At 34.7% G+C, this 144,179-nt stretch overlaps 4 protein-coding genes across 4 annotated transcripts; 1 reads left to right on the top strand and 3 right to left on the bottom strand.

Moving 5' to 3' along the window:
* Positions 1–626: 626 nt before the first annotated feature.
* LOC136025430 (uncharacterized) lies at positions 627–9,523 on the bottom strand. Its single transcript, XM_065701462.1, has 2 exons — positions 9,366–9,523; positions 627–1,030 (listed from the first exon to the last, which is right to left on the bottom strand). Exons 1-2 carry the CDS (start codon positions 9,378–9,380, stop codon positions 656–658), a joined length of 390 nt encoding a protein of 129 aa, XP_065557534.1. The 5' UTR covers positions 9,381–9,523; the 3' UTR covers positions 627–655.
* Positions 9,524–16,458: 6,935 nt separating this feature from the next.
* LOC136025431 (uncharacterized) lies at positions 16,459–56,257 on the bottom strand. Its single transcript, XM_065701463.1, has 8 exons — positions 56,083–56,257; positions 53,844–53,990; positions 48,412–49,017; positions 46,001–46,591; positions 40,953–41,090; positions 33,103–33,288; positions 30,588–30,863; positions 16,459–20,663 (listed from the first exon to the last, which is right to left on the bottom strand). The coding sequence occupies exons 2-8, from the start codon at positions 53,914–53,916 to the stop codon at positions 19,102–19,104; spliced, it is 3,432 nt and encodes a 1,143-aa protein (XP_065557535.1). The 5' UTR covers positions 53,917–53,990; positions 56,083–56,257; the 3' UTR covers positions 16,459–19,101.
* On the bottom strand, positions 56,095–71,994 carry LOC136025432 (uncharacterized). Its single transcript, XM_065701464.1, has 2 exons — positions 71,929–71,994; positions 56,095–56,619 (listed from the first exon to the last, which is right to left on the bottom strand). Exon 2 carries the CDS (start codon positions 56,617–56,619, stop codon positions 56,095–56,097), a length of 525 nt encoding a protein of 174 aa, XP_065557536.1. The 5' UTR covers positions 71,929–71,994.
* Positions 71,995–126,027: 54,033 nt separating this feature from the next.
* Positions 126,028–137,394, top strand: LOC136024666 (uncharacterized). The gene is made up of 3 exons (XM_065700091.1): positions 126,028–126,423; positions 133,389–133,548; positions 137,205–137,394. Exons 1-3 carry the CDS (start codon positions 126,069–126,071, stop codon positions 137,353–137,355), a joined length of 666 nt encoding a protein of 221 aa, XP_065556163.1. The 5' UTR covers positions 126,028–126,068; the 3' UTR covers positions 137,356–137,394.
* Positions 137,395–144,179: the final 6,785 nt, after the last annotated feature.

Raw genomic sequence — 144,179 nt, forward strand, 5'->3', positions numbered from 1 at the left:
ATTTGGTGAGAAAAAAACTGCTTTCCTATTTTAGCTATTGTGACAAATAAGCACTTGAAAAATTTTAGCTATTGAGACAAATAAGCACTTGAAAAACACCTTAACATGACTCGCATCCAATCACTGAGGATAAAACAGTATAACCTATTATTCAAAAAGACAGAAGTGTCAATGTCCATGTATAATCATCACTAGCAAATGTAAGCCATCGCAAAATTACAAGAAAAACACCTCAAATCTAACAAAATATTTCCATGTGATCCCCTACCAAAAGGGCTACTCAGAGAAATACACGCTTTCCTACATGGGTTTTGACGCTTTAAATTCCTTACCCGCTTAAGTGAAATCTTTAAAATAAGTATTAAAGAGGTATTCTTATCAGTTTTATCCGTTTTACCTCTTACGATTTATTTTTAAACAGAAAGGAATTATAATCAGAAATTTTATCAACTTTGCTTTTTCATATTTGGCGAAGAATTATGTGTTTTTTTCAACTAGCTTGGATGCTAGAAATCCTGTGAAAATGTTCCTATAACCTATAACGTTTAACCTAAATCCTAAAGCGACAATAACCTATAATAAATACTTTAACTTCGACGAAAAAACTTGAGCCCTCTTAAACAAAATTGGAAATCAACATTTATTAATTAAAATATTAACCTTTACAATTAATGCCTTTCAAAGTGCCAATCTCACATCTTTTCTTAATTGAATTTTCTGCCTTTTTTAACCGTTTCTTAATTGAACTTTCTGCCTTTTTTGAACGCTTCTTGATGGAATTTTTCAGCTTCTTCAGTCCTCTGCGAATCCTTCTAGATTGAATATTTTCCCCATCGGCAAATGTCCCATCGGCATATTCAAAAACCGCACTGTCACCTTTCACACCAGCGTTTCTCTGGTTATATATTGATAATAAGTTGCCAGCCAGAATTTCTTCGGAAACATTATCATCTCCTTTGACGTAAGGGTCACTACTTTCAGCTGGAGCAACTGGTATGAATAGCCCGAAAATTGTGACAATCAAACTAAACTGTAAAAAAATAAATCTTAAAAACAAAAATAACGCTTTAAAAAGTTTTCAGAGGCTCTATAATTATTTTCAATCGCAACTTTGGACCATAAGAAGCTATCTTTCATGTCCGTGGAAGGTACTAATTAAGATGTGGTGGATAATATGGAGCTAGAGAAGTTGTAACTTAATTGTAGTATATATACTATTTCAGTGTGTCCTTACCCGGGATGTAGTATTTGTTGAAGATTATTACACATAACTGTATTCTTAATAGTGGTTTTGAGATTACTGCTGAGCAACCATCTTAAATTTTAGTTACACCTTGACGACCTGACTGTATTTCAGACAAAAATCATTCAAATTTGAATATCAAGTGATTGATATTGCGCGGGAAATGGAATTGCTTTACAAATCTTTAACCGTTACATCACTAGAAAATCTGGTCTAAATGAGGGTATCGAGCAATCTTTGAATCATTTGACACTTAAAGGGTCCACATCCTTGGGGTTGTTTGAAAGGAGCGAACAATAAATCCTAGAGAGACATATAAACACTCAGATGCCCACGAAAATAATGCTTTCCCATAAGCTAAGTAAAGCAAGATTTTGAAATTCACATACTCATCAGTCAAAGAATTCTTCAGAACCTTCCTTTAAGTGTTTCGTTTTGTCCGATGATATTCATTGTTGCTTGCCAAATATTGCAGAAGAAATTAACATAAAAAAATGAAAAACTTAACCGCAGTCAGCTTGCATTCTCATGTACCCCGCCACATTGCCACATTGCCACAGGGTGTCAAACTGTAACAGTTTGACACCCTGTGTCAAAACTTGTTTTCTAATATCCACATTTTAGCAAAGAGGCTGTCCTAACGTTAAAAGTTGTTCTGAATCACAATTAACCTGAAATTTTAATGAAAAACATTAAAATTTAATTGAAAGTACAAACAAAAAAGTTTTCACAAATGAAAGTAGGAAAAGATTTTAAATCTTAAAACAATCAGAATTCATTGTGTGTTTTAGGGGGCTACCCTCTCCTCAATCATCCTTTAGTTCTTTATGCTAAAGTTTTATAGTGCTTTGCAAATACTTTTTATTTATATTCAATTACCCTGGTATTAAAGCAGTCACGGCAAAGGAATTAGGACAAAAATTATATCTTTGCCGTAAGTAGTTCTAAGGTTGTATGGTGATTTCATATAAATAAAATTCACAAAGTTAGCCATCAAAAGCGATGGTTCCAAGATAATTTACCAGATTTTTGAAAAAGGGAGGAAGACAATTAAAACGGCAAGTGACCTATCTGAAAATTACACTTTCGTGTTCAATATATCATAGGACCCTATTCTAGAGACTTCAAGAGATTATCTACAAAAATACAGAATTCTGCTTTTTCCCAGAACGAATATGTTGTTGTTTTTTTTTTGCATTAAGCGTACCAAATCAGTAGTCCTATAGAATTCAGAGAAGACTTATATCATATGTGAAGTAAAAGTTCTGCGGTTTTTTGTAGTTTTTTTTTCTAACAGGAAAAAAAGAGATTGAGCCATATAAAACTGATACTTTATGTCAATTCGTTGCACAAAACTAAAAATCGGAGCCCTAGAGGGCTAAGCTGCTATTGATTTGATAACTCTGAGACAATCAATCAATTTGAAATTATCAAGAAACAACATTTTGAGTTTCCCAGCTTAAAACTCGACAATGCCGGATGATGGAAAAAAATTAATAAACAAATTTATTTAAAGCTTCGCTGAATCGCATTTTTCCCTTTTTGCTTCTCAGGCTTGTAGCTGAGACGCTCAAGCCAAATGATATTTCTCCAAATATCACTGTTCCCAAATTATGCTGCGTGATAAAGAGTAGTTCATTAACTACTATGGAGTATAAGTGATGGGTAAATATGACAATGTTGGAGGAGGGGTGCCTGATACCCTTAATACATATTCTTAAGCCAAAAATTTCCAAATCTCCGGGAACAAACAAATAATTATAGAAAATGGTATAGATTATTCCAGAATATATATATATATATATATATATATATATATATATATATATATATATATATATATATATATATATATATATATATATATATATATATATATATATATATATATATATAAATATATATTATACATATATATATAAATATATATATACATATATATGTATATATATATTTATATATATATGTATAATATATATTTATATATATATATATATATATATATATATATATATATATATATATATTATATATATATATATATATATATATATATATATATATATATATATATATATATACATACATATGTATATATATATATATATATATATATATATATATATATATATATATATATATATAATATATATATATATATATATATATATATATATATATATATATATATATGTATATATATATATATATATGAACTGAAGGCAAAGAGCGACTCTTGCTATTAGTAATTAAAATCGTATATACACATTACACGTACATTAAGATGTTTCGACGTTTAGAAAAATTTGATTTTATGGTTATATATATATATATATATATATATATATATATATATATATATATATATATATATATATATATATATATATATATATATATATATATATATATATATATACATATATATATATATATATATATAATATATATATATATATATATATATATGATATATATATATATATATATATATATATATATATATATATATATATATATATATATATATATATATATATATTTATATATATATATATATATATATATATATATATATATATATATATATATATATATATATATATATATATATATATATATATATATATATATATATATATATACATATATATATATATATACATATATATGTATATAATATTTATATATATATGTATAATATATATTTATATATATATATATATATATATATATATATATATATATATATATATATATATTTATATATATATATACATATATATATATATATATATATATATATATATATATATATATATATATATAGATATATATATATATATATATATATATATATATATATATATATATATATATATATATATATATATATGTATATATATATATATATATATATATATATATATATATATATATATATATATATATATATGTATATATATATATGAACTGAAGGCAAAGAGCGACTCTTACTATTAGTAATTAAAATCGTATATACACATTACACGTACATTAAGATACATGTACATTAAAATACATTAAATGCACATTAAAAGAACATGCTTTTTAATATCATTCCCATTTTAAAACTTACTGGGTTCAAATTTACCCACCACCGGTTACAACACTGAAAATATTTGCCCTATTTTTGAGAAACGAGGGTAACCACCTTGAAGGTGGATGATTTGAGTAAAATTATACCTTTCTAATTCTGCGTATCAGAGATCTTTATTCTTGAGGTTTTTATTTTTTTTATGTTCTATTGTAAAGACTTCAAGCCCTTATTAAATAAAATCTAAAAACACATTTTTTTTAACAGTGATCAAGAATGTATGTTAAATTTTCTAAAAAAAAAAAAAAAAAATCCATTAATAGTCAGAAAATAACTGGAGAAAGCCCCATAAAAAGGATATTAAAATTTGTACTGACATTGTAATTATCATAATAGGTTTTGCAATGATAAAGTGGGATTTTCTGCCACTTTGTGGCGCAAAATACCTATTTTGGCACTAATGGTGTCAAAAATCTAACTTATGTAATTCTAAGATAATTATTTGATTTAATATGCTTGAAAAGCTATTTATTTACCTTTTCACTTTTATAGACAGTAATGCAGCGCAATGACGAATTCATTCTTCTGGATGTTTTTAGTGCATTTAGTGATAAAAAGTTAATACAGACATTTATTCTAAAGCTTTATTTACCAACTTCACTCACTTGCTGCTGGGTAAAATTATGTAAAGCAGTACATTATTGTGCATTAGCTATTAAGAATAAGGGTCAGTGGATCTTATTGTATTCAGGGGACTGTGCTTTCATGTCCAGGGAGGTTTAGGGGGTTATATATATATCTCTGATAATTGCTTTTTTACTTCACACTTTCCAAATACTTTACCTCCACTACCACCCCAAATGTGCAAATATATATCCCAAATTATATATTTCCCATCTACTCTGTCGATTTTTTTTTTGTCATGTCTCATGATAGGTTAAAATAAACTAGCGAAAGTAGCCAGTTTACAGTGCGTCAATGCATGAACAACTTGAGCGGTGGGGGAGTATATCATACAAGTACCTAAATGCCTCTCGTCGTGACACTGGAGGGGTAGGTGCATCAAGAAAATCTAGAGGATATTTCCTGGGCGAAGGGAAGGGCTTACTAATGTTAAACCGGATGCTTTGATTTAGTGAAGATTCAAATAAGAATATAATTCTATTTTCGTTCTTATTTACATTTCTTAATGTCCTTTAGTTTTCTCTGGGAGGGGGGGCATGTACCCTGTTCACATCCATGGGCAGAATCTCTATAAAAAAAAGAATTGTTCAACGAAATAACCTTGAAAACTTTATAAATTGATCTTTTAATTTATTTTTTATATTTGATTTTCTTATACTTTTTGTTTTTTTCAAAAAGTGTTGTAATTTTTAAGCAAAGTTTTATGGATGCCGAAATATTTATCTTTTGTATCGATAGTGGGTTGAAGGAAGGAGTAGCAGCCCTTTTTTACAAGTAATAGAGCACTAGGTCAAACAATTCTTAGCAGCACAAAGTGAATAAAGAGCGGCACTTGTCCGTAGAAACCGAAACCTTAAAAAAAACAAAGTTTTGATTGCAATAGACTAAATACAACAATAAAATCCATCATGCATGCTACATGCTCACACATACATTTTTAACTGTGTAAGTTAGCTTTGTGTGAGCACTGTTTTATGCTAAAGTGCTAATAATACTACTAACGGCTCACTTCTGCACCAAACAGCATGGGGCCAACACAGCTCCATACTTTCCTCCTCCATCCCGATCCATTCAAAGCCTTCCTCTTTACACCCTCCCAGGAGATCTCATTCTCTTACACATTTTCTTTGCGACATCTTCTCATTCCAAAAGCGGACAATTTGCTTTCCATTTATTCCTAGACGGTTGGGCGAAAATGATAATCTTTGGCAATCTGTCATCCTTCACCCACAGAACGTGCTATAGCCATCTCAACCTTTCTCACATTATAGACATAGAAAGCGGGATAGAACCACATTTTCACAAACACCAATAACAAGAAGAACAATAGGGAATTTCTCAAGACAGTGGGAAACAAATTACAATGAATATTTCGTCCTTATGTCCAAGGGCCGTCCTCAGCAATACATAAATTAATAAGAAGAAAAAAATTACAACAGGATAAAATCGATAAAACTAAAATGAATTTTTTTTTCAGAACAGTCTCAGCATTCTTACCTCAGCGAGGTTCAAGTCCTGGTTGAACTTCGCTGAGGTAAGGATGTTGGGACTGTTTTAAAAATTTTGAGATATCTATTTAGTTATTCGTGTTTCGAAGGTTCAATAACAATGGTTTTTGCTATAATATAGTCCTCCTTAGTCCCTGGGAAAAGAGCTGTACGTGATATCAGGCATATCGGTATCGGGTGTTTGTTTTTCAATCATGATTTAACCCCCTCCTCAAAAGCCCCCTTCCTCTAAATTTGTCTGATCAAAATTTTGAGATAGTGTTTTTTTAGCACTGGCGAAAGATCCAGTAAGTATAACAATGTATAAGCAATAGATTAAATTAGATTAATAGAGTTTGCAGTTCAGTCGGTAAAGCGGTACCTTCTCTATGATTATGTGTAGAACCTGTCTTTGCTAAGGCCTACTACTGAAATTCTTAACCAACGGTGTTTTTCCAACTACGCCAAGAAAATTTGAGCAATTTTGAGCTTACATTTTTCCTGATAATTTCTGGACGATTGTTTTTTCTTTCTATTTCGGAAAAAAATTAAATCAATGAATTTGTCAGTTCGTTGTTTCTTTTGGTTTCTATAGCATCCCACGGGTTGTAACTTATTCAATTTACGCATTGTCCGCATATAGCCTAGTAGCCTATTTTTATTGGGAAATATTCGAACATATTCTTAGGTTTGGATTTTCGCACGGAGGGATATTCCACGGGAAGAGTTTTCCATGGAAACGAAAGTTTCTGGAGAACTTTACAGGGGAAGCTTCACACTGGGGGTGGGGAGAAGAATTTCCTGGCATTAGCTGAAAAAGTGTCACAAACTGAATATAAAAATCAAATGGAAGTAAGAAGCAACATTAAAACGGATAAAAACTGTTTCATATTTGAGAGCTGTCCCCAAGAAAATAATTAGATCGTGGCAGTGTATTGTTAGAAGTAGTGCAAATAAACCAACTGGTAATATTTTCCTATGTTTGCATGATTATAAAAAACTAGCGTTTTACTGAAAGTACCCAGAGGCCAGAAAAAACACAAACAAGAATATTGATTTAAGAGTCAAAAGTGAGTAAGTAGGCTGATAATAACAAACTAACCTATTTTTTTATAGTTTTTAATAGCTGTGATATCACTAACTTTTAGTACAATTAAAATTGTCATAAAACTTAAGCATAAAAATAAATATTATTTTAATAACCACAAAGCTATTGAACAGCATTCAAAAATATTAGATGGATTTAATAGGTAACATCTTTGTCTCACCAACTATAATACCAATAGTGAGTACTATACAATTTTAAAATTTAAAATCACACATTACTATTGCTCGAAATGAAGATTATTTAAACAAAAATCTATATTCCGAGAACACGGCTATTTCTCTCTGTACAAAGGAAAATTTTAAGTTATGATACAAATTCTAAGCTTGTCTATGGTCCTAATATTATCAAGACGGCTTCACATCAGACTTGTCTACGAACTAATCCTGAAATGTCCTTTTCAGAACCAAAACGACATCCAATCATTGGACTGAGCCGATTGTACAGAAGTGATAACAAATTAAATGAAAAAAATTAAATGACAATCCTTTTTTTCAAAATATTTTCTAAATCTGTTTCCGTTTACTGTACCAAAATTCCTATATTGTTTTGTGTTTTCAAAAAGGTGCTAGTTTTCTATAATCATGAAAACTTAGGGATATACTACCAGCTGGTTTATTTACACTACTTTTATCAATATATGATATTAATCACTCTTTACTTCCCTCAGAAAAACATGGATTGAAAAAAAATTTGCTAAAGCTCTCCTATTACCTTAATCAAACGCTTGCTCACAATTTATAAAACTGAGGACTAAAGGTGTTTGATGACTGAGTCATGTTATGTTATCTTACAGTCACTATGCTTTGTTTATGTAAATTATTTTTATATATTAAAGGAGGTTCTTGCTTTTTTTCTCAATAAACAGAAAAATTTCCAATGTTATAATTAATCTTTGTTTTAATGATTGAATGTCTCCCTCACAAAATTGATATGGCTATTTATGAGTAGCCATAGGCTCCTTTGCACAAAGAAAATACATTTCATGAGCCTGCTATGCTTGCAGTATAATATCTGTTTCTGAAAAATAGGATCAAGTTCAAACATAAATTAAAGAATGACAGACCAGAAAAAATAGAAAGACAACAACGTAGTATACTTTTAATATTAGGATAGTTGAGCAACAACAGTAAAGTAAAATATCAATGATAACTGATTTGTCTGCTATGCAAAATCCTAACTAGAAAAGAAAACTCTTATATTTTAAATAGTTCTGTGCAACTATGTATACAAAAATGTATCGATGGGGCGAAGAAAAACATGAAGATAGTCAAAAGTTTGAAAAAAAACAAATAAAAGCAAAGTATACGAAAAAGTTTATGAAACTGACAAAAATAAAAGGTTTCTCAGGTTTTTATCAGGGTTTTAGTTGAAAATCTTTAAGTTATTTAAGGATATGAAAAAGGGGTATAGGCCAACAGATACCTAGCCTATCGGCTAGGACCTATACGTATTTCTACAATTGCATATTCAGGAAACTTTGTAAAAAAGGTAAAAAAAATAGTATTTTGAACATGAGTAGTATTTTTAGATGCTGCCTCTCCAAACTTTTTTCCAAATTTATATTACTTCTTTTAAATTGTAAAACGCAAGTAGTTATGGTGTTCAGTCATACAACTTAAAAAAAAGAAAATCTAAAGAAAAAAAGAAATAGTAATTAAAGTAAAGTAATAAATTCAGCTAAATGAAATATTGCAGCAAAAAAAGAAGATTTAATGGGCATGTAATCTGTTTTGGAGATATAGAAGGTGAACAAATAACGCTACATACCAAGAACAACAACATATCTTTGGGGATTCGTCAAATCTTTATTCGCAACAATCAAGCTATCAACTGTAACTGACAACCTTACCGGACAACTTGGCAGTTTTAATAACTAAATTCTTTAACGACTTATGGTTTTCTTTAACAATTATTTCCCAAAACCTGTGCATAATGCGCCAAGTACCTACTTCTGGTCAACGAACTATTATAATATGTCTACATTTATAGCAAAACCGAATTCTTGCCAGATTATTTTCAAAACTTGTATATAGCGTTCATAAGGATTTACTGGTGGTCGTTGCATCATTATTTTAATGTCTACCATTGAGGCTAAACAATTTTCTCGCCAGAACCTAAGTTTTTATTACGGTGTGACTTTTTCAACCTCAAGTTAAGGTTGTCTTTAACTACTAAACTTTGTGAACAATAGACTGTGTTACGTAGCCTAATATTTTACTGTTTGTAGTAAATAGTATCAAACTGGAATTTTAATAAGTATAAAAACTGATATTCAAAGTGATTTTATACGATGAAAGAGATACCATTTCCCTGTAATAATGAATTAGGCTTACTGACTATAATAAAATAGCAAAGTTTGGAAAGGTTTGAGGAGGAAAAAATTCCTCCTCTCTGCCACGAAAAACTCCATTCATGAAAAATTCCCTCTTCCCCACGAAAACTTGAGCAGCTGAAGAGAAAGTATATCAAATACAAATGATGAACAAAAGAAGGAATTGTGGAATATTCTACCCAGATTCCAAAATATAGGCAAAATGTAGAGTAAAGAACATTCTATAGTGTTTATTTTTATATTTCTACTCCTTTCAATTCTTTTATTGTGCTTTTTGATAGTTTTAGTTATCATAGCACGCTAAGAAAAGAGTTTTAGAAAAAAATTAGAAAACAGGAGAATATGGCAACTTTTAAATACTTTCATCAAACAGTTCGTAGTTGCAAATTGTAAGTAGGGAGCGACGCGGCTCAAAAGCAACCACAAGTAAAATAAAGAATTTTGAAATCAATAAACATGTGAAAAAAAATTGGTTTAATATGCTGATTGTAAATATATATGGTTCATAAAGTTTAGTGTTACATATCAGAAGGTACAAGCTTGAGAATATTTGCCTGATTTTCGAGAAAAATAGAGAAACACCCCCTAAAAGATATGGAATTTTAATTAAAAGCATACCACGAGATTCACCATATCCGAGAACCCTTTTGTAGAGTTTTCAAACTCTCATGTCAAAATTTGTGGGATTTTGTATTTTTGCCAGAAAAAAATACCACGGATACGTGTTTATTTGTTGTTGTTTTTTTTCCAGGGGTAATCGTGTTGAACCCGTAGACCTATAATAGCAGGAAAGGGCTCGTTCAAAAAGTAATCAAAAGTTTTGTGCCATTTTACAAAAAAAAAAACAAAAAGATTGGAGTGCAGCTAGCCCACCTCCCACTGCTCTTTTTTCCTCACAATTGTCCTATAAAACTTTGACATAGCTTTGTTCAGGAGCAGTGGTGACATAAGGCCTTTAGGCTCACCCATAGCCACTATTCTTTTCTTCCTTTAATGATTAAAGATGAAAAAGAAGTTTAACGGCGACTCCCTCTGGGCAAGGTGCAGGTGCTTGTTACGTAATAAAGAATGTTTTCTTTAAGACGCAGGTGCATGTTACGTAATGAGGAATGTTTTCTAAAACATGCAAGTGTCTGTTACGTTATTGGAGTTGGGGATGTTGTTATCTTACGTGACTTGTCGGATCACACGATTTGCTCCAGTATTAAAAAGAATTAATTTTGTCAACATCAATGATATTATTCTTTAGTAATGGGTGATTTTACTGTATTAAATGTCGAAGGCGTCAACAATTGCAAAATGAAACCTAGAGTGGATAACGTAGAAGTAGCAATTACAAGGGGTTGCTGGCTAACACTAGAATGGGACGAGATTTTCGTGAAAGAGGCTGCTTCCTCATCAACGCTCCGCTCTTTACGCTAAAGTTTTTTACTGTTTTAAAAAGGAGAATTGAGAGAAAGAGTCAAACTTTAGCGTAAATAGCGGGGCGTTGATGAGGAAGCAGCCTCTTTCATAGACGAAGTAATTTCTGGTCGTTTTAAGTTTTAATGTCGCTCCTTACTTTCAGTTAAAAAAAACTTGTTTTTTTTATTTAATACTCAATTTGTTGACATAGTAATTGGAACAAACCGACAGAATATTGTGGTTTTGGTTTTAACCACTACATTGAAATTCGCTTAAGACGGCCAGTTTGCAAGGCAACAACAAATGAGTCGAATAAATTTGATGACATCACTCGATTACTCCTCCTCTTAGAAGACATTTATTTTATTGATCGTGGGTCAATTTCTTTTTGGAAGTGACACAGTCAACACTAAACACATGATCGTTATTTTTGTATACACTAAGCAGCTGGTCGTCCTGTGAGAATTTTACTCTTGTTGATGACTATAAGTGCTTTTAGAGCCGCTTACACTACCTTATCAGGTAATTTCTATAATGTGATAACTATTGTTAGTGTTTTTAGTTACGTTATTTGATTTATTTTTTTTTTAAATGATCCAACATTTGTTTTCAAAATTTTCAATTTTCTATAGAAAAAAATTGATCTACATTGAGTTATTATTATTACTATATGCAGCGCTTTTAGAGCCACTTAATAGTAGAATGTCACCACTATCTTATCAGGTGATTTTTATAATGAGATGATTATTGTTAGCGTTTTTAGTTATGTTACATTAGTTAATGTTTTTTTGTTGTTGTGTTAGTCTCGTTTCGTTGTATTAATCTTCGTTTGTTGTGTTAGTTCTCGTTTATGTTAATCTCGTTTCTGTTTTCTTTATATTTTCAATTGCTCCACAAGTATTAAATATTTTTGTGTGATATGGGTTATTTTTTAGTCTTATTTTAATGTTTAGTCTCGTTTCTGTTTTCTTTATATTTTCGATTAATCCACGAGTCTCAAGAATTTTTGTGTGATGACGTTAATTTTTTATTCATATTTTAATGTTTAGTCTCGTTTTTGTTTTCTTTATATTTTCAATTATTCCACGAGTATCAAGTATTTTTGTATGATACGGGTTATGAATTAAAAATTACATGCTATTTTGATTGCTTCGACACTCAACAGTTTTTAGATTTACCTATTCTAAGACCACACTGGCTATACATGACGTAGAAAAACAAGAATGGAAAGGATATACTGAATGAAAAATAAAATCAAATAGGTGAGAAAACGAGGATTTTGTCAACCAGTAGCAAAATATACAGACGAAAAATAAGAACATATTTCGACAAGGACCTCCGTCAAGTTGTCCTCAGTGCTAATAAAAAAAAAAAACAAAAAAAAAAAAACAACAAAAACAAAATCTAATCGTTAGAAGTGAATTTGATGAAAGGAGAAAAGATACCGAATAAAAAACAACAGCCGGAAATAAATTAACGACAATTCACCAGTTGGATTGGACCGGTATTCTTGGCCTTGCAATAGATTTTGCCTGTCTTTAATCTCGATTTTCGTAAGATGTGCGGACAAGTGGTCTTAAACTAGGGCAGAAATGTTAATTGAGTCTTTTAATAACAAGTTGTTTATTCTGTACAAATGTACAGAATGAAATATGAGAACCACAACATGCTATCATAGGACGTAACGGTGTATCTTTCTTATGGATTTTAGTTTGACCAAAAAGATTTGGGACTAAACAACCTTCGGGGTAGAATTTTGTGTACATTTGAGGAATAATTAGTCTATTTGTCATTTAGTAGTTTCTATTTCTTTTCTCAACTGCTGTCTGTATTTATCTGTTGGATAAGTTTTTGTTTCTTTGTAAGTATTTTTATCTATTACACGGGTAATTATTTTATTTTGATAATCTGCAGAATCCATAACCACAATTGTAAATAATTTCTAAGTGTACACTGGCTAATCGTGACAAAACACGAAATCGTAAAGAAACGAAGAACAAGGACAATTACCCGCTCATGAAAAGATTGAAAATTATGCAAATATTTTGGTCAAGACCTCCGCTTGACCGTCCTCAGTGCAGAACGAAGTGATAAAAATACAAAAAAAAACAAACCTTATAACAAAACAAAAAACTAAAATATGATGACCCTTTCTCAGTACCGGTGAAAGGATAAACTAAATAAAAGCCACAAGTCTAAATCATATTTTCAATTTCATCTTACTTACAACACTTACAGCTGTAAGTAAGATGAAATTGTGAAATGTCATTTAGACTAGTAGTTTTTGTTCAGTTACCCTTTTACCGTTACTGAGAAAGGGTCATCGTTTTTCAGTTTTGTTTTTTGTTTTAAGGTTTTTTTACATATTTTTATCAGTTTATTCTGCACTGAGGACGGTCGAGCGGAGGTCTTGACCGAAATATTTGCATAATTTTCAATCTTTTCACTGGCTGTTAATTGTCCTCTTTTTTTCTTTGCGATTTTGTGTTTTTATCAAACCTGTGTTTTCTTTGTTCGCTTTTGTAATTACTGTATTTTTATCTCTTTCCAAATTTCGGAGTATTTTAATTTCTTCCTTTGATTGAGTTGAGAGCGACGATGACGGCTTATCATCAGAATACTCTTTATGATTTCTCCTTTGACCAGCTCTGGATTTTCAACCTCATCATACGAGCATAAAAATACTGGACTCCACACCCGTAATAGTTTCTGATATATTTATGTGTGTCTGAACCATTGGAAATTTAGATCCTTTTGACAGAATACTCGGCTCCTTGGGTGTGAAAACCTTAGAGGATATATTCTCCTAAGGAGGGTCAGGACAAAATCTAAGAAGGAAAGTCCGTGTTTGTAGAAAATGTTGAAATTACAAGTTTGAAAATTTTTCCGAAAAGCGAGTTTTTGCTAAATGGAAATCGTATCGGAAAGACCTTTGTGAGATATGTAAAATTTGGTCAAAATCTGTAACGCATAATGTCTGATATAGTAAAGATTGGAAATTAAATATTTGATTAATAAGGACGTATCTTTTGAGTCTATGGTCTTTTAATATATGTCAAAGTTTTAAAATCCATTCTCTGGAAAACAAACCTTCAGATTGTGTGCTTAAGTGTAGATTGAAACGTAAAGAAGGAGGAAGAATTCGATTTCTATTGTAAGTTTCTTGAACTTGCAATGAACAGTTCAACAAATTGAACTGACAAATGAGATTTCCATGTTGTTTAACACAATTTAGAAAATCTAAAACAATATTGCTCAAATGCTTCTTGTAAGCTTGACATAAACAGATTCTAAGACCAAACTGGCTATACAAGATGTTTGAAACCAAGAAAGGAAGTGAAAATTCACAGACAAATACATACAGCAGTTGAGAAAAGAATTAGAAATTTTAAAGGACAAATGGAATAATTACTCCAAAAATGTGCAAAAAATTCTAACGCAAAGGTTGTTCAGTTCCAAATTTTATGGTCAAACTAAAATCCATAAGAAAGATACTCCGTTACGTCCTACGGTAGCATGTTATAGTATAGTTCTCCAGCTATAAAAGTATGAAAGTTCCAAGCTTCTTTTAAGCCCAAAGTAATCTTATACAAAAATCCCGTAGACCTCGTTGACAAGTTAAAATAATCAAAGTATAACAGCAAAAACTATTTTATCCAGTTTTGGTGCATTTTCCATGTGCATTCCATACAATGTCCATGAATGTGAACAGACGTTAAAAAGAAAATTAGAAGAAAATTCTGCTTGGTCAGCTTATAAAACCTTGGAAACTGACACAGTAATGACGATCGTTCGTCTTTGCAAGAAGTTCTCTCAGAATAGTTTTTCCTTCAGATTATGGTCAAACGACGGGCACTGTTTTGTCTCCTTACTTGGCAAATTTTAAGATGGATTTCATAGAACAATATGCTTCGGATAGTTTCCCCTTAAAATACTCTTTGGTTTCACTTGTTTGATGATATTCTTTCTGTTTGGGAGCATGGATAGCACTCTCGAAAACATTTTTTGGCATATTTGGATACTTTTCATTCGAGTCTTCGATTCACTTTAGAACTGGAAGATTCAGGAAAGCTCCTTTTCTTGGGTGCTTTTATTATAAAATATACTCCTAGCCTTTAATTTTCTATATATATAATAAGCCGACCCGCAATGATAGGTATCTAAACTTGTCATCAAATCACCCTCCTGAGAAAACAGGGTAATAATCTCTTTAGTTGAGAGAGTTCTAAAAATGTGTTCACGTAATCATGTCAAAACTGAATTAAACTGTGTTAAAATTATTCTACTCTACAATCGCTTCGAATAAACCTTATTGAAAATATCATAAAAAGACGATTAAAAAATGTAAAAAAGAAACATAGGGAGCCTTTCCCCCTTGATCCAGGTACTACAGTAATTGAGAACAAAACTTTCACCACTTTATCATACATCTTGTAACTCAGCGACGAACTTGAAAAAAAAAACAACCATAAACTCTCTGTTTCTTTAAAAATATTGAATAAAAAGTTGAACATTTTTTAAACTCGGGAAAGGATTAAACTAGCCCAATACTGGGTAGTGGTGTTTAAAGAGACCATGTTCAAGTGGGAACTTCTACATTGGTAGATACCATCAACAAATGGGGGAAGGATTGCATAACTACACAATTTTAATAGATATGTCCCCAAGATTTGAAACTTAAAATGGCACCTTTGATTCTGATTTGGCCCTCCATATCTTCGACAATCCTGAGCGTATAGTTCTTTCTGAAGAGGCAACTTTAATATGGCCGACCACAATCTTTTAAAAAGGCAATTGAGATCAAAAAATATATAAACAGAAATTTGGCTATAAACAAAGACACAGGAGGTTTCTTCAACCCCAATGTATAACAACATAATACAACACAGCAAAATATTGAAAGACTCAATCTTTATTTTCGCCCCGTCTAATTTGAGATAACCTGACAGCACATCTAATGAAAATCAAGGTTGCAGACAGGCAAAATGTATAGCAAGGCTAATAATACCTATCAAATCCAATTGGTGAATTATTTTTCATTAATTTCCAGTTTTTTTTTATTCTGTATCTTTTTTCTTTTTGTCAAGTTCAGTTCGAAAGATTAGATTATTATTTTCTTTTAAGAAAACTTGGCGGAGGTCCTTGTCGAAATATATGGTTGTTTTTCCTCTTCATATTTTCCTACTGGTTGACAAAATCCTCGTTTTCTCACCTATTTGATTTTATTTTTCATTTAGTATATCCTTTCTTTTCTTGGTCTCATACGTCATGTATAGCCAGTGTGGTCTTAGAATAGGTAAATCTAAAGACGGTTAAGTATCGAGGCAATCGAAACAGCATGTAATGATTTATTCATAGCCTACATCATACAAAAATACTCGATACTCGTGGAGTAATTGAAAATGAAAAGAAAACAGAAACGAGACTAAACATTAACATAAGACTAAAAAAACGAAAAAAACAAATCAAATATCAACTAACATAACATAATTAAAAAACAATAATTATTACATTATAAAGATCAGCAGATAAGGTAATGGTGAAATGCTACTATTAAGTGGCTCTAAAAGCGCTGCATATAATAACAATAATTCAATTTTAACTACCTTCATATACATCAATGACATTTGTGAAGCATAACAATAAAAAAGAGAGAAAATATTAGAATTATACATAATTAAATTAACTAAACGGAGGGACTAAGGGACGATGGAGTGAAGAACAGTAAAGAGCTGATTCTACTCTTTACATTTTGAAACAAGCGTCCATAGACAGATACTTTAACCTAAATATATTTCCTTATAATCTTTTGATTCCTAAACACCTGAATCTTTGAAGAAAAGCTCAAAAATTACTAAACTTATAATTTAACCAGGATTTTCTCTGAAAAAAAAGAATTGCAGCTTATTGAGCTGAAGTGCGAATAATATAATGAGTAATTTTGAAGACTCAAAAAGAGTTTTGAGACAAAGCCAAATATTTAACAGTAAAGAGTAAACAGTAAAGAGCTCAATGCAGCATGGCTAGCTTCTCTATTACATCAGGTATTCTATACTGTGGAGTTATTTTAGTATTACTTTGCCAAGGGGGGACATGTAAATAAAGTTTACAATATCTAACATGAAAAGACTGGATTTTCTTAATAAAGCTCCTCTTTAAAAGAGAATAAAGATCAGAAAGGTAGGGAAACAATTATAACAGTAAGTAGAAGAAAGCCCAGTTAGTGTACTTCACAAGCAGTTCACTGTTGCCGGCTAGAATTGAATCGTTCAGACTGTAATATTGAACCACAATGAAGACGGAACCAAACGTATAGAAAAACCGGAACAAACTAAAGCCCTAATTTAGGAAGGGACATTTTTAGAGTTCTTTTTTTGTGCAGAAAATCGGATCTCAGATTTTGACTTGGATGAGGGGAGGGGCACACAAGTACTATTATTATAAATACATCCAATATATAGTCTGATTAATATATAAAATTTTACGAACCCTGCTATCCTTTAGTGTCCATAGTTTTGTAGTTTCAAGTGAGCGATATAAAACAGTTCAAACGTAAAAGGGATAAGAGCGAAACACATTTTTGTCTCTTAAATGCAGTTTCGTCTGAAAAAAATACTAAGAATTTTCTTGAAAGTATGAAACTTACAAGCTGAAACAAACAGAAACTAATATGCACAATCAAGACAAACTTTAAAAAAAAATGATATTACCGCAAACAGGAAAGTGCCACCCCCTAAATATTTTAAAGATATTTGTACATACTTGAATATAAAAATAAATTCGAAACATTTTCTTTTTTACAATTATAACATTGAAAACGTCCAAAATAGTTGAGGATTTCAGGAACTGATATCCGTATATATTAAAACATTCTTCTACTTTCATTAATTTGATTAATATGGGCTTTTTCTTGTCGATATTATAACAAATAAAAATTACTCTGTTCAAAATACATATAACTCTTAATATAACCCATAAGCCTCTCAAGCCGTTTAGATGTTTTGAAAGGTTATAAAGCACATTTTTTTTAAAGGATGCAGTTACCAGCGGTAGATCAAAATACAGATCTTTTTCAGTAAAGCGCAAATGACGCATTGGTCTTTAAAAGGTTTAGGGGGCGGTAGCTCAGCAGCTGTTCGCCGTAATTACTGTTCGTTTAAAAGCGATAAAATCGACATGATGCATCATACTCATTAAAAAACGAAAAATGAACTAAAGCACGTCAGTATTTACTGAGATTTAGAATTAAAGGTGTTTTAAGAGAATCTATTATTAAATTAAATTTCATTGTGAAATTTCAGTTCCATAGCTAAATCTCCATAATATAAATCACAATAGAAAATTCATATTAAACAATCACAGTTGTACCAAAGTTTAATACGTATCAAAATACAAAAAGTGCCCAGCACATAAAACGCTACACTTTCGAGATACTTATTTTGCCAAAAAAAAAAAAAAAAATGACAACAAAAAATAGTAAATTAAAGATAAACACAATTAAATGTTTCAAAATCATCAATTTTTTTGAATATTTTATTTTGAATTATCGTAAGGATTAGAAGGTAGAACTATATGCCAAATAAAAAAAAATTAACCAAACCGACGCAGATGTATCCTACGCTTAAACAAGAAAATATATATATATACTAACGAAATAAAACAAAAACTTCATTAATTGGTTTCAGTCTATTGAATGTCAAGTTAATAATTTTTACGGAACTAAAAGATCATAAAAAGGCTTTTCTATCAAACTAATACAGTCAATTTCTACTTAAAATGCTTATGAGAGGAGTTAAAATGACACTGAATTTCTCCAACTGACAGAAATTCTTCATCACACATATTACATACAAAAAGTTTTATATTCTTATCAGCCTTCAGCAATGTGTTATCCAATTTTACATTACCGTCAACATTGAAGGAACTACTAAGATTTGCCAACTTTTCAAGCAATTTACCGTTTTTGTCACAAACACGAGAGCTAATGTGAAGATCAATTTTCCTAATGGAATCATAAGTTTTACTACATAGCTTACATTTAAATGGATTGCGACTCGGATGCACACGTCGCACATGGGCCAGTAAGGGTCTCTTATAGTTGAAGCTTTTGCTGCAGTACTCGCAACTGAAAGGGGTAGGATTGGAGTGTAAAGCCACATGCTGATCACGATAAGAAGACTCAGCAAATACTTTATTGCATATACTACAGCCGTATTTCTTTTCTCTGATTTTTTTTTCTCCTGCTTTCTTTGTATGAACCCTCTGATGGTTTTTTAAATTCTTTCTTGATCCAAAGCACATGTCACATAGCTTGCATTTATGTGGTGTATCACCAGTGTGACTATTCACGTGATCGTCCCGGGCAATTTTGTCCTTAAAAGCCTCGTTACAGAACTCACAAGTGTAAGGCCTTTCGTTGCTATGACATTTCAAATGACTCACTAAACTAGCCATATGCGCCAAGGCTTTATTACAAATTTTGCACTTGAATGGTTTTTCTCCCGTATGGATCCTCATATGCTCCACTAACCTGAATTTTGTGTAACACTTTCTTTTACAGATTCCACACTCATGAGTTGCTCCCACTGTGTGTCTTCTCTTATGATTGGAGTAACACTTCTGAGTTTTGAATTTTAGAGAACATATTTCACACTCAAACAATTTTTCAGGAATCTTCCCACTCTCATTTCTTAAGTGACTATCCATGTGATATTTGAGAGTTTTACTTTGTCGAAATTGCATTCCACATCGTTCACATGTGAAGTTCTTTTCTCCAGTGTGCATTTGCATATGAAGATCAAGATGAACCTTAGAAAAAAATCCTACGCCACAAGAATTGCATAAAAATTGCCTACCCTTAACGTGTCTTCGCATATGACTTAAGAACGACTCACGACGAGTCAAAGTCTTTTTGCATATATTGCACTCATAAGGGCCGTCTTTTGCTCCACCTTGAGAGTCAAAACGACGAACAAGATCACACTTATTCTGTAATTTTGAACAGTAAAACCGACATTGCTGGATTTCTATTTCATCGTGGATTTTGAAGTGACTTAATAGTGAAAGACGGAGAGAAAATGCTTCATTGCAAATTCTACAAATGTGAGACTTTCCTGATAACTGCATAGATGGTATTTTTTCACCCACTGCATTTTTGACTTTGGTTGCCAAAGTTAATTTTCCTGAATAAGATGATCTTCTATTAATTCTTTTGTTTTTCCCACTATCACTACGAGTATGGCCCTCTGAAGGTCCCATTTCTAATTGTTTTCCAGTCTGAGAATCTTCAGAACACGCTTCATATGCTTCTCTATTATATTTGTCTATTTCTGAAAAAAAAAGATTAATTATAAAACATAACAATAATACAAAACTCTTAATGATCTTAAGTTAAAATAGCGATCCACTAAAATGGGTATAAAAAGAAACTCGATAATACCCCTAAAGAGGAGAACGCCTGGATGGGCTAAAACAACAACTACTAACAGCTCACTGCAGCAGTAAGTTTTACAAGACCAACACAACTTCGCCTGCTCCTTTCCCAAAACAAAAGATCCCCCCCCCCAGCCTTCAATTTTTTCAGAAGTTCAATCAATATACCACGGGGGATAACATGGCCCCCGTATCCCTTGGAACAAGGGCCGTTCAAAAAGTAGATGGATAACTATTTACCAAGAGATTTGGTAAAAGTAATAGGAAACTTGTATGAGGTTGGGCATGTGACTAGATTGCCAACTCAGAGATTGTAATTGGGGTCAAAATCAACAGTTAATAGTGGAAGGGGCCCGGCAATGCACCAAAATTGTTTTTTATCTAATTAGATCAAACCTAAGAGCCGTAAGTCCATGGTTAAAAAGGATCATGACTTTAAAGGTCCCCCCCCCCTCCGACAAAGAAAAGAAAACAAATAGGATCGCACAAAGGGCAAAAAATATTGTTATTTTCTTACCAAGTGAACACTTCTATTATTGAGTTCTTGAGGATATAGAGCCTCAAAACAGATAGAAAGGCAGAAAAAAATTATTTCCCACAAAAGAAGCACGAGAATGAACTAACTAAGTTTTACTTCTTTTCGTTTCCTATGGAAGATGGGTTATAGAAACTTGGAAGGGAGCTCATTTGATTGAAAATTGAAAGTTCTAATGCCCTTTTTTAAAATCAAACTGATTTAATGGCGACTAATCTACCTATGGTACCCTTTCCTGCTGACCCCTTCTACCGCAAGTCTCATGATGTCGCATCCAAATTTTGAGAGAATAATTTTATTTAGAAACGTAAACAAACCTAATAATAATACCTCCAAGGTCACCACAACCCCAAACCCTACAGGGGATACGGCCTCTGACTATGTAAATCGACCATTGTTCACACATAGACTGTAGTGAAAACATACTTAGGGGACCGTTTACTAGGCTAAGATTTTCAAAGTTTCACAAAATATAATCCCAAAACGACGCAAGTAACTGAACAATGGGTCGTTCGGTTCAGATGGGTCAGAAACTGGGGCAAGAAGACTTCAAATCTTATTCTGGGGAGGTTTAAGAGGCTATATAGGTTTTGTCTCTATTTCGACAAAATATTTTTGCACTTAAAATTCAATCGGATTCATAATCATAAATAATGCAAGTTTGGTTAGGTTAGGTTCATTCGGTCGTTCGGTGTCGTCACGGTCAAATGGGTCGTTTGGTTCAGATGGGTCAGAGGCTGGAGCAAGAAGAATTCAAATCCTATTCTGGGGTGGTTTAAGAGGCTGTGACATAACCGGAACGGATCCGCTCTCTTTGGGAGAGTTGGGGGGAAGGTTAATTTCGAAAAATTAGAAGAAATGAGGTATTTTTAGCTTACAAAAGAGTGATCGGGTCTTAATGAAATTCCATATTTAGAGGTACTTTGTAACTCAGATCTCTTATTTTAAATCCCAACCGGATCCAGTGTCATTAGCGGGAGTTGGGGGGGGGGGGGACCAGAAATCTTGAAAAGGCTTAGAGTGGAGAGATCAGGATGAAACTTGGTGGGAAGAAAAGCACAAGTCCAAGATACGTGACTGACATAACTGGACGGGGTCCGCTCCCTTTAAGGGACTTGGGGGGGGGATTAGGAAAAATTAGAAAAAATGAGGTATTTGTAACTTACAAACGGGTGTTCAGATATTAATGAAATTTGATATTTAGATGGATTTTGTGCTTCAGAGCTCTTATTTTTTATCTCGACCAGATCCGGTGACATTGGAAGAGTTGGAGGGGGAAACCGGAAATCTCGGAAAACCTGAAAATTGAGGTATCTTTATCTTACGAATGGGTGATCGGAACTTAACGGAACTTGATATATAGAAAGATCTTATGTCTCAGATGCTCCATTTTCAGTTCGAATCGGATCCAGGGACGTAGGGGTTGGAGGGGGAAACAGAAATCTTGGAAACCGGAAATCTTGGAAAATGCTTAGAGTGGAGAGATCGGGATGAAACTTGATGAGAAGAATAAGCACAATTTCTAAATACGTGATTGACATAATTAGAACACATCCACTCTCTTTGGGGGAGTTGGGGAGGGGGGAGGTGTTTAATCGGAAATACTAAAAAATTGAGGTATTGTTAACTTAAGAACGGGTGACTGGATCTTAATGAAATTTGATATTTAGAAGGAACTCATGTCTCAGAGCTCTTATTTTAAATCCCGACCATATCTGGTGACACTGGGGGGAGAAACCGCAAATCTTCGAAAACGCTTAGAGTGGAGAGATCAGGATGAAACTTGGTGGGTAGAATGAACAAATGTCGTAGATACGTGATTGACGTAACTGCACTGGATCTACTCTTTTTGTGGGAGCTAAGATGTGGGGTTCAGTGCTTTGGCGAGTTTGGTGCTTCTGGACGTGCTAGGACGATGAAAATCGGTAGGCGTGTCAGGGAACTGCACAAACTGACTTGATAAAGTCGTTTTCCCCGATTCGACTATCTGGGGGCTGAAGGGAGAGGAAAAATTAGAAAAAATGAGGAATTTTTAACTTACAAGTGGGTGATCAGATCTTAATGAATTGTGATATTTAGAAGAACCTCGTGTCCCAGAGCTCTTATTTTAAATCCCGATCAGCATTAAGCCTCTGATTTTCCTTTTGAATCAGTCTATTAATTCTTAGAATTTTGCTAAAGCTCATGCCATATGAGTTCTTGGTTCTTCCGACCTCGTCACAAGTGTCATATGAACTCCTAGCTCTAGTTTTAAATATGTTTCGCTCAACTGGGCTAGATCCAAGATATTTATTTACCATTTGCATAAACAGATATTGCGTTTAAACCGGTTTAATATAAGTGATAATATTGTCACTGATTTCATCAGCTCGTCAAAAAGGCACATGTATAACTCATTATAAGCTATTAAGCAGCTAAAGAAAAACATATTGAGGTAAGAGTCTTGTTAAAAAAGGTTGATCAATATTCCTCTATATTCAAGGCTGAAACAAAAATTTCAGAACAGCTTCAGCCCTTAAGAGAATCAAACATGAAGCACATTTTCAATCCATTTATTTGAATAATGTTCCTCCCAGCCAAAAATACTTTAGTTAAACTATTACTAAAATCTGCTGCAAAATTATGTCTAAAAAATGAATAGCAAGTTAAATTATGATTTTTAAGCAGATTTACCGACAAAAACTTTACTAGTTTTTATTAATCAGTAGAAGAAAAGAAGTCAATTAAAAAAAAAAAAAATCAAAAAAAGTTTACCAAAACTACAAGCTTTTCAAGGTAACAGAAAGAGCTACATTATTCCAAAGATGTGCAGAAATGCAGTCGAACAATAATTTTATAAACAGAGCAGAAATCAAAATCAAAGAATAAAGCGCAACAAACAGGACAAGAAAATTACGATTAATAATAGTGAAAGCTAAAGCAAACCAAAATTACCACAAATTAAGCCTTGTAAAGGCTGAGCGTAGTTTTTACTCTACTGAAAGCAAAATACATTTTAAATATTTATTCCAAAATAACGCTAATAAATATAAAATTATTGAAACCTACAGGAAAAAATATCATTAGCTATTAAGTGGTGAGTCCTCTCATCAGTCCTTTCCAGTAATCCCAGCTATTACGATGATTTTCACTTTTTTTAGGTTGTAGTTGATAGGTTGACAAATAAAAATTATACTGCTTGAAATCAAAATTATTTTCGGCAAAGCACAAATGACGTACTGGCCTTTATAGGCTTAGCGGGCTTGATTTCAAGCAATGGCCTTTGGCCTAAAACTGAAAAAAAAAACATCACATATTCTCAAAGTTAACCAATTATAAAACTATGTCAATTAAAAACAAACAGAAATGATTTTAAAAACTTTTTCAAAAGACGAGCAACCATCATTGAATACTGAAACCCAAAACGAATAGGATGCTTAGCAAAGCACAAACGACGTAGTGCTTCCATTCTTGTAATTTCTGTTTGTTTTCAGATTCATTCGTTCCCATATTGCATTTAATGAAATCTTTCGGTCTGATTAAATTTCTGTACACTTAAGCTTGAATTATTGTATTGCATGACTTCTGCTTATCTTATGGCTTAATAAATAGCTTTTAATAAATTCTTTTTTTCGAAAATACTTTTTAAATTAATGAAAGTAAAGAGCGACAAATATAAGCGATATCAAACATAAAACAAACCAAAATTTCTATAAATTAATAATTTAACTACCAAACTAAAATGATTAAGAATAATTGTATCAAACTGAAAATGAACAGAGGTTACCACAATCAAGACTTTTACTGTCGTTCTCTTCAAATTGGATAGTAATTGAACTGCTGTTTTAATTCTAAGAATATTGAGGCACTGTCAAGGTTGTATTTTCATGCAGTAATTTTGTAATTTTATTTTTACTTGCAAGCCATTTTTATGTCTTCTTAACAAGAACTGTTCGCTGCCATTGTTGACGAAATTCTCTAGCATTCGAACCATAGTTGGAAACTTTACAGCAAAGTATTCAAAATTAACCAAATCTGATCAAAGGCAAAGAGCATGAGACTTCAAAATGTTCCTCTCTACTCTTATCAAATGTCGTTTCTAGCCGTACATATTAATTTTGAACGATAAGCTTGTACCATAAGAGTACCGTAAAATACAGTAAATATTTTATGTTTTATTTCATGGGCATTATGTTATTTTATGGTTATCTCATCCACAGCCGGGATGACATTTAAAATTCAGCAAATATATCAGTCCCAAAAAGATTCATTCAATTGGACCTAATTTTTCGATTAACAAATAGCTCACCTATATCAACATATTTTGTCTTGAAAGTGATTGTTTACAATAATCTTTAACTAGCAGGGTAGTTATCTAGTTTAACTTATTTTACTCATGGATAGTTGATGATCCCTCCCTTTACTCATTTTAAGGTTGCAAAACAAACAAACGATTTTCATCTTGACAAAATAGGCAACTATATACTTTTTAAACCTAAAAAACATACTTCTTTACTACTTATTTTTATAACTTGGAAGAAATACACGCAGGGTAAATTTCATACATTTATTAATAAAGTTGTCAATAACAATTTCGTGTTTGAATGGCAGAAAAAAAGTCAAATAATTGAAAAGTTGTCCTACATTCTGAAAGATTTCTACCCCCGCTTACCCAAAGAAAACATATCTTATATTATATTTTTTATTTGGTCCTTTCAACTTTTATAAATAAAAAAACAAGTTTTTTTTAACTGAAAGTAAGGAGCGATATTAAAACTTAAAACGAACAGAAATTACTTCGTATATGAAATTGGCTGTTTCCTCATCAACGCCCCGCTCTTTACGCAATTTTTTTTTACTGTTGTAAAAAGAAGAGTTGAGAGAAAGAGTCAAACTTTAGCGTGAAGAGGGGGCGTTGATGAGGAAGCAACCCGTTTCATATACGAAGTAATTTCTGTTCGTTTTAAGTTTTAATATCGCTCCTTACTTTCAGTTAAAAAAACTTGTTTTTTTTTATTTAATTTCTGAACGTTTTTGAATCGATGCATGTTTTGATTTTGGCTTTTTATTATTTTTTTTTGGCTAAATGGCTTTCTCATAATTTTGATCGAATGATTTTGAGAAAAAAGAGCGGGGGAGGAAGCCTAGTTGCCCTCCGATTTTTTGGATGATTAAAAAGGCAACTAGAACTTTTAATCTTTTACGAATCTTTTTATTAGTAAAAGATATGCGTAACTTATAAATTAGCTTACGGAAAGAACTTTCGTATTCTCATGTTTTTATTACATATATGAGGGGGCTCCCCCCTCGTCAGTACCTCGCTCTTTACACTAAAGCTTAAATTTTGTCCCAATTCTTTAAGAATGACCCCTGAATGACAAAAGCCGTAGAATAAATAGTTGAAATTACTAAAAACACTTTAGCGTGAAGAGCGAGGTATTAGGAGGAGGTGAGCCCCTCATATGGGTAATAGTTTCTGTTCGTTTTAAGTTTAAATACTGCTCCTTACTTCAAGCTGAAAAAAAACATATTTATTTTTTCATTGTTTTTTTTTTTTTAAATAATGCTAGTAAATCCTGCGCTCCCTTCATGGAAATGTTCTTCCCCCATGACAAATTCCTCGATGGAAATTTTCCCCAGCATATCCCCCTCTTCTCAACCCCTCCCCCCAACCAAAAAATTCTCCTGAAAACACCTGTACACTTCCCAATAACCATTACTATATCTAAGCATTGGACAAAATTTGTAACTTGTGGCCCCTCCCACGGGGACTGTGGGGGATTAAGTCGCCCCAAAGACATAGTTATAAGGTTTTTCGACTACGATGACTAGAATGGCTATCTCATAATTTTGATCCGTTGACTTTGGGAAAATAATTAGCGTGGGAGGGGGCCTATGTGCCCTCCAATTTTTTGGTCACTTAAAAAGGGCACTAGAACTTTTCATTTCCGGTAGAATGAGCCCTCTCGCAACATTCTAGGACAACTGGGTCGATACGATCATCCCTGGAAAAAAAACAAAAAAAAACAAACAAATAAACACGCGTCCGTGACCTGCCTTCTGGCAAAAAATACAAAATTCCACATTTTGTAGATAGGACCTTGAAACTTATACAGTAGGGTTCTCACAGTAGGATTTTGCAATGTGTATATTGTATTTTTTATTCTTGGAACAATCTATTTTATTCCGACGGGCAATACGCTTTTTTGGATCCATATTTACCCAAAAATAAATATGTTCGATTGGAGAAATTTAATAGTTTTGAACATGGAAAGATGCCATATCACAGTTTTTAGCTTGATTGAACATTTGCCGAGTGATCTTTTACGAATATGATCAAAACCTTAACATGCTCAACATGAACACAATAAACATTACATTCAATAAAATATTGTCTCTTCCTTCTGTTAATGGCAAACATCCCTACGACTAACACTACTGACAACCTAACACAGCGCATAACCACCTCGGCCAACACAGAAAAAAGTATTGCCAGTTATTTTTCTTATTTTCCATGTTTTTTTCATTCCCCTAAATTTCCCTATTTTTTCCTTTCCAATGTATTTTCCTAAATATAGAAGATACACACAATTTGCACTGCCGCCTCCTTAAGCTACACCGCCTTGAATTTGTCCTAAAAATATTCGCATGAATATCAAGCTCAAATCTCATTTTCTTATTGAATTTTTATCAGCCACGTTCGTTGAATATGCAGATAAGCATTTGACAGTTTATATTATCCTGCATCTTCAAAATGATTCTGCAATAAGTGGGGACATTGCACCCCTTCAAAAACTCATATTGCTGAATTCCCAATGAAATGAAGGATTGAATTTCTGGGGTTAAGTCAAAAATGAAAATGTAATAACAACTTGATACGGTTTAACTTAGTACTTTAGGCTGTCCACCACAAAGATATGTAATCATCGATAAAAAAAGAAGTTGGTTTGAAGTGAAAAGTTTCAAAAACTGAGTGTTAACTAATCTTTTAAACAGACGTTTCGTGAAATATTATAATATTTGCAATTTCTCTAGTTTGTTAGTTACGCTTTACTTTTAAGCTTTTATACTTCTAAGCCCAGAGTTTATACTTCATTAGTTCGCACTCAGTTCACACTTCATTTAAGGCAAACAAAACTGTATGGAATTGTAATATTGTTCAAACATGAAGTCAAGTTCGGTTGGGTCGGAAATAACTTTTGTTTCATTTCCCATACCCCCTCCCCTGGAATTATTGTCTGACTTCCTGCCATAAGTTTGGCCGGTTCCAAAACTTTTCTAGTTTCCAATTTTTTCTCCATAGTTTATTCGGACGAAGATTGAGGCGTCATCTTTTCTTTATAATGAAGAAATTCATGAAATTAGAAATCAATATTAAAAAGATATGTTTAAATATTTTTAAGCCAAACACGTCCATCTAAGAAAACTGGTGTCTTAAATAATTTAACTCATAAGATTGTATTTTCTTATTTCAAATCTTTTCACTAGGGGAGGATATCCCTCTTAACTTAAATTAAAATTAAAAGTTATAAATTTAAATAAATGAAATTTAAAGGTAAAAAAAAATACAGTCTACCAACAATTTTTGGAAGACTTTTGTCAAGGATATACGCCAACATCAGATTGCTAACCCCTGTTTTGACTTTTTCCTCGTCATTATCTATTAACCTTTAGCTCATTCTAAGTTAACTTCTATATCTCTCGCAACGACGTAGAAGCAATTCACGCAGAAGTTTAACACATTTACTCATAAAGTTTTCAATAACAATTTATTGATGGAATGGAGTATTTTATAGTTAAAGTGTTAAAGCGTTTTTTTTTTTTTACTGTTGAATCTTTCTGAACAGCGACATGCATGTTTTAGCACTACTATGGGACTCATTTAAATGCGATTTTTTTCTCTTTACTTTTTTTTTACATGTTTTTTTTTATTTTTCGTTTTTTTATGTATTGGGGTTCCCTTAACTCAAGGGCCGGGAAAAAGTTTATTTTTAGGATAGTTCCAAATGACTCCATGTCAAAAGTGCTGCGATAAATTCCAATAGAATGTTAAGTTACCAATACACCATATAAAACTCCGAGGCGTGGCTTATGCCTGTTTATCGTCGTATCCAGTTTTTTCATTGAGCATATATTCTTCTTAATTTTTTTTTCTCATTGCTACTGAAGGCCATATCCATGGGGGGATGTTACGAGGCGCAAACAACATTCCCCCCAAACCCAAAAAAAAGAAAAAAAAATTTCCCACTTGTAAAAAGATAACACAAACGAATATAAACAAATTTTGACGCGTTTCTTTAAGTTTCTCTTGCAAAGTAAAATACATATTATGCGGTAAGTTTTGCGTAAATAATGTAGATGACCAAACAAAATAATACTTTGTTTTCATAGCATAGACTTTAAGCTTTTTTAAATATTTTGTCAATTGCAACGTCCCCCGAGTGGGCAACTCGACCTTAGCAATGTGTCCCTAGAAATGGCACGCCACGATCCTAAAGAACTTGATAACTACTGTATCGTTGACCACACAAAGGCCGTAAAAATTAATGAAGGCAAACTAACACCATCAACTGGAAACTAAAAATTGTGTGAATGAATGTTAGGGCACCCTCGTCCTTGTTTTGACAGTTAAGGCTTGTAATCGTTGTAATTGTCATTGTGATGTGATTTCAATCTTACAACGAGCCTACAGCTGTAATTTGCACTTAGAGGACAAGATACTTATATCATTGGATTCATTAATTTTAGATCTTTCAATTCCTCGATCTACAACTATAATAGTGGAGAATTTTTCTAAGAGAATGATAAGAGAATGATTTTCTAAGAGAATGAATTTATCTAAGAGAACTTGCTAAGAAAAATATGGAAATATATTTATTTTCGCATGATTTGAACGATTTTTTTTCAAATTAAAAAACACAAAGCAGTTTAAATAAATTTATTTCAATCTATCAGCTATCAAATAGTATCAAAATAATCGTCTTGCGTTGAAACATTAATACTGTAGAAGTGCATTAAAAATAGCATACAAACTTACAGAGAAAACTTGTAATATATAAACATAAGGGATATGAGGTAGCGTAATCTAATATTTTCTCCTTCGCTTGATTATACTTTTCTTGTATTTTGTAGTTTTGAGCGTCTTTATTAGATATCGCCTGCTTTTAGCCTAATTTTTTTAAATTTAAACTGCCTACAGAAAAATTTAAATATCATTGTTTTAGAGAGAACAGTCAAAAGGGAATATGTCACTGTCTGCCATATCTACTCTTATAAATTGTCTAATATACTAACATAAATGCAATACCTTCATCACTAACATCGTCTATATCAGAATCGCAAGATTCATAATAGATGGCCTTGCTGTTTCTTCGCCTGAGATTCGATTTTTCTAGATCAGATGGCGTTGATTGTGTTATGGATACAGATTCTTTTTTAATGTTTCCTATAGATTGTTGCAACTCCATTGCTGGCTTTTCGTCGTCCTGCATTGGTTCATGGGAGACAGGAGGTAAGACGACGGTATCCATCGCTATGGATATATTCTTTGTTTCAACAGATGTCAATATATCCGCTTGGTAATCTAGAATGGTAAAAGATTTTGTTCTTTTAAAACTAATCAAGCCTGCTATTACAACAAAGTCTAGACATTTACCCTGATACTAACAAGCATCATTTAGATTTTTCTCCCTGTCTCTTTCAGACACTTCCTTCAATGAAGAAACAAATATGAGATCATTAGCAATTAAAAAAAAATGTTTTTGTAGCTATTAAAAAGGATAAAAAAAAGGATACGGCATTAGACTTTACAGTCCCTACCGGCGGTGCTGATCTCCGTTTCTTGGCCCTTCAGCCAGGAAGTGCAATGGGGGGTTGGGGGCCAGCCATCCTGTGCTTTCACACACCCTTCCTGTTTACCTTCCCCAGATTTCTCCAGGTACCCATTTTTAAAGCTATTAATTTAGCTATTAAAAGTTAAGTTTAAATCATTTATCATGCTTATTTGTGGAATGAATGGAATATTAAACATGAAGGCGAACCAATTAATTTTTTTAAATATTCACGAACTATCATATCTAAATATGAAAAAATTCAATATCCGTCCGATCATAAATGAGCTAATTTGTAATGAGTAAATACATGTGCAATCAGCCTACAGGAATTGAAATTTATTATGTAAGCATGGAAAAAAATGAAACATTGTAGAAATTTGTGTTGGAATTATGGTTAGGAAAAATTAACAGTCATTGTCATAAGTTGTATACTTACCTCTTCCAAAAAAAACAACATTATTTAAACTACAAACAAAGGACAGGAGATCAAACACATTAGATGTTTAATTTTTTTTTGTAAATCTATCATCTAATATAAATTGAACATTTATCTTAATGAACATTAACCATAGCTGTTACAACTAATATGGTCAGTTCTATTAAGTTAAACTAAGTTTATGTTTAGTACATACATCTAATCTGAATATAGTCGGCCCAGGAGAAGTGGAATTAATTCCCTTAAAATGAACAAAAGTGAAAAATTGCAGAAAATATTGTTGTGATTCTAATTAGGAAATAGTAATAATTAAACTTGTTCACAAAAAAACTATTACTTATGCTACTAACTATTACTTATACTACTTATACTATTACTTATACTACAGGATAGTAGATCAAACAGGTCAAACAAGGGAGACAAAATAGGTTTGTAATTCCATCACCTTGCATCTATTATAAAACATACATTTTCATGTATATTAATAAAATTTTTCATATTTGTCATGGCTATATTGAGTCGGTTCTAATATGCGTTTAACCCCTCGCCCTCCCTATATTCTTACACCAAGTTGATAGATTTTCCTTATATCTTTAATATGTGTTTGGCGGAATGTTTTTTTTTTCTATCTAAAACGTTTCTCTGTCCAGGCTGGGGTGTCTTTTATTGCTTATACTGATGATATTACTTAAACAGCGACGAAGACCACACTGCCTTTCGATCATAAACAGATACAAGTCGTAAGACAGTGAAACTTTAATCTGAAATTAATACTTCAACCCTATATCCAAGGGCCGTCCTCAGTAAAACACAAATGAGTCTATAAAAGAAACCTACATTAAAATTAACCATTAAAACTATTTTTGTTTCTTTTTTTAACAGTCTTAGCATCTTCACTACAATATTTTTTTTTTAGTTTTAATGGTCGTATTTTAATATAAGTTTCTTTTATATATGCATTTGTATTTTGCGGAGAACAGTCAAAATATCTACACATATTTCATTCAGTTATGTTATTAAGACTGTTGCAAGTCAGTGCTTTGTTTCCTTTGTTAAATTATTTTTTTGTCTTTTTTGGCAACTTCATTTATGTATTTAAATCTCGTCAGTCTTGGGGGAAATAAATAAATAAGCAAATAATCAACTAGTCGCAAAGTTTTTTTTTTTTTAATATTGACATTGAAAAATGTTGATCTTAAGACTCGAAGCATTGCTATAAAAATAACCTACTTGTGTGTTCAATAATTCACTCTTTAACCAATGAAGTAGTTCAAACATTAGGACAAAGAGAATTTTCAAAACCTGATTTACCTGACGAAGTCAAATTCCCCTTTTTATTAATTCATGCAAGTTGTCTCGTGGAAACTCCTTTTCAATGCTAATTCTAATACACAAAGGAGATACGTATTTGGAATAAAACAAATTAATACGTTTTGCTGAATATATATACCCTCCTTCAACTTACATTTTTTAATTTAACATATTCATTTTGTTTAAATCATCAAAAAACAAGAAGGCACAAATATGGACTTAAAAAGAGAGAGAAATGTTACTTTGAAGATTAGGCACAGCTGTCTCAAAAAGCCCGGAAGGAGTCTTAAATTGTTCTACATCAGGATCCATCACACAGTCCATGTTGGATCGTATTGAGCTACTGCCAGATCGGCTTGAAAAAGTCAAAGAGTTGTTATATTGAAACTCCATGCTTTTGTTAGGCAATGGCTTTTCATCTTCTGAACCTAAAAATAAGAAACTAAATTCATTGAAAACGGAAATAATTAAAGAAATAGGCTAAAAAATTTCACCTAACATTATTTAGACACCTGAGTCAAACCAAAAATCTATATTTATATATCTAAATTTCAAGCGGATCAGAGATTACTGGCCACTCCTAGTCCTGGTTTTGAGTTTAAATGTTCCAAGTCTATTTTTGTGTTACAGATCTGGCAACCCAAAGGTATACAAGATCTGGTTACACAGACTTAAAGATTTGAGTTTTAAAATGATTGGAAACTAGAAGTAGTTAAGTCTATGATTTGGTATCTAACGGGCACGAATCAAGTCCATCTAAAAACTCAATTTTGGCAAAGGCAATTTTTGTGCTTTTGGCCCTCGTTTTGCCCTGGCTTCAAAAATTAAGTACGGATCCACTTAGTAAAAAAAATGAGCTGTTGGTCCTTTGTGGGAAAATGACAACGTTTCAGCACAATGTTTTTAAACACTAGCCCCCCCCCCAGTCCAATGGAATTTTAAAATTTGAGATTTTCCTTATGGATTTAAACACAAAGTCATTAAAAAGTTCTTTTGCCTTTTCTAGATCGTTAACATCTTCGGTAGAAGCGATGTTACAAAATTGACAAGATCAATAACAACAAAATAATTTTCAAAGTGGAACACAATTTTCTTTTTACACTGATTAAATACTCGTTGATGAATTGACTAATTTATACTGCATTAGTCTTTCTTTTCATCATCAAATGTATCATCAAATACACAGCTTTGAATATTTTGAAAGCCTGACATCTTCTTTGTTATGATTCGAATTGGGGAAAAATGAATAAATAAGGACTGCTAAAAAAAGACTGAAGCCATTATGCGTTGCGACAACAAGAAGGAGGTGAAAATTGGACCCGTTATTACTCCGTTTCTTCCCTATTTCTACTACTACTAACACCTCATCGTAGCACTAAGCCGCCTAAGGCCAACAAAGCTACGCACGCTCCTCCTCCATCCCAATCTATTCAAAGATTCCTTCTTTACAGAGCTCAGAATTACTCCCTAAAAGTTCCTAAGATCCCTCTTTTAGCTGAAGTTCCTTCGAAGTCCTTTGTATACAGAAAGTCTCTTAACTCCCCCAAAAGTCCTTAAAATCCCCTAATTGGAAGATAGTCCATTTGAAATCTGAAGCATGATATATTTAAAAGACCCAATTTAGATAATATAGCTTCTCCTCAAATCCGGTTGTACTTATCTCTTGGTTACGCTGTCGTAGTTCAGAAAGAAGCAACAAAACAGTGGGATTTTGGTCTGTGGCCAAAGTGGCTATTAACTGTTGTAAACGTAGACAACTAATAAAAGCACAAAATTGACCTATGTGGTCGGTGGGATAGATGGGTCACATTGTTGTATCGTTCAAGGACAAAGAAGAAAGTTGACCTATACCGTGGGAGGGATGGATTGGTCGTATCGTGGTAATGTTCAGGGATAGATAATTTCCTATTTCTTCATAAAATGAACCATACCACAATGACTTTGTTCGAATTGACTTGTATTCCAATGGTTCAAATTATCTATGCTTTCCCTCTAAATGTTAGTTAAGAAACTAGTAGCAGGTTAAGTGAGAAGAGAAGAGTACCATGAGAGGAATATTCAGATAGCAAGAATCTTGTACTCATTGTTTTTCCTACTGTGTTAAAACCTACTAGTCTTTCCAGTCTCTCAAGTTTACTTAGGAAAGATAATGGGCAACTGCATATTTTTCGCTCCTGGTTGACGAATGGTGTCGAGATACACGAATGGTGTTGGATTGGTGATGATGAGTTTTCTTTTTACCGCAAAATATGCAGGGAAAACCTTAGATGTCGCAAAGGCTTTTAAACCTTGAATCAGCATGCTCCAGCAGACGAGCACAAAAAACATGTTACAATCCATCTATATCCATTACAGTTACAATTGTGTGGATCGGCTAGGCAACAGTCCCAATCAGAAGAGCCATCAGAAGCAATGGAGGTAAAACTCTGGATATGTTTTGTGACAAAGATGCTGCGTAAAAAGCAGAAATCCTCTGAGTACTCAAGTCCCTGTAAGCTTTGATGTCTGCGGCTTCGTATGACTGAATCGTTGATGTCTTTGAAGCCATATTCAATGATAAGCTACCCCCCAGGATGTCGATGAGTGGAAAGAAAGCTATGTATTTGATAACTGATGCACTTCACGCAGACCTTATGAAGGGCCAAAATCAAAATCTTATGAAGGGCATGAGTGAAGCTCACTTTGTTCTTGAATACGACGAAACTACAAACAATGAAGTAAAAAAAGAGCTATACATTAGAGTGCGCTTTGCTCCTCTTTAAGAAATCACGTTAAGAGCCACCATCTGGTGGAGTTTTTCATGGGATGTTTCGTGGAACTGGTGAGGACATTGTAAACAAAAAAAAAAATAATGTAATGCATTGGGAGATAGAATTTACCTCTTGAAAGACTAACAATTATGAGCAGGGATGGGCCTAATGTCAATAAAAAGGTATGGTCGCAAATTGATACATTGAAGACGAAAATGTCTTGGAAAGAGCTTGCAAGGACTGGAACGTGTAAAATCCATGCTATGCCTAACGCAAACATGAAAGGGCTCCAGAAATTTGGAGAGGAGTCGTCCGACTTCGTAGTCATCTTGAGGCATTTTCTTCTTGGCCTGCTGTTCGCCGAGCAGTTGATGGGTGGCCGGCACTCTTGAAGTATTTTTTACATTACGTGCCATCGAATAAACATTTGAAGAATGTAGCTTCGTCGGCAAAGTACCTCAAGATTGTCAGCTACCTAAAAACGAAAGGTATGCTTGCGACCTCGAATTCGTGTATTCATTGTCAGTGTTTTTTACGAAATTCTGAGCAGCGTTTCAGGAAAACGAACCCCTTGTGCACGCTGTTCATGTCGAGCTGAAAAGCTTACTTCTTACTGTTTTGGCGAGACTTCTGAAACCCTACATTCTTATGTCTGCCGATGAAATTTCTACCTGTTTGCTTGAGAACTTAAGACAACTGTTAGCAGGATACTATTGTAGGTGAGCAGGTTGAGATTGTGTTCTATGCTCAAAAACTCACCTTGGCAGAAACAAAAGAATTCCGTCAAAGGGCACGAAGGTATTTCAAGGCAGGTGCCGAACACTTGATCAAGAAGTGCCCCATCTCTTCTAATAGACTTCTCGAAGCGCTTAGGTGCCTGGATCCCACAGAAACAAAAAGAGCAAAAAGTATATAGATATAGTTGTATTTACTCAAAGCATCCCACTAGAAGTAACTTTTAACGATGTTAGAAGTGAGTGGATATTGCTATAAGCTAAGAAATTAGTAGCAGTAACGCTATCATGCTTCGACATTACTGGCATTAAATTTTGTCTATGACGGATGCTTTTGGTGGGCAAAAATATACGCTTTTGTTGAAGTTTATAAAAGCTGCGTTGACATTATCGCATGGCATTGCTTACGTAGAGAGGGTTTTTTCTTTCTCAGAAAGACTCCTTCCGTTGGACAGAGCCTTCATGTCAGAAAGAGTCTTGAATGCAAAGCTGTGTGTGATTAACGAATTGAACACATATGGAGGCAAACCCAAAAGGTTTCCTAGTCCCAAAGAGTTGCTGACTTTAGCTACGTGGGCTTGATCAAAATATAAAAACTATATGGAAAGCAAGGCACAAGAACAAGCTGCTAAACAAAGCGTCCAAGACCAAGAGAAAGAAAGGGGTCTGAAATTTTTTGACATCACTAGCAAAAATTGGAGTTAATTAGACTCGAGCAATCATTGAAAGAAAAGGGGGCCACTGAAAAACAAAACGAGCAATTATTGATGCCCTCTTGAAAGAAGCCAACGGTCTCTTACAGAGAGCGGTGGATTCAATGGATTTCGTAGACATCACCTTGGCCAATTTCCTATTAAAGAGTGCCATGAAAACGCGAGAAGACGACAAAAATGAAACGAGTGAAAAGGAGCGGGCTGAAAATGACATACAAAAGAGGAAGTCGGACCAGATAAGCAAGTTCAGCAATCTCTTAAAGAAGTCAAAGAAGTGAATGGGTTAAGTGAATGGTTTCATAACTGAAAGTTGAACAAAAAGACAATGGGAAAACAAGACAACTGACCCGTATCCAGGGAAAATGAGTTCCTTCTGAGGCTCACGAATATATTGAATATGAATAAGTATGTGAAAGCACAGGATGTTTGGCCCCAACCCCCCATTGAACCTCCTGGCTGAAGGGCCATAAAACGGAGATCAGCACCGCCGGTTTGGACCTTAAGGGTCCAGTGCCGTCTTACTTACTTACTTACTTCTTACTCATGAACATGTTGATTCTTAGAGTGAATTGGCCACTGTTTCTGATTCATGAGCGAGGAATGTTTTGACCATGAATAGCAATCAAAATGCCTTCCCACTTTGGTCACTATTGGTCCCTTTTTCCATCCCTAAAAGTCCCTGGATAGGTCGTCAGGTCACTTTTCTAATGAGCAGGAATTATTCCAAGCCTTGTCTTTACACCCTCCCAGGAAGTTCGCATTTCCTTTGAAACATTTTACGACATCCTCCCACCCCGACTGCGGACGACCTGCTTCCCGTCTCGCTTTAAGTGGTTAGCCACAAAGGACAATCTTCGGCAATCTGTAATTCTTCATCAACAAAACGTGACCTAGCAACCTCAACCATTCTGCCATTTTAGTCCTAAAAAGCGGGATTGAATCACACTTTTCGTAGAGCCTATAGTCAGCCAGGTATACAGAACAATCCGTAGGCAATTTCTCCAGAAAAAATCTGGCAAATATTCATCCGAGATTACCCGTTCCTGCCAATCTTATCTCAGGTTTTTTTTTTTTGGCACAAAGGTAAAAACATTTAATATAATACAAAGATTTTCATTTTTTGTGATGGAACAATTAAAGTGTAACATCCTCCCCTCCTCCCCATTCTTCCTACTACTACCAGCTTTTTAGCAAAAAGTTAGACATATTGTGCCCTGTTTGAAGCAGTAATTACAGAGACTTGTATTCCTGACGAACTAAAATGTGTGATTAGCCTAATAAAACCCATTCGCCCCCATCGGCCACCATCTTTTTATTAAAAAGTTAGACGTAGTGCTCTTTGTTTGGATGCTATGATTTTCAGTCATGATCTGAATTTGTCATTTCATGTTAGCATTACTAGTCAGGCTATGATTTTGAGTTAGCATTACTAGAAAGCCATGCCTCTGCTTTTGGAGAAATATAGGCATATTGTATCTTGTTTGATGTGGAATCATTTTCAATCCATGATACTGGAGGTACACAGTAGGCCTAGGCCTCTCCAAATAGCCCTTCCCCTGCATTACCGTCTCTCTCGACAAATTAACATCTTGCATCTTGTTTGAGCTGCAATTACTTCAGAGCTTTAAATTCGTACGATTGGCAAGCTTAGGTGGGTGAAGGAACTTCCAAAGTTAAATTCTGTTTTAGCAGAATGATAAAGGTACCTACATGACAGGAGGACCAAAGTAGGCACACATCCATCACAAAAAAAAGACTCTTCCTTCGTCAGATCATTAGCACAATGGTAGTTATTTTGCCCAATGCCGTATCCAGGGGAAAGGTTGCGGGGTTTGAACGCCTCCCCATCTGATTTTTCATCCGACTCGTAAAAACAAACGAAAATGTTTAGATAAAAACAAAAGAAACAAAAATAACAATAATAATGAGTCTGCTAGTTCTAGGCTCATTCACTATCAGATTTATCTATTATTCAGAGGTATCTAGAGCTAGGTTACTCCAAACATGAAAGGGTCTAGTAATTCCAGATTCCAGAACTGACCTACAAGCTAGTCAAGTCTAAAAATAACTTTGCCCTATCCTAAATTCAATTCATTTCTTGACTAGACTAACTAGTAGCCTAGGTTTGTTTGATCAAATATATACAAAGAATTTTTTCGAGGGGGGGGGGTATAAACTCACAGGGGATGAAAAAGGATAATAAGGTCAGGCATATATACAGTTGGAGCCCTATCCAGAGTAAGTACAAAATATGCGTCATATCTACAGGATAGTGCAGCTATAATATCCAGCCCTTCTCCATTTTATGGAATAAACCGAAATAATGAACTGCAGGGTTAGAATTTAACCTTGTACAGCTTCTGAGTTGTAGCCTTTGGATCCCTTATCTAAAGCCTGATTAGAGTACCCTTCATATTTAGAGGGTACGGCCATATCCGTCCATTCTCACTTTTCAAAAAAAACCTAAATAGTGAACTGCAGAGTTAAAATTTCTATGGCACCTGAGTGTGAGATGAATCTTGATGCTCGTCGAAATTGAATTTAGCGATACGATCCATTGATCAATTCAGAGGTTTTACAAATAACTTAAGTTAATTTAACATGAACCATTTACTTTTTTTATTTTCAAACTTATGTGAAGCCTTCTGTCAAAAGAGCACCAGTTTCATCATGCACGATAAGATTTGATAATAGAAGGTTTTGGCCTTATATTACCTTATAAGCCTTTTGGCCTATAAGGTTTACTCTTTCTGTTACGAAACCTAAGGACCAAACATTTCACCCTTTTCTACTACAATGCCGCATTTTAAACAGGTAATCTTAAATTTACCTTATATTTGGCCCTATAAACCTTTTGGCCTATAAGGTTTACTCTTTGTGTTACAAAACCTAAGGACCAAACATTTCACCCTTTTCTACTACAGTGCCGCATTTTAAACGGGTAAGTTTAAATTTACCTTATATTTGGCTCTATAAACCTTTTGGCATATAAAGTTTACTCTTTGTGTTACAAAACCTAAGGACCAAACATTTCACCCTTTTCTACAACAATACCGCATTTAAAACGGGTAATGTTAAATTTACCTTATATTTGGCCCTATAAACCTTTTGGCCTATAAGGTTTACTCTTTGTGTTAAACAACCTAAGGACCAAACATTTCCCCCTTTTCTACTACAATGCCGCATTTTAAACAGGTAATCTTAAATTTACCTTATATTTGGTCCTATAAACCTTTTGGCCTATAAGGTTTACTCTTTGTGTTACAAAACCTAAGGACCAAACATTTCACCCTTTTCTACTACAGTGCCGCATTTTAAACGGGTAAGTTTAAATTTACCTTATATTTGGCTCTATAAACCTTTTGGCATATAAAGTTTACTCTTTGTGTTACAAAACCTAAGGACCAAACATTTCACCCTTTTCTACAACAATACCGCATTTAAAACGGGTAATGTTAAATTTACCTTATATTTGGCCCTATAAACCTTTTGGCCTATAAGGTTTACTCTTTGTGTTATACAACCGAAGGACCAAACATTTCACCCTTTTCTACTGCAGTGCCGCATTTTAAATGGGTAAGTTTAAATTTTCTTTATATTTGGCCGTATAAACCTTTTGGCATTTAAGGTTTACTCTTTGTGTTGCAAAACCTAAGGACCAAACATTTCACCCTTTTCTACTACAGTGCCACATTTCAAACGGATAAGTTTCTACACTTACTGCAATCTTAATTTTTCAAATGAAAATAAATCGCGTGTCTTTACTATAAATATAAAGAAAAAATCGTTAATCCATCCCATAATCCTGAGTGTTCAATGTTTATTTTGATCAAACATCAGGCTCTATTAGACATAAAAATGAAACCAAAAGGAATATTAAAAGGTAAGTTCTTACCATCAATAATTGGTCTCGTTGTTACCGATTGATTAGGTAAAGCTTCAGAATGATGGAGTGAATCATCGAACTTGATTTTGAAGTCGAGTTTGCTATCTGCATTATCTTCACTTGACAGTGGATCTTTGTCTTCCAAGTCTAAAATTATGGACAGTAAACTTATATAATTAAGTAAATTATAGTAAATTATATAGTTTAGTAAAATATAAATTTATATAAAAAATGGACAGTCAATTTATATTAATCATAAAGTTATAACTTTCATATGGTAATTAGTACAATCTCATTCTCACAACTATCTGATATGATATTTGTATTCTCATTTCAACAATTTACATACTATGATTTACACTTGCATACTGATTTACAATTACATACTATATTATGATTTGTTGTTTTTTTCTTCTTTTTTTCCTTTTTTTTCAATGTACTCCATCACTTCATTATTTTGTATGATGGGTTATAAATACATACATACATACATATAATCTACACTACAATTTATACTTCGGTTACTAATAATTCATCAGAGATATACAAAAGTGAAGAGAGCATTCAATCCCACAGTTCACTCTGTATTGGGATGTCAACAATGTTTTCTGATAGCATCTTTTTTACGGTTCCAAAAAACTTTAGCACAAAGAGCGAGGTATTGAGGAGGGGATAACCTCTCCAATATATAGAATAATTTTCGTTCATTTTACGTTTTGATGTTTCTCCTTACTTTCATTTGAAAAACAATTTTTTTATTTATCATCGTTTTTAAAATTATGCCAGAAAAACTGGCTCCCCCTACATGGAAAATTCTCCTTTTTCAAAAAAATTTGTTCTATGGAAATATCAATTCATTTGTTGGAAGAATGGGGCAAAAGATATCGCTTGTATTTAAGAGGGAATTTTTTTTTTCTTTTCAATTCTTTCCATAAAAACAAGAAAAATAAGGTATTTTACAGTGAAAATGTCCCCTAAAAAGCTATATTTCAATATCGAGGGGTGGGGGGCAAGTGTAACTCCCCACAAGCTCCCAATTACTCCCTGCACCTGTTCATTAAATCTAAGCAGTGTTTCTTGATTTCCTTATATCTAAAATATTCACAGTTCTATGGACATTTTGAAACTTATCAAAACAATCCCGAACTATGATCAAGATAGAACAGAAAAAAAAAAACAATTTTGCGAAAATCAATTTAATGGAAAATTTGAACAAAATATTACACAACATCATTGTTCCACAGGCACACCGAGCTTTTTTACTAAGCAAATGAAAAAAAATATATAATATATATATATATAATTATATATATATAATTATATATAAATATATATATATAAATATATAAATATATATAAATATCTATATAATATATAAATATATAATATATAAAAATATAAAAAAATATAAGCAAATGAAAAAAAATGAAAAATAAATATATTAGAACAACTAAATTTAATATAAAAACAATAAAAGGCAATAATGCAATAATGCAATTGTAAAAGCAGTGAATTGCAAAAGAACACTAGTTAACTATTCTGGCTATGTGTCTGATAGCCGGAATCAGCAATACAAAAAAGGGGAATAGCTAGGAAATCAGATTTATGATAAAAAAATCAAAAAAATCGAACCAACAATGAAGAACATCCCACTTCATTACTTTGTACTAGTCCATATCTAGCTGCTCTTGTACAAAATATTTGAATAAAAAAACAAGTTTTTTCAACTGTAAGTAAGGAACAACAATAAAACTTGAAAGGAATAAAAAGTACTCGGTATATGAGGCGAGATGCCACCTCCTCAACACCTCACTCTTCACACTATATTTTCGTAGTACTTAAAAAACGTTCTTATTTGGATTAAACCATCCTTGTGTTTCAGGAGTCGTTCTTAAAGAATTCAGAGAAAAAGTCAAACTAGAGTGTACAGAATGAGGAATTGAGAAGAGAGCATCCCCTTTCATATACAGTATAATTTCTGTTTCTTTTAAGTTTTATTGTTGCTCATTACTTTCAATTGAATTTTTTTTTTTATTTCAGTTGTGATTGATTTTCAAATAATGCTGGGAAATCCACAGTCCCCTTCCAAGGAAAATACCCCAATAACTCCTCCATGGAGACTTCCTCCCATATACAATCCTCCTCCCCAGAAAATTCTCCTCGGAAATTACATTCTCGCTTATAATTCGGTCGAAAAATTTATTGCGCAAAAAGTGGCCTATAAAATTCTTCTTAGCCTACTTTCATTTCTAAAAAGACTTGTTTTTCAAACCATATTGAAATCTCTCTCCGTTTAAAATTTCCCCTGAGCCCCCCTCCCTAAATGGAAATTTCCCCACTGAAGATTCCACAACGAAGAATTTCTCCTGTGGTAAATTCCCCCATGGAGTATTTCTCCCGCAGAAAGACCCCTCCACGGAAAAATCCCCTAGATTTCTGCCCCTTTGAAAATTTTTCTCAAATATCTCTAACTGTAAAATGAGTCCCCAAAGAGAAAGTAAATAAAAATAATTATGTATAGGAATTCTGGCAAGTTCCCCTCAAGATTCCCTAATTTTTGGGGGTGTTTCCCAACTTTTTAAAAAATTAGGCAAATTTTTGCAGGCTCGTAGCTTTTAATTGGTAACATTAATCTTATTAAACTATATATAAGTGGAATCAGCCCAAAAGCCAATTTTTTTGATGAGTCAATTCTTATCAAAATTCCATTTTTTTACAGTTTCGGTTACTATATGGCTGAGTTGTTCCTTACTTACAGTTCGCTAGCCCGAACTGTTTGATATGATGCTTGATATGAACCGTTTGATAGGATCCTCTACTTTCTTGCTTCACTAAGAATGACTTTTAGATATGTATATTTTATTATTTAGCAGGTTGATAGGCAAGACATGATTCAATTACATTATTACAATATTGTCTTCAGCCCAAAATTAGCAATGCTGAATAAAAATGACATTTAAATTTGTAAAAAATATATACTTTACCACTGAAAATGTTTTATGCAAAATGGATAGTATTCCATTTTTAAAAGCTATAAAATTCAAAAGCCGAATAAAATAGTAATATAAAAAGAAAAGAAAAACCAATCTAATCATATCAATCTAGGGATTTCGTGTTTTGTACGAGCAAGGTCGTCTCTAGGGGGGGGGGGGGGGGGGGGCACCGAGTTGTTGTCAAAATGTGTAAATGTAGCTTTTAAGTTGACCATCAAAATAATTAATTTCTAATTCTCAAGCAGTATAATGCAGTACCACTGGTACACAGTACAAAAAAATAAACAGACAACTTTTCGAGGTGACGTTAGATGGCATTGATTTTTATCTTTTCAAGGTAAAAAGATACTTTTACTTTATTTATTCTACTTATATAAACAAGTACAATAGATGTTAATTCTACTTTTTGCTTTTTAGAGGATGGCTTTTAGATATACAGCTGATATATTCAATAATTCTTCTTCTGTCATTCATAGTTTCAAGTTTTCTCAAAGCGTTATATTTTGTTGTTGTTTGTATGATAGAAAGGTAATGTAATCTTTGTCAAATTACTATATCAATTTAATATGACCTATAGAAAATAGCTCATCCAAATAAATAATATTAATTTGATAATTAGCAGTGTTTCTCATTGCAATATCTATGTTTTTTGTTTTTTTTTTTTTTTTTTTGCATGATGGAAAGGCAGTGTAGTCTTTGTCAATATTTACATCAATTTAAAATATAGAAAAATTTAAAAAATAACAAAAACCATTTGGTGATAGGCTATTGTCAAGCACTATGGATTATATTTTTTACGATTCCATTGAGCTGTTTCATAATAAATTAGCTGATAAAGTATTAGTGGAGCATGCGAATTGCTGCACATGCATTTTATTATCCAGACTTGGAATGTTCCAGTACCAGTTGTAATTCAAATTTAAAGAAATGATGGTTTTATTAATAAAATCTGGAACACATAGAGTAATTGTTGCAAGAAACAGGAAATTCGTTTTAAAAAACTGTATTAAAAAATGCCTTTGATGGGATCTGGAGCCAGTCTAACTAAATTGGAAACTCTTATTGAGTTTTGACGGTCGAATGGCGAATTTGATATAATAAACCTACTTTTATTATACTTTCACTATTCGAAATATTGATGCATCAAGATTTTAATTTTGTGGCTCAAATAAAATTTTAATTTTAATTCAAATAAAAATTTTAATTAATTCAATTGAAAGTTGGGTGTCACGGACTATATTGAGACTACAACACAAGAATATCCTCACATATACGTCAAAAGTTCACACAAATGTCTATAAGTTAATTATCATGAGCATCATTGCATCATATTTTTTACAAACATTTGAAATAAAATTAAGAACAGAATATAGAAATTATATTGCAGATATTAAAAAATGTAGGCTTTTAGTTTGATTTATATTTGAATTTGAATTTTTGTAGTTCAAATTAGCTCGACAATGTTCTGAGCTACTGCTCATCAAACATTTGTATCTGGTGTTCTCAAACTCGCTAAATTACTCCAAGATTTTTTTACGGGTACAAAAAAATATATCTAAAAGTCAGTCACTATTGACATTTTCTGTTTAAAATGAAAGTTGGGTGTCACGGACTACAATGAGACTACAACACAAGAATATCCTCATCTATACGTCAAAAGTTCACACAAATGTCTATAAGTTAATTATCATGAGCATCATTGCATCATATTTTTTACAAACATTTGAAATAAAATTAAGAACAGAATATAGATATTATATTGCAGATATTAGAAAATGTAGGCTATTCAATAATTCGGATTAATTTGGAATGCTACTATACTACTACTAACATCTCACTGCAGCACCGAGCCGCCTGAGGCCAACACAGCTACTCACGATCCTCCGTCCGAAGCCATTCAAAGCATTCCTCTTTAAACCTTCCCATAAGTTCCTATTTACCTTAAATCTTTCCTTAGGGCATCTTCCCTCCCTATTTGGGGACGACCTACTTTTCATGCCCTAGACAGAAGGCAAACAAGGTTCCAAAAATTATAGGAAAGACCCCAAAGTAAAAAATAAATACCTTGAGGGCCTCCATTTATGGCGGAGTTAAAAACCACTGAGGGTTTTGGTTTTCGATCTTTATTTAAATTAGATAAATAATCAGGGAATTCAAGTCCAGTAATATCCCTTGAGACATGACCCTTCATAATTACATGCTCCTTTATATTACGAATATTTGTACATAAACAAATGGGACATTGATTTCCTTTATCAATTTCGTGTTCCATGTGATGAATGGTGAAGTCCTTGTAGTTATTTATTTCTATAGAGCATATTTCACAGTTAAATGACAGCCCTGTTTCACAGTTTGTAGAATTATGCACTTGTAGTAAATAACAAGAATTTTCAATCTTTCCACAAGTATTACACCGCCATTTGCCAACACTGGTTTCATCAATAGTACGTTTTGATAGCTTTTTAATTGGAACAGTTGTTCTCAAGTAAATTTTTTCGAGTTGCTTAGATTGATTGGATGGGCCAATCAGCCAGACAGTTTCTGGTGTACTTGATAGATCCTTGAGACATCCACTAGTTTTACGACAACGTGTACTTGACAGATTCTTGAGACATCCACTAGTTTTACTTCGAGAACGACCATTACGGACAGAGTCTATAAGAAAAGAGGAAAATATCAGCCAGTGATAGGCATTACCAATGCAAATGAACTCAGATTCTAGTTTAGAATGATACTGAGTAGAAACAAAACAATACGCTGAATATGCAGAATACATTTATCAATTTTAAGAGCTTTGGAGCATTAGCTTCACCAAGAAAAAATTTCATCGTATCATATAATTTCATTTCCCGATTATCCTATTCAACAATTTAATTTCAACACATTTTGAATTTGCATAGCCTACCCAATTAAATTTAGATTTGTCTATATATAGGAGAGCGAGGTAGAGGATTGTATAGTCTTCCCTGAGAGACAAAGGGGGGGGGATAAAATGCAAAAAGGTATCTTTGAGCAACAAATTTTTTCAAAGGGTCCTTTGGACAAATCGCAAGTGGGACAAATTTTCCTTACCTTATTCCTCCTTGCTTGTTAACCCCCCAAAACAAGGTATACTAACCTCTTCTATATTATTCTACTTTTTTCCTCATTGCAGCTGATTATAGCTTTATTCATGTAGGTGTACAAAAATTTAGATTTTAAACTATAATCCATATAATCAATTAGAAAAAAATGTTTTCTGAAATTTATCAATTGAGCTGGGCGTTTATATTTTTGTATAACGTCATATCTTTAACGAAAATTGAAAGAAAAGACAAACATTTGAAAATTGAAACTTTTTTAGAATTTTTGAAGTAACAAGCATGTTTTGTGCCAAAATTTTCTATACAACGCCATATCAACAGAAAAACCAACTCTTGACTGCTTACATATATTTATCTGTTCCGTATTCCGGCATTCGAAGTCCATAATAAGAAATAGAGGTAACTAGAAAATCGGGAAGGTTTCAGAATTGCATTGAGACTAGTTTTCAAACAATTCGTAGTAACGAACTGCAGTAAGGAGAGACTCGGCTCAATAGTGACCGAAACTCTAAAAACGGAATTTTAATACCAATACCTATATCATAGAATCGAATTTTAATGCAGATTTTAAATATATAAGTTTCATCAAGTTTAGTCTTACCCATCAAAAGTTACGAGCCAGAGAAAATTTACCTTATTTAAGAAAATAGGGGGATACATCCCTTAAGCCATAGAATCTTAACGAAAACCACACCATCAGATTCAGCGTATCAGAGAATTCTAAAGTAGAAGTTTCAAACTCCTATCTACAAAAACGTGGAATTTTGTATTTTTTGCCACAAGACAGATCACGGATGCGTGTTTATTTGTTTTTGTTTTTTTTGTTGTTGTTGTTTTTTTTACCAGGGGTGATCGTGTCGACCAAGTGGTCCTAGAATGTCGCGAGAGGGCTCATTCTAACGTAAATTAAAAGTTCTAGTGCTCTTTTTAAGTGACTAAAAAAATTGGAGGGCACCTAGGCCCCCTCCCACGCTCATTTTTTAAATGTTTTTAAAAAGTTTTTAAAGAGTGCCAAAAGTTTTAAAGTTTTTCATTTTTTGAAAGTTCTAGTGCTCTGAGGTATAATAGATATGTTCTTTTAAAAAACTGGATGCACAGTGTATTTTGGTTTTGTTCAACATCACCCACACCGCTCCCTGAAAATTTCAACTTAATTTCATTGGATGTTCCTGAGATATTGTACTAGCATCCCTTTCCCATTATAAAACATATTTTAGAGCTGCAATTATTTACCGCCCTTGCACCACGGCCTGTGGGGCCATGTCATTCCTGGGGGCATATTTATTGAAACTTACAACTAATTTGAAAAGAATGGCTACGTCAAATATATATTATAATATAAACTATATATTATATTAGAAATATAATGTAAGTTATTTACCATAAACATACCTTTCTTGACTTTTGTTTTCCCATCATCTTTAAGAAAACCATTATTACGATGCTGAATTGGCTTAGATCGCAGTTGATACTTTCTAGGTGTAATTTCAGGTGTCTCTTTTGGTTTTGATTCAGTTAAAGGTGAAAGTGATGGCATGTGACCAGCTGAAAGTACATGTTCCCTCATATTGTCTATGTTGTTGCACAAGCAGATAAGACACTTGCGTTCAGTTCCTGCTTCATGCTCCAGAAAATGTAGAGCGAAATCAGGGAAGTCTTTTATCTGTAAGTTGCACTTTTCACAGTAGAGTGGTAAGGTCTTTCCACACAGCGTGCTCTTATGGAGCTCAAGTAAAAACAAAGAATTCTGCACCTGTTTACAGATGTCACAATCTAGTGAGGTAGCAACTACATGATCAAGATTCTCATCGCATATATCTCTTGGGTTTGAAGTTCTCTTCAGCCGTTCTCTTGGGTTGGGGTTTGACACCTCAGGCTTAAGAAGCCCTGCGTCTAATGGGTCAGGATCAACAGGCGAAAAAAGCACAGTTTCTGGTAGTGGTAAGGAAGTCTCAATTTTAAACAAATGTCCGTTGGAGCTCGATGATGCTTCTTTCTCTGAAATTGGAAGATAAATAAAAAAAGGGAAATAATAAAATTAATAAAAAAGAAATAATTAATAAATAAATAATTAATAAAAAAAGAAAGGGAAATAATAATAAAAAAAGAAATAATAAAATAAAATAAAGGGAATGAAATAAGTAAAAAAAGGGAAGGTAAAAGATAAGCCATATTTCTGTCGTGTTCAGTGTTTCTATTTTTTCTTTTATGAAGACATTTATATATTGACATCTATATTATAAACAATAATTCACTTTTAAATTTAAAATCCACAGCCACATGATCTTAAAATGATGGTAAGGGAGAAACTTTTGGACGCAGTGGTGGAGAGCAAAGAGAGGATGAATTACTGATTTAATTACTTATGGGGGAGGGGGGGCAGTTATTTTCCTGGTTAGCATTTGATATAAATTTTATGACAGCTATGATGGTGGTTGTGAGCAATAGGTTTGGACAATCGGACGATAAAATGATACTCAATTTGAAATAATATTACCACATTAACCACTACTACAAGTCCAGTTCAACAACTAGAAAAATTACTAGATATCTCTGGAGATGGGGGAATGGCTTGGGAGGGGAATAAATTTTTCAGATAGGCTGATAAACTTCAATGAATGATATTAGCAATTTGTATAATCATGACAAGAAATTTGAAAAATCAATAAATTTAAAACCAAGAAAATTTTTTAATTCTTTGCACCACAATTTTAAGGCTCAATTTGTTGTATCAACACGTCAAACAAACAGGGTCTGACACCTATTTAAGAATCACTAAGAATGTGAGTACTATTCATACTTAATAGCATTAATCACATGTCAATTAAAACACAAAGAGAGTTTGCGTTTTCATAAAAGATATTTTTAAACAAAAACAAAAGGTTATGATTGAAATAGAGTTTGGGTGAACTAATGAATGAAAGTTGATTTGATCAGGTTATGAAAGTATTCCTATAGGAGTTTAACACAAGACTGAAAAGCCAATCATCAGCATTGATTTGAAGATATAATAAACAATGAGACTCAAAGAAAAACAGTAACTCAAAGTAAAACCATCAAAATATTTTTAGAATTGAATTAAGAAGCAAAAAAGCTATCTTAAAATTTGGTAAAAAAAAAAAAACATATCTTCATAATAAGTATTCCAGAAAAACAATTTTATAAAATAAGAGTTAAAAAAAGCCAGAGATTCAAAGACTAGGACCTCAATCTTATGGCGACATAGTACTTCAATAATAATTATAGATGTAAAAATATAAAAATTAGGATTATCAGACATGTTACTTTTATATACAGTCTGTAAAGAAGGGGCATACACCTTTGAAAACAATAATCTCATGTCCGATCAGTCCAAAATTAAATTGCCTCATATATTTTAACCAAATTAAGAAAGGCAAATGCGAAATTTATTCACTGATCTCAAGGCATTACTCTAGTTTCTTGGTAAATTAGCTGAAAACAGCATATCTAGCATATTTATGTCCTGTACTGGAATATACGTTTCCAGTATGGGGGCTCCAAATTCATCATATTGAATATCTAGATGATGGCGAAAAAGGATTCCAGAAAGAGTATATATTTCATCCTGACAGAAAAATTTATTAATTTTGAATCTACTCTAGAGTTTAAATATTGAAACCCTTAAAAATCGCTCCTTTCTGTTGATGGACAATCTCTGCTTGCTAGCCTCAAGCATTGACATCTTCCACCTCCTGATAGTAAATCAGCAATTGACAGCAGAAAGAAGAACAAATAAGCACCAGTTTCTGACAGAACTAACCGGTTTAGCAATCCATTTCTGCTGTATTTTTTACTAGTGCCTTCAATGAAACATCCAAGGACTAGGACTGTAAAATACTTTTGATTGATTGAAGAAAAAAGCCTGCCCTTTCTTGGCTGAAAAGTTGCAGTTGGGGTGGTGTTGCACTACATGTTTCCAAATTAAGCAGCGTGCTCTCTGCCTATCTTTTAGCTGAGAATTTGGTAGGAGGGAGGGCTAAAAGAAACTTGTTAGGACTCTGTGCACTAATTCACAACTTCAGCATCAAGTCAGGACTTATGTCTTAGCTTGTTTCAGGACCAAGACAATCTGTGCTTGGACCTGGTTCAAAATTTACCTTTCAATTTGCAATCATTTGAGCTATGTCCCAGGTTCTTAGAGCCTTCTCTTCAATACAACGAGACTGGGAAAAACACAATACAGGGATATACACTGTTTTACGCTAAGTCTATACTAGCACAAAGATAAAGATAGGCAATGTTAAGCATTTCAAGCGTTGCAATATGCAGGTACAACTTTACAAGAACACAAATAATTTTGTTTTGGAAAATTTGTTTCAGGACTAAGCCAGTCTATTAAATTATCTCTTCGCCTCTCGAAGTCTAAAATTTTTGTTTAGCGTGTTTATTATTTTTCCTCTCGGGAATGCAGCGTCAGCAGACGCTGTTTTCCATCCAAATAGCGGAGCGCACTCTATGATGGTACGGTCATCTCCTTAGAATGCCATTACAACTACCTGCGAAAATCGTGCTGGACTTTAACCCCGCAGAAGCCGACTGGAAACGAACCCACGGAGGACCGAAAAATCGATGGTCCGATAGTCTTTCAAAATACTTGAAGCTGGCAAACATCGATGTCCGCGACGCACCAGCATTAGCTTCTGACCGTACCAGTTTGAGGCAGCTGACATCACTCTCTACGCTGAACCACGCCTGGCAGGAAACACAAGTCAAATAAGTCAAAGTCAAGAATGCATTCTCAAAAAGCTTAAAAGAAGAAAAAAGGCCTATATACAGTGGCCCAGAATGAAAAAGCAAACGCAAATGACAGGTTAAAAAAAAATTCATTAAAAGGCCTTGTAAAAAAAAGAAAACTCTAGGACATCCAAATTATCCCTTTGCCTCCCAATGTCTAAAAATTTTGTTTAGTGTTTTTACTATTTTTTCCTCTCGAGAATGCATTCTCAAAGTTTGAGCTTTGAAAAAGACCTGAAGACTTTATCTTCAGAGATTCTCTCCTCCCTCCCTCGAAATAAATTATCCCTTCGCCTCCAATGTCTAAATTTTGTAATGTTTTTATTATTTTTTCCTCTCGGGAATGAATTCTCAAAGATTGAGCTTTGAAACAGACCCTAGGACTTTATCTTTAAGGAACCTCTCCTCCACCCCCCAGAATAAATTATCCCTTCACCTCCCAATGTCTATAAAAAAATTCTTTAACGTTTTTATTATTTTTTTCCTCTTGGGAATACATTCTCAAAGTTTGAGCTTTGAAAGAGACCTGAGAACTTTATTTTCAAGGAACCTCTCCTCCACCTCAGAATAAATTATTCTTTCGCCTGCCAATATCTACAAAATTTTTTAACATTTTTATTATTTTTTCCTCTCGGGAATGCATTCTCAAAGTTTGAGCTTTGAAACAGACCTGAAGACTTTATCTTCAAAGGATCTCTCCTTCATCCCCCAGAATAAATTATTCCCTTCGCCTCCCAATTTTTACTCTCGGGAATACATTTCTAAAGATTGAGCTTGGAAAAAAAAACCTAAAGACCATCTTCAAGGAACCGCTCCTTCATCCCCCATAAGAAAAGCTTTGAAAACCAAATTTCGCGCCTTGCTTGGCTTTTCATCATCAAGCTAAAAATTTTTATAGCTGTTTAAATCTTCAATAGCAGTCCTAAAAGTTGAAAAAAAGACACAAGTTAAATGTTTCAAATATTTCTGACGAATCTAAGCAAACAGAGGGAAACTTGCATGAATACAAGAGGCCCCTATTGCCCCATTTTGTTTTTTAAAGACTAAAATAGGTATTAGCCTATAATTTAAATCCTATACTTGTTTTGTCATTAAGTGAAATATTTTGCATGGATTCCTCCAGCATGAAACTAGTAAATTTACAATATTAACTATGCATTATTAATGTAGCATAATATTTTCTTAGCTTTCTAGGGGAACCTAGAGACTCAAATAATTTTCTCAGTATAATCCATATGTATTATTAAAAAATAGCAGAAATATTTATAAAAACATAAAGAAGACATATAGTTTTTATATGCAAAGAATATAAGAATATGCAAAGAATGAGAAATATATGATTTCTCATACTCATTGAAGAAATAACACCACAAAGTGTCATCAAATCTGAGACCAAGCATGTCAAAATGACAATTTAATATCTATCTTTGATGAAATAAAACAATTTTAAATTAAACACAAATGATTTGCACAATAGAATATATGCCCTGTGAACCTTTTATACCCACGAGTTATGTTATACCCATCATTTATACCCACGATGTTTCAGAGTCATAATGATTTAATATAGTTCAAATTGATTTAACATATACATTTTAATTCTAATCTAATTTTTAATTAATTAAATTTCTTTCTAAATGTATTATTTTAAATTTTATTTTGCATCTGTAATGCATATATGCACGCATAGTTGTGCGAATAAGCCAGTTCAAGCTTTGCTGTCAAGGTTCCACTTTGTAAACATTGGTCATCAGTAGGACTATTGATAATTTTTTTCTTATCCCTTTAGTAAATTAAATAAATTAAGACAAATAAAATAATTATAAATAATATAATTATAATTATAATAATATAATTGTAAAAAAATAAAATAATGAAAATAAAATAAATGATTTAAAATAAATTAAATTTATCCCTCATGATGAATTATTTGAAAACTTTTTATTATTGTAGTTTGCTTCTGCAATGTTGCCATTTTTTCTGTAATTAAACGTTAAATTTACATGACGATTCCCCATAAAATAAAATTTTAAAATTAATCTTCGCACTATTCAAGTTTGGAAACTTACCTTCTTCCTTTACTGTGTTTGAGTCAACCTGAACAAGAGCTAAACTGCAAGAACTTCTTTCGGGAAGTTCCATATCATTTTGTAAAGTAAGAGTATTTGCAGTTCCCAAGGGCTCATCAGTTTTAATTTGCAACTGATCCTGGATTTCTGAAACATATCAAAACGATCCATAAGACACTGTGGAATATATTGTACAATTCACAATAGCAAAAAAAGGCAGAGACTAGATTAAGTCTCTAACATTTGACAATTTTAGTATATTTGTAATTCAGTGATTTACTGAAGTAATTTCAAGTGATTTACTGGCATACCTGGAAGATACAAAGAGGGGAGGGCCTACAGCCCTTAAAAAAAAACTCAGCACACAATAATAAAATTTGAAGATTTATTCCTCGTATCAATCCTACATCGCCTCTTATTGTTTGGTTATTCATCAATATATACTTTACTTTTCAAGTATTTGATTCTCAAATACCTCTTTACATATGTCACAATCCATTGTGGCAGCGGTGGCACATTCTATTGTAAAATTATCATCGTATACATGTTTTTTTGATACCTTAGGAAGCTCCATCTCTGAAGGACCAAGGCCAAGAAGGGGAAAACACAATGTCTAGCAGCGGTAAGAAAATTTCAATTTTAAAAGAATGTCTAATGGAGCTCAGTCATCCTTCTTTATCTGACATTGGAAGATATTTGCTGGAAGAAAAACTGCCTTCTTATGCTGAAAAGTTGCAGTGGGTTACTTTTACACTGCATGTTTCCAATTAACAAAGTGCTACCTTCCTATCCTTTTGCTAGGAATTTGGTAGGGGAATGGCTAAACGAAACTTATCAGGAATATCAAACAGTTCGTGGCAACGAACTGTAAGTAAGGAGCGACGTGGCTCAATAGTAACTGAAACTTTAAAAACGGGATTTTGATATCAGTAGATATATCAAAAGAATCGGTTTATTATACTGATTCCAAATATATAAGACTCACTGGGCTTAGTGTTACTCATCAGAGGGCACGAGCCTGAGAAAATTTACCGATTTTCAAAAATGAATGAAAAAATTCTTTAAAAGTTAAATAACATTAATGAAAACCACACCATCACATTCAGCTTATCAGAGAACCCTACTGTAGAGGCTTCAAGCTCCTATCTGTAAAAATGTGGATTTTAGTAATTTTTGCCATTTGAAAGAACAGGGATGCGTGTTTTTTTTTTTTTTTTTTTTTTTTTCAGGGATGATCTTATCGAACCAATGGTCCTAGAACATCGAGAGAAGGCTCATTTGAATGGAAATTAAAAGTTATATTGCCCTTTCTAAGTGACAAAAAAATTGAAGCCCTTTCCAACGCCACTTTTACCCCAAAATCACCCGATCAAAACTTTTGGCCATTAATATCAGCATAGTTGAATAGTCCAAAAAACATGCCTTTGGAGATGACATTAACCCCCCTCCCCCTCAGCCTCTTGGGGAAGGTCCTTAAGTTTTGAAATTTCAGTGGGGGAGGGGTGGTGAGCTTTTTACAGGGGGAACTTTCTATGGGGAAGAAAGTTTCTGGGGCGTGAACTTTGTAGAGCAGATTTTACACTTGATGAACATGCCAGAACGCCTACAGAAACTTCATTCTATTTGCTATACTTTCTCTTTGCCGACTCAATTTTACGCTTGGAGATGTGTGAAAGATAATTGTCCAAGGTAAATTTCCGTGGAGCGGGAGGGGTGAACCTTTCCGTGGCTATGGAGCCGAATTTCTCAATATTATTTACAAAATTATAAAAAATCAAATTAAAAAAAAACTAGTTTTTTCAACTGAAAGTAAGGAGAAACATTGGAGCTTAAAACAAAAAGAAAATATTACATACATGAGGGGGTTACTCCCTCCTCAACATCTTGCTATTTACGCTAATGTCTGAATTTTGTCACAATTCTTTAGTAAAGACTACTGAAACACAAGAGTCGTTTAATTAGAACAATAAGAAGATTTTTTAAAGCACTAATAAACTTTAGTGTGAAGAGCCAGGTGATGAGGAGAGGGCAACCACCTTCATATACCGGAAAAGGCTGTAAGCTTTGAAATTTACCCATATTGTTTACACATAGTATTATTGAAATGTACAACGGATTGAGACATCACCAGTTATTATGAATCGTTTTAATCAGATGTCAGAATTCAACTAACAACATATTTACAGATACTTGCTTATATGCTTGTGCTAGCAATTCATTCTCTTCACTTGGCACTTACTCTTATGTGACGTCAACCCGTGAGAATGATCACATAAGCCATTAGAGGTTGAAATTGGTACATATAAATTCCTCCTTTTCCTTGGAGTTTGAAGAGCTTGAAAGATTGGGTTATGTTGAGCTTGGCATGTATGCCACTGGAGAGCTTTGTTCCCTCTGGGATTATTATTCTCTTGCCATCGTTATCCAGGAAAACCATTTCATTTGTTGTTACAGTTGGTAAAGACGTTTCTTTTTCGGCTTCATCGATAGGATGAAGCCGAACCTTAGCTTCGGGTCTTGAGTTGGGGGTGAGAAACCCGAAATGAAGTAGGGTCTTGGTAGTGTGATTCATGGTCAATAAGACTGATTGGATTTCTTCAGCTGTGCTGGATACTTTTTCGTTTGTGACTGACTCTTCAATTGGCTCGAGTTTTGGAAAGTCTTCAAAGTCTTCATCAGTATAAAAACTCTCGGCGATGCTGACAAGCTTTGCAAACATCTCTTCTAACTGAATGTCATCGTCTTCCAAAATGATGAGATTTGCATCGCCTGACATCTAAAGAAAGGAATGATATTAACAAATATATATATATATATATATATATATATATATATATATATATATATATATATATATATATATATAGATAGATAGATAGATATATATATATATATATATATATATATATATATATATATATATATATATATATATATATATATATATATATATATATATATATATATATACAGAGCGAACGCCTCCTGATAAGAGGCACGAGAGGGCGCCCGCGTTTGAGCTTAATTTCCCTGGTCTGGCACTGATGGTAAAACTTTATTCTTAAAGAGACAGAGCCCATGCTTAAAGGTGATGGTAACTGCCTCTCACAGAGTTTAGCCATACCATGGGGATTATGATCCGTTACTACCTTAAAATGTCGTCCATATAGGTGGTAGTAGAGGTGTGAGATGGCCCAAACCACTGCAAGACATTCTTTCGTGATCGTTGCATATCGAGTCTCTCTGTCAAGCAGCCTTCTCTACATATAACAAACTGGACGTTCTCCATCACTGAAGGACTGGGACAGCGTGGCTCCAATTGCTAGGTCAGAGGCGTCTGTTTGCAAGAAGGAAGTCTATGGAAAGGTCAGGGGGATACAAAACTGGGTATAATGTGAGTCTACATTTCAGTTCTTTGAATAAGACTTGGTGTTAAGGCCCCCATGGTAAAATGTCATGTCCTAGTTTCCTTGTTAGTGCACTGAGTTCCTTTGTGAGTCCGACGTACCCCTTGATGAACCAAGAATAATAATTAGTCATCGCAAGGAAGATTCTTAGTGCTTTCTTTGTTTTCCTGAGCTGAAATGCTTGGATTGCTTGTACTTTTTTCAGACTGATCGTACTTTTCACAAGGAAGTTTCCCAAATATTCTACTTTGGCATAACCAAACCTAGTCTTCCTGGTATTTATTTTTAGTTTCTCCTTGTTCAGACGTTTTAATACTTCGCTCTGGTGCATCAAGTGCTCTGCTAACGAGTTTATTGAAAACAATTATGTCATCGAAATAGGCTGGAGCATGGGGGTATTCTCTCAATACTTCATCAATACTTAATACCTACAACGAACAGAAATTATTACGCAGAGGAGGGGATTAGTCCTTCCTCAACGCCTCGCTCTTTACGCTAAGGTCTGAATTTTTTCACAATTCTTTAATAACGACTCCTGAAGCAAAAGAGGCGTTTAAATAGAACAATAAAAAGATTTTTTTTTAAAGTACTAAAAAACTATTTGATCAGATCACCAGTTCAAACGTGGTTTTCCCCTGATTTAAGTCAGAGAAAAGTGAAGAGCCATGACATTGGATTTTAACATAGAGTAATTAAAAATTTTATCAAACACTGATAAAAAAAATATTTTATCAAAAAATTATGTCTATTTTTGTATTATTTGAAAACGATCGGAAACTAAATAAAAAAAAACATTTTTTCAATTGAAATTTAGGAGCGACATTAAAACTTAAAACGAACAGAAATTATTCCGTATATGAAAGGGGCTGCCTCCTCCTCAACACCTCGCTCTTTACGCTACAGTTTGACTCTCTCACAACTCTACATTTAAAAGTAATAAAAAATAGCGTAAAGAACAGGGTGTTGAGGAGGGTACAGCCCATTTCAATTACAGAATAATTTCCATTCATATTAAGTTTTAATCTCACTCCTTACTTTGAAGTAAACAATACTTGTTTTTTTTAATGTAAATAAATACACAATTTTGTTTGTCTCAACACACGACTTAACTTAATTCAGCACCAAGCCAGTCTATGCTTGGACCTAGTTCAAGACTTATATTTCAATTTGCAATCATTTGAGCTATGTCCCAAGTTCCTAGAGCCTTCTCTTCAATACAATGAGACAATCTTGATTGAGAATGGACTGTATTTGAAAGCCATGTATCACTCATGTTTAATGGCTCCCTTGCTGGAAAGCCAGAGAAAGTAGCCACAACCTTCAGCACTACTTATGAGCAATACAGATGGAAGAAGTGCTCCTTTTGCCTTGTATCAGCACAAGATGAGTTCCAGAGGAAAACAGAAGAGGTATTTGTGGGATTAGAGGATATTAGAATACTTGTGGATGATATCTTTCTATATAGAAGACTTCAAAAAGACAATGTCCATAGGCAAAAGATAGTTCTTAGACCAGCAAGAGAAACAGGAATCTATTTCAAGAGTGGAAATTGTAAATTTGCTAAGAACAAAGTAAAGTATGTTTGACAAATCATTAGCAAAGATGGGATAAAGCCAGACCCAGAAATAATCAGAGCTATAGAAGATATGCCAAATCTCTAGTCTAGAGAAGAGGTAGAGATATTATTTGAAATACTCAATTTCTTATCAAAGACCATATCCTATCCTCCAAAAATAAAAAATTGAGAGATCTCATAAAGCTGATGAATGTAGGTGGGATGTCAACCATGAATCCTGCATAAGTGGGTAAGGCTGCATATCCAAACATTTATCCTTTTTTTTACCATGGATGTGAAGCATCAACCAAAGGTTGATGCTTCAAAGCATGGTCTTGGAACTGAGCAACCCTCAAATGAAAGTTGTAGGTTTTGCATCTAGGGCCCTTAGCAAGACAGAACAGAACTATTCAGTCAGAAAAAGAACTTTGTGTGATATACTTTCATCATTATATCTATGGGTGCATAACCATTGTAACAACAGATCATCACCCATTAGAGACCATCCTGTCAGACCTACTCTTAACCAGCACAATTCCAGCCCACAATGATCCAGATGCAACCATATTAACTAGAAGTACATTATAGCCAGAGATCAGATATCCTGGTGCCAGACACACTCTCTTGACTTCGCTTGCTAGATACGGCTGCCCGAATGCAGTAATGACATCAGAGTTTATGTGCATGTGATCATGAAATCGCTGACGGTGAGCAACTCCAAAGCAGAAGAGATGTCTCAAGAGACGGAATAAGATGTTCAACTTAAAACACTCATGCAACTCAAACACAAAGAAGGACCTATCACATAGTAGTTATGCCCAACAGAAGCTACCCCATTTTGGAACATCAAACAATTAACTAAAAGTTAGCAGCGCTTGATGGGCTGCCCTAAAAGGCCAAAGATCTCTTTGGTAGACCTCTTCCAAGAACCAATATGTTTCTCCAGCTTCAGTTAGCATACTTAAGAATCGCCAACCATTGTGGACTGGCCTGATATGAACGCAGAAATCCAGACCTTCATCCAAAAATGTGAGGCAAGTGTAAAATTTGTGGCAAACAATTAAAAGGAACGATTTGTTAATGACCAGCCACCCTTACTCCCATGGCAAAACATTAGCATTGACTTATTTGAGTGGAACAAAACTGCTGATTACTACCGTAGTCATTTTGAAATAGACAAAATACCCAGTAAGACATCCATTACAATCATTTACAAACTAAAAGCTTACCTTGCCTGTTCAGAATACCTTAGCTAATATCTAAAAACTTCCAGCCCCATTTATCCAAGATCCAATGATGTGGTAAAAAAAACAAAATCAGTACAAACTTCCCAACAAACACTAATGAAAGCAAAAGAAAGTGGAAGCAACCCACAAATTGAATTTCTAGAATATGGAATCACTACAGTTGACAGTCATGCCTCAACCACCCCAGTTCAACCATCAACATTCTATCAATAGATATACAAAACTATCACCCTTACAACTTTCCTACAACATAGGTTAAAGTAACAGGAAAGACAGGAATTATTTCATGACAAGTCCATAAGGCTGCTACCTGAGATATGACCAGATTTTTGTCCATAAGAAAACAAACAACCCCTTGACAAAAGCAAAAAACATGTCCCATCAGGGAAACCCTGGTCATGCTTTGTAGAGACGGAAGACAGTCCCAGACTACAATAAAACAAGATTCGCATCCCCTGATGCTCCTTCATCACAGCAATGCAGTCATAACCACTCTTATAATACAGAACAAAAGCAAGTACCCCCCCCCCGCCCTTCTTGAAGTCACGCCAGCAAAACCCTGCAAACACTGGAACTCTGCCAAGAAGTCTTTTGATAATATGAAAAGCAGAAGAGTCATCCCCCTTCCCCAGCAAGCATCATGCCTACATCCCAAAATATGGCTGTCATCTGCCCAGTTAGTGACCCAGCCCTTCACCACTACATCAAAAGGCAGGTGGCATACCCAAAACAGTAGAGCGATTTGGCCCATGGGTATAGCTCTGGCATTTTATGGGAGGAAAAGAGGCAGTCTACATCCAGGGAGTCAGAGGGTATGGGATATCTCTCAGGGAAAAGAAGTGTTGGAACATTTGTGAAAAATCCAAGCCTAAAGATGTTTTCAAGATGTCTGAAAACAAGTTTTGGGAATTTTTATTTGGGAGAGGGGGGCAAAACCGCAAGGGGGCGATTCCATATATTGGACCTCTTGTCTAAAGTTTTTGAGCTAACCCATTCAGAAAATTCCCAAAAGATGCCCTTTACGTAACGTACATTTGCTGCGAGTTTTAGATTTTAGATAAAGGAGACAACTGACAAAAGAGGTAAAGAAGTTTTAATATATTCAATGAAAATATTGACACATGTAGTCTTTGTTGAATATTTTCTAAGTTTTTATAACTCTTGAGCTGTAAAATTACCCAGATCAGACAAGTAGGCCCTTGCCGTTTAAATTACAATTTTTATCAGTAAATTTTGGGCCATTATACACAAAAAAAAATCGTCAAAGCAGCGTTAATCATACTTTTTTGGGGGTGACTCCAGATGCTTTTTGTAGTGTCCCGTTTTGCCCTGTACTGATGGAAGAGATTTTTCTATACCTCAAAGCATGAAGTGGCGTGTTCTATATAATTTCCGCGTTTTTTCTTCAGATGCTGACAACTATAATTTTCTTTTGCAGATACTTTGGACCTATACTTGAAAGGGAAGTGGTCCTGCTGACCCAGAATTAGTCTGGTGTGCTGTAATTCAATTTGTAATGGGAATTCGTCTTTCCAAGCAACTGCAGAAGTATAGTCTTTAAGGAGGAGTTGCTTTTTGTAGTGTCCCGTTTTGCCCTGTACTGATGGAAGAGATATACCTATACCTCAAAGCATGAAGTGGAGTGTTCTATATAATTTCCGCGTTTTTTTTCTTCAGATACTGACAACTATAATTTTCTTTTGCAGATACTTTGGACCTATATTTGAAAGGGAAGTGGTCCTGCTGATCCAGAATTAGTCTGGTGTGCTGTAATTCAATTTGTCATGGGAATTCGTCTTTCCAAGCAACTGCAGAAGTACTGTCTTTCAGGAGGAGTACCCTTGTGGATGCCCTGAAACAAAATATGACAAAAATGCAAGATCCCAAGCAGAGTGCTAGCAATAATGACAATTAGAGGGTTCAGGAGAGCACCAAGCTTGTTTTTACTCCCAAACAAGAGAAAAAAGTTGCTGAATACCTAAAAAAATACTCATTGCTGAACCATGGGCCGACTTCCTATGCAACAAGAAAGTTTGCCTATGAATGCACAATAGAACTGAAGATCAAATTCCCATCAAGCTGAGAACTGAATGAGAGAGCAGGAGTGAACTGGGTACAAGGGTTCTATCGAGCAAAACGCTAGTTTGTCCATCAGGAAAGCTGAAAATGCAAGCCAGACTTGTGCTGCTGGCTTTAATGCCATTGTAATTGATTCCTTCTTTCAAAATATTCATAAGTTGTGTTGCAAGTATCATTTTCCTCCTTGTCAAATTTAAAATAGTGACAAAACAGGAGTACCCATAGTTGTTCAGACCCTAAAGGTGATTGCTAAAAATAGAGTAAAACAGGTAGCACCAACCATGTTGGCATAAAGAGGGAAAATACCACAGTGCCATGCTTCATATCTGCAACTTGTCTGCCCATGTTTTGTTCTTCCATAAGTCAAAGCTCCAGAGGGGATGTATCAAGACGGACCACCAGGATGTATTAATTAATTTAATTATTGACGCCCACTCATATAAAATGAAAAAGTGGAGTAAAATATAAAAAAAAATATGATTTCTAATATAAGGCAACTTTAAAAATTGCACTCTTTCAAAATATGTACAGGTAAGAAACGTGCCAGTTTACAAAGGGACTTGCTGACTCTTCCACCTCAGGTATCATATCAAGAGGATCATGCATATTGTAACAGTTTAGCAATGAGGAATTTCATTCATGGAGCAGAATACATAGTAAACATTTGATGTACTCACAAAAAGATGAATGAAGCTTCAATTTTTATGTTGCTTCAAACCCCTCCCATAAAGGTGCAATATACAACAGGTGTGGCAGAGCAATAGCTGAATACAGTCTAGAGAGTGCTTTTCTGTTAAACGTATACTTAACGGAAGCTAATTTGGCATAGCTGAGTCTAATTGCCTTAGATATATTTTATACTAAAAGAGTTCTAGTAATTGTTATGCTACATCTGTAAGTGATACCAAGGTATTTCAGCTGTTTTTTTTCTGGAAATAATTTGCCACACAGACAAAAACATATGAAGTGGCAGGGCAAATTCGGGTTGAATTTTGTATGCATGGCCGTGAACCAAAACTTAAAAACTATGTTTTCTTAGCATTCACACTTTAGCCTAACAAATCATATCCACGAGTTAGCTGGTCTAGATCGCGCTGGAAAGTAGAACGGTTGCTACTTATCGTAAGTACATTGTCAGCATAACACAATAGATTAAGATCCTACAAATCAAAAATAAGGCCACAATTAATACCTTTAGTTACAGATGAAGTCAATATACTGAAAAGCACAGGGTTAAGTATTGAACCTTTTTATAGACCTCTTATAATTTTCACTGGTCATGACAGAGTTTCTCCATTTAACTTAATTCTAACGAAAGAATTATGATACACATATTTAAGACTTGCTACAACGTAAGCTTTAACTCCACACTCCAACAACTTTGTTAATACTTGCGCTTGAATTAATGAGTCCAAAGCCGATAATATGTCTACGCTACATATAAATAGGGGCAAGCCCGAACTTTCCGCTTTAACTACAACCCTTTTAAGAACCCTGTGAGCAAAATCCAACAGAAACCAAACTGACGGTAATCTAACAAGCACTTAAATACCACTTCTGAAAGTATGAGACCTTCAATCACTTTACTCAACATGGTAGAAACTATTATTGGGCAATAGCCAAAGCACTTGTTTACATTTTTACCTTTTTTCAGTATATTATTAACTATAACCAGTATGAAAAGACTGTGGCACTGTTGTAGAATCAATACACATCTTATATAACAAGTAAAGATGCTGATAGAGTAAGTCACACCTGTTTTGGAGATGTTTTGTAGATATACCATTGAAACCAGGGGCTTCCCGGTGCTTTAACTGATGGATAGTACACTTTATATCTTCAGGAGTAATTAGGAATGTTTTTTTTTGAAGGGGCTGTAATTTACATTTCAAACTAGTTTCACTGTCAATTTCCAGCTTTAAATTCTTAGAGCTAAAGACACCACTGTATATGTTTGAGGCAGGTCGACTTTCTGGAGGCAATTTTTTAAAACACTTCCAAATGTAGTTTGGATTACTCATCACTTCTTTAGATACTTGGTCAGCACTTTCCATCTTTGCTCTGTCAACCAGCATATGGTATTCTTTTTTGGTTCTTCAAAAAAGATTAAACAGGGTCCCACGTCTAGGCTTATTTGGGTTGAGCCATATGCGATACTACAACTTGGCTTTCCATTTAGCAATTTTGAGTTTGGGGCATGTATCCCATCCCAGTTTGCAAGCGCCTTTTCTAATTTTGCACGTTGGTACAGCAGCAGTCTCTGCAACTTCCAGTGCATGAATTATCCCTTGACAATAAATATCCAATGCTATTGGGTCTTCAATTCCATGTAGCAACAAATGATATAGTACTTTAATTTTGTTTAGAATACTTTCAGATGTAGCAGCATACCGCTCTCTGTTGTTGGTTGTTTTTTTTTGTTTTTTTTACCACTCCAACTTAATATAGAATTTTCTGCTTTTAGGGTTAGAGGCAACTGGCTGGAATGGAACTTTGAAACTTAGACCAATATGGTCACTCACTGGGTGTTCTGATTTCACTAGCGCTGATCTGGGTAGTCTTATGCTGGTTAAAATGTGGTTGATATTACTAGTCGAGCCTGAATTATTAATAAAAGTAAACTGCTGACTTTTCATATACATAGAGAGATCATCAGGTAAGCTGGCAAGAAGTTTATCAGTTAGTTTAGCCAATTGCAGTGGATGGATGACCTCAGACAACTTCCTTTGTTCCATGGAACACTTTCTAAAAGGGGTGAAACCCAGCAACAAAATCGTGTCTTACTCTTATCTGATAATCATGAAAGCCATCTAACCCCTTGACACCATGTTTTGGTGTAGACACCATTGAAACATGCCATCAGGGAGCTGTTTGACAATTAGATACAGTTGAACTCTGGTCCGAGAACTACATTAGATGAAATAACAAAGTTGTGCAAGCATTCCTTTAGGAAAGGCTGAATCCTAAAAACATCATTGCTGGTTTTTAGAAGACAGGATTTTGACCTTTAGATCTGAATATTTTCACAGAAGCGAATTTCCTGTCAGCTGAAGTGACAAACCACCTAGACACAGCTGAACAGAATGCCCCAGATCCTTCTATGATGGATGATTCTTACCCTGGTTCAGATTGTGCTCCATCTCCTGTCTTGATGGATCAACAGCAGTTAACACCAAACTTGCCTAAGGCCCTAAGTCCTGAAAGCGTCAAACCATATCCAAAGATAAATATGGAAGTGGGTCTAAACAGAAATCACAGGAAAGGTGAAGTAGGATTCTGATGGAAACGCCAGAAAAAGAGCATTAGAAGCAGAGTCTGAGCTAAGGCTTTCTAAGAAAAAGAAAATAAAAAGTCACAGGTTTCATTTATTGCTGACAAAACTAGACAACATTTCAGACATAGATATGCAGTTCAATGACAATTCAGATGATGAATCTTTACATGGTGGAAGTATCATTGAGCTTGAGACTGGCTGGGCTTGTGAGGTTTATTGTGGGAGAGAAGCAAAACTGCTGTTTGCTGTGTTGTTGAAATTGAAGGAATAAGCAGCAGAGTAGCATAAACATACTGCCTGTGCATGTCTGGTGGGAAGTTTATCTTCCCTATGTATTGAGATTGTGCAGAAACTGACTTTCAAGGTATCAAGAAGCTTCCAGCACCTTTTCAGTAGGAAGAAGTGGACAAACAGCCAAATCCCTTGCATTTGCCACAATTCCCAATAAAATAAACTAAATGTTACATTTAACTTGCATATTATCTGACTTAAAGAATAATATAACCCGAATACACCATTAAAAGCATGAAGTAATGAATGTCCAAAAATGCCCCATGTGTTTCCAAAGCCACACTATGTTTGGGGCAACTTTGGACACTTTAAGAGGTCACAATTTTTGGGGTCAAAAACCTCAAAACGTTTGATTTTGTCCCTATCTTCCCTAATAGACACTGAATAACCAATGGAAAAACAGTAAAACGGGGGGCCTCCCTGAGAAATGACTAGATGGAAATTAATGAAAAAAAACTACTGAGAAAAGTGAACAATTAAGCTATCTGTCTGTATAAAAGGGAAATTTGCATCTTTAGAAATATACCCCTTGTAGGGGTCAAAAACCTCAAAATGTTTGGTTTTGTCCCCCTCTCCCCTATTAGCCACTGAACAACCAATGGAAAAACAGTAACAGTGACATGTGCCTGCCCTAAGTCTTCAATGCCACATTTTTCTTCAAACAGTAGTTAAGAAAAGTTACAATTTAGCAACAATGCAATTCATTTAATTGTAAAATATTACACAATATATAATAAACAACAGACACAAATGAAAAAAAAAAAAAAACATAAAACTAAATATGGGTTCTCAGCTTTTACTAAAATTGTCAGCAGTAAGTTGCTGCAGACAACAGCAGTGTAGTGTAAACAATCTTTTGGGTGGGTGATAGTGATGACTGGGCTGGACATGTGGAAATCAGAGAGAACCAACTGTGGGCTCATTTATAAACTGTTTTCAATATTTAATCACTATTTATAAATTTGACTTAATAAGACAATAATAAAGTGCTATATGGCATCCAAAATTGCACTTTGGGTTGGCTTTTCTATTTTTTTTTTTTTTTTAAGTGAAAAAACAAAAAAGGGCCTAGTTTAATGAAAAAACTCTGCAGGCAAATTTCCACTGGAAAATTCCCCCATCTCTATGGAAAATCTCCTCCATGGTAAATTTCCTCATGGAAATTGTCCCTACATTTAAATAAAGATTACATTTTTAATTTAATTGTATTCAAAAAATAAAATTAGAATTATTAACTTACTCATTAGCCATTGTTTGATAAAGAATACCCAGAAAAGCGGCATAATTCTTGGCAGTATTGCAGCACAAACATTGGATCAATTAAAGCATGATACAAATCAGAGGGTAAAAATTAACACCTAGAGTTTGAAAATTACTTTCCCTTTTGTATCTTTGTTTAAAAAAGGTAAATCTAGAAAAATCACTCAAAAGTCTTTTGTGTTTGAATCATGGTATACATTTCTGGTTGGAAGGGAAGGGTATACTGAATATAGTTTTCTTTCTGAAATTCCCTTCACCAACCAAAGCTTGGTCCCCTAGCACTGCAAGTTAAAATTGATAACAATACCAAAAGAGTATAGGTGGATACTACTTATATGTGCATTAAAATTTTCTAAATGTGAGAAAATGATATTGTTCAAATTTGCTTTATCATGCAATTTGGGTGACATTTTTGGAATGGAAAGGCTGTATTGGACACATAGACATCATAGAAAGGTGATTATACATTCATCTGTAAACTAATTTTTATATTTAATTGCTCTTTATAAATTTGACTTTATAAGGCAATCATAAAGTGACACCTGGCACCAAAAAAGTGTGCTTTGGGTTGTCTTTTCATTTTTTTAAACAAAAATAAAAAATATGTTGTCCAAAGAAAAAATTTGGTGGACAAATTTCCTCCCACCCCTGCAGAAATTCTCCTCAATGGAAAATCTCCCTGGAAATTTTCCTTACATTTGATATAGTGACAGTATTTTTAATTTAAAGTATTCAAAAACAATGTCTGAATTATTAACTTACTCATTGAACATTGTTTGATTAAGAATATAGCTGTTTTTGACTAAATCAGGGTATGGGTGGTATACGCTTCCGGAAGGGGGCCTGAATATGTTTTTTTTTTTTATTTCAAAGCAAAGCTTGTTCTCCTAGTGCTGCACATTAAAACTGACAACAATATATAAAGGGTATGGGTTAGTAAAGGGTATGGGTTAGACATTTTGTGCAGCAAGCTCATACAGAGATAAACATCCCAAAAGTAGCACTAGCATTGCATGAAATTTGAGTAATTTCAGTAATAAATCCTTAGTAAAATTATATCAATTTTTTTTGAGCTGGTTAAAAAACATATATAGAAAACAAAAATAACAAGAATTCAGGATGGTATTATAAATAGAGGCAATTTTAAATTTATGGCTTAGTATATGAATCCAAAACATAAAGCATAGGATGTCCTCATTAGGTAATTCGATTAAAAATAAAAGAATTTGGAGCAATATTAGAATTTCAATTAGATATTGGAAGCAAAAATCAAAACAATTAAAATATTCCTGGAGAATGACCTCTCTCCCCTGCTCCCTACTAACTTTCACAATTAGACTATAACTAATTTAACCAATCTAGTTAAAGTAAATATATTATTATATATTTATATTAATAAAATGTTATATATATATATATATATATATATATATATATATATATATATATATATATATATATATATATATACATATATATATATTAATAAAAAGGATGAAGTCTTATTTTTTTTCAATAATTTCTTTTTCATTCAGAAAATTATATTCAGTGTATAATTATATCCCCCTCCTCCCCAAACAACGCCTAAGATTAGACCACCCATAAGGCTGGATATATAGGTAGACACTAAAATAAAAATACAGGAAAGAAGATGCAAAATTACAAGCCAAAATGGTTGCCAGTGCTTATTTTGTAGTTATAAGTATAAAAAGTAAGTATAGAACAAAAAAATAGCAAACTTGTAATTATGTAATTACTGTATTATGATTTGGTATTTGCTTCCTTGTACTCATATTATACTTTTGTTCTAGGTACCTGGGTTTTAACTAAATTATAAATCAGGAATTTCACAACTAAACTAGCAGCTCACTGCAGAAACAAGCTGCCTGAGACCAACATTGTCACAGTTTATAATAAATTAGACTAATAAATTTTTAATGTGGCACTATAAGCAGTAGGAAGGACTAGAGTGCATTCGTAAAGGTAGGATAATGATTAGTTTATATTTGGAAAGAGCAAAAAAGGTCATTCAAGCAAGGTTTTAATTTTCAACCAAGCAAAACTCAAAAATAAAAATAAAAACTGGAAATTTACCATAGAAACATCTACCCTGAACATGATAAGGTTGTTGTAATTTATTTCAATAATTTTTGATGTTCCCAGCCAACACCATATTTTAAATATTGTATAAAAGAATTTAAAGGTGCATCAAATGAGGCATTCATTTTCTACCAAGGCAATACAGGTACCAAAGTAATATTTCATTTTCAAATGGCAATTTTCCAGAAAAAAATCTACCCTAATCTAATAAGCTCATAGTAATTTATTCCTGTAGTTTTTATGATCAATAGCCAATTTAAATTATTGGATTGTATTCAAAAAACACTGACAGAAACCTTAGGCAATTAATTAGGCATATTTACTTATTGTGCTTTAGAACTCAATTAGCATGCAGAAAGATAATCTTAGAATGTTTATCTATTAGTATATGCTAACAATACTTTTGGATAGTTTTAATGGTTCTATAGGTTGGTAAGATTCTTCTTTGTAAGGGTAAAGGTCAAGAATAGCAGCTCTTCAGAAGCAGACATGCTAGAACAAAAAGAGACAAACTTTTAGATTGCTAATTTTATGTTCATTTTTATGGTTTTGTTTGCATTTTTGACAATTCATTCCTCATCCCCTTCAAATGGTCTTGTATAGGCATAGGCTATAAAAAAAATAATAATAGAAAAAAACAATAGAGTTCTTAGCTTGTAACATGCAGCAAGTAGGCCTATTAATGAATCATATTTCCTAATTTAGTTAATATCTTGACTAATGAAGTATTCAGATAGGCTAGCTAAGAAACAAACTTTCTTTTGTACTCATAATTTTATCCTGAATCCAAATAAGGCATTTATTTCCATCACATATTCAATTATAACCTAACCTATCCTTTCTAACTTTACCCAAATATTCAGCCTATATTATATACTTCCAAAGTAAATATTTTTATTTACAAATAAAAATATAAACAGGTAAATGTTTAGTTTTGTTCCAAGTGTATATTACTGCATATAGCAAGATTCTGATGATCACATATTGCTTCTTTGTCATTATTACAGAAATGTATCCATTTTTTAGCTTTCTAAACTCCCCCTCCAATGAGACTAAAATGCTGTAAAATGGGCTTGCTTACAGGTAGCATTACCTATACAGCAAAGTGTATTGGCCTATGAGCCCTGCAGGCAGCAGGGCAAGGTCTATATTTTATATTTATTCAACAAAGAGAAACAAAACTAAAAAAAAACCTCAAACAAGGTTTATTAAATAAATATGGAATACAGACCTCATCCTGCTGCCTGCAGGGCTCATGGACTAACATGCTTGCACTATAGATAATGTTACCTGTAAGAAAGCCCACTTTACACAATTTTAGTTTGCCCCAAGGAGGAGGAGGGTCAATCTGAAATGGATGCGCTTCAAAAATTAGCATTTCTAAGTGCACTAAACTGGAAACTATGCTCCTTTGCAGCATAGTTTCCAGTTCAGAGCACTTGGAACAAAACTAAACATTTACCAAAATGAATGACATATTTGGACTAAGGATGAAATCCTGATTCTAGAGGTAAGTTTGCTTCTTAGCTATCCAATTACTCTGTTAATGAAGATATTTGTCATTGTGAGATCAAAAATTTGTTGGGAAATCTGAAAACTGAATTATATGAGGACTTCTAGAATATGTCAAAACCACAATTCATAGACCAGTAGGCTGATATAAAAATAGCACAATTTTGTGTTTTTCTGCTCACAAACAAAAAAAAATTGCACTTGAAGCAAGTTTTTGTTTGAAACAAATGACACTCATCAAAGAGAAGAATTAGCAACATAACCCTATGAAATGGAAACCCAAGTGCTTCAATTTCATGATTATTTGGTAGGCTTCATCAAGTGCCAGTATTTTATAAACTGCACAGCTTCAGTGACACAAATCAATTTCCAGAAAACTAAATTGTTTTACTTAATCTTAGGACACTGAAACTTTCTTCACTTGATCTTCTTCAAGTGATGTACAAAGACATAATGAAAAGATTTTTTTCCCATTTATGTGCTTGTAAATGAGTTTTCACCAATTTTTATGTTAGTTTTTTATAGGCTACAGTAAAATTCTAGTTTTTAACTTGCTGCTATCTTGGAAAGTTGTTGGGTTAGGGAATAGAAACTTTCAGGGATGGGTCTAAAGGCTAAAGTATGTCATTTGAAGGTATTTTTATGTACTTACCTCTACTCTCTCCCCCTCTAAAGGGTTGTGAACATTGATGATCCTTAAAAAATATGTGTGTTATAAAAGTGAAACCTTGCAAATTAGATTTTCTGCTTCAGTGAAGTACAACAAAATTGGTTTCAGCTTCACAACTTTGCTCAATCCCAATTTATAAGGTTTTAAAGATATAGTTAGGTTAAGATAAAATTAGGTTAGGTTAAAGATATACAAATACATTTCCTAAATTTTGAAAAAAAAACAACATTGATATGGCTCAGAATTCCACTGAAATAACAAGAATTGCATTTTCAGAACTAAAGGCAGAGAAAAAGCAACTGGTAACTGAAAATTAAGGTAGAATGTTGTTTTGTCAAAATTTCAATAGGTATAGACATGTCATGTAGGCAAATTTCAGGGCCTTCTAGAGGGAGGAGTGAAGGTGGGTAATTCAAAATACCTTCCCGGGATATTCTTTAGCCTTTAGACCCCCCCCCCCTGAAAGTTTCTATTCCCTAACCCAACAACTTTCCAAGATAGCAACAACTCAATAAAGTACAATTTATTTCTACTTTACCAAATTAGCAATCTAAAATGTGTCACTTTTTGTTCTAGCATGTCTTCTTCTGAAGAGCTACTATTCTTAACCTCTACCGCACTTGGATGCATTCAGCTACAATAAGCTCTTTTGAACGCAGGGCCAATGTAACAAGTAAATCATTAGTTCACCCTCTTTAAGGCAAGAAAGTTCAGCTAGGGCATTCCCCTCCATCACTTTTTCCTTTTACTTCTTCTTCTAACGATTAGAGACGAGAGTTGTCTCGATTGTCATTTGCTTGAGAACTACAAACATCAAAATTTTCGCTGCTGTAGTAAAAAAAAAAAAAAAATGTAGTAAAAAAGAAAGCGGCTTTCGGCTTGACACGCGTAAAGCCCGTTGAACCCTTCGAAAGAAAATTACGAAAAAGATATAATTGCTAACCAGAGAGACAAGTTAGCGTTGAATATAATCATAAGAAACATCTACAATGAGGAAAAAAAATCTGTTCATAGCGGGACTCTGTGGTCCCACTGGGCAAAAGCAGCTTGATCAAATGCTAGTCGAATGGACTGAGCAAGTCACTTTTTTTAGAAGAAAAATAATTTATTCCCAATGGAAAATTTCAATCAAAATTCTTATTAGAGTTTTGTCATTAATGACGCTCATGAATCTTAGCAAAATAATTTTTCCGTTTATGAATGCATAACGTCACACCACATTTGAAGCAAATCGAAAACCGTCTTGACTCAAATTGACTTGGAAGACACATTTCATATATCGAGCGATGAGAAACAAAGCAAAGCCAGTGCTCACCAAGATCACTAAGACGGACATCGTCCGGAACCAAGGCACCACAACTTCCTATTCTTTTTAGTTAGATGCAATAGCCTTCTGGAAAGCTCTTCCGTTTTTCATTTTCGACTGTGGTATAGACACGAGGCCCCAAACAACCCTTTGCCGAAACTCAAGCAGTGTCAATTTTTTTGTAATGCAGAAGAGTTTGCAAAATATGGGTTTTGGAGAGCGTCAAACCAACAAAACCTCAAAACTGTTGGACCACCATTTTAATGACTTTGTATCTCTTTAACAAGCTGCTCTTTTCTGGTCAGAAAAGTCTACATCCCCACATTTTCACTACAGTCTTTTGCTACTTGAGAGGTTTTGATAACAGAAGTAGACCCATCATAATACTTTCTCATTTCAGAGGCTACCTCTGTACCATGGGCGTTGGAGGCAAAAAGAATAGCCTTGGAAACCATTTATTTATAGACCCCAATAAATCCACAATGCTCTTTTCGAAGCTCCCTCTATCTAAAGATCTGTCAGCTGCAAGGATAGGCACCCCTGTCCTATTTGAGTGAATAGTGCAAAGCGCCAAGATAACATCTTTCGTTAACTGTTCAAGAAGGGAGAAAGACAAAAAGAAAAATATCCAAAACGACAATATACTTTTACCACTGAGACCTTCAGGCATTTGACGAACAGCTCTACCGTCAAGTCCAAATCCCAAATAGTCTTTGTAAGCTTAAAATTTTCCTCGATAAAAAAATTAAAATTGTAGACATAACCTCTCGCGCAGGCCAGTCACCAAAGCTTGTAACCTCTTTTATTCGGCTTCTGTGGGCTATATTGCTGGTGGGTTTTTGCAAAACTTTCTTCAAAGTCCTTTGCGATTCAAAGACTTTTGCTTTCCTTGTCGGTGGCTTTAAATTTTCTTCGGCTGATAGGCTGCACAAAATGCAGTTAGTGCCGATGAAGTTGAAGGCGAAAATCAGGTCAGGATGTATAACGGCTGGGTTTGGAGAAATGGCTGGCGAGTTTTCCCCATTTTTAGGTATTTTTGAATATATGAGAACATTAAATGATGCCATGTCAGTCTTGTGCAGCTCCAAAGCATTGTTCTATGTGTACGGGTTTCCCTGTAGGTATAGCTCTATCTCTTCAGACTGCTGAAACCAGTCATCATCCCCATTTAAATAGCTAAGATTGCTTCCCAGCTCTTCCGTTGCGTTCAGTATAATACTTTAGTTGGTATACATTCGCTTTCATATGGTCTGGAAAAAAAGCCAATTATAGAATAATCGTATGGGAGAGAGAGAGAGAGACAGAGAGAGAGAGAGAGAGAGAGAGAGAGAGAGAGAGAGAGAGAGAGAGAGAGAGAGAGAGAGAGAGAGAGAGAGAGAGAGAGGAGAGAGAGAGAGAGAGAGAGAGAGAGAGAGAGAGAGAGGGAGGGAGACAGAGCGAGAGAGAGAGAGACAGAGAGAGAGAGAGAGAGAGAGACAGAGAGAGAGAGAGAGAGTTAGCGTTTGTGAAAAGCAAGGTCGGTTCAACCAAAATGCTATTGACCCTTGGAAATAACAATAAACCAGAACAGTTTACTAAATAAACCAGGTTCCCAAAAAATAGAATCCATCACTAAAGGCATCCAAATGGCTTTATCAGATTTTTTTTTATACCTGAATATTTCATTCAACATCATCAATGACTTTTGCAGTTATTTCTCTGATCTTATTACGCTGTAACTTTACATCACAGATAAAAAAAAAACTTCTTACCTTTTTTGAAAAAAACAAAACAAACAGCCTAATTTAAATGTCAGCTAAATAGCTCCAATTGAACGCGACCTTGACTTACTACCCAGCAATCAAATGGCTAAAAAAGGCGGAACACGAAGCAATAGATTTTAATACTTTAGTGATCAATTGTGAAGTGCCAAAAAGGTTTTTACATAATGGGACTGTGAGGTTCCGTCGGTCGTGAAAAGTTAAGCGTACTTTTCACGACCGACGGCAAAGCTTCTTGGGCCTAGTAACTGATTTACTTTTGTAATAGTTTTTCTTTTAGTATTAATAAATTGATTTACTTAGATTTGTTTTTATGTCAGATTTTAATATTTTTAATGAAAAAGAATAAGCAACGGATCTTGAGCTAATTTGACTAATGAGTGGGAAAATATATGTCAACAGCCCATAATTAACATTATCGCAGTCTAGACCTGTCATTGTTTCTGAAAAATTTCAGAATAAGTTAATCAGCTATCCTTATCAAATCTGTTTTTTAGTAAAAACCTCATAAACAATTTTATTGCGTCATCTAGACACCAAGAGGTAAGATAAGATATTTATTTCAAAAATATCTCTATCACAAGCCCTTAAAGGGCCAAATTTGGACTTTAAAGTCGACATAATACAAGGTTGCACTAACAATGCAAAAACAACAACGAAAAATACAATCGTAATGAATAATCTATTATGAGTCAATTAATAAACTATATTAAGCTAGTTAAAAAGTTAAAAAGAAAAAAACAGGTCAAACTAAGCTTGAACAAAACACAAGTCAGAAAAAGACACAGCAATAAAAAAAAGAAAAAAAGGAGAAACTAGTTGGATATTTTATTCATTTCTTCTGTGTTGAATGGGACAAAAGATTTTTCATATCCGGAAGCAACACAGCGAATGGGGGAGTAAACTGGGATGGGCTCAGAAACAGCTCGAGGCAGTCGTAGTGTGGACAGGGAGTGACTTTTGGGGAGAACACCTGCCGTTTGAGGGTTCGTTATTGCTTTTTTTTAAAAGCGGAGGCACAAAGACACCCTCCTTCACTCAAAGGTTTCGAAACTAGATTTCTTTTGGGAGCAGAGAGTAAGGCATCTTGCTTTCTTTGCAACTTATTCGCAAGGCTATTTTTTGGATTGACGGGATATCCAAAAAACGGGATATCCAAAGGACAAGCGCTTGTCTTCCTTAGTTTCAATTCTTCAATTCTTTTTTCTATTTTAGACGGGGAAACGGTCAGAAAAGAAGGGGATGGTGCTCCTGTTGATAATTGGATGGACAAGGCTTGAAGGCTCTGGACAATGGAAGCGAGAAATTTATCTAGATTATTTGCGGTAAATCAGGAGGCTCTGGTAAGTTGAAATTAAGCTGGTCAAGACTCCTGCTGCATAGGTTTTCAACCTCAGAATACCAGTTTTTTGGTTTATTAGTGAACAATTTTTCGATCTTTTTTTTGTAGTACGATCGTGCCGATTTACTAATTTCTCATTTAATTGATCTTCTTAGTATATTGGTTTCATCAAGTTTACGATTTTTAAAAGTTTAAATTTGTTCTAATTAGTGTTTTTGTTGTTTGATTAATAAAGGGTTATAACTTGAACACCTTTTAAATTTTTTTTCTGGGAAACAAATTTAATATTTATCAATTAGCTTTTTATGAAATGTGGTCGTTTTCTCATCAAGGTTTTGTAAACTATAGATGTCAGACGAATCTTCACTATTCAGCCGCATACCAAAAGATAGAAGACCAGAAATCTTAGGAGGGCGGTAAGTGCTATGAGCTATTGAGAAATCATGCTTAAAATTTGAGGAGGGGGACAAAAGAATGGAAAGATGATAACTCTCACCTTATGGGGCCAAAGTTGAGGGAGGGCTGTAAAAATTGTACATATTAGTTAAAATAAATCAAGAGAGGTATTTCCCCGAGTCGTCAGTGTTTTAAGAATTTGCTTTACTTTAAGTGAAGCGCAAAAAGAATCCATGTTAAGGTCGTTGGCATCGCCAACTAAAAAAAGGCCAGCATTTGGGTACTTAGAAATAAAAAAGTCAGCACTTTCCTTTAATTGCTGGATAAAATTACGTTTTGACTCGATATTTTGATTTGGGGAGCAATAGAAAACAGCTACTTCAATAACATTAAATGGACGAAAGAGTACTTTTGGTCTAACACTTAGCCAGAAAATTTCATCATACTTGGATCTGCTAGGGACTCGAATAACCTTTGGGTAAAAGTTACTGTTAGTAAAGAACAAAACTCCGCCACCTGTTGTCCCGAGTGGGTGGTCTGATGGACGGAGTTTAATAAACTCTAAATAATTTGTCAGGCGTAGGGACCCTGGGTCATGGGATTAGACTTAAGTAACAGCTATAATATCATTCAAATTTGATTCTTAAAGCAACTTAAGTTCAGCAAGCTTTTCAAAATTAAGACTTTCAGCTTTAGTAACTAAAAGCTTAGGAAAAACACACCGTTTGGGGAATCGCGACAGGTAGGTTTTTTTCTATTGGGGAATTTCCTGGATAGGGTTTTAATTTAATTTTGTTGTGCTTTGGAGAAGAAGGGTAAGAGATGGATTTACCTTTCGGATTTAGAGGTGGGGCGACGGGCAAGGATATGGACGAAGCACGAGGAGAACAATTGTAATTTATTACAAGACAATTATCAAATGCAAAAAGTCTCAGACCCGAGTCACTTTGACAGGGTAGGCACGAGGGATAAAACGAATGGACTGGGGGAGGGCTTTTGTAAGGTGCTGGGAAAGGGCAGATAGTTTCCTTGTGGACGTCGTGGGTTGTAGTCGAAACGCTGGAGGTGGATATTTTAGGATGGATAGATCTAGTGTTAGAGGGATGGTCAAAGGGGAGGGGAAAAGGGGAGAGCTGTAGGAGGAACTGGATATATATGCTGAGACCGTCTGATCCGCGAGGAAGGGGTCCAGTAGCGTGATTTCAGACGAGGGGGTATATTGTCCCCTCGCCTCATGTTTTTTGGCATTTACTCGATTTTGAAATTATTGCTTAAAATATTAAAAGGCTTTGAACGATTAATATGATGATTAAAAACAACATTTTCCCTTCGTATTGCTTGTTTATAGCTGCTTCTATTGAACATTAAATAAAAAAAAAACAAGTTTTTTCAACTGAAAGTAAGGAGCGACATTAAAACTTAAAATGAACAGAAATTACTTCGTATATGAAAGGGGCTGCTTCCTCATCAACGCCCCGCTCTTTACGCTGAAGTTTGACTCTTGCTCTCAACTCTTCTTCTTGAAACAGTACAAAACTTTAGCGTAAAGAGCGGGGCGTTGATGAGGATATCACCAAGGGTCTTCTCATTGCTTTTCCCTTTGTATATGCAGAGCAAAGCTTTCTCTCCACATTCGCTGATATCCTGGTAGCTGGATCCTGGAGTCATGAAGATTTTTGCAAGCATAAAAATCCTGTCTATAAGTGACAAGAAAACCACTACTGGTTTCCCTACGCCGTGAAATATAGATGCTGTATCGTGACCAAAAATTACATGGCAAATGAGTAGATTTTCTACACTGCTTCAGATCCTAGTTTTTTTCTTGATTTTTTTTTGTCGTTGACTCGTTGGTTACTTTCATTTATGTCCGTCTGCATAAAAATATCACTTGTATCAAGTTTGGCATGGTACAGCAGAAGGACCCACCAGGCTGGTGTCACTCCGAATCAAAATGGTTGATATAGTTTCAGCGAAACTGACTGCAGCTCGCACAAGTAAATAATTGACGTCGTACTAAGCATGTTGAACTTTGCATCCTGAGTTCACTGGCCTTTCAGTGAGTGGTCGATAAAGTATTGTTTATTTTTGAGATTTCTCGGAAACTCCACCTCATTTTTGACTATCTTTGTGTTAGGAAAAAAATCAATCGTCGCACACGACAAACACTTCTTTCTTGGACAACTCAATGTTTGACGATGCAAAAAGCGAATGGCTTAGGCGCAAAAATTGTTATAGACAGATATGTTCAATTTTTCATCGTTGGTATTTCAGCGTAAGAGCCAAAACCTACCACTGCCTGGCCAAAATGTCTTGTGAAATAATCAACTCAAGATCCTGCCATATTTTAGTAAGTGGATCCTGCAGTCCACAGGATTTTGTGATCCAGCCAGCACCCTCCAAAACTGGACTATCTTGGTGGCCAAGTTAAAACTGTTACTGGATGACCGTACTCCTCAATCTTCATCATTGTATTTGTTAGAGAGGCTTTGATGGCTGTCATCATCATCTCGGAAGAACCAAAGATTCCTTGATGGTAAAAAGTACAAATATTGAATGACAGCACAACATTAAATTCAGAATCACTGGTGATAACCACTGCGGCTAGACTTTTGAAGTTTGGAGCTGGTTTGAAAATTTATCTCTCGCTAATTTATCCCCACGGATGACTTTTCATCCATCGATATAACTTTCTCCAATCTTCTGAAAAGTCCCTTCTATTTGTTAATGTCCTTCACTTCTATATCCTTCAGAATCGTTTCTGAAACAGATTTGACATCGTCTGCGTTTCCAGAGGATGGAGCGTGGACACGAGTAACCACGCTCAACAGCTGTGAATCCTGTCTGAAGGGTTCTAGGGTCTCAAAGTATCGAACTATATTTCCAATGTCTACCAGATCTCCAGATCTTCTCGAAAATATCCTTTCTATGTGATTTTCATTATTCGATTCTGTGAGGCAAGTCCGGTTCTGCATGCGTTCGTTAACGAGAACCCGAGTAGGCATAGTAGGTCGGCAAACTGTCCGCTGCAATTCAGTCATACCTTTACCTCTCATCAGGCCGTCATTCGTTTCATTCTTCTCATTAACGTCTGCTTGATAACCAAATCAGAATAACCAAACGACTAGTAATACTCTAAATATTTATTAACACAAAAATCAATTCCCCCTCATTTCCCCCTTTTAAGGGTTAATTCGGGGTACTTGTGCCAGAGGGAGTCAGGGTTTTTCTTGTAATTAAGTTGATTCTTATGAATATTTTTGTGTAAAAAAATTATGTTGCAATTTCCCCAAGATTTGACCTTTTTTCCCATATCTTTCCCCAACTATTCTAAGCTAGTATTTAGACTAATTCCTAACATTCCCCTTTTCTTCACTATGATTATGTGGTGTGTCTACGTCAGAAGAATTGATTTTTGGACATACCTATGGAAATTGATAAAATCCATTCTTACTCTAAATAACAATTGACATATAAATTGACATATAGTTGACGAAAACTCAAATTGACATATAGTTGCTAAAAACTACACATCATATATCCTTATGCGTAATAAAGATGAGGGATAGGGTCTCCTCTTCTTACTTTTTGTCTTCCTGGATAAAATTATCAAAAATGTTTAGTTCAGTTCTTCGTATTATTTGTAGTTTTCACTTCTATCCATCAGAGTTGAGTTGTTGAATCTTGACAAATTTTAGCAAATAATTTAGGCTCTGATGGGAATTGAGTTTTATTTTAGAGGCTCAATAATAAGATATTTATTTTATTACCATTCGCTTAGTTAAAAGAATGAATCGTTCTCTTCTTATGAAACTCCTTGACAAGCTTGCCTTATTTTAGAAAATAGGAGAAAATACCCCCTAAAAGTCATAGAGTCTTAAAAAAAATCACACCTTCAGATCCAGCATACTAGAGAATCCTATTTTGGAAGTTTCAAGCTCCTATCTACAAAAATGTGGAATTTTGTATTTTTTGCCAGAAGGCACATCACATATGCGTGTTTATTTGTTTGTTTGTTTTTGTTTTTTTTTTGCTTTTTCCCCAGGGGTGATCGTATCGACCCAGTGGTCCTAGAATCTTGCGAGAGGGCTCATTCTAACGTAAATGAAAAGTTCTAGTGTCCTTTTTAAGTGACAAAAATTTGGAGGGCGCCTAGGCCCCCTCCTATGCTAATCATTTTCCCAAAGTCACCAGATAAAAAATTCTGAGAAACCATTTTATTCAGCGTAGTCAAAAATCTAATAACTATGTCTTTGGGGACAACTTACTCCCCGTGGGAGTGGCCACTAGTTACAAACTTTGACCAGTTCTTACATATAGTAATGGCTATTTGGAAGTGTACAGACCTTTTTAGGGAGATTTTTAGGTGGTGGGGGGGGGGGTTGAGAAGAAGGGGATATTCTGGGGAGTTTTCCTTGGAGGAATTTTTCATGGGGGAAAAATTTTTCATGACGTGAGCGCAGGATTTTCTAGTATTATTAAAAAAAACGATGAAAAAATAAATTTGAAAAAGTTTTTCAACTGAAAGTAAGGAAAAGCATTAAAACTTGAAACAAACAGAAATTATTACGCATATGATGGGTTCACCTCCTCCTAATACCTCGTTCTTTACGCTAAAGTATTTTTTTTTGTAATTTCAACTATTTATTCTACGGCTTTTGTGATTCAGGTGTCATTCTTAAGGAATTGGGTCAAAATTTAAGCTTTAGCGTAAAGAGCAAGGTACTGACGAGGGGGTGAACCCCTTCATATACGTAATAAAAACATGAGATTAGAGAAGTTCGTTAAGTAAGCTAATTTGTAAATTACGTATATCTTTTACTAAAAAAAACATTCGTAAACAAATTAAAAGTTCTAGTTGCCTTTTTAAGCGACCAAAAAATCGGAGGGCAACTAGGCCTCCTCCCCCCACTCCTTTTTTCCTCGAAATCATTCGATCAAAACTATGAGAAAGCCATTTAGAAAAACAAAATGTGCAAATTTCGTTTCAATTATTCATCTGCAGAGAGCCAAAATCAAAACATATATTGATTCAAAAACGTTCAGAAATTAAATAAAAAAAACAAGTTTTTTTTAACGGAAAGTAAGGAGCGACATTAAAACTTAAAACGAACAGAAATTACTTCATATCTGAAAGGGGATGCTTCCTCATCATCACCCCGCTCTTTACGCTAAAGTTTTTTACTGTTTTAAAAAGTAGAGTTAAGAGAAAGAGTCAAACTTTAGCGTAAAGAGAGGGGCGTTGATGAGGAAGCATCCCCTTTCATATACGAAGTAATTCCTGTTCGTTTTAAGTTTTAATATCGCTCCTCACTTTTTGTTAAAAAAACTTGTCTTTTTATTTAATTTTCATATTAAAACAGCGATTGTCGCAATAAGCAGTAACATAATTGGGGTTAGTAGCTATTAGGGGGAAGTGGGGGAGAATACAGACTTCTCAAGCCGAAGAACAAAAAAAATATATATGACGATTATTTCAGGTCGTGATAGGAGTATAATGATTTTAGGCCTTAAGTCTGCAAGGAGGAACACTCCTTGACAAGATTTCTTAAGGGCCCCACCCTCCACTTTTGTGAAAGATCATAAAATTATGACCTAAAAAGCACCTTTTAACCCGTGTTTTCATAAAAAACAGTTCACTTCATATCTCGGGTACTTCTTTTGTAGTCACGGCTTCTTTTGAGGAACAATAGCCCCCGATAAGAAAATAATTTCTGTTCATTTTTGGTGTTAGCGTCTTTACTTTTATTTGAAAAAAACTTTAACTTAATTAGTCTTGATAAGTTTCTGATTTGCCTTACATACCACCCGTTAAGTATCATTGCTTGTTGTATAGACAGATAGATAAGTAGATTTATTCATACGAAAGCCCAATTGGGCCATGGTGACATACACAAAACAAGCGAAAAAATATAGCAACAAAACATAGACTGAAAAGACACTAAAACTAATGATTTAAGAAAATCATCAAGATACTTTTTACCTACCCGGACGAATTTCCAAATAATATTTATATTTAGTTAACACCAAATTCTCAATATTTCCAAAATCTAATCTCTCCCCTCGACCTCTCTACCAAACGTTTCCAAGCACAACTCCCTCAAATCCCTACATTCCTCTAAAAAAATGGTGCAAAGATTCATACATCTCTTCACACATAAAGCAACTCTAAGGACCATCCCTCAATCCACTTCTCGATTAGTATATCCTATGTTCTCCAAGCGGCGAAAAATTCACCCTTACATACATTACCCATTTCAAATCTTCTGGAGCCAATCCCATTTATTGGCAAATTTCTTCGTTCCAGATCTCTTTGACCTCCACATTTAGCCCAAGGGACGGTGAGGTGGCCCTCTCAGTTTGTCAAACCTGAACTTCCTGAGACTTCAGCCTAGCAGCAACTAACCTAGATACAGTTCCTACCATCCCTCCTATCCCCTTTCCCTCATTCCAGCAATTACATGAACAAGCACGGTCTAATATATTCTTCACCTGATTTGGTCACAAATACTTCCTCCTATCTTGAAGCATCATTAAAAATGCTTATTTAACTAGCCTATTATCTTCTATCGATGATACCCTTTCCCAGTATTTCACCATACTAATTAACCTACTCTGTCTCATACACTTTATTCCTATATCCCCTCTTAGTACTATCCCATTAAACTTATAACCAAGGCCTAACATACGCTTAAAAACCACAACTGCATTCTTTCTTATTTAACCCCTTATTAAACTAACAGTGCGTGACAACTGAATAACTGTACTTCACACTGTTTATTATTACAAATTTTTAGTCTTGCATACAGCAATAACCTCTTTACGACAGTTTGCCTACATTTTTTCGCAAAGCTTCTGAATGTGGTGGTCGATTATTTCTAGTTATGCATATTGGGGACATGTGGTCTTGCGGTCTGCAGTTTTTAGTTACGAATTCAAAGGATAATTACAAAGATCTATGATTACACTGAAATAGGCAACACTAACAAAAGGAAAAGTACATTATTTGAATTCTTTACAGCGCACAGAATTTAATATATTCACACACTGTTATAGGAAACAGAGCAAATTAGGCTAAACCTACAAATTCATATCAGCTTATTCAGGGTAGGGTGTTAAAGGGACAAAATCCAAGAAAAAGGCGAGAAATTTACCTAAGAGCAAGAATACACAGTTCGAGCGAAAAAGTAGTTTTTTTTTTGTGGAGATGATAGTAAATTATTGCAACTTACAGTTCTATTTTTTAACTACCTACAGAAAAAACTACCATTTTAAACCAGGACGCACTTTGTAACACGTATTGTGGGGAGGGGTCGAAAAGCATAAAAGTCAAAGCCTGTATTAATGCCTGATTGGCTAAAAATTGTCATTGTTTTGGGAGAGAAGAATTTTGATTTTGTTCGTTTTTTTTCTTGCATAACGAATTTGAGTTTCTTCTGAGAAAGTGCTAAGAGTCTAATATCCAAGGTTTTCCATGGTAGGTGTGGACCTTTAGCCTTGGCCTGACGAGTAGGGCACTAAAATTTGTAAAGCTACGCAGGCTGATACTATGGGCAAAAAAAATGAGAGTTTTGCTTGTTCTTGGTTCAGATTCTAGCATCTGAGAGCTAAAGTCGAGTTTTAGAGTCTTTGTCAAAGAGAACCACTTGAAGTTATTCTAGCAAGTGTTTGTTTAATCAAACCAGTATGCTTTTGAGCAGAAACGCCCGTTTAAGCAACCTGGCAGCTGTTTAAGCTACCTTTAAGCACAGAGGCACCATTTGGGGGGGGGGGGGTCAGGGGTGTTCAAATGCCCACCCCAGTTTTTTCAGGGGGCCCAAGCCTCCACCACAAAGGGCCCCTTGCCGGCCATAATAATCCATTATGTCCAACATAATCCATTCTGTCCAATTGATTTGAAATTACTGCACGCCTATTACTTTCACCGACGTATTGTTTACTTAAATAAGAAAGTTTCTCGCTGAGGAAGGCCAGCCTTTAGTCTGGTTGAATTTTCCACTTTCAGTTTTATCACTTAACCTCGTTGATTATGACTTTTGATGTTATAATTAATCTTAGAGGTCAGTGGGGCTGAGTTCCACATTTGTTTGGAGTACATTTCCATGCAACACACAGGTGCTGAAAATGAGTTTTTACTTAGAATATTCGATCGATGTGCTACCAAAACTCACATTTTTTCTTGCGTGAAAGTTGGGGGGGGGCCCACTCAAGTTCATGCCCACCCTAAGATTTGGCCCAAATGGCGCCTCTGTTTAAGCAGCCTGAATTGAAGAAAGATTAGTTTAGAAGCACTTGAGATGTCTCATGATTCTCTGGGTCCCATTGTCAAATATATTCTTCAAATTATGCATAAGAGATGTATAAATCGATAAAAGAAGCATTTTCTCTCAAATCCAAAATCGCGACTATTTACTTGTACATGCCAATTCTGTTCGTGAATTTGGTCGAATTTGGGATTTAGTTTCTGTGTTTGGAAATGAGGTGGAGAAATGATTTTATATATTCTTCCGGAAATTTAATAGTCTATTTATGGAAAGGATAATTTTTGTTAATTTCTCTTTGTTTTTTTCTTAGTAGTCATGATGGAAAGATGGCCAACGACAAAAATCACATTTTGAACTAAAAAAAAAAAAAAAAAAAAAAAACTTTTCTTTTTAGCACTGATCAATGCTACTTAAAGAGATGATAACACGGTTCTACATAAATCTATTGTACATGAATTGTTTCATGGGGAGTAGCATTCTGGAAATTCCATGGAACTGACAACTATCTGTTGCGCTAGACACGAGGGAAAATTGGACAATGATTTAAAACTGAACGAAGTCCAAATTCACTGTTAAAACAAACTGGAGGTAAAAGCAATATTCTGTTTCCTTTGGTGCATATCCTTCTCTTCTATCCCATCTTTTTGGCAAACGAACAAAACGAACAGAAATTACCCCGTATATGAAAGGGGCTGCTCCCTCTTCAACGCCTTGCTCTTTGCACTTAAAGTTTGACTCTCTCTCAACTCTATCTTTTAAAACAGTAAAAACATTAGCGTAAAGAGAAGGGCGTTGAAGAGGGAGTAGCCCCTTTCATATACGGGGTAATTTCTGTTCGTTTTAAGTTTTAATGTCGATCCTTACTTTCAGTAAAAAAAAACTTGTTTTTTTATTTAATTTCTGAACGTAATTTAGTTAATCCATGTTTTGATTTCGGCTCTCCGCAGATGAATAATTAAAGCGAAATTTGTATATTTATTATTTGGCTAATTGGCTTTCCCATAGTTTTATCGAATGATTCTGATAAAAAAGGAGGGGGAGGAGGCCCAGTTGCCCTCCAGTTTTTTGCGTACTTAAAAAGGCAACTAGAACTTTTTGTTTTTTACGAACGTTTTCATTAGTAAAAGATATACGTAACTTACGAATTAGCTTACGTAACAAACTTCTATATTCGCATGTTTTTATTACGTATATGAGAGGGTTCACCCACTTGTCAATACCTCCTCAATAACTCTTTATATTAAAGCTTAAATTTTGTCCCATGAATTGCAAAAGCCGTAGAATAAATAGTTGAAATTACTAAAAATCCTTTAGCGTAAAGAGTGAGGTATTAGGAGGAGGTGAACCCCTTATATGTGTAATATTTTCTGTTTGTTTTAAGTTTTAGAAACTACTTCTTCCAGTTGAAAAAAAACTTTTTCATATTTATTTTTTCATTGTTTTTTTAAATAATGCCAGAAAATGCTGCGCCCCTTTATGGAAATCTTCTTCCCCCCTGGACAAATTCCTATCGAAAATTGCCCCACAGAACCCCCTCTTCTCAACCCCCCGTCCCAACCAAAAAATCCCCCTGAAAACGTCTGTACACTTCCCAATAACCATTACTATATGCAAACACTAATCAAAATTTGCAACTTGCATCCCCTCCCACGGAGACTCTGGGGGAGTAATTCATCCACAAAAACATAATTATAAGGTTTTTTGACTATGTTGAACAAAATGACTATCTCAGAATTTTGATCCGGCGACTTTGGGAAAAAATGAGCGTGGGAGGGGGCCTAAGTACCCTCCATTTTTTGGTCACTTAAAAAGGACACTATAACTTTTCGTTTCCGTTCGAATGAGCCCTCTCGCAAAATTTTGGGACCACTGGGTCGATACAATCACCCCTGGGAAAAAGAAAAAAAAACAAAAAAAAAAACACAAATAATCACACATCCGTGATTTGTCTTCTGGCAAAAAATACCAAATTCCACATTTTTGTAGATAGGAGCTTGGAGCTTGTACAGTAGGATTCTCTGATACGCTGAATCTGATGGTGTGATTTCCGTTAAGATTCTATGACTTTTAGGGGGTGTTTCCCCCTATTTTCTAAAATAGAGCAAATTTTCTCAGGCTCGTAACTATTGATGGGTAAAATTAAGCTTGATGAAACTTATATATTTAAAATCAGCATTAAAATGAGATTCTTTTGATGTAACTATTGGTATCAAATTTCTGTTTTTTAAAGTTTTGGTTACTATTGAGCCGGGCCGCTCTTTACTACAGTTCGTTACCACGAACTGTTTGATTTTGAACAAATGTTTTTTTCATAATTTCAACTAGTTGAGGGGAGGGGACCCTTATAAATGTCAACAGGGCTGGTTTCCCTCTATTCACTCTTCAACATACCCTAAACGTTTCAACATAATTCCCTCAGTTGATTTTTAGATATTGCTGGCCCTTTGGACAGCTAGTTACAGTCCCAGTTAAAGTCACAGGAAGTTTCAAGTTAAAATCATTAAAGTATTTTAAGATATTGTAGATACACCTTATCGATCAACTAGGTACACGTAGTGTCGTTTGATATAATTGAAAATACCCCCCCCCCCAACGTTCTCCATTGATTCGCCTAGATACCTTTAGCCTTTTTGGACTCATTCAGAATCAAATGTTCACTCTTTACCTAGTGATTAAATAAAAAAAAAAATTATTTAACGAAAAGTAAGGAGCAAAATTAAAACTTAAAACGAACAGAAATTAGTTCGTATGTGAAAGTGGCTGCTTCCTCATCAGTGCCCCGCTCTTTACGCTAAAGTTTGACTCTTTCTCTTAACTCTACTTTTTAAAACAGTAAAAAACATTAGTGTAAAGAGAGGGGCAATGATGAGGAAGCAGCACCTTTCATTTACGAAAGTAATTTTTGTTCGTTTTAAATTTTAATGTCGCTCCTTACTTTCCGTTAAAAAAGTTGTTTTTTTTTATATTTAGTTTTTGAAGTTTTTGAATTGATGCATGTTTTGATTTTGGCTCTCCGCAGATGAATAATTAAAACGAAATTTGGATTTTTTTGGCTAAATGGCTTTCTCATAGTTTTTATCGAATGATTTTGAGAAAAAAGGAGCGGAGGAGGAGGCCAAGTTGCCCTCCGATTTTTTGGTTACTTAAAAAGGCAACTAGAACTTTTAATTTTTTACGAATGTTTTAATTAGTAAAAGATATACGTAACTTACAAATTAGCTTACGTAACGAACTTCTGCATTCTCATGTTTTTATTACGTATATGAGGGGGCTCACCCCCTCGTCAAAACCTCGCTCTTTACATGAAACCTTAAATTTTGTCCTAATTTCTTAAGAATGACCCCTGAATCACCAAAGCCGTAGAATAAATATTTGAAATTACTAAAAATACTTTGGCGTAAAGAGCGAGGTTTTAGGAGGAGGTGAGACCATCATGTGCGGTTTTAATGCTTTTAGTTTTAATGCTGCTTCTTGCTTTCAGTTGAAGAAACTTTTTCATATTTATTTTTTCATTGTTTTTTTAAATAATACTAAAAAATCCTGCGCTCTCTTCATGGAAATTATCTTCCCCCGTGAGAAATGCCTCCATGGAAAGTTCCCCCAACATATCCCCCTCTTCTCAACCCCTTTCTCTAACCATTACCATATGTAAGCACTGGTCAAAGTTTGTAGTTTTTAGCCCCTCCCACGGGGACTGTGGGGGAGTATGTTGTCCCGAAAGACATAATTATAAGGTTTTTCGACTACGCTGAATAAAATGGCTATTTCATACTTTTGATCCGGTGACTTCGGGAAAATAATTTGCGAAGGAGGGGGCCTAGTTGCCCTCCAGTTTTTGGTCACTTAAAAAGGGCACTAGAACTTTTCCTTTCCGATAGATTGAGCCCTCTATCAATATTCTAGGACTACTGGGTCGATTCAATCACCCCTGGGGAAAAAAACAAAAACAAATAAATTAACACGCATCCGTGAACTGCCTTCCGGCAGAATATACGAAATCCCACATTTTTGTAGATAGGAGCTTGAAACTTCTACAATAGGGTTCTCTAATACGCTGAATCTGAGACTTTTAGTTCTATGAATTTTAGGGGTTGTTTCCCCCTATTTCCTAAAATAAGGCAAATTTTCTCCGGCTCGTCACTTTTGATGTGTAAGACTAAACTTGAGGAAACTTATATATTTAAAATCAGCATTAAAATGCAATTTTTTTTATGTAGCTATTGGTATCAAAATTCCCTTTTTTAGAGTTTTGGTTACTATTGAGCCGGGTCACTCCTTAATACAGTTCGTTACCACGAACTAATTGATGAATTATGCATGTGAACAATAGGCATATTGTATAATTTACAATCTTTGGCCCGGGGCTGTGGGGCGATATGGAATAGCTGTTAGACCTTATGACTATTTTGAACAAAATGGCTTTTTCAAAATTGCGATCAGTGCTGATGAGGAGGGGCATTTAAAAAGGACAAGGGGTCCGGTTGCCCTCCAGTCACTCTTTAACAAACGCTGAAAATTGGCTAGTTGGTCTCCGACTTATTATGACTGTTAAAAATGGCACTAGAGTTTTCAATTTCCAATAAGATCTGCCCCTTCGAGGTGTATATTTTGCTTTTGGAGGAAGAGGATTTGGTGGAGTAAAACATCCACCCTTTCCATTAGAAGTGGCTCTGGGGAAAAAAATAATAAGAATACATTGAAGCAATATGGTTCTTTATTACAGACAACGATAGAGGGTTGCCTCTGAACGGCATTAAATAAAAATAATTTTTTCAACTGACATTAAGGAGTAACACTGAGACTTAAAACAAACAGAAATTATTCCTTTATTTGGGGGGATACCCCCTACTCAATACCTCGCTCTTTAAACTGAAGTATTTTACTACTCTAATGAAGTTTCTTACAATAGGCAACGCATTACCGCTGCCAAAGTAAAGAGTGATGTTGCCAAATTTTTATTTTTCTCGTCAAATTTTAGAATTTTGATTTTTACTGTTAAAGTTTTTTGTTTTTACTCTTAAAAAGGGTACTGGAACTTTCAATTTCAACTCCAATCAATTTCAGTTTTCAAAGCTATTGCTGATCCACACTTTTTACACACTTTGTATGCACATAGTATTTTCTGATTTAGTTCAAATTTCCCCACAGCAATTCCTCAAATTTTCTCTTCAGTATCCTCAGCTCTGGTAATACTCGCTACAAACGCTGAAGTCGTAGAGGTTGTGGTGTTTGTGGTAGTGGTTGTAGTAGTAGTAGTTGTTGCGTGCAATTATTGCCTTTTGGTCAATTGATCTTCCACTTTAAGCAGCCCTTGAAATTTACACCCTAATCCATATTGAAGATTTACCCTTTTGACAATTTGTTAGCAGATTGTACGTTTCGATTTAATTCAACTTTCCCTACAACAATTCGTAAAATTGTCATTTCCCTAAGCCTTGGTAGTAATTGCTGCAGTAGCAGTAATTGTAGTGATAGTAGTTCTAGTAGCTGTAGCAGTGATAGTATCATGTGAATATTGCATTGTTGATCAATTGATTATCCCATTTCCCATTTCCTAAAATTTCCAAATTAATACACCCAGTTATTTCTGAGCTACGCCCTTTTGCAAACCCATATGTTCATAACGTCTTTTAATTTAGTTTAACATTCCCCTCAGTATTGTCTGAAAGATTCAACTGAATGCCCTTCTCTTTTTTGGACACTAAAGATCAAATATGCCAACCCTTTCTCAATAGCATAAACAATATATAAACAGAGAGTGAATTGCACAATTTACAGGCCTTGCTCCGAGGGTTTCAACTGATCTGAACAGAATGATTATCTAAAAAATTTTATTCAATGTTCTTCAATATTTGATTGGCGTAGGAGAGGGGAGGGGTGGTTACACTCAAATCACTTTTGACTTTCTACAGGGGTACTTAATAAAGAAACTATAACTTAAGATTTTCAATTGAATGAGCCCCCCCTCCAATATTTATAAGATCATCCCCCATCAAAATTGTTTTTGATTAGATGTGCTTGTTGAAAGGACGGACATCGGGGGGGGGGCTAGTTGACTTCCAGTTACTTCAATTCCCAATCGAATGAGCTTACTTTGAAGTTTCTAAGACAACTCCTTCTCTTCGAAGTGGTTTGATCGATAAAAAGAAAATAATATTGACCATTTAGCCATTTAATTAGCCTGCACTATTGCGCTGCCTATGAAAAAATGAGGCATTGAGGAGGCAGCATCTCCCCAATATACGGAATAATTTCTTTTTGTTTTAAGTTTTAATTTTGCTCCTTACTTTCAATTGATAAAAATTGTTTCTTTTATGCATCTGATCGTTTATCAAATCATGCCTGAAATCCTCTCTTCCGTGGAAAATTGTTCCTGGTCCCCCCCCTAAGGTAGAGTTTATCCTGCAAAGAAATCCCCTATTGAAAATTAACCCAATTGAAAATTCTCCCCTTTGGATAAAACCACCAGGCAATTCCAATCCCTTTGAAATTTTCCGTCGGACAATTTGCCTGGATCCTCTCCATATGATTGAGTCGCAAAAGAAAAAGTAAGACAAATAAATTGAATATTTTGTAGGAATTCTGGCAAATTCACACGTGTAGAATTTCTCCTTTAAATTTTATCTTTAGAAGCTTCCCCCCCACAGAAAAGTCTAAATGTGGGGGACCCCCATGTCCTGCAGAAAATTCCAGCAGAGTTCAAGTTATCACAAACTATTTCATTTTCCTCTTTATCTTTTCCCGCAGCTTTATCTCGAAGGGGATGGGAATGAAGATTTGTTTTCTGAGGAAGAATCAGCGAAAGCATTAAAAGAATTAAAAAATAATAGGGCCCCAGGTGGTGATACTGTTGTAAATGAGCTTCTTAAATATGGTGACTCTGAGGTTAGAAATAAATTACTGATGATTATGAATATGGTTTTTGGACAAGTACCTTGTCAAGGAGTTTTATAAGAAGACATTGATTCATTCTTCTAACTATGTGAATGGTGATAAAATAAATATTTCATTATTGAGCCTCTAAAATAAAACTCGATTCCCATCCCAGCCTGCAACTCTAACTCTAAGCCGTAGAAGTGCAGAGATTGGCTCCCTCATGGAGTCAGAATTTTGATATTACTTAAACATTTTGTAACATGATCTTAACTTGCTTATAAAAAAATAAAAAAAAATTCTATTTTGTATATTTTTCTTTCTTTTTAACATACTGCTTAATAAGAAAACTAAACAAAAAAAATAATTTCAAAAAATGTAACTTTGTAAATGGATAAAGCTGAATCTCAGCTATCAAATAATCTCAAAATATAAGTCAAAAGAATAGATTTTTAAACAAACATATGAAAATTGAGAAAATCCACTCTTACTCTATATTAAATAAAAAAAAACAAGTTTTTTTAACTGGAAGTAAGGAGCGACATTAAAACTTAAAACGCACAGAAATTACTTCGTATATGAAAGAGGCTGCTACCTCATTAACGCCCCGCTCTTTACGCTAAAGTTTGACTCTTTCTCTCAATTTTTCTTTTTAAAACAGTAAAAAATTTTAGCGTAAAGAGCGGGGCGTTAATGAGGTAGCAGCCTCTTTCATATACGAAGTAATTTCTGTGAGTTTTAAGTTTTAATGTCGCTCCTTACTTCCAGTTAAAAAAAACTTGTTTTTTTTTATTTAATTTCTGAACGTTTTTGAATCAATGCATGTTTTGATTTTGGCTCTCCGCAGAGGAATAATCAAAACGAAATTTGCATATTTTTTTTTTTTTGCTAAATAGCTTTCTCGTAATTTTGATCGAATGATTTTGAGAAAAAAAGAGCGGGGGGACGAAGCCTAGTTGCCCTCCGATTTTTTGGTTAATTAAGAAAGCAACTAGAACTTTTAATTTTTTACGAATCTTTTTATTGGTAAAAGATTTACGTAACTTATAAATTAGCTTACGTAAAGAACTTTTGTATTCTCATGTTTTTATTACATATATGAGGGGATTCGCCCCATCGTCAGTACCTCGCTCTTTACACTAAAGCTTAAATTTTATCCCAATTCATTAAGAATGACCCCTGAATCACAAAAGCCGTAGAATAAATAGTTGAAATTACTAAAAATACTTTAGCGTAAAGAGCGAGGTATTAGAAGGAGGTGAGTCCCTCATATGGGTAATAATTTCTGTTTGTTTTAAGTTTTATTGCTGTTTCTTACTTCCAGCTGAAAAAGCTTTTTCACATTTATTTTTTAATTGTTTTTTTTTTAAATAATGCTAGTAAATTCTGCTCTCCCTTCATGGAAATTTTCTTCTCCCATGACAAATTCTCGATGGAAAGTTCCCCCAGCATATCCCTCTCTTCTCAACCCCTCCCCCCAACCAAAAAAATCCTCCTGAAAACGCCTGTACACTTCCCAATAACCATTACTATATGTAAGCACAGGTCAAAGTTTGTAACTTGTTGCCCCTCCAACGGGGACTGTTGGGGAGTAATTCATCCCCAAAGACATAGTTATAAGGTTTTTCGACTACACTGAATAAAATGGCTATCTCAGAATTTTGATCTGTTGACTTTGGGAAAATAATTAGCGTGGGAGGGGGCCTAGGTGCCCTCCAATTTTTTTGGTCACTTAAAAAGGGCACTAGAACTTTTCATTTCCGTTAGAATGAGCCCTCTTGCAACATTCTAGGACAACTGGGTCGATACGATCACCCCTGGGAAAAAAAAAAAACAAAACAAAAAAACAACTAAACACGCATCCGTGATCTGCCTTGTGGCAAAAAATGCAAAATTCCACATTTTTGTAGATAGGAGCTCGAAACTTCTACAGTAGGGTTCTCTGATACGCTGAATCTGATGGTGTGATTTTCGTTAAGATTCCATGACTTTTAGGGGGTGTTTCCCCCTATTTTCTAAAATTACGCAAATTTTCTCAGGCTCGTAACTTCTGATGGGTAAGACTAAACTTGATGAAACTTATATATTTAAAACCAGCATTAAAATGCGATTCTTTTGATCCCTCCCACGGGGACTCTGGGGGAGTAATTCGTCCCCAAAGACATAGTTATAAGGTTTTTCGACTACACTGAATAAAATGGCTATCTCAGAATTTTGATCTGTTGACTTTGGGAAAATAATTAGCGTGGGAGGGGGCCTAGGTGCCCTCCAATTTTTTGGTCACTTAAAAAGGGCACTAGAACTTTTCATTTCCGTTAGAATGAGCCCTCTTGCAACATTCTAGGACAACTGGGTCGATACGATCACCCCTGGGAAAAAAAAGAAACAAAAAAACAAAAAAAAACTAAACACGCATCCGTGATCTGCCTTGTGGCAAAAAATGCAAAATTCCACATTTTTGTAGATAGGAGCTCGAAACTTCTACAGTAGGGTTCTCTGATACGCTGAATCTGATGGTGTGATTTTCGTTAAGATTCCATGACTTTTAGGGAGTGTTTCCTCCTATTTTCTAAAATTATGCAAATTTTCTCAGGCTCGTAACTTCTGATGGGTAAGACTAAACTTGATGAAACTTATATATTTAAAACCAGCATTAAAATGCGATTCTTTTGATGTAGCTATTTTTTAGAGTTTTGGTTACTATTGAGCCGGGTCGCTCCTTACTACAGTTCGTTACCACGAACTGTTTGAATACAACACTCTTCAAATTGACAGATGGTTGCCTAAAAATAGTCATCATATTTCCATGTGTGTAATAAAAATGAGTGATGTGGTCTCCTCTTCTAACTTCTTGTCTTTCTAGATAAAATTATCAAAAGTGTTTAATTCTATTCATTGTATTATATGCAGTTTTTTCTTCTATTCATCAGAGTTGAGCTGTTGAGCCCTGAAAAAGCCTAGCGAATAATTTAGTCCCAGATGGAAATCGATTTTTGTTTTAGAGGCTCAAGAACCCAATACTTATCGAACAGGTCGTGGTAGTAACGAACTGTTGTAAGGAGCGACCCGGCTCAATAGTAAGCAAAACTCTAAGAAATGGAATTTTTATAATGATAATTGCACCAAAAGAATTGGATTTTACTTCTGAATTTAAATATGTAAGTTTCATATTTAAACATACTGACCAAAAGCTACGAGCCTGAGAAAATTCGCCTTATTTTAGAAAATAGGGGAAAACACCCCTTAAAATTCATAGAATCTTAGCAAAAATCCCACCATCAGATTCAGCGTAACAGAAAACGTTACAATAAGAGTTTCACGCTCCTATCTACAAAAATGTGGAATTTTGCTTTTTTGCCACAAGACAGATCACGGATGCGTGTTTATTTGTTTATTTTTTTTTGTTTTTTTTTCAGGGGTGATCGTATCGATCCAGTGGTCCAAGAATGTCGTGCGAGGGTTCATTCTAACGGAAATTAAAAGTTCTAGTGCCCTTTTTAAGTGACCAAAAAATTGGTCACTTAAAAAAAGTGACCCCTCCAACGCTTATATTTTTCCAAAAGTCACCGGATCAAAATTCTAAGATAGCCATTTCATTTAACATAGTCGAAAACCTAAAAAATATGTTTTTGGGACGTCTTACTCTCAAACAGTCCCCGTGGGAGGGGCTGCGAGTTACACACTTTGACCGTTGTTTACACATAGTAATGGTTATTGGGAAGTGTACAGACGCTTTCAGGGGGATTTTTTTGTTGGGGGAAGGTGATAAGGGGAGGGGGTTATGCGGGGGTAGTTTCCCATGGGGGATTTGTCATGGGAGAAGAAAATTTCCATGAAGGGGGTGCAGGATTTTTTAAGCATTTTTTTAAAAGAACAATGATGAAAATGTTTTTTTCAACTGAAAGTAAGGAGCAACATTAAAACTTAAAGTGAACAGAAATTATTACGTATATGAGGGATTCAAATCCTACTAATACCTCGCTCTTTATGCTAAAGTAATTTTAATAATTTCAACTATTTATTATTATTTATTATGATTCAGGGGCCATTCTTAAGGAATTGGGACGAAACTTAAAATTTAGTGTAAAGAGCGAGGTATTAGCGAGGGTGTGAACCCCCTAATATACATAATAAAAACATACGAATATAGAAGTTCGTTACAAAAGTTAATTCGTAAGTTACGTATATTTTTACTAATAAAAATGTTCGTAATAAATTAAAAGTTTTAGTTACCGTTTTAAAAAACCAAAACATTGGAGGGTAGCTAGGCCTACTCCCCCGCTTCTGCTTTCTCAAAAAGGTCTGATCAAAACAATGAGAAAACCATTTAGCCATAAAATTAAATTAATATACAAATTTCGTTTCAATTATTCATGTGTGGTGAGCCAAAATTAAAACATGCATTTTTAAAAATTTTTCAGAAAATAAATAAAAAAAAAAGAATTTTTTAACTGAAAGTAAGGAGCGAGATTAAAACTTAAAACGAACAAAATTACTCCGTAAATGAAAGGGGCTGTTCCCTCTTCAACGCCCTGCTCTTTACGCAAATGTTTTTTTTACTGTTTTAAAAGTAAAATTTAGAGAAAGAGTCAAACTTTAGCGTAAAGAGCGGGGCGTGGAGGAGGGAACAGTCCCTTTCATATACGGAGTCATTTTTGTTCGTTTTAAGTTTTAATCTCGCTCCTTACTTTCAGTTAAAAAAACTTGTTTTTTGAATTAATTGTATAGAATTCGCTTAGTTAGTATAATGAATCGGTGTCTTCTTAGAAAACTCCTTGACAAGCTTTGAAAAGATTGTTAAGGGCAGAGTTTTCATAAAAAACAGCGAATTTCACAAAAAGGCGTAATGGTTGAGGAGCTTTGAGGGGGAGTGGAGGAGAATACGGATTACTCAAGCCGAAAAACAGAAAAAAATATATGATGATTATTTCAGAACGTGACAGGAGTATGATCTTTTTAGACGTTAAATCTGTACGGAGCCATACTCCTAAGCAAGATTTGTCTAAGTGGTCCTACTCTCCACTTGTGTGAAAAATCGTCAAATTATTACCTAAAATGCTTGTTTTAGCCCGTGTTTTCCCAAAAAAGGATTTACTTTATATCTTGGGTACTTCTTTTGTAGTCATTGCGGCATTTGAAGAGCGATAACCCCCAATAAGAAAAGGACTTCTGTTCATTTTTGGTGCTAGTGTCTTACTTTCATTTGAAAAAAACCTTTCCTTTAACTTTAACAGTCTTGATAAGTTTCTTATACGCCTTACATACATCCCGCTCACTTTTATTGCTTGTGGTATATCTAACAGTGTGTTAACCAAATAACTGAGCTTCAGATTGTTATATTATTGCAAATTTTTAGTCTTGCATATATCAATGACCTCTTTACGACGGTTTGCCTGCAGGAACCATTGTGAGTTTGTCATATACATCACATTAAAAAGTGTAATGTCTATTCATCCGATAATCACTTTGATTATGCTAAATTGCTTCAACTGGTCTAAACTTGATTCAACTGGTGTTTTTGTATCGGATTCTCTAACTAAACGTCGCCGGGACATTTCGAACGCAGCGAAAGACAAGTATGGTCAACGAAATGTTTGGTTAGATCAGGATCAGATTTTGGCAAAGCCTAGTGTAGGGTCAACAGTCAAGAAGATCCGTTCTATTACCGACTCGCATGTTTTTTCCATTTGTTTATTCTGTTTTAATGTTTTTGCTTGTATTTTCAACTTTCTTTTTCTCTGCTTTTAGAAAAGAAGTAAATAATTTAAATGGGATGGCTTATTAATTTTTTTTTTAAGTATGATTTATTTTTTTTCCTCTTATTCTTTGTTTTCCTGTTGTCTTCTTTTTCCCACTTTTCTGTTTCATTTCGTTTCATTTTTTTTTTAATGTTGTTGGCATTGGTGCTCATTAATGTTTATCAGCCACTACTAACAAGTGTTTGACTTTCTAAAGTGGCTGATGTGATTTTTTGTATATTGATGATAAGTACAATAAAAAGTACGTCTCTCTCTCAAACACCAGGAACAGCAAAAATGAAATGTGATTATTTGGACTGGTTAAGAAAACCGGTTAAGAAGTTAAGGTCAAGGATAGATTAGGCAAAGTCGGGATTCGATTTTAATGAACAGATCTTGCAGTTTGTGGAAGTAGTGGGAGCAAAAATAGGGTCAGTAATTTCAAGAAAATTATCGAAAATGTTTGACACTAAAAGCTTGGGAAGGTGTACCTTTCTTCTGAAGGTGCAGGGGGTCTTAGGTAATCCAGTGATATTAAATTTCTAAATTTTCCTGGACAAAAAACATTTTCAGTTTTGAGCCCCTAATTTTGCTTGTTTGTTTTAATGTCTAACATAGCAGCAATGTCTTATTTCTCTAAAAACTTCATAGCTTTGAAACAGCAAAAAAAAAAAATCTTACACATCTCTACAAATCTTACAGATCTTTTCAGGTTTGAATATAGTGAAGAAGGGTTCCAGGGGCAAAAAGATCCATTTATTTTAAATGCCTTTTTACTTTAATTGCTTGCTATATATTTGGCGGTAAAAAAGCTTCATTCTCTGTCTACGAATGAGTGATTGCCACAATAATACTTCAATACTAGTTGTGAGACTATATCATTGTGTTTGTTTAATATTTATAATCGGTTCGCAACCACTTGCATCCAGAAAAAATCTCTACCCTAAAAGTATCAAAATCGAATGAAACGTGGACAAATGAGCGAAAAAAGCAACCTTTCATCCCTTTAAGATTCCTGTTTACTAGTCACTCTTTGAGATAGAGGAAAAATCCTCGGCCAATTTAACTTTTAAGCCTGGTTGCTTTGGGGTTCTAAGCTCAATGGTACAAAATTTGCAATCATGGTTGTAAGCACCTCCTAATAAATTTCAAACTAACATGGACATTTTGAAGGCCGCAGTTACTTGCCCCAAAAGTGTCAAGCAGATTGGAGGTTCGAGAAGGGCAGAAAACCTCTGAAAATTGCCATTTTTATGTCCCAATAGCACAGGGTTCTGGACCTTTAAATTCCAAGACTGTTGACGACATAAAAAACATTTTATCTCTCCGGCGAAAGTTGCCGAGAAAAGGAGCCAAGGACCCTCTGTGAGCCTTCGATTGTCAGATTGGAAATTATTGAACGATTTCACTCATAGCCTCACAGTCTAATTTTCTTCTAAATATCAGCTAATGAGAAGGGACATGGACTTCTACTGGAATTCTTCATGGTGAGGGACTTGTGCTTGTTCTAAAATGAATTTAGACCTTGTTCGGTTTGGAATTATAATCCAGTTTTTCTCACTGTCCACAAAAACAAAATTTGTCAGTCCATCATACATATCCCATCAAAATGTTTTTGTAAATAGCTAATATATAAATTAGAGTCACTGGCTCTGAGTATTGATCAGTGTTGAATGTAAATTTGTATATATTTTTTTAGTTCCAAATTTGACTTTTGCACTGGATTACGGCTCCTAAAAAGAAACAAAGAGAAAAGAACAAAGGAACCGATCGTCTCCTGTGACGAATGAACTATTAACCTCAAGGAAGCATTTGTGAAATCAGTCATCTACCTTAGTCCAAAAAAAGCAGAAACTAGATCACAGACTCAAGCAAAGTCATAATCAAAAATCGCTTATAAAAATGGTAGCAGTAAATGGTAGCAGTTTTAGACCCGTGGTAAAGTGTTCCTTTCTTCGATCTGTATTTTTTTTTTATTTGGGCCCTTTATTTTACAAAAATATTGGACCCAGGGATTCATCCTAAGCGCTTTCTAGTTTTAGTTAAGTCTTAATTTGAAAAAGTTACCAGCATGCTTCAAACGGAGTCTTCTACTTAAAAAGATATAGGTTCGAAGAAACAATAGCCTGCTTGAGCAACTTCAAATATTTCTTTCTGACAAAGACTATAGATACCCACTTCAGTTCTAAAATCACAGGCTCTGAACCAAGGATAAGTAAAAAACCATAGTATTTGGTCCTAGAGAACAATTAGGTGCTGTTTTCCAAATCGTGGCGTCATATTCATCAGTCTAGCGCATGTTTCACACTCTTCATAAAAACTTGGAGTTTAGACCATTACGACTTTCTCGCAATAAACTGGAATTCATTTAAGTTTCAGTTTCAAACTTTGTTTAAAGTTTCAACTCTGCTCTTTATTTGCGTAGACAAACTTTGATTTTTGAAGTAATCCTCAAATATGATGGAGTGACGTCACAAGAAAAGATCTAAAGGGAGAAAATAGCGGATGAAGGGGGAACATGTGCAGTTGTGCTTACCTCAGCTGGCTTAACGAACTTGGGAGATAATACGTGCCGCCGATTGTATTAGTAGTGGTTGTAACTGTCGTAGCAGCATCTTCGTTTTTGATAAATAGTTAAAAAAGAGAATGTAGAATTCAGTTAAGAGCATATAAATATATTTCGTTACTATTATTGTTACTATTATCTCCCTGCAATTACTTATTTTTATCTACATATGTTAATCCTCAACTATAAGCAGAAGAATTACCAATGCAATATTCAAATATAAACTATTATTTTTGAGCCAAGGCAATTTTTCTTGATGCCCACCTAAATATGGGTATAATGAGTCCCACGAGTAAACCTGTCCATGTGACTAATCTACAGCCGTAACATCGGGCACAGAGTCAAGTTACGTCACATGACATTGTTCGGTATTCAATTTTCATAGGGGACCAGTAGTGGAAAGCCTCACCCCTTGTGTACGGCCTGAATAACTGAATTGTCCTATTTTTGAACTTGCCAGCAACAGGCAAATTTTTCCAATTCAGCTAGTAAATATGGGTCATGAGAACGAATTTCAAAAATAGCTTACCTCTTTTTTGATCAAAATAAACATGACTATAAATTATCCAGACATCGTAAAAAAAACACACACATTAAACTAGTCAGAACCAAATACTATTAAAGTGACATACCTGAAAAAAAAAAATTAGTTGCATTATGTCAAAATGAATAGCTCGTTTTTGAAAGGTAACATTCAAATATGAAATTTTAATTTTACATCATTTTTTTGCAAGGCTTCTGAATGTGGTTAATGGTCAATGATTTCTAGAAATGAATATTTTGGATATGTGGTCTTGCGGTCTACAGTTTTTTTTAGTTACAAATACAAAGGATAGTTACAATGATCCATAATTAGACTGAAGTAGGCTAGACGAACAAATTTGATAGTAAACTATTTGAACTCTTAAAACGTACAAAAATTAATATATTCACGTATTGTTATAGAAAATACAGCAAATAAGGCTGGGCCAATAAATACATATCAGCTTATTTTTAGTAGGGTGTTAAGGGGACAACATACAAGGAAAAGGTGAGAAATTTAGCTAAAGGCAAGAAGAACTACAGACAATGCTACCATTTTGAATAAGGACGCACTTCGTAACACGCATTTTGGAGAGGGGTAAAAAAAACATCAAAGTCAAAGCCTGTATTAATGCCCGATGCAGTATGACAATATGCTGCAAGTGGTAAGGCTGATTATTGTCATTGTTTTACGTGAGAAAAATTTTGATTTTGTTCACTTTTTTTATTGCGTAACGAATTTCAGTTTCTTGTGAAAAAGCGGTAAGAGTCTAATCTCCAAGGTTTTTCATGGTAGGTTTGAACCTTAGGCCTTTGCCTGACAAATATGACGCTTTCCCCGTGCAAAAAATGAGGATTTTTCTTGTCCTTGGCTCAGACCCTATGGTCTGAGAGCTAAAGTCGAGTTTTGGAATCTTTGTCAAAGAGAATTACCAGAAGTTATTCTAGCAAGCGCTTGTTTATTCGAGCCTGTATGCTTTTGAGAAGAAACCCGACGTTTAAGCAGACAAGCTGTTTAAGCCACTTTTAAGAAGCCTGGCAGCTGTTTGAAATTGAAGAAAGATTAAAGTTTAAAAGCGTTTGAGATATCTGATGATTCTCTGGGTCCCATTGCCAAATAATATCTTCAAATAATCTATAAGAGATATATAAATCCAAAACAGAAGTATTTTCTCCCGAGTCCCAAATTGCCACCATATACTTATACACACCAAGTCTGTTCGTGATTTTGGCCGAGTTTGTGATTTAGGTTCAGTGTTTGGGAATAAGGTGGAGAAATAATTTTGTACATTCTTCCTGAAATTTAATAGTCCATTTATGGCAAAGATAATTTTTGTTCCTTTCTCTTTGTTTTTTTTTCTTAGTAGTCATGATGGAAAGGTGGCCAACGAAAAGATTCATATTTTGAACTGAAAAAAAAAAAAAAAAAAAAAAAAAAAGCTCTGATAAATTCTTCTGGAAGAGATGATGACAATTTTCTACGCAAATCTTTCTTGGATAAATTGGTTCATGGGGAGCAGCATTCCGGAAATTCCATGGGACTGACAACTATCTTTCGCAGCAGAAACGAAGAAAAATTGGATAATGATTTAAAACTGAATGAAATCCAAATTTGCTGTTAAAACAAACTGGGGGTAAAAACAGAATTCTGTCTCCTTTGGTCCACATCCTTCTCTTCTATCCTATCTTTTTGGCGATAGAGTAGGCGTGTCTCACCTTTTTGAAACAGAATAAACCACGAATAATCGGTTTAAACCAGACACACCAAGGATCAAATATTCTCCTCCCCTTTTTCCAATCATAAATAATGCACGTAAAAAAATTGAAACAAATATATAGTTTACATACCTTTCCCCGGGGCTGGAGGGCCTCATCGTGAAGGAGGCACGATTGTTTTACCTTTGGAGTATTTTGAACAAAATGGATTTTCAAAATTCCTATTACTGTTGAGGGGGGAGGGTATCTGGAAGGGGCCTTGTTGACATCTGATCACTCTTCAGCATCTCCCTCAACATGCCATGAAAGTTTCAGCTTAATACCCTTAACCATTTATTAAATTTGGTGGTACGCCCTTTGGCATTCACAATGCATAGAGTGGGTTTTTATTTTGTTCGAAATTTTCTCCAATATCTTTTGAAAGTTTCAAATTAATACCAAAGCCTTTTTTTGGAAAACCAGGATAAAAAACGGCCCAATAACCTTACGTAATAACAATGGGAGTTTTACATATCTAATAATCTTTGTCCCACAGTTTGCGGAGATTTATTTCATTCCTGGAGGCATAGTTGCATGACCTTCGTAAAATTTTGAACACGATGACTTTTTCAAAATTCTGATCAGATGTTTTTGTGGGAAGGCAGCTAAAAAGGGCTTTGGAGGACGTTGGTTGCCCTCCCACTACTTTCGGTGTTGAGGGGATAGGGAATTTAAAAGGGCAAGGAGTAGGGCTGGTTGCCCTCCTACCACTTTTTAACATCCCACTCAATATGCTCTGATAGTTTCAACTTAATACCAGATAGTTTCAAGTTAATACCCTTAACAGCTCTTAATAGCTACATCAAAAGAATTGATTTTTAATGCTGATTTTAAATATATAAGTTTCATCAAATTTAGTCTTTGTCATCAAAAGTTACGAGCCTGAGAAAATTTGCCTTATTTTAGAAAATGGGGAGAAACATCATAAAACTCATAGAATCTATTGTAGAAGTTTCAAGCTCCTATCTACAAAAATGCAGAATTTTGTATTTTTTTGCCAAAGGCAGATCACGGATGCATGTTTATTTGTTTGTTTTTTCCCCCAGGGGTAATCGTATCGACCCAGTGGTCCTTGAATGTTGCAAGAGGGCTCATTCTAACGGAAATGAAAAGTTCTAGTGCCCTTATTGAGTGACCAAAAAATTGGAGGCCACCAAGGCCCCCTCCCACGCTAATTATTTTTCCAAAGTCAACGGATCAAAATTCTGAGATAGCCATTTTTTTCAGCGTAGTCGAAAAACCTTTTAACTACGTCTCTGGGGACGACTTACTCCCCCACAGTCCCCGTGGGAGGGGTTACAAGTTACAAACTTTGACCAGTGCATACATATAGTAATGGGTATTGGTAATTGTAGAGACGTTATCAAGGGGATTTTTTGGGTGGGCGAGAGGTTGAGAAGAGGGGGATATGTTGGGGGAGCTTTCCATCGAGGAATTTGTCATGGGAGAATAAAATTTCCATGAAGGGAGTGCAGGATTTTCTAGCATTATTTAAAAAAAAACAATGAAAAAATAAATATGAAAAAAAAATTCAACTGGAAGTAAGCAGCTGCATTAAAACTTAAAACGAACAGAAATTATTATGCTTATGAGGGGCTCATCTCCTCCTAATACCTCGCTCTTTACGCTAAAGTATTTTTAGTAATTTCAACTATTTATTCTACGTCTTTTGAGATTCAAGGGTCATTCTTAATGAATTGGGACAAAATTTAAGCTTTAGTGTAAAGAGCGAGATACTGACGAGGGGTTGAACCCCCTCATATATATAATAAAAACATGAGAATACAAAAGTTTGTTACGTAAGCTAATTTATAAGTTACGTATAACTTTTACTAATAAAAACATTCGTAAAAAATTAAAAGTTCTAGTTGCCTTTTTAAGTAACCAAAAAATCGAGGGCAACTAGGCCCCCCCCCTCCTGCTCCTTTTTTCTCAAAATCATTCGATCAAAACTATGAGAAAGCTATTTAGCCAAAAAAATAAATATGCAAATTTCAATTTAGTTATTCCTCTGCGGAGAGCCAAAATCAAAACATGCATTGATTCAAAAACGTTCAGAAATTAAAAAAAAACAAGTTTTTTTTTAACTGAAAGTAAGGAGCGACATTAAAACTTAAAACGAACAGAAATTAATTCGTATATGAAAGGGGCTGCTTCCTCATCAACGCCCCGCTCTTTACGCTAAAGTTTTTTACTGTTTTAAAAAGTAGAGTTAAGAGAAAGAGTCAAACTTTGGTTTAAAGAGCGGGACGTTGATGAGGAGGCAGCCCCTTTCATATACGAAGTAATTTCTGTTCCTTTTAAGTTTTAATGTCGCTCCTAACTTTCAGTAAAAAAAACTTGTTTTTTTTTTAATTTAATATTAACTTGAAACTACCTGAACGAATGCTGCTGCTACAACTGTGACTGTAACTGTGATTATAACTAGCTGTCAAAAGGGCCAGCAATATCTAAGATTCGGCTGAGGGTATTATGTTGAAATATTTAGGGTATATTGAAGAGTAATTGGAGGAAATTAGCCCCCTTGCCCTTTTTAATGGCCCTTCCCGTCGATACTAATTGAAATTATGAAAAAAACATTTTTTTTCAAAATAGTCAAAAGGCTTGATGACTTTGCGCCCGGGGATACCATGCCCCCAAGTAGTAGTAGCAGTGGTCCAGGTAGTTTCAAGTAAATACCCTTAACAGCTCTTAAGATATTAAAGATACGCATTATTGATAAACTAGGTGAACTTAGTGTTGCTTGATTTATTTGAAAATACCCCTCAGCATTCCCCAAAGATTTACCTTGAGACCTTTAGCCTTTTCAAACCCACCCAGAATTAAATATTCACCCTTTTCCTATAAATCATGCATATGAACAATGGGTATATTCCATAATTTACTATCCTTGGCCCGGGGCTATGGGGCGCCATAGAATAGCTCTTAGACCTTATGACTATTTTGAACAAAATTACTTTTTCAAAATTGCAATCAATGTTGATGCGGAGGGGCATTTAAAAAGGAAAAGGGGTCCGGTTGCCCTCCAGTCACTCTTCAACCAACACTGAAAGTTGGCTAGTTGGCCTCCGATGAATTTTGACTTTTAAAAAGGGCATCAGAGCTTTCAATTTTCAATCAGATCAGCCACTTAGAGCAGTGTATATATATGTTTTTTTTTTAATACAGCAAAACATCCACCAATTCCGTAAGAAGCGGCTCTAGAGGGAGAAAGTAATAAAAATACGTTGAAGCCGTATGGCTCTTTACTACAGGCAACGGTAGAGCATTGCCTCTGAACAAAATTAAATGAAAAAAAAATTCAGCTAAAAGTTAAGAGCAGCATTAAGACCTGAAACAAGCAGAAAATATTCCGTTATTAGGGGGATGGCCCTTCCTCATTATCACGCTATTCACGCTGAAGTTTTTTTTAGTACTCTAATAAAGTTTCTTGTAAGGGGCAACGCAATAGCGCTGCCTAAGTAAAGAGCGATGTTGGAACAATTTTTTAATTTTTCTGATCAAATCTTAAAATTTTTATCCAATCACTCCAATCGTTTTTTACTCTTAAAAAGGGCACTAGAACTTTCAATTTCCAATCCAATCAATTTCAATTTTCAAAGATAGCGCTGGTACGAACTTTTGAAAATCTGTATGCACATACTATTTTCTGATTTAGTTCAACTTTCCTGCCAGCACTTTCTCAAATTTTCTCATCAGTATCCTCAGCCCTGGTAACACTCGCTACAAACGCTGAAGTTGTAGTGGTTGTAGTGTTAGTACTAGTAGCAGTAGTAATTGTTGCATGGAAGTATTGCTTTTGATCAATTGATCTTCCCCTTCAAGCAACCCTTGAAATTTCCTACTTAATAGGTTAATCCATACCGAAGATATGCCCTTTCGACAATCTGTTAGCAGATTGTACGTTTTGATTTATATCAAATTTTTCCTCAAGAATTCGTAAAATTTTCACTTCCTTCAGCCATGATAGTACCCGCTGCAGTAGCAGTAATTCCAGTGGTTGTAGCTTTAGTAGTAGTAGCAGTAGTAATATCATACAGACATTGAATTGATAGTCAGTTGATCATCCTCTTTGCCATTTCTTATAACTTCCAAATTAATACGCCAAGTTGTTCCTGAGCTGCGCCCTTTTGCAAACCCATACGTTCATAATGTCTTTTGATTTAGTTCAACACTCCCCTCAGTATTGTCTCAAGGGTTCGCCTGAATGCCCTTCTTTTTTTTTAACAATAAAGGTCAAACTGGCAACCTTTTCTCAATAGCAAAAACTATATATAAACAGGGAGTGAATTACATAATTTACAGCCCTTGCCAGGAGGGCTTGGAGGGGGGATAGCCCAAAAGACATAGTTACTGGACTTTTTAACTGATCTGAACAGAATGGCAATCTCAAAAGTTTGATTCAACGTTTTTGAGTAATTTAATGGCGTGGGAGGGGGAGGGGTGGTTGCACTCAGTTCACTTTTGACTTTCTAAAGGGGCATTTAATGAAGAAACTAGAACTTATGATTTTCAATAGAATGAGCCCCCTCGAAAATTTATACGATCATACCCTCCACAAAAACCCTTAAATATGTTGACATTATTCAACTTCGACAAGTTAAAGCCCTTGTCCAAGAGAATGGGGAATTTTTTGATCCCTGAGTTATTTCTTTTTGACTTTTAAACTATTTTGAACAAAATAGCAATCTCAGAATTTTAATCAAATGCATTTGGGGAATAAAGCGAATTAGGGGGGCTGGTAACATTCCAATCATTTTTGACTCTAAAGAGGAGACTAGAGCTTTCGATTTCCAAACGAAAAATTTTCCTGCAAAGTGTATACGATCACCCTGTCCATAAAACCTTATATGTTAAAGATGGCCAACTAGCATATATTATAGCCCGTGCCCCAAGGACTGGTGGGGATAATTATCAAATCTACAATGGTAGTTATTTGACCTTAGGAATCTTGAACAAAATGGCTACCTAAAAATTTGATCAGAAGGATTTTGGGGAAAAGAGCGAGAGGGAGAATATTTATTATTCCATCACTTTTGACTCTTAACAAGGACACTGTAACTCTTAGTTTCTAATGGAGAAAACCCCCTCCAAAGTTTATACGACCACCAATTCCATAAGAACCTTATGTGCCTTCAGATTATAACTTACAACCCCTCTCCCAAGGCTCTTGGGGGTGTGTCAGCCCCTAAGATATTGTTTTTTTTATATTTGGACTAATTCGAACAAAATAGGTTTCTCAGAACTTAATTGGGTGCGTTTTTATAAAGAAGGGCTGGGGAAGGGATAGCTTCCCTCCAATCACTTTAGATTCTTAAAAAGGGAGCTAAAAGTTTCAATTTACAATATAATGAGCTCTCCCAAAGTTTGTAAAACCACCCTTTCCCTAAAAATCTAATATACCTCCTGGGTATAACTTCTAACTCTTGCCCCCCAGGCTCTGGTGTGTTTTGCCAACTCCGTAGGTTTGTTGTATGATCTTTGCACTATTTTGAACAAATAAGCTATCTCATAATTTTGATTGGATGCATTTGCGGAAAAAAGGGCATGGGGAGGGACTAGCTGCCCTGCGATCACTTTTGACTCTTAAAAGGGGCATTAGAACTTCAGTTTTCTAATTGAATGAGCCCCTTGAATGTTAAAGTGACCGCTTTTCCTATAAAAACTTGTATGCTAATAATGGGCAACAAGCATAACTTATAGCCCTTGCCTTAAGGGTTCTGTAGGGTTGATATTCCCAAGACATAATTACTGAACCGTCAAACTATCCTGAACAAAATTTCTATATCCAAACTTTGATTAGATGCGCTTGTAGAAAGGACGGACGTGAGGGGGGGGGGCTAGTTACCCTCCAGTTACTTCAATCGAATGAGCTTATTTTAGAGTTTCTAAGACAACACCTTCTATACAAAGTGGCTTGGTCAATAAAAAAGAAAAACATTTTGTCTCCTTTGCCATTTAATTAGCCAGGATTATTGTGCTGCCTATGAAAGAATGAAATATTGAGAGGGAGCACTTCCTCAATATGTGGAACAATTTCTTTTTAAGGTTTATTTTTGCTCCTTACTGTAAGTTGACAAAACTTGTTTTTGATCGTAATATGCCTGAAATTCTCTCTTCGGTGGAAAATTTTTCCTGGAAGCTCCCCCCCCCCTAGGGAAGAGTTTCTCCTGCGGAGAATTCTCCTACCGAAGATTAACCACTTTGGATAATTCCCCCTTGGGATAAAACCACCAGACAATTCGAGCCCCTTTGAAATTTTACTTCGGACGCTATGCCTGGAATATCTCGATGTATATAATTTAGTCGCAAAAAAAGTAAGACAAATAAATCGGATATTGTATAGGAATTCTGGCAAATTCTCCGTGTAGACTTTCCCCTTTAAATTTAATCTATGAAAACTTCCCTTCCCATTGAAAACTTTCCGCTTAGGGGATCCCCTTATCCTGCAGAGAATTCCCCTTACCCAAAAAATGTCTTTGTACTTCCCAATAACAAAACCTATATTTGAACAAAGCAAAAATTTTATAACTTAAAGCCCTTTTTGCCGGGGGTTTTGTTGGGTTATGTCATTCCCAGAGGCATAGCTATTTGGCCTTTCAGCTATGCTAAATAAAATTAATATCTCGAAGTTTTAATCGGATGACTTAGGGGAAAATGGGGAGTGCGATGGGAATGTTTTCCACTAATCTTTTTGCTCACTTATATTTTGTCTATTTCTCTCTCTCTCTCTCTCTCTCTCTTTCTCTCTCTCTCTCTTTCTTTCTCTGCACTTGTGGGTCTTATCGGCTGTTTGCTTTTTTCTCTGTCCGTCTGTGTAAGTCTGTGTGTCAGAATCTGTGTTTTTATAGGTGTTTGATTGTCTCTCGCTGTGCCTGTGGGTTTTACCGGATGTTTTCTTGTCCCCCTGTCTGTCTTTGTGTGTATGACTGTGTGATGGTATGTAATTTTGTCTCTCTCACTCTAAGTGGCTGTTTGCTTGCCTTTCCTCTTTGTGCCTATGTGCCTGCACAGCTGTTTGCTTGTCTCTCTAATTTTGCTTGTATGCCTAAGTGAGTGGGTGTTTGCATGTTTCTGTATCTGTATCCTTGTGTATTTGTATGTCTAGCTCTTCGTGTTGGTGTGTACCTTCTCTCTCTCTCTCTCTCTCTTTCTCTCTCTCTCCCTCTCTCTTTCTCTTTATCTTTCCCCCTCTCTGTCTCTCTGTGCCTGTGTGTGAGCTGATGTTTGCTTGTCCCCGTGTCTGTATTTGTGCGCTTGTGACTCTGTCTCTGTGTGCTAGTAGATGTTTCCCTTTCTCTCTCCCCCCCTCTCTGTGCCTTGTGTGTATCTCTGTGTTTGTAGATGCATTTATCTCTCTCTCTCTCTCTCTCTTTTTTTTTCTCTCTCGCTGTGTACATCTGGGTCTTATCAGCTGTTTGCTTTTTTCTCTTTCCGTCTGTTTAAGTCTGTGTGTCTGAATCTGTGTTTTTGAATGTGTTTGATTGTCTCTCGCTGTGCCTGTGGGTCTGAGCAGATGTTTTCTTGTCCCCCTGTCTGTTTTTGTGTGTATGACTGTGTGATTACATGTAATTTTTTCTCTCTCACTCTAAGTGGCTGTTTGTCTGAGTGGATCTTTGCTTATTTCTCTTTGTTTTTTTTTTATGTGTCTGACTGTGCGTTTAGATGTGTTTTTGTCTCTCTCTCTGTGCCCGTGTGTCTGATCAAGCATTTTATTGTCCCCATGTCTTTCTCTTTGTGTTTGTGGGTATGACTCTGTGTCTGAATCTATCTGTATGTGTTTGTGTTTTGGCTCTCTAACTCTAAGATCCTTTGTGTCTGAGAGGATGTTTGCTTGTTTCTCTTTGTTTTGTTTGTTTGTCTGACCGTGTGTTTGTATGTATTTTTGTGAATGTTTTATTGTTTTTCATTGTTTGTTTGTGTGTCTGACTGTGTATTTGCATGTGTTTTTGTCTCTCTCTGTATGTCTGTGTGTCTCAGCGTATGTTTGCCTGTCTCCGTGTCTTCCTTTGTGTGTTTATGATTCTTACTCTGTATTTTCTTATGTGTTCTCTCTCTCTCTCTCTCTCTCTCTCTCTCTCTCTCTCTCTCTCTCTCTCTCTCTCTCTCTGTGCCTATGTGTTTTAATGCCTGTTTGCTTGTCTCTCTCACTCTGCATGTGTGTGAGCGGATGTTTTCCTGTTTCTATGTTTGTCTTTGTGTGTTTGTACTTCAAACTCTATTTGCCTGTTTGTCTTTCATCTCTGTCTCTCTCAAAGCAATAGCGCTACCCAGGTAAAGAGCGAAGTGGGCACAATGTATTATTATTATTTTTAATAATATTTTTTTGTTAGACCAGAACACTTCGCATCGAAGGAGTTGTTGTAGAAACTTAGAAAAAGTTCATTCAATTGGAAATTGAAAGGGCTAGTGCCCTTTTTAATAGTTGAAAGGAGTTCAGAGGCAACTAAACCTCTTAGAAACCCACCATTTGCCCAGACACATCCAATCAAAATTATGAAATAGCCATTTCGTTCAACGTGGTTGGACGGTCTGGAAATTATGCATTTCAGAAAGAAAACCCCCCTATAGCCCTCAGGCATGTAGAAAGATTACTTCGGAAGAGGCTCATTGGATTACTAATCAGAAGTTTTACTGTCTTTTCTGAGATTAAGACTGATGAAAGGGTGGTTTCTACCCCCCCTCCTATCTCCCGTTTTCCCAAAATGTATCTAATCCAATAAAAATTTTGAGATAGCTATTTTGCCCAACGTAAATAAAAGGTCCAGAAATTACGTCTTTCAGGATAGCAGCCCCTCAGGGCAAACCCCAGAGCCCTCAGGGCAAGGGTTGTAGTTATACCCTGGGGGCATATAAGGTATATATAGAAAGAGTGATCGTTTACATTTTGGAGGGAGCTCATTCAACTCGTAGTCAAAAGTTCTAATACCCTTATTAAGATTCAGAGTGATTTGAGGGTGGATTCCCCCCCACATTTTGTATTTTCCCGTCATGTATTTAATAGAAATTTCGATATGGCTATTTTTTGTCATAGTAACTTCGATAGGAGCTCATTCAGATTGAAAATTTAAAGGGCTAGTGCCCTTAAAAATAGTCAAAAGTGATTGGAGTGCAACTAGCACCTCCCACACCCACAGTCCCCCAAACATATCCAACCACAATTTCGAAATAGCCGTTTTGTTCAACGAAATTGAAAAGTCTGGAAATTAGGCCTTTCAGGATGGCAAACCCCCTAGAGATCTCGAGGCAAGAGTTGTAAGTTATGCCCTGCAGGCATTTATGGTATATACAGAAAAGTTTATCGTTTGAACTTTTAAGGGGCCTCATTGAATTGGTAATCAGAATTCCTAGCTCTCATTTTATGATTCCGAATGATCAGAATGTGGATACCCCCTATATCGTATTTTCCAGAAGTGTATCTGATAAATTTTCGATACGGCCATTTGTTGTCGAAGAAACTTCAAATAGAGCTCATTTGTTTGAAAATTGAAAGGGTCAGTGTTATTTTTAGTAGTAAAAGTGATTGGAGTCCAACTAGCATCTCCTCCCACGCCCACCATTTCCACAAACATATGCAATCAAAATTTTGAAATAGCTACTTTGTTTAAAGTAATTGAAAGGTCAGAAAATTATGTCTTTGGGGATGGTAAACCCCCACAGCCCTCAGGTCAAGGGCCGTAAGTTATGCCCTGTGGGCTTATAAGGTATATATAGGAAGGTTTATCGTAGAAACTTCAGAAGGAGCTAATTGGATTGGTAATCTGAAGCTCTAGTGTTCTTTCATGATTCCGAGTAATCGGAGGGTGGATACCCCCTTTCTCGTATTTTCCTGAAATGCATCTGATAGAAATTTCGATATGGCCAGTTGTTGTCGTAGAAACTTCGAAAGGAGCTCATTGCGTTGGAAATTGAAATGGCTAGTGCACTGTTTAATAGTCAAAACTGATTAGAGTGCAACTAACACCTCCTCCTACGCCCATCAATTCCCAAAACACATCTAATCAAAATTTGGAGGTAGCAATTTTGCTCAGGGTTTTTAAAAGGTCTGTAAGTTATATCTTTAACAACCACTGTACCTTCTCAAGGCCAGAACATAATTTACACTTTTCTGAAAAAAGGCTGTGAATTGTCAGTTTAGTATACATATACTGATATATATTCTTTAAAATTCAAATAATTTTCTATTTATTCAAGTCAAAAATTTAAAACATTTTAAACGTATTTTGTTGTTTAATTTTCACGGTAAAAACATAATATCGTAGTAACTAGTAAGCAATAAAAACACAATTCTGACTCTTATTTACGTCTATTTTTAGAGTGCAATGAAGCTGTTCAAAAGTTCCACTTAAAAATAGGTGTTTTTAGAGCATGCTTCAACGCGACTATATCATAAATAAACATAACACGCTTTGAAAGCGATATATATGACCTACCCATGCTGGTTTCTGCAGGCAGACTGTCCTAAAGAGGTTATTGCTATATGAAAGCCTAAAAGCTTGTGTTATTAAACTATCCAGAATTGAGCTTCAATTATAGTAGCATTGTCTTGCACTGTTGAATAAAAGACAAGCAATTCAATAGAGCAGGAAGTATGTAAGACATATAGGCAATATATCAAATGGATTAAAGTACGAAACCTTTTTTTTTATCTAAATCACAGACAGAGCAATAACACTTTCTAAGAAAAGAGCGACAAGGGCGTAATTTTTTTTTCGCCAAGGCACTTTGAATAGAAGAAATTGTCATAAATAACTTTGAAGGAGCTGATTTTATTCGGAACTGCAAGTTCTAGTGCTCTTTTTAAGAGTGAATTGTGATTGCAGGGCAACCATCCTTCCTCCCAGGCCTATTAATTCTCCAAATACATCCAATCAAAATTTTGCGATAGTCATCTCGTTGAGCATAGTTGAAAGGTCTAGTAGTAACGTCTCTCTGGATATCAACCAAAGCCCTCGGGAAAAGGCTATAATGAAATTCGCCCATTGTTTAAAGATAGTAGTTGTTATTTACAAAGGTAGGCATAATTGACCTTTAGTGTCTAAGAAGACAAAAGGCATTCAGGTGAATCTTTTGTAGAATGTAGAGTGGAGTGCTGAACTAAACCAAAACACATTGTGTGTATATGGGTTGTCAAAAGAGCGTTACTCAGGAGTAACTGACTGTATTAATTTAGAACTTCCATGAAATGATAAGGGGGATGATTTACACGCTACTGTTACTACTATGGCCACTACTACTATTGATACAACTACTACCACTACTGCTGCTACTACCACTACAACTACTGCTTCTGGAGTGACTACTAGGAAGGCTGAGGGTATCGAAGTGAAAATGTGAGAAAATTCTGAAGGAAAAGTCAAACTAAATAAAGACATACAATTTGCATAGAGATTTTCAAAAGGGCGCATCATCAATATCTTTAGAAAAGTTTACCATATAAAGCTATAACCTCCAGGGCATCATTACCGGATTTTCAACAAGCCAAAAGACAACATGTACATACTATTACGGCTATTAAAACTGATGCTGCCACTTTTAGTACTGATAATGCTAGTAATGACACACCACTACTGCTACTACCGCTCCTACTACCTACTATAGATATTAGCACTATTAATACTATGAGTATGAAGGTGAAAATTAAAGAGAATATAGTGGGTAAATTTGACCTTAATCCAAACACACAGTATGCGTGCAGATTGCCAAAAAGGTGTATCTCAGGAATGGCTTAGGATATTAAATTAAAACTCTCAGGGAATGCTTGAAGGAGAAGATCAATTGACCAAAAGATCATTGACGCGCTATCACAGATACTATTACAGATGCTACTAATACTACTACAAATAATCCAACTACTACTTCAATTGCAACTACTTCTAACCCTAAGAGCACTAAAATGAAGATTTCAGGAAGTCTTGAGGAAGAAATTCAAATAAATTAAAACACAATATCCATATACAGACTCTCTAACGGGCATCTCGGCAATATCTTAGCAAAAGCTAATTTTCTTAAGTTGAAACTTCCAGGGCTTGATGAGTGGGTGTTCAAGTGACCAAAATGGAAGATTGATACTACTGCTGCTACTAGTGTTGGTGATATTACATCTAATGCTACTGCTACTCCTACAACTAGTATTATTAGTACTCCTACTACTGTTACTGTTACTACTATTGGAAGTGTAGCTAACTATTGAAGATGAAGTTTTAAGGAGCATCGATGGGAAAGTTTATAAATCACAACAGGCCGCCTGCATCCAGGTTGTGAAAGGGACGTATCAGCAGTTTCTTAGGAACGACCTGGTGTGTGGAACTGAAAATTACAGGGATTGTTGTAGGGTATGTAGGAAAATTTAAGAGGCAATATTTGAATCCTACAACTACCACTTCCACTGCCGCTGCTGCTACCGCTACTACTACTACTACTACTGTTAATACTATCGCTACTTACGATTACTAGTACTGCTACTAAAACTAAGGCTACTACTAATTCTACTTTTATTCTTACCACTGCGACTATATTAATAGTTGCACTACTGCTGCTAAAGTTATAGGTATTAAGAAGAAAATTTTTGAGAATACTGAAACAATGTTGAACTAAACCAAAACACAATTACAATGCCTCTGGAATGGTGTGTGAATTTAAGTTGAAACTTTCAGCGTCTGTTCACGGGCATGTTGAAACATTTTCTAAGATCTTGCTGCTAATGCTACTACTACTATTACAACCATTGCTACTACTGAAGCTAAAGGTTTAAGATCGAGCTTTCAAGGAGCGTTTTGGTAGATGTTGCACTAAATCAAAACAAACTATGAGCATGTAGACTGTCAAAAAAGTGTAACGGCAATATCTCAAGAACGACTGACATTGAATGTTGGAGCCTTCATGGAATGTTGTCGCGGATTTCGAATTAACCTAAAGGCACTATGTGGATACTATTAATGATTAAGATTGCTGTAACTAGTGAGGGTAAGAGCATTAAGGTGAAAGATAATACAGTTTAAATGTTTCCGGTTTTTAAACATTCAACATGTCCAAAATTGCTAAGACTTTACGGAATAAACAGCACTATATGCATTTCATATTTGTCTTTGTGGTATTGTTCAATGAGATTGGTTATGGCGTTTACTTTTTTCGATATTATGAGAAATAGGAACAATAAGCTCGAAATAACAATTGTTTTTAATAAAGTGCAAAATACGTTTTGATCATTAGAAGCCATGGGGGGATCAGCTCCAATTATTTTAGTTTCTGCTCGTTATGAGTTTGAATTAGTTATTTGTTGTAATTTTTGTTGTTTTCGGGTTTCATTTATTTATTGATGATACTTTTTGGTATTTTTGCGCTCGAAAAATTATTTGACTTTTCTTTGTTCATTTTCGGTTTAATATAGCTCTGCTTTTCCTTGAATAACTTATTTCCAGAATTATTTTTTTAGGTTATATAAGTAAAGAGAGGCATTGGTATTGATGATACACTCTTTTGAAAATCTGTATGCACATAATATGTCCTTATTTAGTTAAACTTTTCCCTCAAAATTTCCTCACATTTTCACTTCAATACCCTCAGCCTTGTTAGTACTCACTACAGAAGCAGTAATTGTAGTGGTATTAGCAGCAGTTGTGGTAGTAGCTGTAGCAGTTGTATCAGTAGTAGTAGTAGTGGCTACATTAGTGGCTACAGTAGTGGCTAGTAGTAGTGGAAAAGTTGCGCACAAGAAACTCATATTCCATGAAAATTTATAGTAATTAAATGACATTTTTTCATTAGGCACGGATTTTTCCAAACAACTTTTGCAATTCTCACTTACTTATAGGGTTTGGAGGGGGGTTATACAAGAGGAGGGTCATTTATGCCCCTGATTAAGCATTTTTAACCATGGTGGCTATTGGATTAATATAAATAATAGTGATTCATTGGAGCCTCTTCGTAAAAGAAAAGAAGAAAAGTAGAGCACGAAAGAGGGAAAATAGAACTACAAATAAAACAGAATACAACAGTAACAAAAGTCATTACCTCACTTGTATTCATCAATTCTTGAAAATGCAAACACATTTTCAATTGCTCCTTTTACAATTGAATATTCAAAATATGCTAACATTTCAGCTGGGGCTACCATATAGTTTATATGCATAAATAAAGTATTTTTCACACGATGTGGGTATCTTGGCAAAAACTTCAAGTTTCTGCAAAAAATAGATTGAAGTTTAAATGTATCAGTTAGGGTTAACATATCCAAAAAAAAAGATAAGTAATATTACCATATAAATGTTCCATCATTAAGCTTCAAAGCTTTTTCTATTTCAGAGGGTACAATATGACAATTTGAGATGGCGAATTGAGACCAGATTATAAGAACCAAGTAGAGAGAGTATATAGCTTCTAAAAGAACCATTAAACACCCATCTGCGATTTTATGGCAACCAGCTAGCCTTGGCAGAAAAGTGACTTAGAAATTAATATTTAGATGCATGACAAACCTGAATAAAAGCGGTTATCCCTCTTTTGTAATATGAGGGGCTCAAAACCTTCTGTTGTAGTTTTTGACCATGTCAAATCGATTATAGAACTTATAAGTTCTACTCGCTGACATTTTGACCCTGTTTGGGTAAAAACATGATGTTTTGTGGTGAAAACAAGTAGAAAAAGCTGCTTTGCTTTGTCAATATCTCTTTTATTACGCAAAAAGATCATCAACTGTTGACGATTTATTATAAACCTTAGCAATCATTGCACTACTCGTGTCATTAGCAGCTGGCGATTTATGAATAAACACGGAGCTCACAACAATATTCATGTAGAACTAATTTTTCCGTTGTGGGGAGGGTGCTTAAGACCTTATGTTCACAGTCTTAAACCATGACAAATATATTACCCCTACTAAAATTTGTATTCCCGAGCATTTTGACTCTCTTTGGTTAGAAATTGATGTTTCGTGGCCAAAAAAGCCTCTTTGCAGTTTCACGATTTCCTCTTGTGCTTAAAAAGGGCACTAAATAAATTGATCCCTTTTTAAATGAGCCCTTTTCCAACATTCAACGGCCACCTGTTTGGTGCGGTTACCCTTGGGAAAAAAAGAATCAGTAGAAAACAAAAACGGAAACGAATCTCTTTTACCTCCTTGGGTCCGTTTCGTTTGTACGGAATGAACTAACACTTTGACAGAGGTTGATCGCATTGGGTAAATTGAACTTTACTTTGTTTCAAACCAAATGCACCCGTGTCTCTATTTAAAGCCATATTCTTGTCCATATTCTTTAAACCCTGGTCCATAGAAATCAAAGAGACATTACGTAACAAAATAACTTTCAGTACACAACTAACATTATCTGAAAACACAAGCCTAAGACTAGATCATTTTTGAATAACGGAAAACTCATTGAGCAGAATTCAAAAATATTGGATTGATTTATCAGCTAGCATTTTAGTCTTACCAGCTATAATACCAATAGTGAGTAATATACAATTATATATTATAAAAAATATGCTTTAATATTACTCGAAATGAAGATCAAATAAGACATAATATGAACTCTTGAAATCCGGTTATTTCTCTGTATACAACAGTGAATTTAAAGTTATGATATAAATTCTAATGCTAGTCTATAGTCCTACCACTATCAAGATTGCCCCACCTTGAACTTGTGTACAAACTGATCATGACATGTCCTTTCCAGAACCAAAACAAGAGCCAGTCATTGAACTGAGTCATTGCGCAGACACGATACCAAATTTAATTAAAAAAAAAAAAAAAAAAAACAACAATAGTAAATGCTTATTTTTGTTCTGTGAAAAGTTTCTTTAATTGGTTTGCTTTTACTGAACCGAAATTCCTATAATATTTTGTGTTTTCAGTAAAGCACTAGTTTTTTATAATCCCAGAATCATAGACAAACATAATTAGTTAGTTTGTTTTTACTGATTTTATCATATATTTTAGATAGGCTATGAAGTAATAATTTTTAAACGTTTTAAGTTTCAACTTCACTATTTACTTCATGGGTACTGACATGGGGGGCAGGGGGGCCATGGCCCCCTAGAAATTTAGGACTATAAAGTAATTATAAGGAAACCAAAGTAAAAAGAGCAGAATAGGGGAAAACCATGGAAAAAATTTGTGTTGCCCCATTGTTGGCTGCCTGCCAATAGATTTTGACACTTATTAAGGAACGTCTAAGTTCTGTCTTGTGACTGAGTAACCCCTTTCCGGTTTTCCGCAAACATGTTTTCTATATGATTTGGTTGGAGTAACACACACACACACACACAAACAAAAAAATCAATTTTTTCATAGTAATGAATGATAAGTAAATAACGATCCTTGTCAGTAACGAAAATGTAAGAGCCTAACTATTGATAGCATCCAACGAAACAGTCAGCTTTTTATGGTGGTCCTAAATATGTTTTTGTTTATTAGTAATTAGTGCAGTTATTAGTACACAAGAAATTTCGTATAATTATAGAAAAACACAAGAACAACAACTTAATAAGGAGCATTTTGGCAAAAAAAAAAAATGTCATCAAATTTTGCATGCATTGCAAGAGTACCCGTGAGCTGATATGTTAAACCCCTGTAATCAGAAATATTTCTCCTGAACGTAATACGGGGAATTTTTTTTTATTTTCCCTCTCAATGGATACATTTTTTGTTTGTTTTTTATTGTCATTAATTTTTTTCCAGGAGTGATCGTATTTATTTCGTTGTCACTTTGAACAGATTTAATTTTTTACAGTTATGAAGTATAATGACGTCGAAAATATTGGTTTTTATTAATTAGATTAAAATGCTGAACTAAAATTTTTTATTTGATTCTCTTAATTTTAGTTTTAATATTTTACTTTGAACAAACTACTTTGATAATGTGTTACTTTTTATAAACAATTGTGTCTAAAGGCATTAAATATTTGTGTTGATAACCAAGTTCAAAACTGTCGAAATTGTTAAAAAAAAAATTCGTCCAACGCTACGGCATTGCTCAACAGAACTGAATGCTGGGAATTAATATATTAGTTTTTGCAAGTAAGCTATTGTTTTTTGTATTTTTTAATTAGTTTTTTTTTCATTTTTATATGTTTTTACTTTAATTGACATGCTTTTCGAATTGCCTTTAGAAAAATGTTTGTCTCTAAGCTTCATTATTTAAAAAAACAAACAAGTTTTTTTTTAACTGAAAGTCAGGAACAACATTAAAACTTAAAACGAAAAGATATTATTACGCAAATGAGGGGAGTTGCCCCCCTCCTCAACACCTCGTTCCTGATGCTACACTTTTTCGGCACTTTAAAAAGAGTTACTAATTGTTCTAATTAAACAGTCCTTGTGATTCAAGAGCTGTTTTTAAAGAATGGGGACACAATTTAAACTTAAGCCAACCGCTGTGGGCAGCGGTTGGCTCCTTATCAACTAGATGATTTTAAAAGCAATCAGAAATCAAATCCGTTTTCAAATGAAACCTCGCTGCGAAGAATTTTTCACCCGAGTTAATTCACAAGAAACATTCCGGGTGAAATTTTTAGCTAGAATAGAATTATCTGGGGGGAGTTCCCTCGGCAGGGAGCGGAGGTGCTTTCCATGAAAATAAATTTCTACGGAGGAATTTTCTATTGGGGTAAAGGAATTTTCATCAGGAGGGAGCTGGATTTCCTGGCATTATTTAAAAACGATCAGAAATTTAAATAGAAAACACTTGTTTTCTACTGAAAGTAATTAGCAACATTTAAACTTGAAAAGAACAAAATTATTATGTTGATGAAAGGGATTAACCCCTCTTCAAGACCTTGCAGTTTATGCTAAAGCTTTGACTTTTGTCCTAATTATTAAAGAATGGTGCGAAGTTTTGAGGAGAAGGATATATATCATGAAAAGAGAAATCACCAATGCAACAGCACAAACACAAAAAAAAAGAGAGAGACAGAAGGAGAAAAGGAAGACTGTTTTCCTAAATTAGTGATTAATATAGACCAGCACTTGAATGAGGCCTTAACCCTACTCATCCATACAATCACATAGGTCAAACAGCATAGCCACACACAATCAACCATAAAGAATAATCCATGGACAGGCAGTCATGTCGTCAATAAGTATAAGTCGTCATTTACCAAACAATAGAAAAAATAATATAGACAAATAATTCAGAGGCAATAAGTAATAATTTCTGTTCGTTTTTTAGTTTGAACGTTACTCCTAACTCTCAATTAAAAAAACATATTTGTTTATATTTAATTACTCACAGATACTATTTTTTAATGGGAAACATACGGAACAAGTTTTTAAAGAAAAGTAAAGAGCTTCAGTTAACCAAAAATGTGCAGAAATAAAAGAAAATAGTCTTCAAAGTAAAAAACTATGGAGTCAAATGGAAAAAAATTAATAAATATAAAATATATTTCCAAGAAAAAGACTATGTCAATAAAAACGAAGAGAAATTAATTTACGAATTAAAACGATAAAAACTTTTTCCACAAAATAAATTTGTCCAAAAACAGTAAGCTCCACTAAGCCAAACATGAGTAAAAGTAAATTTGAGTAATTTTCCAAGCGTAAAACTACCACAAATCACCATCAATAAATAAATGAAACCCGAGACGAACAGATATCACAATAAATAACCAATTCGAACTCAGAACGAGAAAAAATTACCATGAGTAGGGCTGACAAGCCCCACGCCTTCTCAAGACCAGAACATAATATGCAATTTACTGAAAATGAAGCACATGTTAGATGTTTTTCAATTTTTTGACTTTATAAATAAAGAAATATTAAGATTATAAGGAATCAATATAAAAATATGCATATTAAACATACAATGCACTGTTATTTGTTTTTTTTTTTTTTTTTTTGGTAAATTGCGAATTATGTTCTGGTCTAGAAAAGGCATAGGGCTTGTCAGCCCTTTTCTTTCTAATTTTTTTCGTTTTTAGTTTGACTAGGTTATCTATTGTAATTTCTGTTTGTTTTGGGTTTCATTCATTTAATAATCGTGTTTTGAAGTAGTTTTATGCTTGGAAGATAAGATAAACAATTTTATAGAATTTGACATCGCTTTCGTCCGTAATAGCTTAAACAATAAGAATTTGTTAATCCCCAAATCCAAAAAATCCTTTCAAAGGAAAATCAAACCTTCTTGAACTTTTGGGTGTTGTATGATTGTAGCTTAAACTTGATAATTTTTCGCCTAGATTTTTTTCTTCTTCTTTTTTTTTGTCTTAGTTTGGTGCCCTCTACTGCCAAAAATCACAGAAGTTCATATGGAAGTTTTTTTTAAAAAAAAATGGATTTACGTTTATTCTAACTTTTTAAGATACTTAAGGTGTGTAAATTCCCCTTTTACCCTTTCCATAGCACTTCTCAATAAAAAAAAACAAATAAGCTTCCCAAATTCGGAAAACCTTATTTTCCGAAGGGGGGGGGGAGGGTTCCATGGGTTGTATTTTCCGGAGGGTATTTTCTACGGGGGTATTTTCCGGAGGGGTTCTCTCTCCAGGGTGGGATTTTATGGGAGGGGTAAAACGTCTAGAACTGCGACAGACAAGGTTATAAAGAAACTGGCAGAGAGATGTAGACAGACTCTTACACACACAGAAGCAGAAACATAGGCAAACAGACCCTATGTTTGCATACACCCCTTTCACCATATCTACGAAAATTTGAGAGAAAATTGACGGGAAATTTAATATAAATCAAAACACACTGTGTATGGTGAAAGGTCCTGGGAGTGTCATGTATTTGGGAGTGTCAACTTCTCCACTGCCCTCAGAGCAAGTGGTGTAAGTTAGGCAATTTATCCTTCATTTATGTATAGTGTATTTTATTGAGAAAGGTGTGCATGTTTGACCTTTACTTTCCAAAATGACGAAGGGAAATCAAGTGAACCTTTCAGAAAATGTTGAGGAGAGCATTAAACTATATCATAATATTTTATATGCATAAGGATTGTCAAAAGGGAGTAACTCAAGAGTGACAGAGTATATTAATTTGGAACTTTCAGGAAATTATGAAAGAGATGATAAATTGACCAAAAAAGCAATATTCGTACCCTACTTCAGCGTGCAAACCTTCAGCTTGTGTTGAAATGGATATTGATGAAACCAAAGGTGCTATGTACCTTTGTAACCAAAGGGTTAGAAGAAAGCACTGTGTATACACTATTAATACTACCACTAAGATTTCTTTAGCTAATGACGTTAGGGGTATTAAAGTGAAGCTTTTAGATATGAATTAAACGAAAAAACTATAAGCTTGCAGGTGGTTAAAAATGCAATATCATAGCCAGTGCAGTGCTATTAATGATAACAATATCATAGAAACTTCTAATTAGCACGTGCGATTGGAAATTAAATGTTCTAGCGCCCTTTCTAAGATTTAAAAGTAAATGGAGGTGAAGCAGCCCTCCTACCAGGCCATCTAATTCTCCAGGCACATCCAGTCAAAATTTTGAGATAGTCGTTTTGTTTTCCATAGTTTAACGGTCTAGTAGCTATATCTCTATTTATATTGGGTGTGTTGACCCCCCCCCCCCCCCCAGAATTCTAGAAATTACCCATTATCATTTAAAACAAAATATTGCTTTAGAAATAAATCAAAAGGAACTGTGTGTATGCTGGATTCTAATAAGACGTATCACCAATATCCCAAGAACGACCGAGTGCATTAAGTTGAAACTTTCAGAGCTACTACTAGTATTACGTCTGCTCTTACAATTGAACTAAATTAAAAGAGTATAAGTGTATTTAGGCTGTCAAAGACCATATATATGATGTTTTGGAAATGTTATTAATTTATTTTTTTTCAGTTCAACTTGAGGAGATACATAACTAAATTAAACGGTGCTATGCGTGTTTAAATTTTCAAGAAAATTGATTGTCTTCAGCATACAAATAGCAAGCCATGGTATTGATTCTTATGGGGGAAAAAACGAAAAGATTTAAAATAAAATTTTCTTTTCCCATGAAAAAATAACAGAAATTAATTCAAAACTTTTTCCACAAAATAAGTTTTTTTAAAGAAACGTAAAGAGCTACATTACAACAAAAAAATTAGCACAAAAAATTCAAATAATTTTCAAAGTGTAAAACTACCAAATATTACTGTCAATAAATAAATGACACCCAAAACGATCATAATAAAAACACCCATACTATCAATAAATAACGATCATAATTACCGAGCACAACTCAAAACAAGTAGAAATTAAAATGGGTTGGGCTGACACCTTTGTGCTTTTTGAAGAACAGAACATAATTTACACTTTACTGAAATAAAACAAGAGCTAAAAGTTCATATGGCACTTGTGACGAGGTCAGAAGAGCCAAGAGCTCATATGGTATGAGCTCTAGCAAAATTCTAAGAATCAATAGATTGCTTTAAAAGGAAAATCAGAGGCTTAATGCCGGTCGGGGAGATAAGAGCTCTGTGTCACGAGGTCCTTCTAAATATCAAATTTCATTTAGATCCGATCGCCCACTTGTAAGTTGAAAATACCTCAATTTTTCAAATTTTTCCTCTCTCTTCAGCCCCCCAGATGGTCAAATCGGAGAAAACAACTTTATTAAGTCAATTTGTGCAGCTCCCTGACACACCTACAAATTTTCATCGTCCTATCACGTCCAGAAGCACTAAACTAGCCAAAGCACTGAACCCCACCCTCTAACTCCTTCAAGAAGCGGATCCAGTCCGGTTACGTCAATTACGGATCTGTAACATTTATAAGCGTTTTCCAATATTTCCAGTTTCCCCCTCCAAATCCCCCCAAAGTCAACAGACCTAGTTGGGATTTGAAGGAAGAGCTCTGAGACATGGGCTCCGTCTAATTATCAAATATCATGAAGATCCGGTCACCCATTCTGAAGTTAAAAATACCTTAATTTTTCTAATTTTTCCAGATTAACAACCCCTAGCTCCCCCAAAGAGAACGGATCCGTACCAATTATGTCAATCTCGTATCTATAGCTTGTGCTCATTCTTCCCATCAAGTTTGATCCCGATCCCTCCATTCTAAGCGTTTACCAAGATTTCCAGATTCCAAGATTCGCCCTCCAACCCTTAATATCCCTGGATCCGATTTGAATTGAAAATGGAGCATCTGAGACATAAGATACTTCTATATATCAAGTTTCATTAAGATCCGATCACCCATTCGTAAGATATCTCGATTTTCACGTTTTCCAAGAATTCTGCTTTCCCCCTCAAACTCCCGTCAATGTCACCGGAACTGGTTGGGATATTAAATGAGAATTCTAAAGCACAAGATCCGTCTACTTATCAAATTTCATTAAGATCTGATAACCCATTCGTAAGTTACAAATACCTCATTTTTACTCCCCCCCCCCCAACTCCACCAAAGTGAGTGGATCCGGTCCGGTTATGTCAGTCACCGGTCTTGAACTTATGCTTATTCTTCCCACCAAGTTTCATCCTGATCTCTCCGCTTTAAGTGTTTTCCAAGATTTCCGGTACGGATTTAAAATAAGAGATCTGAGTTACGAGATCCATCTAAATATGAAATTTCATTAAGATACGATCACTCTTTCCTAAGTTAAAAATACCTCATTTTTTATAATTCCTTAGGATTAACCTCCCCCCTCGACTTCCCCAAAGAGAGTAGATCCGTTCCACTTATGTCAATCCCGTATCTAGGACTTATGCTTATTTTTCTCACCAAGTTTCATCCCGATCCCTCCACTCTAAGCGTTTTCCAAGATTTTAGGTCCCCCTTCCCCCAATGTCACCGGATCCAGTCGGGATTTGAAATAAGAGCTCTGAGACATGATATCCTTCCAAAACTCAAATTTCATTAAGATACGATCACTCCTTCGTAAGTTAAAAATACCTCATTTTTTCCAATTCTTCAGAATTAGCCCCCCCCCGAAATCCCCCAAAGAGAGTGGATCCGTTCCAGTTATGTCAATCACGTATCAAGGACTTGTAATTACTTTTCCTACCAAGTTTCCTCCCGATCACTCCACTCTAAGCGTTTTCCAAGGTACCCTCCCCCAATTCTCCCTAATGTCACCGGATCAAGTTGGGATTTAAAATAAGAGCTCTGGGGTACGATATCCTCATTTTTTCTAATTTTTCAGAATTAACCCCCCCCCCCAACTCCCCCAAACAGAGTAGATCCGTTCTGGTTATGTCAATCACTTATCTAGGACTTGTGATTATTTTTTCCACCAAGTTTCATCCCGATCCCACCACTCTAAGTGTTTTCCAAGATTTTAGGTTCCCCCCTCCAACTCACCCAATGTCATGGGATCCAGTCGGGATCTAAAATAAGAGCTCTAAGACATGATATCCTTCCAAACATCAAATTTCATAAAGATCCCATCACCCGTTCGTAAGTTAAAAATACTTCATTTTTCTATTGTTTCCGAATTAACCGGCCCCCAACTCCCCACCAAGTTGGTGAAATTGGGAAAACAAATATTGCTAATTTAATCTGGTCTGGTCCCTGATACGCCTGCCAAATTTCACCGTCCTAGCTTAACTAGAAGTGCCTAAAGGAGCAAAACCGGGACTGACAGACCGACAGAATTTGCGATCGCTATATGTCACTTGGTTAGTACCAAGTGCCATAAAAACAAAAGAATTTTAATTGAATGTTTAATATACAAATACTGATATTTATTTCTTTAAAATATTCATGATTTTGGATTTATTAAAGTTGAAAAAGTGAAAACGTTTAAAATTTTTTTATATTTCTAGTTTATTATAGCTTTTTATGTTTCTCTGAAAAGCTTATTTTGCGGAAATTTTTTTTTCAAATTAATCACAATGAAATTTGAATATTCAGGATTTATATGTTCTTATTAAAGCTTTTTCTCTCATATTTTTGCAACTATTAATACGAGGTACTTTTCAATTAGAGGTCATCGTCATGAACTGTTTACAGTTATGATGCAGACTTGAGCCAACCCTCAGTTTTATACGAACAGGTTTAAAAGAATGCTTACTTTGGAGAAAGAGGAAACATATTAGAGGATGGGGGTCCAGAAATAGAAAATCACTGTATTAAAGAAATTACATCCTGAAACAGGAAAATGCAAAATCTTTTGCGTTTAGGATAGCACCGGCACAAAACTTCCACCTCAACCTCTTATGAAAACATGTAATAGAGACAGTAATTGAATTAGCCGAATTAATAAACTCGCAGTTTAAATATATCAAATAATATGTGTCATTAGTAGTCATGGTTGGCCAATTAAAATAAAAATACTTTTATTATGCAGCGGGCTACTTGTATATAAATAGGTTGTATAATACAGTTTAGTATTCATGCTCTGAAGCTTGTGCATAGCAGATTGAGACTTTTGATAAAATGTATGTGAGATTCACTTCCATTCTCTTAGTCATGTATATAAAGTGTTCCACTGCGAAAGATGACAAAGGGTTGGATGCTGTTGGAGAGTCAGATGAATATGAGAAATATTACGGACGGAACAGCTACGTCCCAGGATGTTGCCGTAAAAGCAATCAGTTTTTATCTATACTAGGTTCAACTGCACTATTATTTGCACAGTCAATTACCAAAGCTCTTGCAGCAGCATCACGTGAAAACATTACTATGGTAACATCATTTACATCTGACACAACAGACAAAATGTCTTCCGTCAAGAAAAGAACTCACGTCAATATTCCAAAAGGAGAGACAGCTTATGATAAGGTCGAAAAAGGTAAACGTAGTACACTTAATTTTCTAATGAAATTGTATTCCTTCTTTTTTTCTAGTAAAGGGGTTACAAAAAAAAAGACAGAAGAAGATAAGATAGGGTTTAATCTAAAAGATTAGAGATATCATTCAATTAAATTCAATTCAGTTTATTTATAACCCATCTTTTAAAAAAAGAGGGTGAAACGCCCTTAAGATGGAGTTAATTATAAATAAATAAAATAAGAAAAAAGATAAGCTATAAATAAAAACAAATCAAATCAACACCAAGAGACAATCAAATAAACAATGCAGACCAAGGAAGAGATACCATCGACATAGAAGAACGACAATCATGCAGCCTTTTATCAATAACACGTATAGTCGAAACTAGGCGAAATTTATTGATTAAGTAACTATTTCTAGTTCAAGGAGGGTAAGTGAGAAGGAATTTAGCATAACAAAAAATTTCTGACTTTCACTAGAAAACTGCCAAACTGGAAAAAGAGAAAGGACTTGAGGTACAACTAGATCGTTATAAATTTTTGCGAGATTTGATTTATCTATGTGTTTAATATTAGATACAATTGAAGCATATGCAATTCTCAGTTTTTGCTTCAAATTTTCAAGGGATAATTCACAGTTTCTTTCATACTTTTTCCAATAAGCATTCCAAGATAAACTACAACAGCAGTTTTCTACATTGAAAGATAGCCCATTAGTTTTATATTCATTATAAAGCTGATAAAATGCATTTTCACATCCACTAAAAGCACAGTTTAAATTCAAAAGCTCATCTGCAAATGTCATTAATGACAAATTAAATCGACAGTAGATACAACTAAAATTAACATAATTTTAGGCATGTAAAACAGAGTTATTAAATAAAGACACCGTGGCAAGACCACCTTGAACGACTCCTTTCAAAATATCAAAAAGGTGATGGTACATATACAGAAGGAACTTTACTATACCAAAATTTACTTATCTTTTACACGGCTCTTTACCCCTCTAATTTACCCCTCTTTTTATCAAGTAAAACTTGGGGAAATATACAAGAGTCGAAAGCTCAAACAGCATCTAAAGCACAAAGGATAATATTGGATCTACTTCTTTCTGCATCAGCAAGAACATTCATCAAAGCAAAAAGGGAATGCTCCCAGATAATACCTTCTTGGTAACCAAATTGGTGGGGTGGGCCATAACATTTAGAAACAATTTCATCCAAAATATCTGACTCAAATAATTTAAAAGTAGTGCAAGAAACTGTTATTATTGGAACAAAATAGACGCTGTAAAATTCTTTTTGCCTTTTTCGGGATTAAATAAAAAAACAAGTTTTTGCACCTGAAAGTAAGGAGCAACATTAAAACTTAATACGAACAGATATTACTCCGTATATGAAAAGGGCTGTTCCCTCCTAAACGCCCCGCTCTTGACACTAAAGTTAGACCCTTTCTCACATGTCCACTTTTTCAAACAATAAAAAAACTTTAGCGTAAAGAGCAGGACGTTTAGGAGGGAATAGCCCCTTTCATTTACGGAATAATTTCTGTTCATTTTAAGTTTTAATGTCGCTCCTTGCTTTCAGTTGCAAAAAATTTGTTTTTTAATATTTAATTTCTAAATGTTTTTGATTTAATTCATGTTTCGATTTTGATTCTCCGCACATGAATATTTAAAACGAAATTAACAAGTTATTGTTTTTGTGGCTAGATGGCTTTCTCATAGTTTTGATCAGACGATTTTGAGAAAAAAGGGGTGGGCTAGGAGGCCCATTTGCCCTCTTGTTTTTCGGTTACTTAAACAGGCAACTAGAACTTTTAATTGTGTTTACAAACGTAAATATACGTAACTAACGAATTAACTTATGTAACGAGCTTCTATATTTTTATTACGCATATGAGAGGGTTCGCCCTCTCTTCAATACCTCACTATTTGTACTAAAGCTTAAATTTTATCCCAATTCTTTAACAGTGACCCCTGAATCACAAAGGTCGTAGAATAAATAGTTGAAATTACAAAAAATACTTTAGCGTAAAGATTGACGTATTTAGGAGGAGTTGATCTTAATCATATGCGTAATAATTTCTGTTCATTTTAAATTTTAATGCTGCTGCTTACATCCAGTTAAAAAAAACTATTTGTATTTATTTTTCATTGTTTTTTTTTTCTAAAGAATGCTAGAAAATCCTGCGCCCTCTCCATGGAATTTCTCTTCCTCCGTGATAAATTATCCATGAAAAGATCATCCCAAGTAACCCCTCCCCTCGTCTCCGCTTCACCCAACCAGAAAAATCTCCCTGAAAACGTCTGTAAACTTACCAACACCCATTTCTATATGCAATTAAATAAAAAAACAAGTTTTTTAAACTCAAAGTAAGGAACAATATTAAAACTTAAAACAAACAGAAATTACTCCGTATATGAAAGGGGCTGTTCCCTCCTCAACGCCCCACTCTTTACGGTAAAGTTTGACTCTTTCTCGCAACTCTACTTTTCAAAACAGTAAAAACTTTAGCGTAAAGAGCGAGGCCTTGAGGAGGGAACAGCCCCTTTCATACACGGGATAATTTCTGTTCGTTTTAAGTTTTAATATCTCTCCTTACTTTCAATTTAAAAAATTGTATTTTAATTCAATTTCTGAATATTTTTTAATTAATGCACGTTTTGATTTTGGCTCTCTTGATTTTGAACCCTCCAAATGTGTAATAATTTCTTTTTGCTCTAAGTTTTGATGCTGCTCCTTACTTTCAGTTAAAAAAAAAACTTTTTCATGTTATTTTTTTCATCATCTTGAAATACTAGAAAATCCTGCGCCCCCTTCATAGAAATTCTCTTTCCCCATGAAAGATTCCTCCATGGAAAGTTCTCCCCATGTAACCCCCTTCCCCAACCAAACAAATCCCTTTGAAAACGTCTGTAAACTTCCCAATAACCGTTACTATATGTAAACACTGGTCAAAGTTTGTAATTTGCACCCCCTCCCATGGGGACTTTGGGGGAGTAAATCTCTCAAAAGACATAGTAATTAGGTTTTTCAACTATGCTGAATAAAATTTCTATCTCAGAATTTTGATCCGGTGACTTTGGGAAAAAAAGAGCGTGGGAGGAGGCTTAGGTGTCCTCCATACAAGCACTTAATTCTTTTTCAAATTTTGATTCAAGAGCAGGATCGGGAGAAATGCTTATAATAGTTTATCCACTCAAGCTTAGGAATAATGTTTGCACAAATGTATTCACAAGGACGTTCAGATTTTTTCCAGAGCTTCGAAACGTTCTCTTCAATTTTATGAGCGCTTTTCTCAATAAGATCAGCCTTATGTTTTCTTAACATTTTAGCCCAAAAAACGTTTAGAACGTAGCCACAAACCATTAACAGTCCCAGACTTAGGCCTGCCGCTATCCATCCAAATATTAAGCCAAATTTTACAAGACTCGCACGTGAACATAAGGGAAGGGTTTTTTGACAATTTAACAAACCCTAAACTTGAGAGCCTTTCCTAATACTCTTGCACGGGACAGCTGAAGTTTCAGAACAATTTAATACATGATTAATTTCTGCAAGATAGGTGGTAAGTCCAATGGCTATTTCTTTTTTCACTAAGGCCCGATTGTGTGCACAACAAATGAAAGGGCACCTTTATTTATTTAATATTCTGTCGCACTCAAAATAAAACCTTTCGCGGTTAACTTTTTCCAGTATTTTATATAAAAACACTTTTTATCTGACATCTTAGAGGCATTAAACGAAGCATTTATTTTCAACTTTGTTGGAAGGTGATCCAACTAATAACCTCGACAGTTTCGCAAGGGAAAGATACAATAAAATGATCAAGGTTAGATATCGCTGACAGGACTCCTATAAACGTGAAAATATCTGTTTTGGCAGCAACTGAGTAGGAAGGGGAAGGGAATTCAGGAGGAGTTGGGTTCTTGGCGATGAACTATCTGTTAAGTCACAATTAAACTCTCCTGCGATCAAAATTTGAGCATTTGGGCGCTTTGAAACTCTCTTGACAATACTCACTAGCCTTTTGTAAACATCTATGAGCTTATTCTCTACTTGCAAAGAGCGGTAATTAGTTGGCAGGTAAACGTTCATACAGATTAGGTCCGGAAATTCATCAGTAATAAAATGGTCATTCGATTCAGGAGATTAAGGGGAAATTATGAAATGATAGCTAATTTGTCTGAAGGTCGGCCACGGCATATGTTCATTTTCGCAGGGTGAAATAAGATGAGAATAAGATAAAATAAAGGTAAATAAATAAAATAAGATAAATAAAATAAAAATAAAATAAATAAATAAAATAAGATAAGAAGAGATAAGAATCTTGCGAAATGCAGAGCAGAATTTTCCTTTCATCAGATAAAAATGTTCTTACAGAAAAATTATTCCATTTGTACTTAAAAGTTTAGAGAGGACTAGGCCATCGTAAGCCACTTTAACATTGATATTCCAACAAACAACAAAGAGACATAAAACTCCACAAAAAAAACCTCAAATGAGACTGCGGACAGTAGAGGGAAAAGAGATGAAACACTAAAATAACGCGAGTATTTCGCTTGTATCTACACTAGGCGTTCTCAGCACAAGTTAAAAAGAAAAAACACTAAACTAAAACAAATAAAACCACCACCAATAACAATAAATACAATTGTTGCTACTGATCCACGTAGGGAAAAGAAGCTATTAGAGTTACTTCAATGAGAACATCAAAGCAACTGAGGAAAAATTATGAAAATTGAAACAAAATTAACTAGTCTGTTACGAAATAATCCTCTTGTTAGCTAATATTGAAGTAACTCTTTTTGGTACAGTAGGTATTCTTGTCCCCTGGTGGTTATGTAAAATTTTAACTCCCTTATTGACTATTGCTTCTTTTTTCAAAAGACAATCATAATTTGGGTCAATATTTAAATTCCCCGTGTCTCTATTTATTGAAAGACTAGCAAACATATGTTTGTTAATTTCTACAACCTCCCTCGCCCACTGAAAAAAAAACCCTTTCATTAGAAATAGCTGTAGCCTCATCCAATTGTATAAAATGTTCCGGATGAAAGAATGTATGTTCAGCCAGAGCCGAAACAAAAGTTTTTGGAGGCTTTTTTAATTGTAGGGTTTTTTCTATTGAGGTGTGATGCTCAATAAATCTTTCAATAAATTGTTGGTGAGTTCTACCAATATAAAACTTTCCACAAGAACAACAAGGAATTTGGATGACCGAGTAAGTTGGTTTCATGACCGGAGCCGGAGGGGGACTCGGACTCTGTACTACTGATAGGCTCTGTGCTGTTATTGATGTCACACGTTCTTTAAGGTCTACAAAACCACTGTAAACTTCATTAATTTTTCTGGTGAGTATAAGTAAGTAAGTAAGACGGCACTAGACCCTTGAGGTCCAAACCGGCGGTGCTGATCTCTGTTTCATGGTGGTTGTTATCTCTCCAGGGATAATCGGAACCTCATCAGGCGCATAAATGACAAATTTGGGAAGATGAGTCTTATTCTCATCGCATGTTCGAACAGCTCTTACCAGATCTAAGACAATGTCCTGAGGTTTCTAGTTTTTCGATTTAGCTGACGCACGTGTCGACATTCCAGCAAGAGGCCTAATCAATTCTTTCGCAAGAGCATCCTGCTTATAATACTGAACAGCTTTGGCCACAACGTAATCACGTTTATTCCCCGCTTTGACTGCACGAGTCACAAAGTTCAGATTTGGATTGTAAACAACTTCCTCGCCTTTCTCCGTAGAGCCCATGCCGGATGCCGGCGCGTATCGTAATGAAATTGCTCAGAGTCCAAGAAACAGAATCAGTGGGTGGAGTAGTCAGGCGGTAGCGTCACAGGGTAAGAGGTCTGAGCACAATGACCAGGGGCTGGAGCGTAGTTCACTAGAAAGCACAAATCGCTACCTGTAGGACAGGTTAATAATAATCCAAAAAATGTCTATTTCAAGTGCACGCGCCGAGCGCTGAATGAATACTCAAGTGAATGAAATCACCCAGGAACAAGGGAAGTTCAAGGACCCCCTTACCTATTCCCCGCAATTTACGGGTAACTGAATACCGAAGAGTACAGTACGAAGCTTCCGGGGGGTTCCTTCCCCTCTTCTGCTCATTCTGAGAAATAATCAGCACCTTAATAAATGGAACAAAGGTGGTGCTATATGACTTTAGCAATATAGATGGCAAGCAAGTCTACTTAAGAAAAAAATGGCGCTAATGAAAATACCCAGAGAGAAAGTCTTATTCTAAGGACTAGAGAAAATTTCTCAAATAAAATTAACTGTAAATATTTTATGAAAGGGTTTAATTCAATGTGAGGATAACCTCAAAACAATACAATAGTCTATATAATTAACAGCAAACAAGAAAACTCACCTGCAATAGCTCTGTTAATATCATAGATGCCGTTGTTCTTTTATAAGATGCTGTCGAATATACGATGCCGTCGCATTTATGTTCATAGATGCCGTCAAATATATAGGTCAAATTCATAAAAAACTATATTGAAATCTATGTCTTTTTACAGTCAAGCTACACACATTAAACCCATAAAATGTAGGACAGCCAAGGGTAAGTAACGTTTTTTGCACACAAACGATTTCAAGCATTTCAAAACGGAAAAAAGCAAGCAGAATTATAGGCAATAAACAAATGGCATACTGATATGAAAAGTATTAGTTCTGTTAGAAAAAATGTTATACCTTCAGGGATCTGGAAATACGAATAAATTCATACTGTAGTTCATACGTGAACTATATTCATACGTGACCGTTGAAATTGCTCGCACTAGTTCTCTATAAGCGTTTCGGCTAGCACTTTGGCAGATGAGTATTTGCTGTTATTTTTTTTGTACATCCAAGGAAGCTAAGCTAAGCCCGATAAGTTGTATAAGGGTAGCAAGAACAAAGCCTAAGTGTCTTTATAGATTTGTTTTTTATTCTGCTTTTTATTATTGTCTACCAATAATCTTTGTAGTCATCCTAGATGGAACAACGTTACTAAACATGATGCACCATGTTTGGCTATTTGATGTGCAGTTTGAAGACCCTTCCTGTTCCTATTACCAGCTCTGTAAGATGAATAAATATGCAACTGAAAGCAGAAGTGAAGCATCATGGGCTGTCCACCTTTCAAGGTAACATATATTCTTTTCATAAAAATTAAGGCCCTAGGATGAGGAATGAAAAATTTAAAGGTTACCAAAGAAAATAGGATAAAAAAAAAAAAAATCAGTTTCCTCATTTTTTTTTTGTCTGTGAATGGAGAATATTCTCTAAAGTGATTGATCACTACTTTCATTGAGTCAATTTCTTGCTTTTGATATTTTCCATTATTTTTGAAAACTCGAAAGAAATTAGGTTTTATATTGAAAGTTAGCCTTTTTAAACAGTTCATGATATTTCCGAAACTTCCGAAGAGTTCCTGATATTTCGCAAAGTTTCCGGAGTTGTACTTTACAGGGGAAATTTTACACAAGGGGAATTTGCCAGAACTTCTATAAGAAATTCTTTTTATTTGTCTTACCTTCTCATTGGTGACTCTATTTTACATGTGATGATGTTCCGGAGATATTGTCCAGGAGAATTTTCGAGAGGCTTAGAATTTTCTGAAGGATTTTCCATGGAGTGTTTTTTTTGCGGGAAAAATTCTTCATGGGGAATTTTCTGCGGGTGAAATTTCCATTGGAGGGAAAGGATTCACCAGGGAAATTTTTCCTTGGAGGGATATTTCCAAAAAAACAAGTGTTTCTCAGATAAAAGTCAGGCAAGGTAAATTTTCCAGGCCTAATTGACCGTAGGAAATTTTCCAGGGAGAATTTTAAGCGAGGATGGAATTCCGTAAGGGTGAATTTTCCATGGAATATTTAACCCGGAAGAATTTGTCAATGAAGGAATTTGTCGTGGGGGTAATTTTCCCCGATGGATTGAGGCGGATTGTACGGTACTATTACAAAAACGGTCAAAAATCAAATTGAGAAATAATATTTTTCGACTGGAAGTAAAGACTATTACTGCTACGGTTGCTACCAATACTACTACTACAACTGCTATTCCTACTGCTAGTATTGCTAACACCATAGGTCTGAAACTTTTCGGGAACGTTGGGGCTAATATTGAACTAATAAAAAGGAGCTTTGTGCATACCACTACTGCTACTACTACTTCTACTACTACTAATACTACTACTACTACTACTACTACTACTACTACCAGGTCTACTACTGCTATTATTACTACAACTGTAATAGCTACAACTTCTACAGATGGAACCTTCAGTGAATATTCAGGAAATATTGAATATGGAACTATAGGGAAATTAGGAATTTTCAAGGAACATTAAGTGGAATGTAGAACTAAATCGAAAAAAAATTACGTGCATGAAATCTGTCAAAAGGGCGTATAAGCGCTGTTTCATGAACCCTTTGGAGGTTTAAATTGGAACTTATAGGGAATTTTGAGAGAAATGTTGTGACCACGAGTGTGACCACTTGCTATTGCGGCTCCTTGTAAATGGGACTAGCTTCCTAACACTTATTCGAGTCAAGAAACAGAAATTGAGTCCTCATGGAGTCAAATGAAATTTTTGACGTATGTTAAGAGGGGACGGTTACTAACCTTTGTCTAAATTCATTGTTATAATATGATTGTTGTCAGAATGGCTTCAACCCTGCCGCAGATTTTCTATACATTTTGATTAATATTTCACGTGTTCATTCTTCCAAAGTTTTAGAGCACAACTAATAACAAAATCCACAGTAAAACTTTGTCCAAAAGATTAAAATTTTGAAAAACTGATTCTTATAAAGGAAAATTAAGAAAGAGTTTCACAAATATCCCTTTTACTAGCCAATAGAAAGACTATGTTAATTAAAAACGAACAAAAGTGAATTTTAAAAATATTTTGCTCGAAAAACATTTTAAAAGAAAAGCAAAGGGCAATAAAATAAAAGACGATCTAAAGTATAGTCAAATAGTAATTAAGTGTAAAACAAACTTAATTTACTGTCAATAAATAAATTAAGTCAAAAACATGACTATAAATACTCAAGCTAAGCTTAAAACGAATAGAATCTGTTACAAACAGGAATAGGCCTAACGCCCCCTATACCTTTTATGGACTAGACTGACAATTTTGATTTATTGACAACAATCTTATTTGGGCTAATGCCTCATATGCTTTTAAGAACTGAACTTTATTTGATCTCCCCTGAAAATAATTGTTTATCTCCAATACAAATTTGGTTAGTTCAACATTTCCTCTCACCAAGCCTTGACAGTTTCACCTTAATATGCTAAGTCTTAGGAGTAGTAGTAGCAGCAGTAATAGTAGAAATTAGTAATAGCAGTATGCACATGGTGCATTTTGATTAGTTCAACATCTTTGTCAACAAGCCCTGAAAAGTTTAACCTAATAATCCGAGCCGTTCCTGAGATATTGCTGATATGCCTTTTTGACAACCTACATGCACATAATGTATTTGATTTGCTTAAACATCACTCAACATTTTCACTTAATTCCCTTAGTCTCAGAAATAGTATAAGCAGTAATAATAGTAGTAACAGCAGTAGTAGTAGTAGTAGAAGTAGTAGTGGTAGTAGTATTAGTAGTAGTAGTAGTAGTAGTAGTAGTAGTAGTAGTAGTAGTAGTAGTAGTAGTAGTAGTAGTAGTAGTGGTAGTAGTGGGAGTAATGACAGTAATAATACTAGCAATAGGCTTGTAGGAGTAGTAGTAGTAGTAATAGTGGAAGTATTAGTATGCACTTAGCGTCTTCTGGGTAGTTCAACATCTTCCTCATAAAGCCACCCTAAAAGTTTCAACTTACTGCCCTAAGCTGTTCCTGAGATATTACTTATAGGCCATTTTAATAAACTGCTTGCGCATAGTATGTTTTGATTTAGTTCAAGATCATTCTCAACATTGCTGGAAAGTTTAATCCTCACAACCTTAGGCTTATTAGTAGCAGCAGTAGCAGTAGTGTTAGTACTATTAGTAGTATTAAGCACATGCTATATTCTTGTTATTTTACCTCCTCCTCCCCAACATCCCCCGTAAGTTGAAAACCAATATTCTAAGCCGTTCCTGAGGTATTACTAGTCCATCGGTTCGATCATCTACATGCATATAGTGCGCTTTGATCTAATTCAACATCTTAATCAACGTACCTTTAAAGTGTATGCAGTGTGCACTTTAAAGGGTGCACGTAGTGTGTTTTTAACTAGTTCAATATCTCTCTAAATATTCCCTGGAATTATTATCTTAATACCCTTAGCCTAAGTAGAAGCAGCTATGCCAGTAAAAGAATTTTCTAGCAGTAGCAGTAGTGTGCAAATAGTGCCTTTTCGTTAGTTTATCACCCACTCAACATGCTCTGAAATTTGTAGCTTAATACCCTGAAACGCTCCTGGGATATCCATGATACGCCCTTTTGACAACTTGCTTGTATATAGTGTGTTTTGATCAAACTCAACATTCTTCTTCCCAAACTTTCAATTATTCTCAAAAATTCAATTCTTTTGATTCTTCTCAAAAATTTCCTGGTTGTTTCCTATTAATACTCTTAAAAGTTCATTTTCAAGATCTCCAATCATAAATTAAGTCTGAAAAAAAACGTAATAGTTTATAAAAAGTGTTTCAGCCCATAAAGGTTTTTCATTGAAAATTGATATTTACAGATTTAGAATTGATAAGTTTAATTCTAAACTTTAGCAACGGTTTATATCGTGTTACTGCTATTATTTTTAATGTGGCCTTTGAAACAATTTAAATAAATTTGAATTTGATCTTTTATAGCATTCCATTGAGTTACCTTCTTCATCACCGCCGTGGAAGTGGATTTTCTGGGTACCTGAATGCGTCTATCGAAGGACAACATGGGGCGAACTGTTCTACCTTGTTCAATCGGTGTATAAAGATGAAGACTGTTGCACCGAGGGCAATTTGAGTTCTTAGATGTCAAATTAAACTAAGCTAATCTTGTTCATTTTATGTGTCAGTTCCTATTTATACAGCATAAAATGGTATCATGATTTAAGAAAAAACAAACCTTATATTATCTGAACTTCTGAACTTCCTTATATTATTAACAAATGGGTAACAAAAAATAACCTAGAAATCTTTATATATTACTAACAAAACAAAACTGCATATAATAGATGCATATTAGACCGTTTGGGACGACAAAAAAGATTTGGCCGATATACTAATCGCTGCTATTACAAATTCAAATTTAAGCCATTTTTGAGCTCTTGAAAATTGTTAAAATATTTCTAGTTTTTGGGAATAAAAAAGGCATAAAATAGCACAACCTAACCATTCTACACCTTCTTCCGTCGGCTTCTTAAACTACTAATGCACTTCCTCGGAAAAGAACTCTCTGACTCCTCCTCTCCTCCCCCCACTTACTATACAATTAACGAACATTCTGAAGGTAATTAAACAAAAAAAAAAACAAGTTTCTTTAAATGAAAGTAAGGAGCGACATTAAAATTGAAAAAGAACAGAGATTACTCCGTATATGAAAGGGGCTTTTCCCCCTCAACGCCCCGCTCTGTACGCTAAAGTTTGACTCTCTCTCTTAACTTTACCTTTTAAAACAGTAAAAAACTTTAGCGTAAAGAGCGGGGCGTTGAGGAGGAAAAGCAACTTTCATATACGGAGCAATTTCTGTTCGTTTTAGGTTTTAATGTCACTCCTTACTTTCATTTAAAAAAACTTTCCTTTTTTTTTTGTTTAATTTCTGGACGTTTTTGAATTAATGAATGTTTTGATCTTGGCTCTCCGCACATAAACAATTAAAACGAAATTTGCATATTAATTTTTTGGGCTAAATGGGTTTTTCAGAGTTTTAATCGGAAGATTTTGCGAAAAAAGGAGCGAGAGAGGAGGCCTAGTTGCCCTCCAATTTTTTGATTACTTAAAAAGGCAACTATAACTTATAATTTTTTGCGAACGTTTTCATAAGTAAAAAATATACGTAACTTACGAATTAAATTATGTAGCGAACTTCTATATTCGTATGTTCTTATTACGTATATGAGGGGGCTCACCCATCGTCGACACCTCACTCTTTACATTAAAGCTTAGATTTTGTCCCAATTCCTTAAGAATGACCCCTGAATCACAAAGGCCGTAAAATAAATAGTTTAAATTACTAAAAATACTTTAGCGTAAAGAGCGAGGTATTACGAGGAGGTAAACCCCTCATATGCGTAATAATTTCTGTTCGTTTTAAGTTTTAATGCTGCTTCTCACTTTCAGTAGAAAAAACTTTTCATATTTATTTTTTCATTTTTTTTTTTAAATAATGCTAGAAAATCCTGCGCCCCCTCCATTGAAAGTATCTTCCCCCATGAGAAGTTCCTCCATGGAAAGATACTCCCACGTAACCCCCCCTAAACTCTCCCCCCAAACCAGAAAATTCCCCTGAAACGTCTGTACTCTTCTCAGTAACCATTGCTATATGTAAACACAGTTCAAAGTTTGTAACTTGCAGCCCCTCCCACGGTGAGTGCGGGGGAGTAAGTCGTCCCCAAAGACATAGTTATTAGGTTTTTCAACTATGGTAAATAAAATGGTTATCTCAGAATTTTGATCCGGTGACTTTGGGGAAAATGAGCGTGGGAGGGGGCCTAGGTGCCCTCCAATTTTTTTGGTCACTTGAAAAGGGCACTATAACTCTTAATTTCCGTTAGAATGGGCCCTTTCGCGACATTCCAGGACCACTGAGTCGATACGATCACCCATGGGGAAAAAAACCCAGAAAATGTTAAATTCCACATTTTTATAGATAGGGGCTTTAAACCCCTACAATAAGGTTCTCTAATACGCTGAAACTGATGGTTGGATTTTCTTTAAGATCGTATGACTTTTAGGGAGCGTTTCCTCGTATTTTCTGAAATGACGCAAATTTTCTCAGGTCTGTAACTTTTAATGGGTAAAACTAATCTTGATGGAACTTATATATTTGAAATCATTATTAAAATGCAAATTTTGTGATGTAACTATTGGTATCAAAATTTCATATTTTAGAGTTTGGGTTACTATTGAGCCGGGTCGCTTCTTACTACAGTTCGTTACGACGAACTGTTTGATATGTACTAGTGAATATGCTTGCAAATCGTGGTCAACTCATTTTTCAAAAGAAATATGTAATTGTATTTTATTTGAAATAAAAGCTGTTGATTAACATGACGTCATTTATGGCTGCAACAAGTATAAAAACTTTTATCTTTAAATATAATATTTAACTTTACATTTTAATATGACGTTAATCATATGGATTTTTTTCCCAAAACTATGCCTCTTAAAGAATTTTCACAAACTTATGACCTACCTAGATTTTTTTTTCTGACGCCAGAAAATCCCAAGATTCCAATTCCCCCCCCCCCCCCAAAAAAAAAATATGAAACCCTTTTTCAGAAAAGATCTACACACACATAAATAAATATACAATTATTGCTTATTTAAAAAGATAAGATGTATATCTTTTTTCTCTTTCATCCAACAATAATTGTCTGCATATTTGTTTACTTATAATGTTTATTATAAACAAATGAATGCGGACTGTCAGTTTAACAAATATATACAAATATTTATTCCTTGAGGCCATAATAATTTGGATTAGTTAAATTAACAAAGTGAAAATACTTACAATGTATTTTGTTATCAATGAAGTGAAAATTAAGTTCTGGTCTTTAGAAGACACGGGGTTGTCAGCCCTACTTTGGCTAATTTCTGCTCGTTTGGAGTTAGACTCGATTATTCATTGTAATTTCTGTTAGTTTTGGGTTTCATATATTTATTGAAGGTGATTTGTGACTGTTTTTCGCTTGGAAGATTATTTGACTTAATTTCTGCTCATTTTTGCTTTAATGGAGCTTTTCCCTTTTCTTTGGAAAACTTATTTTGTGGAAAAAGTTTTTATTTTCAATCAATTTAAGTTCGTTTCTTATTTACATTAAATAAAAAAACTAGTTTTTTTTTAACTGATAGTATGGAGCGAAACTAAAACTTAAAACGAGCAGAAATTATTCCGTGTATGAAAGGGGCTGTTCCCTTCTCAAGACCCCACTCTTTGCGCTAAGGTTTGACTCTTTCTCTCAATTCTACTTTATTAAACAGTAAAAAACCTTAGCGTAAAGAGTGGGGCGTTGAGAAGGGAAGCGCCCCTTTCATACGTGGAGTAATTTCTGTTTGTTTGAAGTTTCAATGTCACTCCTTACTTTCAGTTAAAAAACTAGTCTTTTTGTTTAATTTCTGAACGTTTTTGAATTAATGCATGTTTGATTTTGGCTCTTCGCACATAAATTATTAAAATAAATTTGCATATTAATTCTTTTTTTGGCTAAATGGCTTTCTCCTAGTTTTGATCAGATGATTTTGAGAAAAAAGGGTTGGGGGAGGAGGCCTAACTGCCCTCTAATTTTTGGTTACTTGAAAAGGCAACTAGAACTTTTAATTTTTAACGAACGTTTTTATTAGTAAAAAATATACGTAACTTAAGAATTAACTAACGTAACGAACTTTTATTTTCTTATATTTTTATTGTGTATATGAGGGGGTTGGTCCCCTCGCTAATACATCACTCTTTACACTAAAGCTTAAATTCTGTCCCAACTCTTAACCCCTGAATCAGAAAGGCCGTAAAATAAATAGTTGAAATTATTAAAATACTTTAGCGTTAAGAGCGATGTATTTAGAAGGAAATGAACCGCTCATATGCGTAATAATCTCTGTTCGTTTAAGTTTTGATGCTGCTCCTTACTTTCAGTTGAAAAAACTTTTTCATATTTATTTTTTCATAGTTTTTTTATAATAATGCTAGAAAATTTTGCGCCCCCTTCATTGAATTTATCTTCCCCCATGACATATTCCTCCAAGTAAAGATCCTCTCACATAGCCCCCTCCCCTAACCCCCCCCCCAAACCAAAGTAATTTCTCTGAAAAACTTCTGTACACTTCCTAATATCCATTACTGTATGTAAACACTGGTAAAATTTTGTAACTTGCAGCCCCCCTCCCGGAGACTGTGGTGGATTAAGTCATCCCAAGGACATAGTTACTATGGTTTTCGACTATGTTGAACAAAATGGCTATCTCGAAATTTGATCCGTTGACTTTGGGGGAAAAATGAGCGTGGGAAGGGGTCTGGATGCCCTCCAATTTTTTGATCACTTATAAAGGGCACTAGAACTTTTCATTTCCGTTTGGAATGAGCCCTCTTCCGACATTCTAGGACTACTCGGTCGATACGATGCCCCCTTGAAAAAAAAACAAAAAACAAAAAACAAATAAACACGCACCCGTGATCAAATATGCTCCATTCAAAATCTATACAACCTCCTATTCCATAGAAACCAAATGTGTCCCCGGAGCATAACCTACAGCTCCTGTCCCTAGGTTCGGAGAGGTAGTGTCAACCCTGGAAACGTTGCCATGTGTTCTTTGGACTATTTTGAAAAAATGGTTATCTCACAATTTTGATCAGATTTGTTTGGGAAAAAAGGAGGGTCGTGGGGGGGCTATGTGCCTTCCATCACTTTTGACTCTTAATAGGTGTTTTAGCTTTTAGTTTTCAATTAAATGAGCTTTCACAAAAGTTTTTGCGATACTCCCTTCCATAAAAGCCTTATAGGCCATAGTATCGGTAATACTCGCTATAAACGCTGAAGCTGTAGAGGTCGTAGTGTTGGTGCTAGTGGTGGTAGTAGTAGTTTTCGTTGCGTGCAATTATTGCCTTTTGTTCAAGTGATCTTCCCCTTTAAGCAGCCCTCGAAATTTCCTACTTAACACCGTAATCTATATCTAAGATTTACCCTCTGGACAATTTGTTAGCAGATTGTACGTTCCAATTTAATTCAACTTTCCCCATAACCATTCGTAAAATTGTCATTTCCCTCAGCCTTGGTAGTAATCGCTGCAGTAGCAGTAATTGAAGTGATAGTAGTTCTAGTAGCAGCAGCAGTTGTAGTATCATGTGAATATTGCATTGTTGATCAATTAATCATCCCATTTGCCATTTCCTAAAATTTCCAAATTAATACACCCAATTATTCCTGAGCTACGCCCTCTTGCAAACCCATATGTTCATAACGTCTTTTAATTTAGTTCAACATTCCCCTCAGTATTGACGGAAAGGTTCAACTGAATGCCCTTCTTTTTTGGACACTAAAGATCAAAACCCTCTCTCAATAGCATAAACAATATATAAACAGAGGGTAAGTTGCACAACTTACCGCCCTTGCCCCTTAGGGTTTCAACTGATCTGAACAGAATTACTATCTCAAAATTTTTATTCAATGTTCTTGAATAATTGAATGGCGTGGGAGAGGGGAGAGGTGGTTACACTCAAATCACTTTTGACTTTCTACAGGCCCCTCCAATATTTATACGATCATCCCCTCCGCAAAAAAACTCTTAAATATATTAACAATTTTCAACTTCTACAAGTTACAGCCCTTGCCCAAGGGAATGGGGAATTTGTCGATCTGTGAGTTATGTTTTTTGACTTTTAATCTATTTTGAACAAATAGCAATCTCAAATATGATCGAATTCATTTGGGGGATAAAGGGAGTAAGGGAGGCTGGTTACCTTCCTATCACTTTTGACTCTAAAAAGGACACTAGAGCTTTCGATTTCCAAACGAAAGATCCCCCTGCAAAGTGTATACGATCACCCTTTCCATAAAACCTTATATGTTAAATATGGGCAAGTAGCATAACTTATAGTCCGTGCCCCGAGGGCTGGAGGGGGGTAGTTATAAAATCTACAAGGATAGTTTTTTGACCTTAGGACTCTTTTGGACAAAATGGCCCCCTAAAAATTTTTATGAAAAGAATTTGGGGAAAAGAATGAGAGGGTGAATGATTATTCTTCTATGCCTGAACGTCTTCCGTCACAAGTATCTGCGTTGTATTCTTGGCTTGCGACTCTCTGACCAAGTCTCTAATGATGTCATCAGAAAAAGATGTGGTGATATACAATTTGTCTCTATGTTGTCAAAGCGAGAGGTCCTCGGTGGTTCGGGCATACACTGTGCCAACCGAACTACTCTTTCATCAAACAGTGCTTGAAATTCCAACCACTTACGCCCTCTAAGAAGAAGCCTGGAGGACAGAAAAAGACATGGTTATCGACAATTAGAGCCAACCTTGAGAAGTTGGAAAGTTTCAAGAAGCACGGGAATCGTAGGAATAGAAAATAGATTCAGCTAATCGAGCCAGTCGCACTTGGAAGAGAACGATGGAGGAACGCTTGTGGGCAAATTCTGGATGCCACGATGGGCCTGAATAAGGCTCGAACGTGAGCCAAGTAAGTAAGTAAGTAAGTGGGCATGTATCCTTCCATCACTTTTGACTCTTAAAAGGACACTTTAACTTTCAATTTTCAATGGACGAAACCACCTCCGAAGTTCGTATGACCACCAATTCCATAAGAACCTTATCTGCCTCTGGATAATAGCTTATAACAGCTCTCCCAAGGCTCTTGGGGGTTATGTCAGCCCCTAAGGAATTGTTTTTTTCTATCTTTTGACTAATTAACAAAATAGCTTTCTCAAAATTTGGATCGGGTTATTTGGATAAAAAAGGACGGGGGAAGGGTTATATTCCCTCTGATGACTTTAGACTCTTAAAAAAGGAGCCAGAACTTTTAATTTACAATATAATGAGCCTCTCCCAACCTTTGTACGACCACCCATTCTATAAGAACCTTATATGCCTTCTGGGCATAACTTCTAATTCTTGTAGCCATTCTCTGGTGTGTTG

This window comes from Artemia franciscana, chromosome 3 (assembly GCF_032884065.1).
Source record: "Artemia franciscana chromosome 3, ASM3288406v1, whole genome shotgun sequence".
In the NCBI taxonomy this organism is placed as follows: Eukaryota; Metazoa; Arthropoda; class Branchiopoda; order Anostraca; family Artemiidae; genus Artemia; species Artemia franciscana.

Excerpts from the sequence above, each read along its gene's own strand:
- LOC136025431 (XM_065701463.1), bottom strand. The coding sequence starts at position 53,916 with ATGGAACTTCCCGAAAGAAGTTCTTGCAGTTTAGCTCTTGTTCAGGTT. Across the intron at positions 49,018-53,843 it reads AAACACAGTAAAGGAAGAAG|AGAAAGAAGCATCATCGAGC; the intron begins GTAAGTTTCCAA and ends TTCCAATTTCAG. Across the intron at positions 46,592-48,411 it reads GAAAACAAAAGTCAAGAAAG|ACTCTGTCCGTAATGGTCGT; the intron begins GTATGTTTATGG and ends CTTTTCTTATAG.
- LOC136025432 (XM_065701464.1), bottom strand. The coding sequence starts at position 56,619 with ATGTCAGGCGATGCAAATCTCATCATTTTGGAAGACGATGACATTCAG.
- LOC136024666 (XM_065700091.1), top strand. The coding sequence starts at position 126,069 with ATGTATGTGAGATTCACTTCCATTCTCTTAGTCATGTATATAAAGTGT. Across the intron at positions 126,424-133,388 it reads TTATGATAAGGTCGAAAAAG|TCATCCTAGATGGAACAACG; the intron begins GTAAACGTAGTA and ends TAATCTTTGTAG. Across the intron at positions 133,549-137,204 it reads TGGGCTGTCCACCTTTCAAG|CATTCCATTGAGTTACCTTC; the intron begins GTAACATATATT and ends GATCTTTTATAG.